Source organism: Cetorhinus maximus, chromosome 32 (genome assembly GCF_964194155.1).
Source record: "Cetorhinus maximus chromosome 32, sCetMax3.hap1.1, whole genome shotgun sequence".
Classification (NCBI taxonomy): Eukaryota; Metazoa; Chordata; class Chondrichthyes; order Lamniformes; family Cetorhinidae; genus Cetorhinus; species Cetorhinus maximus.
Window position 1 is genome coordinate 4,499,914 of NC_135910.1, and position 144,179 is coordinate 4,644,092.

At 43.2% G+C, this 144,179-nt stretch overlaps 2 protein-coding genes across 6 annotated transcripts; one reads left to right on the forward strand and one right to left on the reverse strand.

Moving 5' to 3' along the window:
- Positions 1–749: 749 nt before the first annotated feature.
- Positions 750–56,311, forward strand: zc3h4 (zinc finger CCCH-type containing 4). 5 transcript variants are annotated; one of them, XM_078533242.1, is made up of 12 exons: positions 750–1,297; positions 9,155–9,392; positions 29,846–29,956; positions 31,001–31,289; positions 32,134–32,696; positions 35,064–35,177; positions 36,721–36,832; positions 38,976–39,085; positions 43,284–43,636; positions 46,042–46,382; positions 47,227–47,469; positions 49,697–56,311. In XM_078533242.1, exons 1-12 carry the CDS (start codon positions 1,203–1,205, stop codon positions 51,193–51,195), a joined length of 4,068 nt encoding a protein of 1,355 aa, XP_078389368.1. In that variant the 5' UTR covers positions 750–1,202; the 3' UTR covers positions 51,196–56,311. The 5 variants fall into 5 exon arrangements, with proteins under 5 accessions (XP_078389368.1, XP_078389369.1, XP_078389372.1 ...); XM_078533243.1 differs by having other exon boundaries at positions 878–1,090; XM_078533246.1 differs by having other exon boundaries at positions 878–1,063; positions 9,160–9,392.
- A 21,803-nt stretch (positions 56,312–78,114) lies between these two features.
- LOC144671374 (regulator of microtubule dynamics protein 3-like) lies at positions 78,115–135,618 on the reverse strand. The gene is made up of 13 exons (XM_078533247.1): positions 135,173–135,618; positions 125,196–125,318; positions 121,957–122,206; positions 114,043–114,145; positions 112,393–112,453; positions 111,189–111,261; positions 96,928–96,971; positions 95,697–95,784; positions 88,856–88,905; positions 87,661–87,739; positions 86,094–86,143; positions 81,763–81,850; positions 78,115–78,649 (listed from the first exon to the last, which is right to left on the reverse strand). The coding sequence occupies exons 1-13, from the start codon at positions 135,616–135,618 to the stop codon at positions 78,614–78,616; spliced, it is 1,491 nt and encodes a 496-aa protein (XP_078389373.1). The 3' UTR covers positions 78,115–78,613.
- Between the last annotated feature and the right edge of the window lie 8,561 nt (positions 135,619–144,179).

Genomic DNA, 144,179 nt, shown 5'->3' on the forward strand with positions numbered 1-144,179 from the left:
ACATAAACAGAAACAACCTCCTCACCCCGCCCCATACAAATGTAAACTTCAGTGATTGCTCCTCATTCATTCATGGAATGTGGGCGTTGCTGGCAGGACCTAATTGCCCTTGAAACTGAGTGGTTCGCTGGGCTATTTCAGAGGGCAGTTAAGAGTCAACAATATTACTGTGGGCCTGGAGTCACGTGTGTAGGATAACGATGGCAGATTGGCTTCCCTCATGGGTATTGGGGTGACCCAGGTGGGTTTTGATGTCAATTGATGATAATTGGCACAGTCGCCATCAATGAGACTAGTTTTCAATTCCAAATTTATTAACCGAATTTAAATTCCACCAGCTGTCTGGTGGGACTTAAAGCCTTATCCCCAGAGCCTTTGTGCCTCCCAATTACAGGGCCACCATTATTACTACTACGCCACCATCTCCCTGGAGACTTCATACCTTACCGTACAATGACGTCATAGGCAAGCGCTAGGGCGGTCGCCGTTCGTGCAATTCCGTGGAAAAGACGTCACCGATCCTCCCCCCCCCACCCACCCAGCCCTCGCCCCGCCCCCTCCCTTCAACCCCCCTCTTCGGAAAGCACGACGGACAACTTTCGGCTTGCGGTGACGTCACGAGAGGCGGGCGGGTGTTCGGCGCTTCGGGATTTTCCGGGCGGCAGCGTTCGTCCGTTTCCGTGAGATTTTTCCCCACCCCCACCCCCTCCTCACCCCGACGGCCGCGCGCGTGTTCGGGAGTTTCCGGCGGCGGCGGCGGCGGCGTTCGTGAGTTTCCGTGAGCATTATTTTTTTCCCCCCAACCCCCTCCTCCTCTCCCCTCCCCTCCCCCCTCCTCCTCCTCCTCCTCCTCTCGGCCGCGCGTCGCGGCGTCGGGCGGCCGCCATGTTGTGGAGGGTGTTTTCCTTTCTTTGCTTCCCCCCCCTCAGTCAGTCAGTGTGTGTAATGGAGAGACACCCGGGGGTCGGATCCGCACAGAAAAGCACCGAGAAAATACCTGCCAATACCAAAACGCTTTAAACAGTAACAACAGAACCGTTGGTTTCCTATCTCTTAAGAGTCAGTGAGAGCTTAATTGCAGTTCCCGGTGGTAATTTTTTTTTTATATATCAATAATTTTTTTTGAGGAAAAAAAAGGGGAAAAAAAAAGACAAAAGGGAGAGAGCGAGCGAGAGAGAGAGAGAGAGAGAGAGAAAATAAAAATGTCTCTCGAAAGCCTCAGCCTCACCTCCTCCAACAAGCAGTCCCCCCAAAACGAACACAACAACATCAACCTCACTGAGTCAGGAGACGAAAGGTCGAGTAAAAACAACCTTTTTATCCAACATTTCTCTTTTGATATATTTATTTATATTAAAAAAAAAGAAATATATATCTATATATATATATAAAATTAAAAAAAAAATCCATCATCAACAACCAACAACAACCAACAAAATTGTCCAAGGTTTTTTTTTTCTGAAGGGGACACCTTGGAAACGGAAGGTAGAGGAAATTGTATCTGTGGATTAACTTGTGGAGAAAAGAAATAATCTTTTTCTTTACTATCTCATTCTAAATCCTCTTGAAAAGTGGTCGCTAGATTATATATATATATCCTTTATATATATATATAAAGGAGAAGGGTTTTAAGGCCTAATCGCATGCTTGGGTGGTGGAGAGCAATGTGACTATGTCTTTAATTACTTTTACAGTAGGGACTATTTCTGTATGCTTATTAATTTTAATTACATTAATGATTTTTTTCCCCCCTCTCTCTCTCTTATAATCCTTTTAATAAAACGCAGCCCGGTTAAAGGACATCGGCAAGTGACCTTTGAACTTCGATTTTTTTTTTACCCAGCGTCCTCATTGTAAATTGAGAAACATTTATCCTTTTAATTTTAAACCCCCCCCTTTTGAATATATCTCGACGTGTTTGTGATTTAATATGCATGACCCATTGGAGGGAGAGAGAGAGAGAGAAAACTTTTCAATCCTTTCACAAATACAGCTGCCCAAGATTTATTCCTTTTTTTTAAAGAGATGGCTTCAGTTCGGTCCTTTTCTAAATCTGTTGGTACCCACATTAAACAAAAAAAATCACCACCTTCTGTTTGTACAATATTTACTTGCCAGCATGAAGCATTCATATCGTACGTATCCTTTCCTATATTGTTTTTGGGCAAAAAGAAATGCCAAATTGCGACTCATTTAATTCTTTTTTTTTCCACTGTCTTCAGCAATGAATAACTTAACTGACCCCTCCGTTGTACATTTCTTTTTGTAGTTCTCGTTTTATTCCTGTTATGGAAGGTCAGAGTACAGTGTCGTCATTAGGATTTCAATAAAGTGTAGTGGTGGACATGTAAAATTTTTTTTAAATTACATCCATTTGAACTGAAAACACCCAACAACACAGTTAAAGATTTTGCCCTTCTAAATTCAATACGTAGACCATGGATTATATAAGTAAACGAGATACTAGAGACTTACAGATTTGACACTAGTAGCAAGAGTAATTTGAGATAAATTGGGATTTTTCAGACAACAGGCATCTCGGAGCAGCATTGACATACGTCGTCTTAAGCCTATTTTTTTCAATGGTGTGCCAGTATAATATGTTACATTACCTTACTGACAATGCTGCAATACCATAAGGTATGAAGGGAGATGGAGCCAGTCATTGAAGGGTGAACTCGACTGCATTTTAGAGATCAGTTAGGGATCAAAGTGCCGATAGAGTTAAGCACTGCCTTTTTGTAAGTTGCTTATCCACAAACAAAGCAGTTACTTTATCAATAACCTGGAGTAAAATAACACATACTCTTGGATGTTGGCAAAATCATTTACATGTCTTAAAACCGACCTCATCAAAGAAATTTGGTTTAAAAGTAAAGTCCATTTCTGGGGTGAGTACAAACTTGATGATCTCAATTAAATAAGACCATGTGTAGACACTGAGTAACTTAAGTTTTTAACCAGGGCAGAGTAGTTATGACTTGTTGCTGTACCAAAAAATATTTTGTTTCAGTAATTCATAAAAGTCATTGTGTGGGATAACAAAGAACCTGGCTAGAAGTTTGATGGACGTGACAGGATGGTGATTTGTACACAGAATAGATATTTAATGGGGATTAGCCACATTTTTCATCATTTAATTGTTTCAAGTTGATCTTAAAGTTCCCAAATGTATCATAGAGCCACTGAAGAGCAGGACTTGGGATTATTACTGGGGTCCCAACATGTTGTATTATTGGAAATGATAGACAGATCCTGGGCTCCCTGATATAAAAGGGTAAATCGCCTTCCATGTCAATCTTTGCAGATGCTTTGAGCACCATTGACAGAGTCAAGTAAAAGTCCAATTATTTGCAAAGCCATGGAATTGTGCAAGGATAGCTGGAAATGGGGTTTGGGAAATTTAAAACCAGTTTAAAAGAGAGAATTAAATAATAAAATAGTTAATTCTCATCAACTATTTATTCCATTTCCAAGTCACCACCCTGTCATGTTGATAAAGCTTCTTAATTTATGGATTACAATTTCACAGTTAGTAATACAATTATTTTCATTGTACTTTAAGCAGAGGACAGTCTTGAGCTCTTTTAATTGGTGGGGAAGGTAGTGCAGCATGTTTGTGTATCAGTGGGGCAGAAAAAAAGCTGTGCGTCCATTTATTGAGTTCCCGGTATTTTGCACAAGTAAACGTTGAGCACTGCTGAAAAATTGGGGAGATTAGTAACTCAATCTTATCAGCTGTTAAGCAGTCAGTGACAGAGCTTTCAGACCAGATCAGCTGATGTTGTTGTAGCCAGTTTGTGGTGGGAGCTAAAGGAAGCGTAAAATAACTATAATTGGCAAAGGATGTAAAAGATTTTTAATTGTTATATCAATCTAGTTTTGACCCTGCATCTGTTGAACTTATTTATTTAAAAAGCCTTAAGTTTGGCATTTTCCCATTAGCTCAGTTGGTAAAAGCAGTGTGCATTTGTGACATGCAGACTTGAAGATCCAAGGTAGTGAGGGCACTATAGTGCCCTGTAAGGAGAGGAAATCAGTCAGATTGTGTTGGAAGTACACTTGTACATTGCTGAGGAGAGGATTTGGTTCTGTTGTTATGCCTGTATTATGGGAAAATCTGTCAATGTTTTCACATGAATAGTAACTCCTTTGAAGGAGACACTGGAGGTTACCCACAGAGCAATGTCACACTATGAGTATGATGCAATATCTTCAGGAGAGGAGATGGGGAGAAAGCTCATTTGTACAATGAAATAAATTGAGTGAGTTGCATTTTTGTTTGTTTGATTTTTAAGATGACAGTGTATGAGTGAGATTTTGTGGGCAGTTTATAAAATGTTAGAAAATTGTAATTGACTGGTTTAAAAATTTAATGTAGTCATAAACAGACTCATTCTTTTCTGTACCTAGAGGGACATGATGCAACCTATTTCTTCCATTGCTTTCTACATTCAGCAGATCGTGCTCTGGGTTGTTTTCACTCCCTTTTCTTTCACGTGGACAAATTGTTAACCTGATCAGGGGGATTAATAAGATGCAGCTGGGGAGTCAGCATGCGTACCTGGCTGGGTATCAATCCAGTATCCACAGGCTGGAGCCTCAGGAGGACAAAGTCTCACTTTATTTCTATTAAAGAGATACTTTTGAATGTTTTATTGCAGGTTGCTCTAAGACCTTATATTTTAACACCCTTGATGTTTGATAGGTGGCTGTGGAAGAGTGATCGCTAATATTTGAGGAAATGTACCATTAACTCTGGGCTGGTATCTGACTTTGTTTTACAAAGACAGAAAACTCTTAGTGTCACTAGAGTCTCTCTTTTCCCCATTAGATGGACAATCTGAGCCAGGATAGAATTGAAAAGTAGCTAAACCTGTTGAAACTTGGTTAGACCAGACTTAGACAACAGCGTGCAGTTCTGGTCACCACATTCTAAAATTGATATAGATGCGGTGGAGAGAGTGCAGAGAAGATTTAGAAGAGATGTGTGGGTATACAGACCAGGGAAGGATTGACATCCTGGATCTCTGCTCTCTGGAAAAAGAAGGCTGAGTGGTGGCCTAATAGATGTCTTTAAAATTATGAACGGTTTTGATAAAGTGGATACAGAGAGAATGTTTCCTCCTATCTGGAAGAGGCCATCAATGTAAGATAGTCACTAAGAAATCTAATAGGGGATTTAGAAGAAACTTCGTTACTCAAAGAGTAGTGAGACTGTGGAACTCACTACCACAGGGAGTGGTTGAAGAGAATAGTATAGATCCATTTAAGAGGAAGCTAGACAAACATGAGGGAGAAAGGAATAGATGGTAACACTGGCATGGGACTGGTTGGTCAAAGGGCCTCTTTCTGTGCTGTTTATCCTTTTTATCCTATTTATACAAATCCAAGCTCGTTCATTCACCAGGGTTTTCATTAACTTAAAAATATATTCCCTAATTTACATCTTTGGACATAATTTTTGAAGATAAGCCAAGTACTGATTTCATTTCCCAAAGTCTTAATGAGAATGCTGATTGAAATTACTTCATTTTGAAAATGCCTATTGCTGATGAGGCAGCTAGTGGTAACCCAAAATGTTTGAATTTAAGCTCCATACCCAAAACCTCCAAGCGTTTTCCAGCATACGCATTAACACACTGTGCAGATATTCCTGAGTGTTTTGGTCCACTTTTACTTCAAAGGAATGATGGAATAAGGTACACTGCCTGTACTTTTTGTTTTGAGTTTTAAAAAAATATACCATATACATCTGTATGGAAGCATATTGTTTCTATTTCAACACTTAGTGTAATTACGAATCCTTGATGAGAGGCATTGCTATTGGGAGGTTTGCCTCTAGTATTGGGAGTGGGAAGTTTTACATTGGATGGAGGATGTTCCCAGGTTACTTGTTACTGTTTTTAGGTCCTGGTATACCATTACTGCTTGGGAAGGTGGACGGGAAATTTATTGGGTTTCTGTCAGAATCACTGTGCAACTGGTACTCCGAGGTATACAAAATCTGATTTTTATTTCTCTGACAGAATGCCCCTGAGGCAAAGGCTTTCATCTGCTCAGCGCCTCCCCAACCCTGTTTGACTGAGTAGGTGTTCATTACAATGGAAATTGTAGCTCCTCTAATACCATGTTTGAATTTCAAACATCGAGCCCCAAGTTGGCTGGTAATAAAGTCCTTATTTTTGTTTAAGTTAAAAATTTATACAAAAAATGAATGGTACAATGGGTTCTGGTGTTTGAAAAAGCAACAGCTTGCTTTTATGTGGCACCTTTAACATAGTAAAGCACCCCCAACACTTTTACAGGAGCATAACCAGACAAAAAATTGACACCGAGCTAAAGATGGATGGTTTTGGGTAGGTGGACGAAAGCTTGTCAAAGTAGTACATTTTTGGGGAGCTTCAGGATAAAGAGATGGAGAGGATTTGGGAAGGCTAAAGCTGCGGTCACCAGTGGTGAGGTGAAGAAGTAGAGGCAGCACATGAGGTCAGAGTTGGAATAATGCAGAGGTCTTGCTCGGATGTAGATCACATTGTTCTACAGACATCAGTTTTAAGGGTTTAAACAAGTGCTGTGTTCCTATTACGTAGTAAGTAAATTTGGGTGCCAGGTGCTACATTGAGCAATACAAGCCAGGAGGCTGTGAGGTTTGAACAGTAGCTTTTTGGTGAGTTGTTTGAACTTAGCAGCAGTGCTACAATTGGCCTCTGCACCAGGGCCATGGAGGGAACAAATGAGCTAGGGTTCCCTCTCCTGAATGCAGTTCAGGGGCTGATATTGGAAAATGTACTGATGTCAGGTCAGGGCAGAGCAGGGCTGGAATATGGTGCCACAGATGATAGAATAGTTTGTTGGCCTGTAAAAGCCTAAGATGATGGAAATACACAGCATGCCAGTTAACAGCTGACAGAAAAAGTCAGATTAAAATTTTGTGACACCCTTTGTCAGAACTGCCGTCGTTGGTGGGAGAGAACTATGGCCTGCTGGAGGGGTAAAGGTTGTGGAAATCTGCAGATAATTTTCGCCAAGAAGCAGCTAATGGGCCTTACAATTGTACATATATATATAAAACTTTAATTGCAAGAAAGAGGTGTAAAGGGCTGTGTTGTACATTAGGTAGAGATCTTGCTCAGGTAGGTGGAAGCCTGAGGCTGATTTACCATGACTAGCTGTCATGTCCCATCATGGAAACTACAAGACTCTTGGAACAGCCCAGGATTGAGAACTGTGTGTGGCTGTGCAGGCTCCCTATAATACCTCAACCAAGTGACATGTGAGCCATGACAGTGAGTCAGTGGTCACAGTGGTGAGGGAGAAGACCCTACAGCCAAGTTTGGTCCTCACTTATCATCTATGTGTGCACACTTACCCAAATGCTATTTGATAATCAGGAGAAGTTAAAATAGCCAGTGGTGCTTTCTTGCAAGGCTTATAATATTCCAGCCACTCTCTTGGCTGAGATCCAACTCAACACAAACTAGGGGTTACATCTGGGACTTCACTTGTGTGTAAGGTACAACTACTCTTTGGGTATCTTACTGAGTTATTAGACCTTGTTATGATGTAAAAACCATACATTTTTGAAGTTGCATCTTCATCCAACATCTTTCATTACTGCGTGTGAATATAAAGTTGTTTCCATTGAAAAATAAAGGCGTGGTAAACTGAGCTGTTTCCATTTGAACACCCACACTAGAAGTCATTCTTTCATTTACCTTTCATCATTTAAGCAATCAAAAAAATGTCTTCATTGATATGCAATTGTAAGCAGAAAAGGGAATGTTTGAAAGGGAAAGTTTTCTTTATTGTTCAATTTCCTTAATTTAGCCATATTAACTGTTTAAAATGTTCATAGAAACCAATAATATCAATGAAAATGCATCAGTAGCCAGAAATCTGAGACTTTCCTTTCTTTGATTTTCTCCTGACTTCTGAAACCACTGATTCTTGCTGGAGTCCAATCTCTTGGAGACAACTGTCCGTCGGGTCTTTCTCTGAACGTGCAGGCCAAAATATTTAGTTTTGGCAGTTTGAAGTTAGAGAGAATCATAGCCCATCATGCTGCTGGTCTTCACCAAATACCTTCTAGCAGGAATCACTAGGTCATGTTCAGGGTGGAAACCCAGGCCAGTTCTCCTCCCTCCAGAAATGGGTACAGAAGCCATTATGCAGCATTCCCAATTTAATTGTGGTTGAGGTCAGTTAGCTCACCACAGACCAAAATAACAAATCTGAGATCTCGCTGGTCTGCTTGCCCCAGTTATTCACTACCTAAATGCTAAGTCATTGGGAGAGCTCTATTTTAGTGGGGTTATAAAATTGTTGCCATTCTACAAATCAGAAGGGTCAATTTCAACCCCTATTCTGTACTGAGCTCACTAACCTCAGCCAAGACATAAGCTGGGGTTCTTGCAATTGACCCCATGCTCATGAGGTTTGGATTGGAAAATTTAGTCAGGGTTCAGGTGAGAACAGGAATATGTTTGCTTTGTTGCTTCCCCGAGGTGGATTGGCTGCTCTGAAAGGGCACAGGGTTCTCACATAAAAAACAGTGTGTCGAAAATACAGTCAATCACGGGAGTGCTCAATTTCTTAAATGTTCGTCTGATTGCTGGTTGCCTCCTCCTTGGTGAAACAATGATTGACTTTCACTCCTTAGTGAACAATAACCAGTTTTGTGAGGTACCAGAGGGTTACAGGGACCTGTAAAACCCAACCGTAGCATTAGCATCATCAAGAGAAAACCAAACACTGCACACAACTTAATGTTTATTCATAAGATGAAAGCAGTTGTTCTTTAATGATTTCTCAGCAAGTTAAATTTTCTGTAACTTTGAACTATATATTAGCACATTGCTGTACATGACAGTCAAGTTCTTGTTAGAATAACAGTGCCAGTTTATTATTTAAGCTTCAAGGGCAAGATTTGCATCCTGCTTCTAACCCTGTACTCAGAGGAACAGGATGGTGGTCAATGCTGAACTCAAAGAGGAACGATAGTTTTATTGTTTTCAGTTCACTGGGTTCACGAGCATCATAAAGTCATTTGTGGGTTACCTTTTTTTGCTTAATTTATAATTTAAATGAAATCACATTTTACTCCACAATGTCAATTCCTATCCCTGACAATGATTCATTTTTGGTAATATAGGGAAGAAGGAGAACTGGAGGAAGGGGAATTAGAAGATGATGGTGAGGAAGTGGAAGCTCAGGAGGAATCCCAGGAGAAAATCAAGAAAGAGAAAGGCGAAAAACAGGAACGGGATCACGAAGATGATGAGAAAGATAAGGATAAGGACAAGTCCCACCGTAGGATGAAGAGAAAGCGGAAGAAAGAAAGGGAAAAAGAAAAGAAGAGATCAAAAAAGAAACGGAAATCAAAGCACAAGGTAATCAGCCCTAAAGTTCAATATCAACTGGACTTCTCTAAATACATTCGTTATAGTTGAACCTCAGGGTTAATAATATTGGGAATGTTTAACTCGGAAATAATGATCCCTTTAAAATGTACTTGTGCGTGGCCAGTTTTTCCAGTGTGCAGTTCCTGTTGTGGCCACACATGCATTATTTTATCTCAGGACGAGGCCTGTGTGGTACTTTCCAGACTGCGCGCACTTGCGTAACTTAGCAGGAACATTGCTCATTTAATAATTTCGGAAGTCATCATAGAAATTTATGGAACTGAAGGAGGCTATTCAGCTCGTCACCTGTGCCAGTTTAAAAAAGCTATGAAGTCCAATCCCACTTTGCAGTTCTTGCCCATAGCCTTGTAAGTTATGGCACTTAATAGAATAGTTATAGAATCATGGAATAGTTACAGCACAGGAGGCCATTCGGCCTGTATCCATGCTGGTTCTCTGTAAAAGCAACAATTGAATCTGCTTCCACATCTTGGGCAGTGCATTCCAGTTCCTAACCACTGCGTTTAAAAAAAATGTTTTAACTCATGTCACAGTAGTTTTGCCATTCACCTGACACTGGTGTCCCCTGGTCCTCTGACCTTCTGCTAATGTCTGTCTCAACCCCTCATAATTTTGAACTTCTCCATCATATCTTTCTAAGGTGAACAACCCCCAGCTTCTACAATCTATCAACATAACTGAAGTCCCTCACCCTTGGGACCATTCTTGTAAATCTTTCCTGCACCCTCTCTAAAGCCTTCACATCCTTCCTAAAGTGTGGTGCGAAGCATTTTATTTTTTTCTCTTATTATTCATTCATGGGATGTGGGCTTCGCTGACTGGGCCAGCATTTATTGCTCAATCCTAGTTGCCCTTGAGAAGGTGGTGGTGAGCTGCCTTCTTGAACTGCTGCAGCCCATGTGGTGTAGGTACACCCACAGTGCTGTTAGGGAGGGAGTTCCAGGATTTTGACCCAGCAGCAGTGAAGAAACGGTGATATATTTCCAAGGTTAGGATAGTGAGTGACTTGGAACGGAACTTCCAGTGGTGGTGTTCCCGTCTATTTGCTGTCCTAGTTCTTCTAGATGGTAGTGGTCATGGGTTTGGAAGGTGCTGTCAAAGGAGCCTTGATGAATTCCTGCAGTGCATCTTGTAGATAGTATGCACTGCTGTAAGTAACTGTGCGTCGGTGGTGGAGGGAGTGAATGTTTGTGGATGTGGTGCCATGTAGACAGTGGGCAGGCTTTGGGGAGTCAGGAGATGAGTTACTTGTCACACAATTCCTAGCCTTTGACCTGCTCTTGTAGCCACAGAATTTATATCGTTAGCCCAGTTCAGTTTCTGGTCAATGGTAACCCCCAGGATGTTGATAGTGGGCGATTCAGTGATGGTAATATCTTTTAACATCAAGGGGTGATGGTTGGATTCTCTCTTGTTGGAGACGGTCATTGCCTGACACTTAAGTGACGCAAATGTTACTTGCCACCTGTCAGCCCGAGCCTGGATATTGTTCAGGTCTTGCTGCATTTGGACATGGACTGCTTCAGTATCTGAGGAGTCGTGAATGGTGCTGAACATTGTGCAATCATCAGCGAACATCCCCACTTCTGACCTTATGATGGAAGGAAGGTCATTGATGAAGCAGCTGAAGGTGATTGGGCCAAGTACACTACCCTAAGGAACCCCTGCAGTGATGTTCTGGAGCTGAGATGACTGACCTCCAACAAGCACAACCATCTTCCTTTGTGCTAGGTATGATTCCAACCAGCAGAGAGTTTTTCCCCTGATTCCCATTGACTCCAGTTTTGTTCGGGCTCCTTGATGCCACACTGTCAAATGCTGCCTTGATGTCAAGGGCAGTCACTCTCACCTCACCTCAGGAGTTCAGCTCTTTTGTCCATGTTTGGACCAAGGCTGTAATGAGGTCAGGAGCTGAGTGGCCCTGGCAGGACCCAAACTGGGCGTCAGTGAGCAGGCTATTGCTAAGCAAATGCCGCTTGATAGCACTGTTGATGACCCCTTCAATTATTTTACTGATGATGGAGAGTAGACTGGTGGGGTGGTAATTGGCCAGGTTGGATTTGTCCTGCTTTTTGTGGACAGGACATACTTGGGCAATTTTCCACATAGCCAGCTAGATGCCAGTGTTGTAGCTGTACTGGAACAGCTTGGCTAGGGGTGCGGCAAGTTCTGGAGCACAAGTCTTCAGTACTATTGCCAGAATATTGGACACAATACTGCAGTTGATGCTGAACGTTTTATAAAGGTTCATCATAACTTCCTTCCTTTTGTACTCTATGCCTCCATTTGTAAAGCCTACGATTCTGAATGCCTTTTAACTACTTTCTCAATCTGTCCTGCTACCTTCGTGCACATGTACCCCACCAAGTCTCTGTGTTCCTGCATCCTCTTCAGAATTTAACTCTTTATTTTATATTATCTCATAATTCTTCCTACCAAAATGTACGACTTAACACTTTGTTACATTAAATGTCATCTGCCATCTGTCTGCCCATTCCACCAAGCTGCCTATGTCCTCTTGAAGATTATCATTATCTTCCTCACAGTTCACAACACCTCCAAGTTTTGTGTAATTCACAAATCTAAGGAGGATTGGAAGATGATGCCCAGTGCCTTCATAATTCCCCCCCTTACGTTCCTCAGTACCCTTGGATGCATCTCATTCAGTCCTGGCAACTTATCAGCTTTAAGTACAGTTAGCCTTTCTAATACCTCCTCTTTATCAATTTTTAGCACATCTGTCTTAACTATCTTGGCTTTCTCTATGAATTTTGCTAATTCTTCCTTTGCTAAAGACAAATGCAAAGTATTCATTTAACACCTCCACCAGGCTCTCTGTCTCCATGCATGGATTCTTTTTTCGGCCCCGAAATGGCCCCACCCCTCCTCTTACTAGCCTTCTAATATTTACATACCTATAGAAGACCTTTGAATTCTCTTTTATATTAGCTACCAGTTTCTTCCCATACTTTCTAGTTGCTTTCTTTCCTTTTAGTTAATCAAGGGGCGTCATGGTAATGTCACTGGACTAGTAAACCAGAGGGCCGAGCTAATGCACTGGGACCATGGGTTCAAATCCCACAATGGCAGTTGGTGGAATTGAAATTCAATTACTAAATCTGGATTATAAAGCTAGTCTCAGTAATGGTGACCGTGAAATTATCATCGATTGTTGTAAAAACCCATCTGGTTCATTAATGTCCTTAAGGAAAGGAAATCTGCCACCCTTACCTGGTCTGGCCTACATGTGATTCCAGACCCCAGTACAGCAATGTAGTTGACTCTTAACCGCCCTCTAAAATGGCCTGGTAAGCTACTCAGTGCAAGGGCAATTAGGGCTAGGCAATAAATGCTGTTTTCACCAGCGACGCTCACATCCCATGAAAGAGTATAAAAAACTTTATATATTCAGCCTGGGTCTCAGTTGTAATATCAACCTGATATTTGTCATAAGCTTCATAAGCTATTTCTTTCATCCGGGGAGCTCTGTTTTAATTGGACCCACGCCAGTTGGTGAAGTTGAAACTAAGACACATCAACTTTCTTTGCTGGAGAGAGTTTATTGACTTAGTTCACAGTCAACACTACTCCCACTACCAGTGTCCTAGCTAGGTGTACAAATGCTCAACATCTATTTAACAATGTAATTGCCATTAAACTGTAACAGTAATTAATAAGAGAGTGACAGATTCTCCATTTTTAAAAAATTACAACTTTTGAAAACTGAAGAACAATCTTGCAAACTAAACAAAAAGAAACAAAATTATGTGTATTTTTCCATTTTCTATGTCTCACATTGTTATAACCAAACATTAATAGATCCCACATTCCCCCTTCTTTAAACACTTTACCATACGTAAATAATTACAAAGCAATTAAAGAAAATATCGGTTTTCCATATCCTCATTATAACACAAGGCGCCCCTCTTCCAGTACATCTAATAATCTCCTGGAGCAAGCATCTCTCTTTGTAAAACACTCTGACAATCAGCGACTTGCATCCACCCATTTTATTTTGGAAATCTCTCTTCTTTCCTTTATGCTAGCAAGGTCAATTCTCAACTTCTTTCAGTGACACCCTTTGTCAAATGAACATTGCCCCAAAGAGAATGGTTATTCTCAGCATTCTATGCGAAAGCTTTTCTTGTACTGCCCTTGTATAGTATTTCCTTCAGTATATTAGAAAAGTACACCCCGATATTTATTTCTTCTACTAACACCGTGTTTCAGCAGCTAAGGTGCTTTTAATTGCACTTTATTTTCTTAATTTCCCCGGCCAATGGACAACATTTTTTATTCTTTCTCACCAAGAATATGATAAACCCTGCTATGCTAGAATATCCTTCTGGAAGATTGGCATGCGAAGCATTGCTTAAAGTGACTAACCTCACATCTTCTGGATCACCCAAGGCTGGAAGCTTGAGTGTGCATTTCTCTGAATTTAATTTCTTTAATGTTTTATTTGTTCTCAGGGCTTCCTCAATTGTAGCATGTTTCATCGTAGTACTCAGTTCCAATACGTCATAACTAGCATCAGGTCTAGTCTGAGCGGACAACCAGTTCAACTGTCCAACCAAACTTGTCAATTGGTTTATTTCTTCCTTGGATACAGAATCCTCTTTGTATGAGGACCTGGCCTGATTTATTGGGATACGATGGACATTTTCTAAATAAGACTGTTGATTTAATGTCACGCCTGACTTCCAACCTTAAATTCTTCTTTATCTGTCACCCATTGCTCAAATTCTGCAGAACCTCCCCACACAAAACCATCAACATGCATTATAAAGATGCCTGCGAGTTTCTCCTTGTGATACCAATAGAAAATTGCTGGGTCTGCCTTTAGCTGAACACAACTTGTTTTCAACAGGATGGACCTAACTGAGAAATACTATACCCTTGACACATCATTCAACCCATAAACCCAATTGTTTAATTTCCACAGTTCCCCTTCTATATTGTCAATATAGTATTGTCAATTGTAGGATTTCTCATCCTATAAAAATGCAGCTTTTATATCAATCGATTTACATTCCCAGGAATATGTTGCTAAAAGAGCTAAGAAAATCTCCAAGCTCACTTCCCCTGCAATATGGGAGTCCACCCTAACATCTTGATCACCAAGTTGTTCTTCAAAACCCCCGAGCTACTAGTCTAGCTTTAGCTTTATATGTGCCATCAGGAAGTACCTTTTCTGTGCATGTCCACCTGTGTGATAAGGCTGGCTGTCCCCCGTCTGGTATTTGTGTATACACCAAATTCTTTCCAATTCTTTTTGTTTGGCATCCTTTTTCAACTTATCTTATAATTTGTTAGTAGCCACTAAACCTTCTCGATCATAGGGGCTCCTGCTTCTACTGGCGTTCCTAGCCTGTTCTATGGTCTTTGTTCTTGTCAAAGTACGACCTCCACTCGCCCTCCTCTCTGGACTGCTGCTACATGATCTCTCCCTCTTGCAATCAGAGTCTGTTTCGCAAGAAGTGATCTTTTCCTAGCGACGTGACCACTCTGCAGCCCAATTTCAGAACTCCCTGCATTTTCCGGCCTTCCAACTCTTTGGGCAGAATCATCCCAGATTTGTACTAAGTGCAGTAGCAGGCGGGAGGAAGGACGTTTTACTTGCTGGCCACAGTGGTGGCTTTTCACGCTGTATAAGCCCATTCCTGGTGCATTCCACCTCATTAATAATGCATTTGCGAGGAACACGCCAGCTCAGTGGTGGGCAGGTTCAGATTTACCCGCCGCCTCGTGACCTCAGCGCATCCTTGCTCCGGGCGCATATTTAAAGCACACAAGAGCGCAGCCTACTTCATGCCTTCAGACCAGGACTGCTCTAGGCGACAGATAGCCCTGAAAGCAAAGAAGATGGCAGCCCGCAAATTTAGTGAGATCTCTGGGGCGCCTGCTGGATACAGTGGAAGGCCGCTGCGATGTCCTCTTCCCCCGCTGTGGCCACAGGGGTTCCACCAGTGTCACCAATCCAGCCTGGGAGGCAGTGGCAGTCAGCACCATCAGAGCATAAAGGAGGTCAGCCATCCAGTGCAGGAAGAGGATGAATGCTCTCATTATTTATCACCACCTCATCACTCAACTCTCACACTCACAAACCCCTCACACACCCACAGGGACCTCACAGCTCAAGGTCAACAGCACTAACTCTCACACACATCCCCACATCCCCATTAGACTCATATCCTCTGGAGTTCGGAGATCATCACGTCCATGGCCCACTCAGCATACAAGCATTCCATGCAGTGCCATCCACCCTGCTGACACACTCTCCATCTGTTTTCATGCAGGAGAAGCCGGCTCACAACAGTAGGGAGAGGTCCCAGACTGGGGCGGGGGGTGGAGTGGCCCACATTAGACCGCTCACTCACTTTGAGGAGCGTGTCATTGTGTTGACTGTGCCTGCGGCGAAGTGAGGTCTGTGACGAACAGCCACATGTGGGTCCTCCACCATCCCACTCTCAACACAACTGGCATTGCTCTCTCACCTGCTTTTGACTCTGCTGTCATGCACTAATTATCTTTGCTTGGTTCACAAGGGAGCTCAACCCAGTACCCTCAGCCAGCCAATCCCTCAGCTCCATCCAGGTGCTCATGTCCAGCCAAGAGGACACCTCCTCCATTGAGGAGCTGGAAATAAGCAGCCTGGAAGACCAGTGTCATAGCACTTACCCACACCCTCCACCAACACAGAGACACTCACGCCTCGGTGGGACTTAGATCTAGAGCAGGCATGTTTCATAATTTGGTGGTCACCGCATGGACACATGTCTGCAGGAGAAGGCAGATTCAGCTGAGCTCCCCGCACTTGGAGGACTGCTTGGGAAGAGGTATCTGTGAGGTCTGAGTCAGATGACGAGCTCTGGATTTGGCCTTCCAACTCTTCCTGGAGAGTCAGCAGAAGGCAGGAGAACATCATGCAGAGTTGTTGGAAGCCCTCAACAGAGTGGCACACAAGTCAAAGGAATGCGTCCACCTGCCCTCTGATGAAATGGTGCCCACAGGTGCATGCAGTGAGGTCTCCATGGGGAGGATGGCGGATGCCATGGGGACCCTGGCCCAGCAGAATATGGAGGTGCGCGCACAGACTTGCACTCTATCGCAGCAGCCGTGGGTGAGTTCCTGCAGTGGCAACACAACAGGGAAATGGGGCACTTTGACATCTATCCAGGTGCTCCTTCCCCTCAAGGCCGTGGCCCTCGGGCACCTGAAGGAACAGGAGCGGCAGCTGGACAACCCTGGGTCATCCACTTAGGAACCTGAGAGGCTGTCCTCTCGTTTCAAGTCCCCTTTGTCTGTGATCTCCTCAACCTCGTTCTCTGTCACCGTAAAGGAAGCAGCTGGCCCACAGGAGGACACCCAAAGCAAGCTGGAGCCCTCAAGGCCTTGGCTCTCCAGAGAATGCACACTGAAGTCATCAGAGGCAACAGGGCCAACCATTGCACAGGCTGTCTTCCACCCCTCCTGAGGATGTCAGGGCAGCACCTAGAAGAAATGTTAGGCCTAGCAACATTAAGAATTTCTGATCACAAGTGGTTGCATACATTTTGGGTGAACACATTTTGTCACTTTATAATCTGAAAATATATTCACTTTCACTGAATAATGTGCAATGTTGTCTTTCAGCTTCATTGACAGGCTTCGCGAGCCCTCCCACTGCATCCCCCCCCACCCCCCACTAGCAGGTCAGCTGCACACAGCCAGACCATGAGCAATTCTGGACAGAGAAGAGTGTGTGTGGCAGGGCCTTTCAGAGCCATGTGCAAGCATTCTCCCACACATGTGGAGCCTTCCTCCTTTACTCATCTCAATGTCCTGAGCATTTTCAATGCTGCCTGCTGGGGTTTTCTTTCAGTTGTCCATGTGATCTGACCTGCTTCTCCACCCACCCACTGATCGAACTCCCATGCAGCACCTGTGCCTGTCCAACATGAGGCTCCGCTCACTTTCGATTTTGACAGCCATGTTAGTTAAGTTTCTTCTCAGCTCCCCCGTCCTTTCCCCTTCCCCCATCGCCCATGTCCTTTCCCCCATCACTGTTGATTCCCCTGGCATCACCTCCTACCTCCTCACCATCACATACCAACCTGAACCCTTTTCTTTCCGGGACGTGCAGGTGAACGTGCATGTTGCCTATCTTCCTGAGAACTCCACCCCCGTCGACATTGACCTCCCCCTTCCCATGCCCAGGATCCGTGTCTGCCTCCGAGTCCCCACAAACCACCCTCGCTGTCCCATCTATCCCGACCATCGTCATTGACTCCACAGACTCTTCCCTTGCACGTTCACCTGGACAACACTCTACCCTTACTTCCTCCTCCCACCTTCCGTGAGCTGCGTCACGGCAGAGCCATGACCATGAGAATCCACCCAGCACGTGTTCCACCAAAATCCGCTAGCTGTAGGGCTCCAGCATATTTTGCTCCTCGGATGTCCAGATGTGAGCCACGCTCTAATGGTAAATCCCGAATTCTTCATGTCACACTTGCCCAGGTGTGTTCTGGGATAGCGTGTTTTCCTGCCAATGCGGGCGGTAAATTTGATATGGGGAATGATTCCGGCGAGCAGGCAAGATGATGAGACGCAAATGCATTGAAATTAAGCTCCCGACATTGGATGGCGGGAAAGGAGGCCCACCATTGATGGGCAGAGCGGATGATCGCAAACTGGTTTCACAACGGCGTAAAACCGATTTTTGACCACCTTGCCAAATTGTCCGCTCATGCCCGCCATGACGTCTGACGCCAATGGGGGTGCAAAGTTCGAGCCTTTACCTTATTTTGCGAATCCATGGGTCTTGCCTCTTGTCCCTCATGTTGCACATTCAGCCAATGTTTGTATTTGCCAGTGGCTTTTCCTTCCTTCCTTATAATGGTAGCATCCCTTCACACACTGGCTCTTACTGGCATATGTGTTACTCTAGTGCCAACTTTAGGTAGTTGTCCTTTGGGATAAATTGCCTTATCCTGTGCTTCAGTATCACTTTGTTCATAATCAATCATCCCTTCATCTGCTGTAATCTGCTCCTCATAATTGGCCAACATACATGTATGTGAAGTGCATGGTGCCTCTTCACTTTCTATGCTCTGTTCAGATTCTGTAAATGTATAATCAGTGCCAATTAGCCTCAAGGAATGTATCCAACAGTTTGATTCCCATATTGTAAAATTACTGTTTTACCATCACTGCCTATAACCTTACCATGTCCTTTCCATTCTTTCAGCCTTTCTCTTTCATAATATACCCTGTCCCCTGGATTAAACTATATTTCTGATGTCCTTCTGTGGTGTCATAAGGCTCACCTTTCTCTGAAACCTCAGCTTTAATAAATGCCTTTCTCCCTGCAAGCAGGGCATTCAAATGCTCAGAAAAAGTTGAACTAATCATAGTCCCTTCATTACCAAGGGATGATCCCACATCACCAAAGGTATTTTTGGGTTTCCTCCCATAAACTAATTGATAGGGACTGTCGCCCCAACCATTTGAAGTAAATTCCTCGCATGGACTGAACAAGCCAGGGCCGATGTCAGCTTATAGCTCGATTAGTCAGCTAAGTTTTTGTGAAGCATTTCATCAATTACTGCCATGATTTCTTTCACAAATCCCATTACTATAGGGACTTTCTGCTGCCGTGTTCATCAATACGATGTTCGTATTTTCTCTCATACTCATCATTGACAAATTGCCCCCCATTGTCAGTTAGGAATTCAGCCCGTGCTCCCAGTCCAGTCCCTATCCATTATCTAGTCCACAATTACCATTTTTCTTTACTTTATACTGTTGACAGACTGAATCTAGTTGCCATGCCCACAAAGTGCAAGAGAAAAATGTTTTTGTCCTTATCCCATACCTTCAAGTCCATTGCTACAACTTCATTAAAGTCTCTTGCTAATGGGAGATTCACTATGGGCCATGATAATGTCTTCCTATATTTTCTAAATATCTCGCATTTGTCACTGATCTCTTCTACAAGTTTTGTATATTCATCATCCATTCCCTTGCACCCTTTAGTTGAATTTTTAACCTATGACAAGATGGATGGGCAAACTGCCGATGTAGTTTTAAAACAATTTGCCTTTTTTCCTTTAAACTCCTGCCCCCTGATGTCATCAACACTTCTTTAACATCGTGATTCAAAATGTTAGGTCTTGTTAAGGAGGTACAATAATGCCCCGATTGTCTAAACTCTAAATCTACAGATTTCCCAAAACAATTGCCATATCACGTTCCATCTAATTTCATTTGAGTCCTTTTCATAGACGGCTTACTCAGTAGTCAGGGTATTTTACTGGATACCACACGTGCTGATAAAATGGTTTACTCTGGCCATGTTGCACAGAATCACCACCAAAATGTGTAAGAGTGATCTAAAAATTTTGCCCAAAACAAAGCCAATTTAGGACACGGCCAGTACATATGAATGTGTTATCATCCCCAAACCTGAAGTAACTGGAACTTTCATGTTCCTTAACCTTACTTCGGTCTTTACCATTTAGAGAATCCAGGTAGCACTTTAACCAATCTACTCCGCATACTGTGGGCATACATCCACTGTCTAATACAGCACAATTGAATAAGTCCATCACTAGAACACCCATCACCAGACTAAAACTTCTGGTGACCAGTACAATTCCTTCTGACTGATCAGTATCACCATCTTTCCCTACCGATCCTCCCTTGCCATGTGTCATTTTAAAAACCCTGTTATTCCGTTTCGGACAGTTCATCGCATAATGATATTCCGAGTCATATCTGAAGCACCTGTTTATCATTCCTCGGTTATTCCTGGGGTTTATCCTCATGCCATAGTTGCCCAATTCCTGTCGTCTGTTAGGGCTACCAAAATGGTCTCTATTCTCATTTCTTTTGTTTGTAGTTCTTCTTTCTTTTGATGCTTGTGCCCCATATCTGTGCCAGCATCAAATCCTCCATCTTTTGTTTTACCGCTGAATGTTCTGTTGGTGCAAGGAAAGTGGCTGGAAGTGAATGTTTTCCCAGAAATATTTTTAAAGCTTCACACGTCTGTTCCAAAAGCCTATCTCTTTCTGAGAATCTCACTCCAGTCAAGACCAGGAACCTATCCCTGTTCGATACTTTAGCAGAATCCAACAATTTGAAGGCAAGCTCTGAATTAGGGATCTCCGAATAGAATTTCTGCAAGCTGTTATAGAACCTGTTAAATTCCTGATATATTCTTCTATGGAATAACCATCCATTCTTCTAACTTTATCAAAAACTGACCATGCCTCAAATGCATTTCGCTGGCCATCTTTCTTATAAATTTTGCCCATAAATTTTTAAGAGTTTATCCAAACCTATCCCAGTGTCTGATTGATGAGCCTCTAGCTCTGAAAATACTTTGTACCTGACCCTGCTTCTGGTGGGAAGGGGAAGTGCCGAGGCCACGCTTTGCTTTTCCTTTGGTAAGGATATAACCCGTGCCCTCATATCCACTTCATTCTTCCATGGGTCGTAAGGTTCAGCTTCACAGAATAATGTTGGAAAATCATATCCTGATATTTTACACTTGCGTTCAGCTATTCTTCTCAAAAGTAACTCCGATAACAGTTTTTTTGTCTTAAAAGCATCGAAAGAAAAACGTAACAACGGTCATAATGAGTGACCATACAAAAAAAAAAGCTTACAGTACAGCAATAATTCAATGCACTTACACTTGGAAGAAAATGGAAGGAAAAGAGAAGTAGGAGGAAGAAGAAGAAAAAAAAAGCCTCCCCAACCCCACAAAAAATAAACAATAAAATCAACAACAGTCATAGGTCAGATATAGTTTCACCTGATATAATACATACAACCTAATTGGGGTCAGTTGTATGACAGTAGAGGGCTGTAGTTCCTTAAAGTAATCTAAGAAAAGTTGCCAAGCTACATAAAATCCATCAGTGGAGCCTCTTATAGTGTACTTTATTTTCTCAAGTTTAAGATTCTGCATAAGATCACACATCCAATTACTAAAAGAAGGCGGGGCAGACTTCCCCATTTAATAGAATAATATGTCTAGCCAATAATGTTGAAAAGGCAAGTGCATCAGTCTGAATTTTTGTAAGCGGGTCGCCATTTGGTTCCACTCCAAAGAGTGCTGTAGTGGGAGAGGGTTTGATGTTGCTACTGAAAATATGTAAGAATGATCTAAAAATGTTTGTCCAAAACAAAGCCAATTTAGGACACAACCAGAATTAGAGAGGCTGGGGCAGTATATTTATCACAGGTTGGATCAAAATTTAGATAAATCTTAGATAATTTCACCTTGGATTGATGGATATATGTTAGATTTTAAATTGTAGCAACCCATGACTTGCACATACAGATGAGGAATGTACCCGAGAGAGAATAGACTTCCAGTTATCTTCTGATAAGTCTGAGTCAAAATCTTGCTCCCAAAGAGTTTTTAAGGTAGAAAGCAAAGGGCAGTGTAGTGAAAAAATTAAAGAGTACTACTTGGAAATGAAACCCCTAACAAAAAGATTTAATTCTAACATAATATCTATTGGTGATTTAGGGGGCAATAAAAGAAACTGGGTGATTTTTTTTTTTTGCACACAAAATCTCAGATTTGTAAATTGGGAAAGAAGTGTGTGCGGGGCAGATCATATTTCCAAGGGAGAGAGTCAAAAGAAGCAAAAATATTCTCAATGTATGAGTTAGCAAGGGTTTTGATGTCTCTTGTGTGCCAGACTTGAAAGGTAAAATCTCCTAATGAAGGTGGAAATAAAGGGTTTGCACTAATAGGGCTGTATGAAGAGAGAGATTGCAGCCCAAAGTGTGTCCTGAACTGGGTCCAAATCTTAAGTGGCTGTCTAACAATAGGGTTTGAAGAAAAGTGACTGGTTGAGAAAGGAATGGAGGAGTACACCAGAGCAGGCAGAGATGTGGATTGACAGGAAGCAGACTCCAATTGCACCCACGCCAAACTAGCTGAGTCCAAATGAAGCCAACAAGAAATATTACGGATATTAGCAGACCAACAATAAAACTGAAAATTTGGCAGCGCCAAACCACCGAAATGCTTGGGACTTTGTAGAAAAATTTTACGAATTCTGGGTGTATTCTTATTCCAAGTAAAGAAAGAAACTAATTGGTCTATTGCAACAAAAAAACCACTTGGGAATAAACAGTGGAATGCACTGAAATACGTATAGAAATTTTGGCAAAATATTCATCTTTACAGAATTTATATGACCAACTAAAGAAAGGGATAAGCTAGACCAACGTGCTACATCCTGCTTCGTGTGTTCCAACAAAGGGTCAGAGTTGAGCATAAGAAGGTCTCCAAGGGATCAAGTAACTAAAATTCCTAAATATTTAAAACTGTTTATTAAGATTTTGGAGGGGAGGGAAGAAAGAAAGTAACTCTTTGCAGTAGATTTAATAGGAAAAATTTCACTCTTTTGCAAATTAATTTTAAAACCTGAAATATGATCAAATCGCTCAAGAATAGAGAAAATATGTGGGAGAGGTGAGGCTGGATCAGAGATGTAAAGAAGCAGGTCATCAGCATATAGAGAGAGTTTCTGCTCAACTCCACCCCCTATAACACCCTGTATATCCACACAGGTCCACAGTGAAATTGCCAGAGGCTCAAGAGCAATACCAAAAAGTATGGGGGAAAGGGACAGCCCTGTCTAGTACCTCGATGGAGGTCAAAAAGTTTAGAATGGATATTATTTGTATGTACTGAATTAACTGGTGAGGAATACAATAGTTTTATCCACTTTATAAAAATGGATCCAAATCCATTTGAAGCTTGAAGAAAAGGTAGTCCCAGTCCACTTTTATGAAAAGCCTTTTCTGCATCCATAGTTAAAAGAACCCTCAGAGAGAGGAGTAAATGAATGTGTATAAATAATATTGGAAAGATCCCCTAAATTACAGAAGGGTTGCCTACATTGTATAAAACCGGTCTGTTCAGGAGAGATAATAGATGGAAGGACAGGTTCAAGACGGTAGGTGAAGGCTTTAGCTAGTACCTTGACATCTGCATTTAAAAGAGAAATAGGCCGGTATGAGCTCCAATGCAGAGGATCCTTATCCCTCTTTAAAAGAATAGACAAAGATGTCTCGTGCAGTGTAGAATGGAGTGTTTTAGAGAGAGAGCATTCCAAAAACAGAGACAGTAATAATGGAGAAAGTTATGATAAGAATTTTTTATAAAATTCTATTGGAAATCCATCAAGAGTTAATTGCCTTTAGTATTCATTTTGGGAAAGGGATACTCCTAATGCATTCCTGGAGTCAGACATTAGGGATGGGGTGTCCATATTATCAAAAAAATTGTGAAATAAACCAGGGTCTGAAAAGGAGTCTGAGGTATAAAGAGTGAAATAAAAAAGTTTGAATTGATCATTGATCTCCTGATGATTGGTGGTGGTTGACCCCGCTGGAGTGGTGATTTCAGCTCTCAGCTGAGAGGAAGCAGCCTGGTGAAGCTGGTGAGCCAGGAGATTACCGGTTTGTTCACCATGCTCATAAAATGGTGAGCCACGTGATCTAAGTACAAGCTTTTCTGTTTGTTTAGTGGAAAGAAGATGAAATTCAGAGCCAGCTGTTTGTATAACACTGGGGCAGGTGCAATAGATACTGCTGGTCCATGAAGAGAATTTGGTCAAGTAATTGGGACAGTTTTGAGGTATTGCGTTTGTTGAGCTAAGCAGTATGTGAAATTATTTGCCCACGTAGGTAAGCCTTCATACTCTGCCAGACAGTAGCAAAGGAAATATCTGGAGTAGTATTAAGTCCTATAAAGGTATCTATTTGCGAGGAAATGAATTTAGTAAAATCCGGGTCTGCCAGAAGAAGAGAATGAAGACGCCATGGTGGGCGAGAAACAGGTTGGTCATGGAATTGTATTGCTAAAACTAAGGGGGCATGATCAAGATCACAAAACTATTCTATGCGCAAGATTGAATTAATGTGAGCAGCCTCTTGTCAAGGAAAAAATAGTCAATACACGAATAGGCGTGGTGAACTGGAGAGAAAAAGGAGTATTGTTTTGCTGATGGGTATAGAAAATGCCATGAGTCTACCAATCTGTGTGTATCCAGAAAAGAACTGATGGCTGATTTTGATATTGGAACAGATTTTGCGGATGAGTGATCTAAGTTTGAGTTAAGAACACAGTTAAAGTCTCCTCCAAGAAGTAAGTGATATAAGTCTAAATCAGGAATGGAAAATAAGAAATTTGAAATGAAACGGTGATCATCCCAGTTGGGTGCATATACATGAGTTAGGATCAATGGACAGTTAAAAAGTCTGCCTTGTACTATAACAATGCGGCCATTAGGGTCAGCTATAATCTGAGAATGAACAAAAGGAATGTCTTTTTGATTAAAATTGCCGCACCTCTCGCTTTACTATGAAAATTAGAATGAAACATCTGCTCAACCCAACCTTTCCGCATTCAAAAGTGGCCAGATGTACGTGAGTTTCCTGCGGGAAGGCAATGCCCACTTTCAAATGATGCAAATGAGACAGAACTTTATTTCTTTTAACTGGGTGATTTAGACCTTTCACATTCCAGGTGATAAAATGGATAAAAGCACCCAGTGAGGCCTTAATATTAGTGGACATTATGATAATAAAACATATGGCCCCCATAGGTTATCCATTGCAAATAAAGGATTAAATATTTTTGAACCAGAGCTTATCCACCTAAAGAATGTTTAAAAACCGACCAAAAGGAAAGTATATATGTATACTTGGAAAAGAACGAGAAAAAGAAGGGAGAAGAAAAGGGAGAAAAAGTAGAAGGGGAAGAAGGAAAGAAAAGCTTACATCACTTCCCCAAATTAGGTGAATGCTACCCCTCACAGCTAGTGTACTATTCATACCTATCTTACCAGTGTGTCTTGAAAAGACAGCCTACATTAAAGCAATATACAATCAAATATCTGAAACGGAAGTATTGTAAAGCTCAGCATATGCCAAACAAGATACAGAACCTGTCCGAAGCAACAGTTTTGTAATGCAGTAGTCAACAAGAAAGGGGGAATATAAAGAGCTATTGAACTTTCAAAGAATTCAACTGCACATGTGGTAAAAGGTAACAAATAAACACCCATAGGGTTAATGTAAAACCTCCTGCGATTAATACAGTTTGGACATAAGATACAAAGAGATTGGTATAACCTGCAAAACTTATCATGTAATAGAACCATCATGCATAGTTACCTAATTAAGTATTGTGTACTGTTTTGTTCTGGGTGAAATTATGATATGCCTTATTAAGCGAAGGTACAATTGTGTCCTTGAAAAAGGCTGAAGCTTCTTGCGGCTTGTTGAAAATCTTCTTCACCCCATTGAAGAGCAGGCGAGCAGGGTGGGGAAAGCCATAATTAAGTCCAGCTTCACGAAGTTGGGTTTTAACAAATTTATATTCTCCACGACGCCGGGCTAGATCCACGCTGAGGTCAAGGTAGATGAATATCTTGCTTTCACGAAACCCTTTTCTCTAGACAGATGCACAATTTGCTCCTTCACTCTATAGAGATGCAGCCTTAGTATTAACGGCTTTGGGGGCTGGCCATGCTGTGGCCACGACGCCAAAGAGCGATGGGCTCGGTCCACTACCGGCGGTGAATCGAAACTGTCCTTGCCAAAAACCTCCAAAGGAAGTGCCTCAGTAAAGGTAGGGTTTCCCTGTTCTGCACCTTCGGGCACCGAGAGAATCCTTAAATTTTGTCTTCGGCTGCGGTTCTCCAGGTCATCCACCTTCGTTAACAATTTAGTATTTTGGGCTTCCAGCTGGGTGCAGCGGGTCTCCAGAGCCGCAATTCTGTGGCTCGGGTTAGTAGCTGATTGTTCACCATCCCGCATCCTTTGATTGAAGGAGGCATCAGAGGCTTGTAGAGTGGCAACAGAGGAACGCAGTTCCGAATGGAGTGCAGCAAATTCAGTGAGAATAGTGCTCTGTAAGTCAGCAAGTGTGCTGACAGAATTAAATTCAGCGTGGGAAACCGCCATGTTGTTACCAGCTGTAATATCGGACACCACAGTCGTCGCCTTTAGACAAACCATTCTCTGCTATCAATGTTAATCGGATCCATGCTGGTTGGTGAAGTTAAAACTAAGACACAGCTGCTTTCTTTGCTGGAGGGAGTTCATTGGCTTACTCACAACCAATACTATTCCCACTCCCCAGTGTCCCATCTATCTCCATTTATAGGTGTATAAATACCCATCATCTGGTTGACAATGTAATTGCCATTAAACCTGAACAATGTAATTAATAAAACAGTGACACTCTGACTTTGTTTGTCTTACCATTCCTCTTTCTGGGAGTGGACCTCGACTGTACCCAAACCACCACCTCTCGAAGACGGCCCATTGTTCTGCTACAATTTTGCCTGATAGCCTTTGGTTCCGATTTATCTGGTCCAGATCCATTCACGCTGAAATTGACCTTCAACCAAGTAAATATTTTACTCTCAGTTGCACCCTATCCTTTTCTAAAGCGAATCTAACTCTTATGACACAATGATAACTTCCCTAAGTGCACCCTGACTGACACTTGATTCACTTCATTTCCTAGAACCAGATCCAGCAGTGCCTCCTTCCTCATTGGACTGGAAACATACCGATGCAAAAATTTTTCCTGAACATATTTCAGAAACTCTTCCCTCTGTCTGCCCTTTAACACTTACCATGCATACTCAAGTAATAGTTGATCTCGTCTAAATGTCATCCCCTGACTTTTGGCCAAAAAGTCCTTAATTTTTCATATACCTCAATTCATTATTCATTAAAACAGAACTTGGCGAATGCTGACTCGGTGAAATCCACCTGCACCAAAGCTTAGGCCAAGGGCTGGGAGCCGTCAGTGTGACATTTTCCATTGGTGCAGTCCTTCCCTTTCCTTTGCTTCCCCTGACCCTCGAACAACATGAATACTGCAAGCCCAGCCAACGCAGCCACTTCCTCTCCTGGACTGTCAGGCACCCTGAAGCAGGAGCACAGCCTGATGACGCCATATCAGGGAGTAGGCTTGGGTTCAATGTCTCTATGGGATTTTGGTGGGACCACCCATGTTGACATGTCATTACGTTCGCCTAACACCCGATGAGCGCAGTAAAAGCGGATCAATCTGGAAACAAGTGCCATGCTACCTGAATGTCTGGGAGCTCTGTGTCCAGTTCAAAGTTCATGGGACTGGAAAAAAGAATCTTCACTGTGATAGGTTAGCTGTCTTGACTCATGAAGACCAATTAAGCCTTGGCGCTGTGTTTGGAAGAAAAGATAAGTTCCACTGTTTAGGACTGTTTATAGACACATACCCAAATGATGAGAGTGCTGATCGGGTGTTTCCGTATGTCTCAGCAATGGCTTCACTTTTTAATTGAAAGTAAGCCCCTGTGTAAAAGTTGACCCCCGAACTTTTTGCTTAAAAAATGGGTCTCAAAAATTTGACTTTTACATGAGCATATACAGTATTATTATCCCAGTCTCTATTAGGATAATTAAAGCCCCCCATTATATCAAGCCTATAGTTCTTGTACCTCTCTGTTAATGCCCTTACAAATTTACGCTATACCTTTCCCACTAGTTGGTGGCCAATAGAACACACCCACTTATGTAAATTTAATTACTAATTATTAATTTAATCACTAATTTAAATGTAGTGAGTATTTCTCCACCAGCCTTTCAGACAATGAGTTCCAGCCACTCACTACCCTCTAGGTCAAAATATTTCTCCTCAAATCCTTCTCCAATTTTTTTAAATCTGTGTCCCCTGGTTAATGACCTCTCTGTTAAGGGAAATAGCCTTAATAATCCAGTGTTACTAGGCCCCCCTTAAGTTTATACACTTCAATTAAATCTCCCATCAGTTCCTGCATCCCAAAGGTTAACAACCCCAGCCTATCCAATCTGTCTTTGTAGCTAAAATCTTCCAGTCCTGGCAACATTCTTATAAATGTCCTCTGTACCCTCTCAAATGTGATCAGGTTCTTCCTGTAATGTGGTGACCAGAACGGTACATAGTACTCTAGCTATGGCCTAACTAGTGTTTTATACAGTTCTAGAATAACCTCCCTGCTCTTACATGCTGTACTTCAACTAACAAAGGAAAATATCCCGTTTTGCCTCCTTGGCCACTTAGTTTACCTGTCCTGCTACCTTCAGGGATCTTTGAACATGCACTCCAAGACTCCTCTGTTCCACTTCACTCCTCAGTACCCGACCATTTATTGTCTTTCAAGTTGCCTTGTTTGCCCTCCCCAAATCCATCACCTCACACTTCTCCGGATTGAATTCCATTTACCACTTTTCTGCCCATCTGACCAGTCCATTTAAATCTTGCTGCAGTCTATGGTTTTCTTCCTCATTATCAGGCATTCAGCCAATTTTTGCATCATCTACACATTTTCTAATCATGTTTAAGTCTAAATTACAAAAAACTAAGGACCTAGTACTGAGGCCTGTGGAACCCCGCTGGAAACAGCCTTCCAGTAAGAAAAACACCCATTGGTCATTACCCTTCGCTTTCTGCCGCTGTCAATTTTGGACGCAACTTGCCACTTTCTCTTGGAACCTTTCCGACCAATCTGCCATCCTGGGCCAAGCCTAGCTAACCTACTACACATGTGCTAAGTTCATCAGCCCTTCTTGATAGCTCCACAAAAACTGCCAGACATGACTTTCCCTTAACAAATCCATGTTGACTGTCTTTTATTAATCCGCTCCTTTCTAAATGACAATTAATACAGTCCCTCAGAATTTGTTCCCAATAATTTGCCCACCATCTAGGTTAGGCTGACTGGCTCGTAATTACTCAGGCTATCCCATTCTCCGTTTTTAAACAGTGGTACAACATTAGCCTCTACCCAGATAGGATTGCAAAATGATAGTCACACCCTTCACTATTTCCTCCTTTGCTTCCCTTAATAGCCTGGGATACATTTCAACCAGGCCTGGTGTTTATCCATTTTCAAAGATATTAATATTCCCTCTCTCACTTTATTCATCAACCCTGGCTCTCAACTTTTTTTGCCTGTAAGCCTCTTGTAAAATATGGCAATGATTAGACAATTATTAAGGAATTAAGTTTGTTGATTGCACTAGCGAATCAAATGGTGGTGATATTTAGCCCCAGCAATCTGCAGTAGTATAGATCCTCTTTACAAAAAATGTAAAGCAATGTTTTTGTATGGTTTCTTTAACTGAAAAGCCATGAAGTTGGGTGAAATTTCACAGTATTCCTAGACTCAGTAATGCTGCCCTTATTGTCTTCTGGTAACATAACTTTCAAAATGTTGCTACCATCTGAAAAATAAGTATCTTAGTCTGACATCTAAAACAAGACTAATTATTTAGTGTGTCATCCAGTTGTGGTAGGTAACAATTTAAATGTGCACCTCTGACTTGTATTTTCAATCTTTCCACTTTATTTGTCTTTGCAGAGACATGTATCTTCCAGTGATGACTATTCTGATTATAGTGATGAGTCTGACTATAGTCCTGGGGAGAAAGGATACCGGAAGTACCGAGAATACAGCCCACCATATTCACAGGTAAAGGCTGTGAAATAAAGTATTAGTGCATTTTGTGGTACGTCGCTTTACACTGCTACCCTTGAAGTGTTTTATCCGATGATTACTGTGGCTATGGCCTCAGAAAAGTTTTTTCCCTTTGGGTCTCCCTTGTATTAAAAACATAAGAAATAGGAGTAAGGAGTAGGCCATTCAGCCCCTCAAACTTGCTCCACCAATTAATAAAATCATGGCTGATCTGATTGTGGCCTTAACTTCACTTTCCTACATGCCCTCCATAACCCTTAACTCTCTTGTCAATCAAAAATCTGTCTAACTCCATCTTGAATATATTCAATAACCCAACCACCGCTGCTTGCTGGGGAAGAGAATCCACATTCTAAGTTCCTAAACTCAGCTATGTTTTAGGGGGCATTGAGCGAACAACAGAGGTTTCCCAACTGGAAGGAAAGGAAAGCTGGAGAATCTATCACCTAGACTGTTGACAGGCAGCTCTCAATTATGACTATTATTGACAGGGATCCATGAGTAGGGTGCCAGCTGACCTCTTAAGGACCAGTATACAGGCTAGGGAGAGTTGCAAGGAGGATGAAAAAAAATGGCAGTGTGCAAACAACTTAGAAGAAACATTGAGAAAATGTGCGCTATTTACCAAATCATAACTAAATAGGACAAGAATTGGAAATTGGGGGGCTGTGATGGGGGTTTAACCTTTTCATAGTCAGCAAGGACAGACCCAACCTTCAGTCTTTTAACTTTTCCATTATGTTATTAATTGCTAAGTGATGCACAAGAATGTCTTGGCTTAATCTCTTACCAATATTCACTTTATTGATGTGGTGAAGTGGCCGGCTTCTGCCCTACACGTTCCACTGCTGGCGTGGCTAAGATTTGGAACTCACACTTATTGGTACAAATCTGCGTTTTCCCCTTATGGGGCAGAATATTAGCTTACCAACTCAATGTCAAACTGTTATGTTATTATTGATGCTTTGGTAAATCAGCATTTTTAATGAATTTTCTGTCCTTGAATTAATTACATGTTTTATTCTCTGCCCAACACAGCCACCTTATCCTGCCCCTTCAGGGGCCCCATTACCAAAGAAGACGTACATGAAAACTGAAAAGATGAACTATAACATGTATGAGGAGTATGAGGATGATCAGTATGTTGACTATGAGGAAGAGGAGGAGGAAGTACCTGATGAGGAAGAGGAAGAGTATGATGATTTTGCCAAAGAGTTAAGCCAATACAGGAAGGCAAAGGAGGCTTCTCAGCAACAGCACCAACATCAGCAGCAGCAGCAGCAGTCCCACATACCTATTGGACACAACAGGGGACGTGGAGCATCAGGTATTCCTTGCAGAAAATTGAACTTCTGTGTGTTCCTTTCTTTTCCTTCAGTTTTTTTTTTCCATATGCTTTTTAAAAATTTATTCATTCACAGGATATGGGCTTCACTGGTTGGGCCAGCATTTATTGCCCATCCCTAGTTGCCCTTGAGAAGGTGGTGGTGAGCTGCCTTCTTGAACCGCTGCAGCCCATGTGGTGTAGGCACACCCACAGTGCTGTTAGGAAGGGAGTTCCAGGGTTTTGACCCAGTGACAGTGAAGGAGCAGCGATATATTTCCAAGTCTGGATGGTGAGTGACTTGGAGGGGAGCTTCCAGGTGGTGGTGTTCCCATGTGTCTGCTGCCCTTGTCCTTCTAGATGGTAGTGGGTTTGGAAGGTGTTGTCTAAGGAGCCTTGGCGAATTCCTGCAGTGCGTTTTGTAGATGGTACACACTGCTGCTACTGTGCGTCGGTGGTGGAGGGAGTGAATGTTTGTGGATGTGGTGCCAATCAAGTGGGCTGCTTTGTCCTGGATCAAGGTTCTTGAGTGTTGTGGGAGCTGCACTCATCCAGGCAAGTGGAGAGTATTCCAACACACTCCTGACTTGTGCCTTTATAGTATCTATTCTCTTCAGTGAACTAAAAGCCAATCTTATGATGCAGCTAAAAGTTAGGGATAAAGATTGCTTCTATCATTTGCTAGACTTTATTTTGCTTCTCATTGCAGCAATTATTATTGACTTGGTAATTTGTTTATAACTCATCCTGTTGAGTGCTTTTCAATGCATTATTGTTCTGTTCGTTTATGTTCTATCCTATTCTGATTATAAATTTGATATTTTCTGCTTTCTATTTTTAACTGCAGGTCCTGGCAGAGGTGGTGGTAGAGGACGTGGTATCCGAGGCAGAGGTGGCCGAGGAAGGGCGAGGGGACGGGGTGGAAGAGGAGGCAGAGGAGGAGCACATGGCCAAGTACATGGGCCACAAGGACATGGGTCGGGGCCGGGGCATGGACCACCAGAACATGGACCCCCAGGGCATGGACCTGGGCCTGTGCATGGGCCCCCGGGACATGGCCCCCCAAGTCACGGGCCAGGATCAGGACCAGGACATGGGCCTCCTCCGTGCCATGGACCTGGGCCAGGTCATGGGCCCCCTCCGTGCCATGGATCTGGTCCGGGACATGGGCCCCCTCCTGGTCACAATCCTGGCCCAGGACATGGGCCTGGTCCTGGTCATGGACCACCAGGACATGGGCCTGGTCCAGCATATGGATCCCCTGCGCATGGACCTCTTCCAGGGCCATCATATGGATCCCCTGGTCATGGACCTGGGCCAGGACATGGACCACCGGGACACGGACCGCCAGGACATATGATGGATCCCATGGATGAATGTGACGACGACCTTTATGAGGATGATATGCAGGTAAGAGTAAAATCTGAAATTATTTTTCTGAGTATTGAATTATTGCTTGATGTGCAGTTATCCCTAAAGAGCTGAAGACTATTATATAGGTAAAGAGTAAATATTGCTAAGTCATATCAAAGAAAACCATACATTGAAGAAAAATAAATTGGTTAAATATTGCACAGAGAAAGATCTTTTCTTAAATTATTATTTGTGTTATGTTCTCTTGCCTCTATAGCCAGCTGGCAATGAACTCACTTGACCATTTTTTCAGCTTCTATAGTACTACTCATGCACACTTGGATATTGGGGTAGGCAGGGCTTGTTGTCCTGTGTCACAAGAACAGCTACAGGAGGAAAATGAAAACACTGACTTGCATATGATAGTTCTGTAACTTAAAGCCATCAATTAGATATTTGTTCTAAAACATTGGCACTTTGTCGTGTGTCTTCATTGGGGTCCAGCTGTTCCACCAGATTGAAGTATTGGGCTGGATTTTCATCTTGGAGGTGCGAATTTGGGCTTGGGCCACTTCCTAGTATTTCAATCCCTTCTCCTGCTTGGCAATGCCCACTTTCGCTATCTTCCTGGTGGAGTGGCAGAAATGGGCTGGAGTTGGGGTCACTGCCTCCCGAAGCTGGTGGGCAGATGCCGTGGCAGGCTGGTTAAAAGACTAGCCCCATTTGCTGAGACAACGGCTGTGGAGATGAATGTGAGGCCTCCTAACTTTCATTCCATATTCCTTTCACTCCCTCCCGCCCACCCCCCATTCCCATTTGCCACATATCTACTATGTACAGAACTTAACGATCCCTATAATAACATTGGGAAGTCTTTGGGATGTTCAAAAAAAACTGTCAAAATAAACAAACAAACATTTATTCAAAAACAACTTGAAAAAACATAATCCAATTAGGATCTTATAAAACTGTTAAAATAAATTGGTTTGCAGCCCCCTTGGCAGCTGTATCAACAGCCCCTGCTGAGCTGAATCCATTTGTGTGTTTGGAGCGCAGCCCAACTCCCATAACGAGATTCCATTGCACAACTGTGTCGCTAAAACGTCAAGCGGAATACATTAAAGCCTTTGAAGTCATTCAAAGAACTCAGGCATCTATTCAAGCTTTGTAACAGTGATACAGATGCCTGAGCTGAAATTCAATGAAAAGATTAAAGCAAGGGGAACAACTGACACAGTCACATCTGAATTTCAAGATTGTTCAATGCAGAAGAGCACTTTATCCAGTGGATAAAGTATTCTAATGCATTTGGAGACTTTTCCACTTCTGTGGTGCTGATCAATTTAAGGGTCACAGGATCACTATATTAAAAACTTATCATGTAGCATTTCATTATGACTTGTGAAGTTGGCAACAAGTTTTGGATTTATCTGTTAAACGGTTCCCACCTCCAAACTGGGGTTCCCCAATAGTTTACAACACTTCTGTGCTGATCTGAATCACGTCATCTTCCAAAGCCTCCATGAAAATTATGGGGGGGCCTGAAATGCCCACTTTGCAATGGAGCCAGCAAATCTGGGACAGCTGGATGCAGGCTTGCAACCCAGCCCTTTATCCCTTGCAGCTGAGAGTTTCTAGCGATGGGAACGGGGGAAGGAATACCGGGATTTTGTTCTGCCTGCCATTTTTAAAGACAGTGTCAGGACGGGAAAATCCTGGCCGTTGACTTAAGAATAACCTCTTATACATTTTCATGTCTCATCACCTACACTGATTTCCTCAATCAGTCAGAAACTCTTTCAGTTTGAACAACTTTTCACTTGTTTTCTGACAGCTGTTTTTGCTGGTTGAAGAACTTCCCAGACACACACACTCTGACTTTCTCCATCTCTTTTTCATCAGTATTCATTTTCTTCAATCTTCAAACTCTTCTGCATTTTTCATACTTTGGGTAACCAAGACCCAGTGGCAATGCTTTTATCATCTGCATAGACAGATGCTGGACAATCCTTACACACTTGGACACTGTCTTTGGCCTCAGTATTTCTCATTCCTTTGATCATGATGTTTTCTGTTACACTGTTCGAACAATCAGGTGACAAAATGCAGCCTGATCTCGTCTCCAGATAATGGAGTGTGAGGGACAATAAGACACTGTTTTAAAATGGGAGGATAAGCCAAGCTGTGTCTTTTTTTTGTATCAATGAACCATTGTAAGTAATGCCTTAAAATCATCTGTGTTGACATTTTTGAGGAGGATTTTTATGTCTATTATACTCATTTTTCCAGTTCAGTAGCATCTTGCGGTACTGTTGCATCTCTGATTTACACACCTTTAATTTTGATGACCATCATTTCAGTTGGTTATGTTGAACATGGTGAACTCCCTCACTCCGTCCCACCCAACATTTTGTGTTTTCCTAGGATTTCGGTGAAGAGATGCATAGGAGGAACATGCATGATCATGGACATCAGCAGTGTGGAGAGAAGAAAGGGAAAGTACTCTGCAAGTTCTTCGTAGAGGGCAGGTGCTCAAAGGTGAGGCTGTACAGTTAAAAGTTATGGCACCTGTACCTATGTTCGTAGCTGAGGAGTCAGTTAATTCAACATAAACCAGAAATGGAATATGAAACTGCAGCCTATTAACCAGATTCACAATAAGCTTACAACCAAGCTCCTCATCTGTGTTCACACAAAGGGAGTTTTAGCAGGGCTTACAATAATGATTAGGAATTAAAATGTTATCTGAATATCCCTTCCATTCCCTGGGGACACTGGCACGAATTATAAAATCAATGCCTCTGTCCATAACTGATGGGTCAGTTAATTCAACACAGACTAGAAAAGAAACATGAAACTCCAGTCTGCTATCTTTTTGTCAGAACTTGTTTTCTTTAATATAGGTTAAAATAAAAGTTCACATATTGTACACATCAGCATATTATTTAAGTAATTACATCCATTCCCAGCAGATGAGTCTGAAGTCAACTGTTTTGAATTACAGTTCACTTACGATCCAAGTTGCCAATGTTAATTTCTAACAGTAGGCATTCAATTTTCTGTCCTTGTGTACAGTATAGGAATTTATACTATGATTGGTCTCAACATAAAAGATTTGGGCTTTGCTTATGACTGAACCTGAAACAGTACTGTCAACATGTAATAATATGATGCCAGCCACATTGTGTGAACATGGCACAGATCACTCAAGTGTATGTACAAATTTCAGTTGGAAAGTCTGGATAATAAATGTCCTAATTTGATTCCTCAGGAGCACTGGACAACTACCCCCAAAACTCATTGTCCAGTTCACACTTGAGGTGTGATAACCTACAGAAACTTCTGCCAAAATTTAATTGCGAATTCCTGAACCTTATGTAAAGATAAAACATGACTACTTAATTTTGGCTCTTATATTAGGCTGCTTGCATCCTACTGTATTTCACCTTCTAACTAGATGGTTTAGGGCATTTGCTTATCAATCCCCATTAGTTGATGGATGGCCCACTGCTGTCTAGTATACCTTGTCCTCTTAACTTCCTCCTCTTCCCCCCCGCCTTTTCCCCTTGTATGCCACATAGAGCTCAGTCCAAGGACTGGACTGAAATTATTCAATAAAAGCAAAATACTGCGGATGCTGGAAATATGAAATAAAAATAGCTTGAAAAACTCAGGTCTGGCAGCATTTGTGGAGAGAGAAACAGAGTTATCGTTTCAAGTCCATATGACTTTTCTTCAGGGCCCGGTATCATTCAAGCTCACCCATAATGACCGAAGAACATTTGAGCATTTTTATGACTTTCCAGTGGTCCATCGCTATGCATATTGGGCAGAGCTGCAGTTTTATCTTTTAACCTGACTCATCTGCAACTATGCATTGTCTACATTGCTGAAGACTCCAAAGTATATATAAATAAATAAGTCTTTTACGTGACCTAACAAGATCCTGTGGCTTTTGTATCTGATATCAATTGTTTAACCTAATAATCATTTGCCACTTTCTTTTTTTTGCACCAGTTTGCTTCAAATGAGAATAGTGAAAAAATGTTAACTGTTGTATTTTTTATTCTCCTTTCTACAGGGAGACCAGTGCAATTTCAGCCATGATTTAGGGCCACCCCGAAAGCGGGAGCTCTGCAGATTTTACTACAATGGATTCTGCGCTAAAGCAGAAAATTGTCTCTACATGCACAATATCCTTTTCTTCTGTGTTTCCACTTTTCACTGATGCTGAACTGACAGTATAACTCAGGTTCTAATCCGAGCTCAAGGCATATTGGTGTGAGACCTGCTGGGAAAACACTACTATATCTTGGTCTTGACACTATCAAGACTGTAGCTTCAGTACAGTGTCAGGTCAACTTTTAAAAAAGTGTTTTAAAGGTATTTCAGAGTGCCACACCCTTGATAAACTGATTTTACAAATAATCTTTTGGTAAAGCAAACATTCTTGACTGTTACCAGATTGTTGAGAATTCACTGTCTGAGAGCAGAAATTTGCACATTTTAATTTCAGAATTCCAGCACTTTTTTTTTCATCCCCACTTTCTAAAAGCTGATTGATGACGATTAAGATTTCCCATGCAAAGTGACCATTACAAACTTTATTTTCTAAGTAATTGTTTACAAAAAAATTACACTCTTACTGGGTTTTAACATTCTCATAAACCATGTAGAAAATTATGAGGGACTGGAAGGGAGTACAGGACAATAATTTACTTTTGGAGTTTATTTTACTTTTTAAATCATAAGAGTTTAGTTTAAATTTTCATTTTGTAAATAGTCTTAAATATATTTCATCTTCTTCCTGTAAGTAGCTCTTAATTCTTGTTAACTTTGTTGTATCACCATTCAGTCATATTTCAGTCATTCCCAATCATAGTTATATTTAGTATAATTAAACTAAATTTATGACACCCTCTGGCTTGTTCTAATATGTAACCCTCCAAGCTTCATCTGTCGGTCCTGTGATCTCTCGGCTCACTACAGAATCTGCTGTTTTTTGTAAAAGCCATGCTTTTATACTTTTATATGTAAGCAGCGGTAGTCTTTTCCAAGCTTGAAACCAGTCTCTGCCTTTATTTCAGGCTAGTCCTGCACTTTTAAAATTTCAAAACTGACCAAATCCCTTATCCCATACCACACTCTACTGCGGCTGTTATTTTCATGACTACCAGAGGCAACAACAGTGGAAGCGTTGAAACAGTTTGCGAACCGGCTTCTGACAGTGTATCTCACCTATTGAACCATGTCCTAGCCCCAGCAACCCTCTCAGAATTGCTGATGTGCATGCCTCCTCCTGCTAGATAAACATGGAAGCTAATGTTGCTTCCAATCAACACGTTACAAATAGTGAGAGACAACCATCATGCAGATTGTCTCTGTTATTATTGTAATGCAACTTGTACCCTTAAAAGGGCACATCATCACCATAGCAGCAGAGTAATTTCCTTCTTGTACATGGTAGAGTGCTCTGTTCTTATAAAACCATCATACTGGCTCCCGTCAATGTAAAGGGAGATCTATCTGTATAAACAAACTGCAGATGCACATAGAATGAAATTAATAATGTCTCCTCATTCCTTTAAGGAAAGGATCCTGCTTTTTCTGCAAACCCTATCTGTATTTTCCAAGGACTTCTTGAATGTGAGACAAATTGCCTCCCAACTCCCCCTTTCGACTGAAGTCTTTTAAAACTTTGAAGCTTGGCATTCGCTAAGCAGTATTACTCAATTTACTTTATCTTCTCATCTCCTATTTTCAACCTTAGTGCCCGACACACTGGGCGTGTTCAACTCAGAGCCGCATTGCAGTGATGCAGAGAGACAATACAACATCCGAGTCAGGTCTAGGTCTGACTCCAGAGTCACATGGTGTGAGATCACCTCAGGTTGATCATCTGACAGGGGCCAGGTTTAGCACCACATGGACCATGTCTCACCTGAGCTGTCAAATCAAGCTTGAATCGTTCTCAAAAGTCCTTGAACTTTCTGAATGCTCCATAAACTTGAGTGGATTTATTTTGTGTAGTTCTGAGAGTATGCATGGTCCTCTCCAAATTTTTTTTAGAGTTTACCATCTGCAGGTAGGTATAAGTATATGAACAAAACTCTCCCTTAACTGCCACAGTTTAATTTGGAGACAGGCGGTATAATTCGGGCTGTGGGAGCTGCAGAATAAACAGCATAAATTCCTCAGCAGGGAAAAAAAAACTGAGAGGTAGTTGGCCTGTCCATTCGGAAAATGCAAAAGTAATTGTTAAATTTTTGGGTGAGCTTTATAGCTGGAGAAGCCTGTTCCCCTTTCAGGAAAATTATTGTCCTTAATATGCCTCACATGAATTCCCTTGTAAGTTCTTTCATACAACTGGAAATTGTTACCAGGGTGACGAGTGCAAATTTTCCCACAGACTTCTAACTGAAGAAACCAGGGAGCTGCTGGACAAGGTAAAGCAAATTTTAGGCTTTCTTTAACAGTTTTATCCCCTCTTGTCAGCAGTGACTCAGATGAGGCTGTAGTTGCATGATGGTGGCAGCCCGTCAGTACCTTGATTTAAGTGGATATTTTCAGTTGTGATTCAGTTGTGATTTTACCATGGGGCAGGAGGGAGTACATTTAAGTGCAATCGTGTTCTCACCCAATACTAAAGGTGAGCAGTTCTCAGCAAATGGTCACTGGATAATAATGGAGAGCAGGAATCCTGGCTCATTTATGGCATCATTGCAGCTGCCTAGATCAGCTCACAGCACAGACCCATGATTGAACCAGGGACATGCCTAATCTGCATTGATTGGTGTGAAACATTGCAGTGCATTTTCCCCCCTCTGTCGTTTTGGGAACACAGAAGTGTCTAATTTTTAACCGTTCATTTCAGTTAATACAATGTGACTTTCATAACATTGGCAGCCGATATGCTTGCTGCTGCAGGGAAATCGCTTGTCTTAGAAACAGCTTACATTACAGCCATTCCAGTCACAGTGATGTTGGAGTTTCTTGTGCTGTGTTATCTGCCCTACTTGTATTCCGGGATAACCTTGCACATGCACAGTTTTTGAGTTTCATTTCAGACTGTCAGGTCACAGCCAAAAAAAAATTGATGGATTCTGGTGTCTTTTGCTTCTCGAAGTGGTCCTCCTCTCCTCCATTTTCCAGTCCTGGCAACATCCTCGTAAATCTCCTTTGTACCCTCCCTAATGCAAATATATCCTTTCTGTAATGTGACCAGAACTGCACACAGTATTCAAGTTGTGGCCTAACTAATGTTTTATGTAGTTCCAACATAACCCCCCTGCTCATAGATTCTGTGCCTCACCTAATAAGGGAAAAGATTTCATATAACTTCTTAATTACCTTATCAACCTGTCCTGCTACCTTCAGGAATCTGTGGCCATTCATTTGCAAGGTTTCTCACTTCATCCTACATCGCTCAGTACCCTCCCACTCATTGTGTAATCCTTTGCCTTGTTTGACCTCCTCAAATGCATTAAGTTGAATTCTATTTGCCACTTTTCTGCCCACCTGACCAGTACATTGATATCTTCCTGCAGTCTCCAGCAATCCTCCCCTCTATCTACCACGTATCCAATTTTTGTGTTGTCTGCAAACTTCTTGATCATTCTCCCCATGTTTGCATCCAAATCATTAATATATACCACAAAAAGCAGGGGGGACCTAGTACTGAGCCCTGTGGAACCCCACTGGAAACAGCCTTCCAGTCACAAAATATCCATCAACAATTACCCTTTCCTGTCACTGAGCCAATTTTGTATCCAGCTTGCTACATTCCCTTGGAACTCGTGCTTTTATTTTTTTAACCAGTCTGCCATGTGGGACCTTGTCAAAAGCCTTGCCAAAATCCATGTAGACCACATCAACTGCACTACCTTCATCAGTCCTCCTCGTTACTTCCTCAAAAAATTCAATCAAATCATTTAGACATAACCTTCCCTTAACAAATCCATGTTGTCTGTCTTTGATTGGTCCATGACTTTCCAAGTGATAGTTCATCCTGTCCCTCAGAATTGATTCCAATATTTTGCTCACCACCAAGGTCAAACTGACTGGCTTGTAATTATTCAGTCTGTACTTTGTTCCTTTTAAGCAAAGCCAAAAAAAGGTGATGGATTCTGGTGCCTTTGGAGAATCCACTTCTTGAAGTGGCCTTCCCCTCCTCCAGAGACAACTTTGCAGCTTCATTTATTTCACTTTCTGCCACTGAAGTCGACCTTCATTTGCAGAACTTTATACATCCCCATAGGTTCATCCCCATAGATTGTACAATGGCATTCCGATTGACTGTTCCACAGTGTGTAAGGAGACCAGGTTCCTGCGTTTGGTTAGCAAGGTCCTGGTGTTGGCTGTGCTGTTGGGAGGGTTAAACAGTGATGAAGTTCTCCTCAGAGAAGGTCAGAAGGTGAGTTACCCAAGGCCAGTGTAGTGCACCTTCTGGTAACTTGTTCAGGAGTGACATTTTCAGATGCCTAGGAGCAGGCTGCTTGTCCACCTTCTCAGATGTACTTCTCAGCAATGTAAGTTGGAATAAAATTCCTTTAAAAGTGAGGATAAAATGGAAACAGTTTGTCATTAGTTTAGAAATCGTGGAAGATGGGATTGTTTCATCTGATAACCTTCAATTCCAGCCCAAATCAAAGCATCCTCTCTTGACTGGCTGGAAGAGTGAAGGTAGATTGAACAGCTACAGGTTCGCAGCACATAGCTAGTTTTAAAAGTCTTATATGAGTAAAAAGGTAGTCAGAGGAAGGGTAAAGCTGATTAGGGATCAGCAAGTTGATCTTTTTTTATTACACTGTGAAGAAGAGGCCCTTTGGCCCATTGAGTCTGCACCGACACATGAGAAACACCTGACCTACCTACCTAATCCCATTTACCAGCAGAGAAGACTGAGGGGCGACCTGATCGAGGTGTACAAGATTATGAGGGGCATGGACAGGGTGGATAGGGAGCAGCTGTTCCCCTTAGTTGAAGGGTCAGTCACGAGGGGACATAAGTTCAAGGTGAAGGGCAGGAAGTTTAGGGGGGATGCGAGGAAAAATTTTTTTACCCAGAGGGTGGTGACGGTCTGGAATGCGCTGCCTGGGAGGGTGGTGGAGGCGGGTTGCGTCACATCCTTTAAAAAGTACCTGGATGAACACTTGGCACGTCATAACATTCAAGGCTATGGGCCAAGTGCTGGTAAATGGGATTAGGTAGGTAGGTCAGGTGTTTCTCACGTGTCGGTGCAGACTCGATGGGCCGAAGGGCCTCTTCTGCACTGTGATTCTGTGATCAGTGAGGAGGAACTTGGAGACAATAAATCAGGACAAAATTAATTGACATTTGGAAAAATATAGACTGATAAATGAATGTTATCACAGATTTATTAAGGGCAAATTGTGTTTGTCTAACTTGATTGAACTTTTGAAATAACAAAAAGGGTTGATGAAGGTAATGTGGTTGATATTTTTATTAATCTTCAAAAGGCATTTTGGACGCGCAGCATAATCGACCTGTTAGCAAAATTGAAGCTCATGGGATTAAAGGGACAGTGGCAACGTGAATAGAAAATTGGCTAAGTGGAAAGCAGAGAGTAGTGGTGAACAGTATTTTCAGAGGCAATTATAAAGTGGTGTTTCCTAGTGATCAGTATTAGAACCACTGTTGTTTTTAACACATATTAATGACTGGAACTTGAGTATACAGGCACAATTTCTGTTTGTAGATGCTATGAAACTCAGAAAAATAGTGAACAATGAGGAGGATAGTAATAGATTTCAGGAGAACATAGATTGGTTAACTAGGCATACATATATATATATATATATATAGCTTATGAAATTTAATGCAGAGAAATGTGAAGTAATGCATTCTGATAGGGTGAATGAGGAAAGGCAATATGAACCAAATGGTACAACTATAAAAGGGATGCAAGAACAGAGAAACCTGGGGGTGTATGTACACAAATCTTTGAAGGCAGCAAGACAAGTTGGGAAGGCTGTTAATAATAACATACGGGATCCTTGGCTTTATTAATTGAGGTGTACAGGACAAAAGCAAGGAAGTTGTGCTAAACTTTTGTAAAACACTCCTTAGGCCTTAGCTGCAATATTGTTTAATTCTGGTCATCACGCTTCAGGAAGAATGTCAAGGTTTTGGAGAGCATGCAGCAGAGGTTTACTAGAATGAACGAGGGATGAGGGACTTCAGTTATGTGGAGGGACTGGAAAAGCTGGGGTTGTCCTCCTTAGAGCTGAGAAGGTTAAGTGGAGATTTGATAAAGGTGTTCAAAATCATGAAAGGATTTGATAGAGTAAATAAAGAGCAACTGTTTCCAGTGGCAGAAGGGTCGGTAATTAGAGGACACAGATTGAAAGTGATTGGCAAAAGAACCGGAGACGATAAGAAGAAACATTTTTTTGCACAGCGGATTGTTGTGATCTGGAATGCAGTGCTTGAAAAGATGATGGGAGAGTAATTTAATCATAACTTTCAAAAGGAAATTGAAATACTTGAAATTACAGGGCTATGAAGAAAGAGCAGATTGGAAAGTTCTGTCTAAGAATCAGCACAGACATGACAGGCCTCCCTCTGTCTGTATCATTCTATAAACTGATCATTAAATTGGTGATTTTTCATCTTTTCAATCAGATGCTAGCCAGTGAGGCAGAAGCTGGCGCAGAGGATGAGAAGGAAGTAGAAGAGCTAAAGAAACAAGGAATCACTCCCTTACCGAAGCCGCCACCTGGAGTTGGGTTATTGCCCACACCACCCCGACCTCCAATGCCACCTCCTTCGAATATGCCCAACGCTCCTCGGCCTCCCATGATGGGGCCGCCTCCACCACCTGGTCCTCCTCCACCTGGTCCCCCACCAATAGGCCCTCCGCCTCCAGGCCCCCCACCCCCTGGACCACCATGCCTGCCAGGCCAAAAGAAGATCCCCTCACTCTTTGAGATTGTTGTTCAACCCACTCCACATCTGGCACATAAAATGGGAATGAGGTAAGCATTTTGTGCCCTACTCTGAAGTTTTGACACAAGCCAATTAAATTAGATGTGTCAAAGTTATACTTCTGCTATTTTATTTTTAAAATGGTCTTTTCAAAAACAAATGTTATAAAGTATATGATGTGATTAAAAATTGTGCCAAAGATCTGATTGGGGGCCGGTAACTTTTTGTTTAAAGTAGACAAAGTTTGAAATTCCACTAGGAGAATAAAGCTACAAGATTCCACGATTTTGAACAAACAAAATAAATTTTACTATACAAAGTCCGAAAAGTAAAACAATCTACAATTTCTACCTTCTAACATTCAGAATTAACATGAAGTAAATATGAATTAACAGGTGAACTGTGGTTGAACATACCAGACTGCATGTTAAATGGCAGATGTGACCAAAACAGACCCCATGGATTTCTCAGCTTCCCATCCAGATGTTAGTGACCACTGTGAGTCACAACATCTCATTAAGACTTTGTCTCCCTCACAAGGGATTTCAACCCTTCCCTTTCAAAGATCTAGCCTCTGAATTCCTTCAAAAACTGGAGTGACTCAGACTGCCAACAACTACTCATCTCCCGATGGTTCAATCTCTTCTCCTGAGACTGCATTCCACGGGCTTCACAGAGCTGCACACCCACCACTAATTACCAGCTCGCTTCCAACTTTTTTGCGGACCGCTATCTTCACTAAGCCGGCGCTGCCCCTGGGTTTCTCTGAGCTCCAATCTCCTAGCTGCACTGAGCTATAAGTGGCTCCTAGGACTTCTTTTGAGCCCTAATCCTCTCCAGCACAGAACTAGCGACCTTCCTCCACCACCTCAGCTCCCCAGGATTTCTCATGAGCCTTAACTGCACCAAATGGCTCCCAGGACTCCTATGTGAGTTGCAAACCACACGAGGTCCAAACTGCAACTAACCCCCTCTCCCAGCAAACACACAGACAAATTGAAACCAGAGAAACTTCTTTAGCTCCATCCATCTCCATAACAATGTAGTCTTTCAGGGTTCACTGAATGCTTTTAAACTAATTTAGCTCTAACTCCCAAAACAAAACGCCTCCCTGGACTGCACTTCTTCGCAAGTGGTGTAGACATAATGTCTCCAGTTCTCCAACTAAGTAAGCCACCTGCTGTTTTATGGCTCAGTCTCTCCTATTCTGACTCTATTAAACAAACATGGGTAACCTTCTGAACTACCATTTTCTTTTAGGTGTTCTGGCAATCTGTAAAGCCCAGCATTTTAGTTACCTTACCTTCACAACAATTGTCTTGTCAGAACTAAACATTACCTCTAAAATATTAGCATGAACCATGCATTAGATATTTGTCACAGAATGACATACCAGTACTTCTGTTTCTTCAAGCCACTGGTCAACGTACCCTGTTGACTTTTTTAAAACAGGAAATCTTTCATCTGTTGTAAAATGTAGAATCACTGGAGCTAGAATTCTTAGTGCACTTACACAGTTGTTTTTTTCTGGATAAAAGAGGGGATTGAAGAACGTGGCAGAAATGGTGGGGTTTAGTTGAATCCATAGAGGGGCTGCAGGCTGATTGAATCCCCAGTTCGCTTTTCATCTTACTATCCCTTCTAATGCTTATCGGGATTGCACAATGTATAGGCTGTTTGTGCGCAGCAATTTTTCCAATAACTTCAATTTTACAGTGTACTGTGATAGTTTATAAACTGGTTCTAAAATAATCATTGTATTAGTAATATACTTACGTCCTTGGTTGCACAATTGTTGTGGTTTATGCTTGAAAACTAATATTTGGAGTCACCCCAAATGCAAACATTTTGTATAGAGCTCTATGCAATGTGACTTTATGACAATTTGGTCCATCGATGGCCTGTTGTTTCCATCCATGAGTCATCCTTACTCCCTGAGCTGAGGGCTAAAAGGTTAAAGGACTTGCAAACATAATCTAGGCTGATGTGCCAATGCACTTTTGATGGAGTGGTGCATTGTTAGAGATGTCATCATCTTTAGTGAATGCTAAAAGCTGTAATGAGTTGACATTTGTAGGGAATGAAGTCAAATGAATCAAAGGACTTTCTTCACCCAAACAGTTCTGATGTTGCACAAGGGAAGGTCATTGGAAATATTTGTTGTTGTACCATGTTTTGTTTCCTAATAGGTCTCTTTGCCTCTGCATTGACTTGTTCACCTGTGACAGCTACACAACCATCTCCATATAAATTGAATCAGTCACCATCTGATCTGGCTTTAGATAGACTTATGTGAACTCCAGCAATCCTTTGAAACTAAAACAATGTTTCTTGTGATGTTTGGTTTTATGCAGAAAGAATGCAATTGTCCTCAAAGGATAAGGTTGTCAAACAATAGTTTGCAAACTAAGCATGAGTTTGTGAATAAAATGACTAATGTTTCTTTCCTACGTAGGCCTCGGTTCCCACCACCGCCTCCTAGTTTCCCAGGGCCTCCGGGACCTCCAGGGCCACCAGGACCTCCCATGGGTCCAGGACCTGCTCCAGGTATGGGACCAGGACCAGGTCCCATGCCTGGCCCAATGCCTGGACCTGTGCCAGGCCCTGGGCCAGAGGAGATGCCGTTAGGCCCTGGTATGAATCCAGGACCGCCAGTAGGACCAGGCCCTCCAATGGCACCATTCATGCAAGGAGATCCAGGAATGATGCCTCCTGTTCCTTCTGAACCCAATTTTTATGATAACTACTATCAACAGCCAGGAATGCAGATGGACCTTGGTCAAGCTGGAGAGGAAGGTAGGAAACATGGTAACCCTTTCCAGTCCAGGGCATAGATGAATTTTAACAAATATCCATCTTTTTTGACATTAATATAAAATGAGAGTCACAAACAGAAAATTGTGTTTACCTTAAAATTAGAGATTGATTGCTTGAAAACCTATGAAATGAAGTGACTGACAAAACTGAAGTTATCTACTGCATTATTTAGGTGTTTTTCCAATTATAGAGATAGGTAATATTTGGCGATTAAAAGTACTCTGACTTTTTTCTTTGTTCATAATCACTTCATATTTCAGCTAAGGCAAAATATTGGAGCATCAACATGCACTATTAGAGCATTGGAGATTTTGGATTCCATTCAGCATTCTTGGCATGTTGAGTTATCTGACCTCTTCTTGCCATTGTCTCTTTGGGCAGAAAACATTGGGGAGACACTTGCCTCAGAATCCTATGTGGCCCCAGCATATAGTCAAAAAGTTTTGGCAAAATGATCTTCCATCTTCTTTAGTGTGGCTGATGTGTCCTTGTAAGGAGAAAGTGGAGGGTTTTCCACTTTCATTAGCTGATGAATTAGAGGAATTTCCATATTTTTGCTAAGTGGTTTCTATACCCACTCCCCCTGCACCTCCAGCTACAAACCATATGGAACAGTCATTGCCCCGTTTACTTCTTGTGAAACAGCATGACTATTCCCAAAAAATGACTCTTGAACTGTTATGAATCGAATAGAAATATAGCAACATTTGTGTTGAAACGAGTAGACCTTTTTGAGAAAAGGTTGAATTTAGTGAGATGTATGAGAATTCAGCCAGTTCCACAGAAAGCAACCTTAGCCCTCTTTGCTCACTGTTTTTGCCAGGTGACTATGAAGAGATAGATGAAGGAGATGGCCAGCCAGTTCTGGTGCCACAGATTGAGGAAATGGAAGCTGAGGAGAATGGAGGTGTCTCATCCAGTCAGAAAGCCAATGTAAATATCCCTGATTTCCTTCCTGCGGCTCAGCGAGCACTTTTTCTCCGCATCCAGCAAAAGCAGCAGGAGGAAGAGGAGAAGGCAAAGAGGAGAGCAGAGAGCAGCCAGCGGGAGAAGGAAAACGAGGAGGGTGAGTATTGTTTTTATATTTTGATTGGGCATTGTAAAATAAACACAGGTCTAATATTCTTTATCCATAAACCTGAAAACCGAACATATCCAAAAGTTGCACTTTTTTTGAACTTCATTGATTTTAGTGGGGAAAGACTAGTTGTTTGTCTGCACTGTTTACCTTGTGATTTTTGTAGTGAACATGTCAAAAAGAAACATATTACAGGTACCCTATTTATTATTCAGTGATATATCTTACTTTCCTAACCATTTTATTTACTTTGGACAATAGCTAGCCTAGGCTAAGTCTATTGTAATGTAAATTTGTACGCGGTATCCAAAAACCGAAATTATCTGAAATCCAAAATGCAATCAGCCCTGAGGGTTTTGGATATAAGATACTTGACCCGTACCTTTATTCAATGTCCCAGCGCAATCAAAGTAACAAGTAAGCAGATTTAAAACATACAAATATTGTTACCCACAATATTTGAAAGCTTGTTGCAAATCTGAAATGCTCATACATCGTGTACCTTCCTGTATTCAAACCCATGTTTAATATGTTAGTCAGATACATCTAATGGTAGACTCCATTCATCAGGGTCGAATTTTAAATCCGTCGTCAAAAGCTTCATTTTGAGAGTATTGATGGCCCTTGTCAGGCTACAAGGTGCTGCTCTCCGTAAAGATGGGCTGCCAATACACACTTTCAGGGAGACTTGTCCCTCGCCAATGTTAACTGCATCTCCTTCTGCCTGATACAAGCCAATATTGACACCACTAACCCATGTTTTTCAACATAAATAGAAAGTGCAAAGCTGTTTGGTTCATTAATCCAGACAGAATATTCGCTTTCCCTTTCTCGCACCCCCCCATCCCCATCAGAGCATTCAACTTTTAAATTATGTCAGTAGGTTTGCCTTCACTGCTCTGCCCAGAAGTCTCTTCCTCCAGTTAACGCTGTGTATTTTACCATCTCTGTAGAGACCGATAACTTCTTAAAAGAGATGAATTTTGTAAAAGACCAACAAAAATAACCAAAGGACAGGATTTCACTTTTTAAGACTTTTACTGTAACACAAACTAAAATCAACACAGATCAAATATTAAGATAAAAACAAAAAACTGCGGATGCTGGAAATCCAAAACAAAAACAAAAATAAAAATACCTGGACACAGTTAACATTTCGAGTCCGTATGACTCTTCAACAGAATGGACTCGAAATGTTAACTGTGTTCCTCTCCACAGATGCTGTCAGACCTGCTGAGTTTTTCCAGGTATTTTTATTTTTGTTTTTGTTTCAGATCAAATATTAGTTTGATTTATCAGTTGCCTGTTAATTAAAGCAAAAGATATGTTTTGCATTAAGTAGCTAACACAACCAAAATATGACTCTCAAAGGCTTTTACTCTATATGCCATGCTTCAGGTAGATATGTAGCATTGATGGAACAGTCTCATAGTCACTCGCAGCTCTCCAGCAAAGGTTCTCCACTTTCTTTGACGCCAGGTCAAAACGTCCAGTGTCCTTCGACAGTTGTTCCACACCGCCTGACTTTCTGGAACTGATTATCCCCAGCAAGGCACATCTCGATGAAACCCTGTTCCCTAAATCTTCAGGAGCCCCATCTGTGCTGTTCTCTTTCTTTGGAACAGTAGGGGAGCCCTTAAAAGCATCCTGCTTGGGCTTTTCCATGTGCAGTTTTTGCCTAATTCTCAATAGCAGCAAATTCTGTTCTGTGTATGAGAGGTGCTAGAAACTACAACTTGACACCTCAGTGGGTTTCTATTTGACTTTCTAGGCCCGTGGCAACCTGAGACACTTCTTAAGACTGAAATGTTTACTAGGAATTCACCACTGCCCTTTTCAGAACTTTGTTTTGTTTCAAGTTAAAGGGATGTTTTAAAAATTAATCGTCTTGTAAAGTTAAGCGTTTATGACAGTATGAAAAGCTTCCTGACATCAGTTCTACATTTACCTTTCTCCAGTTTGAACCCCTGTTCCCTCAAAATAATTTTTTGTGATTTAAAATTGAAGTAGTGATACTTTTTTATTTACCTTTTACTGTCTTATATGCCTCTTAGTCATGTTCAAGGGAACAGAAAAGTAGAGAAACAGGGATTGTATGCTAAATTATACCATAAAGTATATTGAAAGTTTGTGCTTTTCCATAACTTAATTGAGCTATCAAACCTAAGCTGGAATAACTCCTGCAGTATAAAGTAATGTGTTGTGTGTTTTGTAGGTGATGGTGATAATTGGTATTCAAGTGATGAAGAGGAAGGTGGAAGTAGTATGAGCTCCATATTAAAGACACTCCGTCAGCAATCTGCTACCAAGCCTCAAGTCCAAGCCCAGTGGGTGGCACATAACAACGGTAACAGCCAGAGTGCTGTTGATCCACGTCTTCAGAAGGAAAGGCAGTCAAATGTGAACCGACCCGTGGATCCTCGGATTTCGAGGGACCCCAGGCTTTCTCGGAGCACAGAGAACACGTCAGGAAGCTCTGGATCTGATGCAACTGCTGCAGAAAGCTGGACTGGAACTGTGCCGAAAACAGATGCCATTCATCAGGCTGCCCCTGTCAATATAAAACCTCAATCAGTAGTTAATGAGGAGGAAGGCGAGAGGATTCTGAGGGACAGGGCAGTCACCATTCCTCTTGATCCATTGCCAGGTTCTTCACTGAGGGATCCCAGGTGTCAGCTTAAACAGTTTAGCCATATTAAAATGGACATCTCCCTGGGGAAACCTCATTTTGCTAAAAGTGTTTTGTGGAGCCCAGAGGACCTGATCCCACTGCCTATTCCAAAGCCAGATCCTGTTGCTGTTCCCGTGCCCTTCCCAGCATTGGACCCCCGGTTAAACCGCTGTCCGCCAACTGGACCTTCGGACCCCAGGCAGCGCGTTGCTGACCCGGTAGTGGAACACCCCCAGCCAGCACCAAGTTCTGCCCTTCCAGACTTGGGCTTATTGTCCAGACTATTGAAGAGTGTGGATACTTCAGCAACCAAAGTGACTGCACAAAGCGACAAGCCTTCTGACCCCAGGATGCGAAAGGTACCTGCTGACCCAAGATTGCAGAGGTCCACTGCTGGACTCCAAACCTCCAGTTCGCAATCCGGAAAGACCGTGGAACAAAGTGAGCCCCCTGCCGCCCCAGTAGGGAAGGAGTTGGGTGCTGGTCTTGCACCATATGATCCCAGGTTGGTTACTGTTGGTGGGAAGAGCAGAGGAGGAGGTGGGGGACAGAGCACTATGCTGAGTGGCATTAGTTTGTATGATCCAAGAACTCAGAGCACCCAGAGTGCTAATGTCAGAAGCATAGAGTCTTCCAGTGAAGGTAACCTTCAACCTAAAGGGTCGGAAGCCCCTAAAAGTACCAGTAAGCCGAAAGAGCCATTGTTTGTAAGGAAATCAGCGTTGGATCAACTGGAAAATGAGAAGTCAAGTTCAGAAACTTCCACAGACAGATACAATAGTTACAACAGGCCTAGGGCAAAACCAGCCACTCCTGCTGCCCCCTCACAGGAGACGGGTCAGACGGGAGTGCACAACCTCCCAGTGCCGTCTCTGTTTGGACTGATTCACCCGCAGTTCTCTGAGGTGAAGCAGGCCAGTAAATCTGGCTCAGGTAGTCCTTTTGGTGGCAACAGCCCTCACGAGGAGAGCGAGCAGGACACAACCTCCCTGAAGGATGTTTTTAAAGGTTTTGATCCGACAGCGTCACCGTTTTGTCAGTAAATTGTAAAAGGACAGTGAATGCTGCATTTAACCGTGTATATTTAACCTCACACCAGGGGCTGGACACAGTGTTGGGCAACGTTCTATCATATTCTTTAACTTTGTAATTTAATATAGTGACAAATGTGAATATACTTAGAAAGCAGTGATAGAATTCTCTGAGCTGAAGTTTAGTCAGTTCAGAAGACCAATACCTGAATCCAACAACATGTGATTCAGGCAATTAGTTCAGACTCTTCAACAACAAAACAAGCAAAAATGTGCTTTTTCCAACTATTGGCTCTTAAGCATTCTTTCTGAAAGAAAAGTCAGTTTGCCCAAAGAAAGGCGCTTGCCTATGACAAGGTACCAAGTTCCTACCAATGTTGGAAAAATTCAAGTAGAAAACGAGATTTTTTTTTTTTAACAGGACTCAGTTTTTTAGAAGCACTGTAGTGTAGTTACATTTAGAAGTTCATAATTGACATCGAACGTGGATGTACTATGTTCTGAATTGTGCAGTGACCCTCCGACACATTCAATTAAGAGTCTTGTTCTGTGGGTTCTTGAGTTTATTTTCTCCTGCTTGACCTGGGGATGAAGAGGTTGAGAGGCTAGGATTTATCAGTATATCATAAATATGGCCACCTGCAGCCTCTGCAACACCCGATATCCCCAATCTGCAAGGCAGAACTTCTAGCAAGATTTCACACGTAAGGCTGTGAAACTTCCCAGACATAAACGAAGAGCCCTATCAGAAATGTTGACTTTTTAAGACATGTATTTTAAAAATACATGCATGTATGTATATAAACTGTGCTCTTGATAAACTGGGGGACAGAGTATTCAAGAATAACAGTTAACTTTTTTTAATCAAAAAAAAAGTTTATAAAAAAAAACCGAAGCACCTCGTGCAGCCCTTGGTCCCTGCTTCCCTGGAAACTATGGCGAGAACTGGCCATTGTTTGTGTGCATTCCAAATTGTGTCCAAATTGGACATGTGTGTCTTCCAGGTTACCAAGGCTTTCTCAATTCAAGAATTCCACTATCCGTGACATTTCCACAACAGGCTCCAAATACTGTATATTGAAGCATTTCTTCTGTGGAGAAATGATACACAAGGTGCTGCTTTGTTTTACTTTTTGTTTTAATCTCTTTATAGGGTAAATATGTACAAAATGCAGAGAGAAAGGCAAGCATTCACACAGTTTTAGGCCTGTTTGTATCTGTAGCTTTAGGCACTGAGAATCAGAGACTGATGGATTCGTGTGGAATAATCTGTGAAGAAAATAAAATGTTTTTTCTGTTGTAAGGTTTCCACATTTCCTAAAATCCAGATCAGATGAACAACGACAAGATAATTTTGTTTCTCGGAGTCTGTGTAAATATGTAGGGTTTGCTGTTAAAATTTAAATCGTAACAAAGTTTCCATTAACACTGGACTAATTCCAATGGAAGAGTTTAAATTATTTTTTTACTCATCATCTGTAAGGTGTTCTGTGCACTGGTGCACCTAGCAACAGTGAGCAATTCTCCAGTTACAACGCTGTAAATTTAATGTTGTGCTTCCTTGTCAAATGGTTGTAAAGTTTCAGAGTTATCAAGCAAATCCAACTGGACTAACCACCTGAATCAGTCTCAACAAGTCACTTTCCATCTTGCCATGAGTTATTGCGGGGCACGTTATAGAGCAAATGCACTCCCAGCGGATGCTGCTAAGTTATCAGCAGGGGTGTGTTGGTGGGCAAGCCAGATAGCTGATATAAAAATAATCTGTCAGTGTCAACAAGGTTTGGATTGTGACCAAGGGATGTGCAAACTAATGTGTTCACTGCTAGCCTTAGGAGTTGGCATTGCAGGGTTAGTTTGTGGGATTGTGTGACTGACACATGACTAAAGACTGACAAGCATGGCTAAGGTATCTGCCTTGTTGATGGGGGCCAGGGGGTGAGGAGGTGGAATATTGTGATCGGGTAATTTTAGGTCTACACTCAAAAGTATCTGGGCCAAAGGATGTGGTGTTTTGGTTGGTTAGTTGGGATGTGTTAGAATCCTGTGGCAATACATATAGCATAGATGATGACTGCGATAAGGTGTGGATTTATACCTAACACTAGGATGATAGATAGCCATCTTTCCAATAGGAAAACTGTCTCGAGATAACTTGGCAATGATGCTGTCTAGAAGAGAGGTAGCTCTATAGTTTGTGAGATAGCAATGACCTTATAGAGTTCAGCCGAATATATTTTTATTATGCATTTAGTACAGTCAATAACCTGTGGTGTACTCCATTGGTGTAATCAGTATTTATTATACAAAGTTGTAACGCCGTTTGACCATACAACACCATTTAGCAACCAGTGTGAAGCAGCTGGCTGATGTCACACAGTACATTATTCTAAGTTGTGTTTACATTCTGTATGAACTGTACATAATATTTACAATATCTGATATTTTGAATGTTTAACAGGTAAAATCCAATATTGAGGTTCAGAGAGTGTCGCAAAATGCAGGAGCACAGATACCTTTAGAACCTGTTGATCAGGCTCTCAGCTCTTTTAATTTGCTTCCAAAATATTTGTTCTATATCACTAACATTTTTGGAGATTTTGTCCTTTTTAATAAGGTGTATTTATATCTTTTATGTATAAATTGTTAAGGATCTGTATAAATTATTTGCTCTTCTCCATTTCAAAAAGTGTGTGGAGTGTTTGAGAGGAGCTCCCAATATCTTGGACACTCGAGCAATGTAAGTAACCAGCCATTTATTACAGGTAACAATCTTTGGCTGGGCTTTAGTAATTCCCACACTTTACATCAATTCATTCCAGGGCTAAGATGGGCTCATAATTGAAGCACACTTTAGCTTTGTTACATAAGTGTTATCACTTGAAATAATTATGAAAATTAACTTAATTTAATTGATTTTTAAAGCCTGATGTAAAGTAAAATCTTCCTCTTTTAAGATTTAAATGCCTCATTAACAGATATTTAAAATAGGAAAATGTCCAAAAAGATGTAGTTGACGACTTGTGAAGTTTTTGAAATTGTGTCCCTTGTACGTCTGTAAATGAACATGCACAGTCACAGAGCAACCTTGTTTTTGCCAGTTATTGAAATGGGAAGCAAGGTGTAAACTCTACACGACATAGCCATTCTGTGCTTTCTTTCATCACAAGATATAAGTTCTAACTTCTGAATGTCCCAAATAGAAATTGTTCCATTTTAAGAAATTTAAGCTGCAAAAAGTGGAGACCCAATCCTTTGCACAGACAAAACGTAGGACATTCAGGAATGAGAGTTGAAGTGTAGTGTAGATTACAAATGGGTCTGAAATTCCATAACATGGTTCACTGGTGACAAATAATAAAATTGCCGTTTGGCTTTTTTCACCAATTGAGCCAAGACACCAATTGTGATCCAACTGAAACCAAATGAAATATGATTTATTTTAGATGTGCCACATGTTAATAAAAATGCAATGCATTTGCCATACTAAGTCCAACAGAAATTGAGCGGCAGTTTAATTTTTGGATTGGCTAAAGTGACCTCTTTCACCAAGTCTGAGACTTCTGAAGTCCCAGGGTTATAGTCTGTTCGTGCAGTATCAGATGGGACAATATAATCTGCATTGTTCATGATCCATCAATATGCAGTGTGGGAATGGGAGGAAACTGGGTCTTGTGCTTTTAATTCTGTAACTAAGGGTTACTTAAAAGCTTCACTGAGCTACTTTGGAATGACATCCCATACATAGTTTTACATTGGACAGTATTATGGGGGTCGGGGAGGGGGTGGTGGGTGTTATTTGTGATTTGAGCCTGGGCACCTCAATCTCACCGCTCATAGCAGTCGGGAGGACTGCTTCCAGGGGGAGGACAAAGCGCACATAGTTCAAGGCCAGATCCAAATTTGCTGATCCAGGTTTAAAATTTAGAATGAATGTAAATGCAAGTTATCCTTTGCACAGCGGTATTATCACTTCAAATCAGATATAACCTAATTTGGATTCATTTTAGAGTGGCCAAGAATGCAGCCTGTGTTCCCAGCAGACCAGCACTGTGTGCACTGCATTTGTGCAGATGCCTTGAACTGTTTATCCTGCAAACACATTTTTGGAAATTTATTCTTGGATTGGGATTATTTGAAGGGCTTGAGGTTGGAACATGATGCTGTGTCATTGTCATAGTATGCTTTGTATGAAATTTCATCACTATTTTGTCTCAGGAGTTAACCCCTTCAAAGTAAGTGGGTTTGTTGAAATAGTGCGATGTGATTTTTAAAAAATTATCATCGAGTGGAGTTTGCCAGTTTATAATCCTTGAAGTACACAGGATGAAAACCTCATGGCTAGTGGGCTTTGCTGCTTTGATTCAAATCCACTTTGTGACTCTGCAGTTTAGGATATCAAACAGCACCTGTTTGTAATTGGTTTAAACATGCTACATTGATGATTACATGCCAGTTCGAAAATGAGTCAGAAGGATTTACTTAGATTCAAGTAGTCCTTCAATATGGATCACAGAAATCTTGATTCAGATCTTCCGAGTACACACTGGATTCTTTATTGCTTCATCGGTTATTAATTAGATTTGATTGATGTAAAAACTGGGTTTTAATGGTTTGGCTAATGTACATACACAGAATTAGTCAGCCTCTACATATTTTCTTGGGCCAACTGCAGCATCTGCACTGATTCTTATATCAGTTGTTTTAACAGTTCGGCTAACATGGCAAAAAAACGCAGCTACAAGTTACATGACACTTGGCTATTTGACTAGTGGCAGCTAAAATCACCACAGGAGATGTACAACATACGGTAAAGTGTTGCCTCATGCTGGGTCCAGCCTCTTCACAACTCCCACGAATCTGTTTTCCTCGTATATGTAAAAAAAATCAGTCTTTGTATTTAACTGTCTTTGAAGTGATCATATTAATTAGTTAAACTATATGTATCTTTCTTTAAACAAAAGATGCTATTTGAATGGAGGGAGGGGCATGTTGAAGTTAGTATAATGTGTTACTTTGCACCCTTAAACATCAAAATCACGTCATTTGTGATAGGTAGATTGTATTGTCATGTATCCTTCATCGGCTTTTTAACCAAGCTAATAAAAAGTGCAGTATTGATATTTTATTCTTGGTGATGGGTGCATTGAGGTCCATTTGAGGCTGTGATTAGCTTCAATGCTGGTAGGTTATGACTCACATTCTTGATCGCTATCTAGTAACCATTGCTGGAGAGCGTACACGTTAAACATTGATTGAGGACAGCACCAGGCTCTGTCACGATTGTTTCCACAGTGAAGAAACCTACTGTCCAGGCTCATAAATAAAGAATTGTCATTTAGGCAAGGAACTAAGAGCCATTGGCATTGGTGGAATTGAATCACTGTAAGAATGGTTGTGAAAGGAGTCAATTGAAAAAAAATAAGCTAAGAATCTGGGTGGTGTCAATCTATGAGGCTTCAGCTGAGGTTCAGCTCATTGAAAGAACGGTGGTGGGGAGAATGGGATTGGAATGGATGGTGCAGTTGAATAGATACTGTTCTTTCATCCCAGTGATGGAGTGGAAGCCTTTGCAAGCAGGAAGGTTCTTCATGAAATGGGATTGCATAGACTATAGCAGTTCCCGAAATCAATCTCACTCAGGAGACGGGGATCTCAAAAGCTCTACCCGAAAAGGTGATGGAAGCTGATTACGTAAAAATTTTAAAAGGATGTTGGAGGGGTACCTGAGAATGAGGAACTTGACAGGGTTATGACAGAAAATGGGATTTGGGGACTAAGCAGGATTGCTCTTTCGAAGAGCCAATGCAGGCACAATGGGCCGAGGGACTGTCTCCTGTGCTGTCAGTTTCTATGATTTACTGGATTCAGGGAAGAATAGATATTCTGAGTTTGGGGCAAGTTGTCACGGCTATGTAAATGAAACATCCAAGCATGCTATACTTGACCTGGCAGTGTTTAAATACTGCTAACTGTCTGATAATGAAAGTGTCCCATTCCTCAGCACTGACCTCCCTTACCTTGATGAGCACATCAAATATCTTCTTTGACCAGGAATCACTGGGTGCTTGTTAGCAAATAATACCCTGTTACTTACAAATTTATTTCTGTCCCTGATAAATACAATGAAAATTGTCTGTGTGATAATGTTGATCTTAGGATTGTTGGTTTTGAATGGATTGTTTCACACCACTTGACTGCAGTTTTAATATGACACATACCTACATTAAGCAAATGCTGCAACCATAGCTCAGCATTATTTCAGTTTCAAAAACACAATTTAAAATTTTGTTTATGGCTGTGTTCACGATATTGAGTCTCAATGTATGCACTCAACAATTTACAGGTTGAAAGCAAGTGCTGCTTAAAGTACTTTGCCGTCTTTTTGGAATCTGCCCGATGTTTTAGTGAATTACTATGACAGTAGTCCTGTAACCCATCCTGTTGAGACTGCTGCTGTTATATCTCTGATTGGAGGTGCTCCATGTATTCCCAGGAGATGAACTCACGCAGAATTTAAAAAATGATCTTGAGTAGTTACATTCCAGGAATATGTGCTGATGACAGTGTGTGCAGCAGACTCATGGCAGTAGCTTGTTTTCCAGGAGTTAATGGCTCTAGATTGGCCTAGTCTAAATAGAAAGGAGAGAGACAGAAAGCAAGAAATTATAGACTTGTTAGCCTATTATCTTCATTAAGGAAGTGATAGCAAGACATTTAGAAAACTTATCATACAATCAAGCAGAGTCAACACGGTTTTATGAAAGGGGAATTATGTTTGACAAATTTATTAGAATTCTTTAAGGATGCAACAGGCAAGGAGAACCAATAGATGTAGTGTATTTGGATTTCCAAAAGGTGTTCAGTGAGGTGCCACATGAAAGGTTACAAGATAAGAGCTCATGGTTTTGGGGGTAAATATATTAGCACAGTTAACTGAGAGAAAAAAGTGTTGGGGATAAATGGGTCATTTTCAGGTTGGCAAACTAACAAGTAGGGTGCCACAGGGATCATTGCTGGAGCTTCAATTATCTACAATGTATAGTAGTCACTTGGATGAAGGGGCAGACTACTGTAGCCAAATTTGTTGACGATACTAAAAAAGGTAGAAAAACAAGTTGTGAGGAGGACAAGAAGAGTCTGCAAAGGAATCTGGATAGGAACCTAGGAACAGGAGTAAACCATTCAGCCTGTCAAGCCAGCTCCACCATTCAGACAGATAATCATCTAACTCTACACCATTTTTCTCCACTATCTCTATATTCCTTGATGTCATTCATATCCATTTCTCTCAAGAACATATTCAATAATTGAGCTTTCACAGTCCTCTGGGGTAGAGAATTACAAAGATTCACCACCCTCTGAGTGAAGAAATTCCTCCTTATCTCACTCTTAAATGTCCTGCCCCTTATTCTGAGACTGCATCCCCTGGTTCTAGCCTCACCAGTCAGGGGAAGAATCCTATCCACATCTATCCTGTCACGCCCTGTAAGAGTTCTGTGAATTTCAATGAGATCACCTCTCATTCTTTGAAACTCTAGAGAATGCAGGCCCAGTTTCCTCAATCTATCCTCATAACACAATCTCACTTTCCCAGGGATTATTTTGGTGAACCTCCGCTGCACTCCCTCCATGGCAAGTACATCCTTCCTTTAGATAAGGAGACCAAAACTGCACACAATACTCCAGGCGCAGTCACACCAAGGCTCATTCTTCTACCAAAGTGGATAACTTCACGCTTCTTCAATTATATTCCATTAGGTTTCAGCAGAGGTGGCAGCACCATGGTGTACAGTTGGGAGGGAGTTGCCCTGGGTGCCCTCAACATCGGCCCCGGATCCCGTGAAGTCTCATGGCATTAGGTCAAACATGGGCAAGGAAACCTCGGCTGATAACCACGTACCTCCTCCAACCAGCTCCCACATAACACACCTCCTCCCATCAATTAAGATCAACGGCAAAATCCTTGGAAAATGTGGAGCATTTTCCATACTTTGGGAGCCTCCTGTAGGTGAAGGCAGACATAGAAGACAAAATTCACGATTGCCTCCAATGTTCCAGCTCAGCCTTCTGTGAGTTTTATGACTCAGAACAAAGGAAATAGGAGCAGGAGTAGACCACTCATCGAGCTTACTCTACCATTCAGTACGATCATGGCTGATCTTGGGCGTCAACTCCATTTTCCTGCCTGCTCCCCATGTCCCTTAATTGCCTCAGAAACCAAAAACCTGTCTGTCCCAGCCTTAAATGTATTCGATGATGGAGCATCCACAACCCTCTGAGGTAGAGAATTCCAAAGATTCACAACCTTTTCAGTGAAGAATTTTTTCCTCATCTCAGTCCTAAATGATTGGCCCCCTTATCCTGAGACTGTGCCCCCGTGTTTTAGATTCCCCAACCAGAGGAAACAATCTCTCAGCATCCACCCTATCAAGTCCCTCCAGAATTTTGTAGGTGTCAGTGAGATCACCTCTCATTCTTCTAAACTCCAGAGAATATAAACCCAATTTACTCAGCCTCTCATCATAGGGTTCCCCCTTCATCCCAGGGACCAATTTAGTGAATCTTCGCTGTACCATCTCCAATGCAAGTATATCCTTTCTTAAATATGGAGGCCAAAACATCACACACTACTCCAGATGTGATCCCATCAAAAACCTGTACAATTGTAGCAAGACTCCTTTATTCTTGTACTCCAAGCCCCTTGCAATAAAGGCCAACATGCCATTTGCCTTCCTAATTGTTTGCTTGCATCTCCATGCTAACTTTGTATTCCCTTGTACCAGCACACCCAAGTATCTTTGAACATCAACACTTACAAGTTTCACACCTTTTAAAAACTATTCTGCTTTTCTATTACGACCAAAGTGAATAACTTCACACTTCCCTATATTATATTCATCTGCCATCTGTTGCGCACTCAGTTAACCTGTCTGTATTTCTTTGCAGCTTCTCTGTGTCCTCCCCACAGCTTACATTTCCACCTAGTTTTGAATCATCACAAACTTAGATACATTACTCTCTGTTTCTTCACCTAAGTCATTAATATAGATTGTAAATAGCTGAGAGGAACTGCCTGCTGTGAGGAACCCATTTTTGGAAAACTTGAAGGACATTGAATTCTGGACATTCTTCCTCCTAAGTTATTTTTGAAAGTTTGCAATATTAATTTGGGGCTGTGATTATGCCATTCTTCAAGAAACCACGGGTCAAAATAGATGTCCAGCCAGGACACCTGGAGAGGAAAGAGATACTTGGTATATCTAAGTTAATAAAGAACTGCAGTTGCCAGGCTAAAGACTCATGCTGATTGGTTAAAAACACCTGGCCTAAGAGAAGTATTGTTTGAGCACCTTAGCCTTTAAAACTCTCAGGCAGAGTCAGTGTGTATCCACCTTAGAAGCAGGCTGCAAGGAAAACATTCTCTTCCCCTCTCTCTGCCCTACCTATGTGTTAAACCTTCCTCAGAAATGTCTCATCAGGATAACTCATCTGTTTTATTTTGAAAATCTATAAAATTGTGATAAGTAAGAGTCATCAAGGACAGTTTCACCAACAAATCTGTTTGAAAGAACTTCCAGATCTATTTTAACCAGAATTCTGTTGGATCAACAGTATTGAGATCTCTTCGAATGTTATTCCTTTAAAAGAAATGTTCCCATCCTCCAGCCTCTGCAGGGGCCTGAGTTTGTTTTGTGCTGTTTTTGTGTTTGTGTGCGTATATGGGGGCTTGAATATCTTTTCTTAAAGGGAAAAATCGTTACACTTCTAAACTACAACTTGTATGTTAACCAGCTTATTAACTTGTTAATTAATGGGTAGTTTGTTTTATACTAAATCATTTTTTGTTGTGTTAACTTAAGGAAGCCCGGTTAGAGTCTTTTTATGCTGGGAATAACTATCAAAGGTAAACAATTGGCCAGTTTTGTGGGTGAATTAAACATTTAAATTATTGTTACAACCTGTGGAGAAGTAGGGCTAGAATTAACTGCGCACTCCTTCCATCATGGTCCGTAACATATGATTGGAGTCTCTTATGGGATTTGAAGAGCAGACAATGAGTGATTGCCTGCAGATTAATAATAATTGTTGAAGAATAAAAAGACAGATACCAGGTTTCTGATTCATTGGCAATCAGCATGGCTTTGGAAGTTGCAATGACTTTTTTAAAGATGGAAGATTTATCCTTGACTGGTTTACAAAAAGTAACCAAGGCTAGCTAAGGGAATTGGCAGATAAGTTGAAGTTAGAATTAACCAAAGAGGTTAGGAAAGCAGACATAGTTGAGGTAATAGTGCAGCATTTGAAACTGAAAGGGATACAAGAGAGATCACACTCTCCAGGAGATGAGTTAACTGAGTTAGCTGGGATTCGGTTGCAAATAAAGCAGCTTGAACACAAAAAGAATTGGAGAAACTTAAACAGGAAAGAGCAGGAAGAGAAAGAGCATTTAAGCAGCTAGAACTGTAATTTCAGGCAAGAGAGAAGGAACGAGAAAGGGCATACCAGCTTAAAAAGCTGAAATTTAAAACAGAGGCAACAGATGTTGGGGAATGTTTTGCAGGTGGAAGAACTTATCCCAACCCTGAGTCCAGTGGGGAGATGTTTAAATTTGTACATGCGTTTCCAAGGTTTGGGGAAAGGGGTGTAGAGGCATTCATCATTTCATTTGAGAAGGTAGCTAAGCAAATAAAATGGCCAAAAGAAAACTGGACATTGTTCCTGCAAAGTAGGTTAGTGGGCAGAGCTCATGAGGTTTATGCATCACTTTCGGAAGAGGTGTCTATGGATTACGATGCAGTAAAGAAGGTTCTTCGTGCGTATGAGTTGGACCCTGAGGCATACAGGCAAAAGTTTCAAAACATAAGGAAACAACCTGGGCAGACCTACATTGCATTTGAGAGGGTAAAGCAATCTAGCTGTGTTTGTTGGATATGGGCACTAAAGGTAGAGACCACATATGAGACCCTTCGGAAATAATTCTCCTGGGGGAATTTAAAAATTCACTCCCTCCAGTAGCAAGAACTCATGTAGGGAACCAGAACCAAATCTTCTGGTTTCAACAGCTAGACAGGCAGCAGAGATGAGTGATGATTACAAGCTTGTCCATAAATCCAAACCCTTTCTCCATCACCCCCACAAACCAGAGAAGGATAGAAAGTGGGAGGGCGAGAGGAAGGCAAGTAGCCAGAGAAGAGAAGGGACAACTGGGAATGTGCTGAAATCTCCTCAGACCAGAAAGGAAAACTCTGAGGGTGGGAGTGATGTCAGAAGGCCTAAGTGTTTCCATTGTAACAAGGTGGCCTAACCATCTTCAGCTGCTTCATCAATGACCTTCCTTCCATCATATGGTCAGAAGTGGGGATGTTCGCTGCACAATGTTCAGCACCATTCACGACTCCTCAGATACTGAAGCAGTTCATGTCCAAATACAGCAAGACCTGGACAATATCCAGGCTTGGCTGACAAGTGGCAAGTAACATTCATGCCAGGCAATGACCATCTCCAACAAGAGAGAATTGAACCATTGCCTCTTCATATTCAATGGCATTACCATCACTGAATCCCCCACTATCAACATCCTGGGGGTCACTATTGACCAGAACCTGAACTGGACTAGCCATATAAATACTGTGGCTACAAGAACAGATCAGAGGCTGGGAATCCTGTGACGAGTAACTCACCTCCTGACTCCCCAAAGCCTGTCCACCATCTACAAGGCACAAGTCAGGAGTGTGATGGAATACTATCTTGCAGCTCCAACACTCAAGAAGCTTGACACCATCCAGGACAAAGCAGCCTATTTGATTTGCACCCCTTCTACATTCACTCCCTCCACCACCAATGAACAGTGGCAGCAGTGTGTACCACCTACAAGATGCATTGCAGAAACTCACCAAGGATCCTTTGTGAGCAACTTCCAAGCTCACGACTACTACCATCTAGAAGGACAAAGGCAACAGATAACTGGGAACACCACCACCTGGAAGTTCCCCTCCAAGTCACTCACCATCCTGACTTGGAAATATATCGCCGTTCCTTCCCTGTTGCTGGGACAAAATCCTGAACTCCCTCCCTAACAGCACTGTGGGTGTACCTACACCACAGGAACTCCAGGAGTTCACGAAAGCAACTCACCACCATCTTCTCAAGGGCAACTAGGGATGGATAATAAATGTTGACCTAGCTAGCAATGCTCACATCCTTTAATTGAATAAAAAGGAATTCAGGAAAATTGCTGGAAGTTGTGTGGGAAATCTATTGGACTTTTGGGGTAAGTAAGGATGATTCAGGAAAAAGAGTCCCGACTGAAAATGCAACTGATCAAGTTGTAATGCTAACTGCAGCAGTGAGTCCGAGTGTGAACACTGCTGTGAGTGTGGGGGAGGTGAACAAGATACCTGAAAGCTACAGGGAATTCTTTTCAATAGGAAAAGTTGCTACTTATTCCTCAAGTGAAGCAGGTAAACCTATCATTATACTTGGGGATACAGGGGCTGCACAAATACTTTTGCTGGGGAAAGGCCTGACTTTTCCACCAGAGAGCTCACTAAATGCCAAGGTTTTAATGAATGGTATTGGCAAGAAGTATATACTGTATCTTTGTATTGGGTGCACCTGGAGTGTGACCTAATGTCTGGAATGGTAATGGTAGGAGTTGTTCATAGTTCACTTGACTAGTAACCCAGGTACCCAGGGTAATTCTCTGGGGACCAGGGTTTGAATCCCACCACAGCAGATGGTGAAATTTGAATTCAAGTAGACAGAGTTGACTTACTCTTCAGAAATGATTTGGCCGGAGCGAAAAAAGTAGCTTCTTCAGCTATGGAAAGACCAAGTGAAGTCAAGGAGACAGAGCAATTGCAAGAGGAGGTTCCAGGAACTTTTCCTTGTGCAGTGACCCGAGCAATGGATAAAGTAGTTCCATCATCGGAGGTAACATTGACACCACAAACATATTTGGCTGTCTGAAACTTTCTTTGTGGATTTGGACAATCCAAAGGAAATGTTCAGAAGCTCATCTCTGATTGAGGCTTAGCAAGCCGATCCAGAGTTAACTGGCCCAATCAGCTCAAACTGAAGCTAAAGCAGAAGGGGTTCTGCATGCTACTGTATTAAAAATGGGATTCTGATGAGGAAGTGGAGACCACCTCATAGACCTGCGGACAAGGAGTGAACAGTGGTCCATCAGGTAGTGGTATCGTCAAATAACATCAGGAAATATTAAGGATAGCTCATGAAATTCCTATGGCAGGACATGTAGGAATCCAAAAGACCCGAGGACGCATAAGTCAATGTTTTAATGGTCAGGTCTTCACAAGAATGTGGTGCAGTTTTCTAAAACATGCCATACGTGCCAGATGGTGGGAAAACCACAACATGTAATCAAACTGGCACCTTTAATTCCCATACCAATCTTTGGAGAACCAATTAGTAGACTGTGTGGGACTGTTAGAGATAATAAAAGTGGGACACCTGTATATCCTTACTATTATGGATAGGACAACTCAATTTCCAGAGGCCATCCCTTTGAGAAGGGTTACGGCTAAGGTTGTGGTAGAGAAATTAACCCAATTTTTTTTTAGTAGATATGGATTACTGATAGAGAGTCAATCAGATCAAGTTTCCAATTTTATGCTTAAAGTTTTTCAAAACATAATGGGCAGGTTTTCCCAGTCAGTGAGTCGGGGCAGGGCCCACTCACCGATGTGTAAAATGAGGCGGGTATATGCCGGGCATGTGTCCTGGCGCCACCCCCCCCTCATTTAGATTTTCAGTTCAGCAGGTGCGCAGCCGAATCGGTTGTGCACCCACCGAACTGTCAACAGCCTATTAAGGCCATTAAAAAACTAATTAACCTCATTGATGGACTTGCCCATCCAACCTTAAGGTTGGCGAGCAGGCCAGGAGCCCAGGTGGGCCTTGGATAAAGCATGAAACCTCATCCATGAGCAGGATGAGGTCTCAGGAGGGTTTTTAAATTTTTACGAAAGGTTTCAATAAAAGTTATGGACATGTCCCAACAGTGTGACATGAGGGGACATGGCAGGGAAATTTTTAAACCTCTTTATTTAAAGTTTTAAATTGAAGATGACCTCCCTGAGGCAGCACTTAGCCTCTGGGAGGTCTGTGCGCTCTTTCGTGCGCATGTGTGAAAGAGCGCACTCCCGGCTGAGGGATTTCACCCACGCCTGCACAGAGAGCACATAGCGCTTCCTAGCAGACATCACGCTGGCTGGGCCTTAATTGGCCCGCCCAAGTAAAATGGCGGCAGGCCTCCAATTGGGGGTGCCGATTGGATGCCCGCCTGCGTCCAGGTGGAGGTGGGTGCAATTTTATTACAAGAAGACGAATCAGGCATAGAAAAGCCAGTGAGATACATTTCTAAAAAGTTAAATCAGCATCAAAAAAGAAATTCTACCATAGAAAAGGAAACCCTGGGATTGTTTTTGGCTCTAAAACATTTTGAGGTATTTGTCCATCATGGCTGCAAAGGAACCCTAATGTATATTGACCATAATCCCCTGGCCTTTATAGAAAAGTTTAAGACTCAGAATGCCAGACCATTTCGACAGAGTTTGCTACTACTGCCTTATAACTTGAAGGTTGTCCATTTTGCTGGAAAAGATAATGTAATTATTGATGCATTATCCAGAATGTAATTTTTGTTAGTATAATATAGAAATCAAAAGATCAGAACTTATATAGAGATTCTGTATAAGGAGTGAGTGAGAATGGGTGAGTGCATGTTTAAAATTTTTATATATGTTGTACAAGTTTTCCTATATGTTTTGTAAAGGCGTTTTTTTGTAAATGGTGTTTCATTCCTTATGGGTGGAGGCATGTGAAGAACCCATTTTTGGGAAATTTGAAGGACATTGAATTTTGGGCATTCTTCCTCCTGGGCTATTTTTAAAAGTTTGCAATATTAATTCAGGGCTGTGAGTATTGCCATTCTTCAAGAAACCACGGGTCAAGGTAAATGTCCAGCGGAGAATACCTGGAGAGGAAAGAGATACTTGGTATATGTAAGTTAACAAAGACTCTTGCTGGTTGGTTAAAAACACCTGGTCTAAGAGGGGTGTTCTTTGAACACCTGGGCCTTCAAAATCTCTGTCTGAGTGAGTGTGTGTCCACCTTAGAAGCAGGCTGCAAGAAAAAGATTCTCTTTCCCTCTCTCTGCCCCAACTTTGTATTAAACCTTCCTCCAAAATGTCTCATCAGGTATTTTGAAAGTCTGCAATGTTGTGGTAAGTAAGAGTCATCAAAGACAGTTTCACCAAATCTGTCTGAAAGAACTTCCAGATCTATTGTAACCAGAATTCTGTTAGATCAACAGTATTGAGATCTCTTTGAATTTTATTTTTTGAAAAGAAATGTTCCCATCCTCCAGCCTATGCAGCGGATTGTGTTTTGTCCTATTTGTATTTTTGTGTGTGTTTGGGGGTTTGAATATCTGCTTTTGAGAAGGGAAAAATTATTACATTTCTATATTAAAGTTTGTATGTTAATCAGTTTATTAACTTGTTTTTTGAGGAGTAGTTTGTTTTATAATAAATCAATATTTTTTTGTGTTTGCTGAAAGAAGCCTGGTTAGAGCATTTTATGCCATGAATAACAGTATCAAAGGTAAACAATTAGCCAGATTTGTGGGTGAATTAAACATTTAAACTATTGTTACAACCTGTGGAGAAGTGAGGCAAGAATTAACTGCGCATTCCTCCCATCTCGGCCAACAAGAAAAAGCCCAATTTTTTGCCCACTCTCTGCTTTCTATCCATTAATCAATCCTTTACCCATGCTAATATATTACCCCCACTCCATGAGCCCTTATCTTGCCTATAATCTTTTGTGTGACACCTTATCGAATGCCTTTTGGAAATCCAGGTATACTACTTCTACTGGTTCCCCTTTATCTATCCTACTAGTTACATCCTCAAAAAACTCTAATAAATTTGTCAAACAGGATTTCCCTTTAGTAAAACCATGTTGACTTGTTCTAATCATCCAATGCTTTTCCAAATGCATTGTTAAGACTTCCTTAATGATAGATTCCAGCATTTTCTAAATAACTGATGTTAGGCTAACTGGCCTGTAATTCATTGTTTTCTCTCTACCTCCTTTCTTAACAAGTGGTGTAACATTTGCCACCAATATAATGGGACCGTGCCTGAATCTAAGGAATTTTGGAAATTCGTAGCCAGCACATCCACACTCTCTGTAGTTATCTCTTTTAGAACCCTCGGATGTAGGCCATCAGGCCCTGGGGATTTGTTGGATTTTAGTGCCTTAAGTTTCTATGCTGATGTTAATTTCCTTAATTTCCTCACTCTTTTTAGCCCCTAGGTTACCGTCTATTTCTGGTATGAAGCTTGTGTCTTCTACGTGAAGACAGACACAAAATATTTGTTCAATGCCTCTGCTATTTCCTCATTTACTATGATATTTTCTCTTGTCTCTGCATTTACTTTAGCTACTCTCTTCCTTTTTATATACTTATAACAGCTCTAACAATCTGTTTTTACATTTCTGGCTAGTTTACTCTCATTCTATTTTTTTCCCTTTTTATCAACTTTTTGGTGGCCTTCTGGATATAGTTCAACAAAACCAATAAGGCAACAGGAGATATTTTGATTTAGTACATCCGGGCATTTAAGAAACTAAAGTTCTACTTAACAAACCGAAGCTGCAGCTTAAAAACTCTTTGGGCCTTTACTCTCCATTTGAGCTTTGGGTGTAGTTAGACATGCTCGACTCCTCTCAGTTCTTTTGCTCTGAAGACTTCTCTGCTCTGCTACCCGCTGTGCTGCAGCTTCTCTGTTTACCAAGTCTCTGGTTTCCATCGCTGGGGCTCTTCTCTGTCTCTGTGCAATCAGGTGATGTGAGGTCTGGCTTTTTAAACCTTTCTGACTCTGTTGGACCACCTCACGTTCAGAGCCACTCCAGCTTGCTGATTGGCTCAGACCCTGTGTGAGCAGTGTCTAGTTTGTTTGAATTGGGGCTTTGAGGTGATAAGACCTTTGCAGAGAAGTGTGGAAACCCTTATCCATTGATATGGAGAGAACTGGTTTGGATTAATCCTGCCCAGTTCTCTGGTTCCATTCTGTGTGAGGTTACCAGAGTTCACAGTTCATTTGTCCCAAAACATGCATCTTGAAACTTACAACTGAAGTAAATACAACAAATTCTTTAAAATTCGATATCATTAAAGGTGCATAACCTAAACAAGCAAAACTCAATCAAAGGTTTTGGATTAATTAACAGAGTACTGTGACAGATTTAAAATCATACTAACTCTAATTCTAACCATCCCAAAACTACTTACACTTTGGCCAACTGAGGAATAGAGTATTTGTGGACCAGGATCTCAGACCCAAGATTGACTTCATGGTTCATCAGGCAGCAGTGATCCCCAGGCTCCTATATGCTTCAGAGGTTTGGACAACATACAGCAGGCACCTGAAAGTTCTGGAGAAGTACCACCAGCGAGGTCTTTGCTGATCCTTCAAATCCATTGGCAAGAAAGGCGATCCAAACAGCAGTGTCCTGTCCCAAGCCAACATGCCCAGCATTGAAATGCTAATCACTCAAAACCAGCTCCGATGGGCAGGACCTGTCGTTCGTATGCCTGACACCAGACTCCTGAAGCAACTACTCTACTCGGAAGCCAGCTATGGCAGGAGACTCCCAGGAGGACAATGGAAAAGTTTTCGGGGTGCCCCCTAAGCATTCTTGAAGAGATCAAAGGTGAAGTTCTTAGGACAGAAACAGACACTGAGAATTTATAACTGCACAAACAAACAATGGCTTCCTTTTATTCCTCTGGTACAAACTCTTTCTGCTGCTACAGATATCTTTTCAATACACTATGATTTTTTTAATAGGATCTGGATGTCACTGGTAAGGCCAGCATTTGTTTCCCATCCTTCATTGTCCCTTGAACCGAATGGCTTGCTCAGTGGATGACGGTCCGGTTGTTGCATAATGACAGCAGATGTGGTTGTAATGGTGAGTTCATTTTGAATTTTGCGAAAACCTTGTGGTGTGTGAGCGAGTTTGTTTCTGGATGCTCTTCCGAACATGTCTTCCCAGTTTCACCATTCCCAAGCCGTCGTACGTAGTTGAAACGCTTCATCTTGCTTTGTCGCTCCTTTGAGGTTAGCTAGTTTTAGTGACTTTGGCACCGCATTCAGGCTCACATAGTTAAGATGCTGTTCAGCAACCTTTCCCTCACTACAGGTTGGACTGACTATTTGTAATGGATGTCACGAAAGATAGTTGGGTTTGTCTGGCTGATACTCAACACGGGACTTATACTCTTGTAGTTTGAGTATCCAATGCTCTATTCGAGTAGGTGGCTCGCTATGTGGATTGTTAAACAAGTTTACTAGTGGTCTGTAATCGGTTATGATTTCAAACACATTTCCATACAAATAGAGATGAAAATGTAAGCGACCCCATGTGATTGGGAGTGCTTCTCTCTCTTTGCAAATAAATTTGCTGCACAGGTATTAGCGATCGGCTTGCCATCGCAGCAATTGATGGGTTCCCTGCCTTGTCTTTTCACTCAAGAACTGCACCTAAGCCAACTGGGCTTGCATCCACACCTAGGTGGGTGGTTTTCTCAGGGTTGAAGTAGGCAAATTTTGCAACTTGCTGACAACCATTATTTGATCAGGTGTACAGCCTGTTTGTGTGATGTGGTCCACTTCCACTTGGTGGTCTCTTTTATCAGATCACGTAGGGGGACAGATAGCGTAGTGAGGTCAGGAATTAAGTGACCACAGTACAGACTCTCAGTCCCTGCACATTTGTAGGATTCGCAGCATTTGCATTGGCATCAACTTTCCATGTATCAGGTGACACTCCTTCACTGCTGAACACATGGCTGAATTTTCAGTAGTTTGTCACAATTATAAGGGAAAATTTTCATATTCCTTAGTTTACAGAGAATGGGGTAATCCTGAAGTTTCTCATATGCTTTGCCTCCCAGGCACTGACCGATACTTCTATATCTATGAGAGCATCCAAGTCTGAGCAGCCAATGGTCACTGTCACGTGTGACTGTTTGCTGTGTCTGAAAGAGAGCACAAAAGTATGTTCAGGGTCATCCGCCTCTACATTGGTTACATCCTCTTGCCCTTTTGCTGTGGTATGCATACATGGCACCTTGTACATGGTGGACAGGCTTTGGGGAGTCAGGAGGTGACTCACTGTTTTACTATGGTATGCATACATGGCACCATTCTATTGGCACTGGTCTTGGTAGTTCATTTGTTGTTGAGCGACAAACAGAAGCAAAATGGTTGGGCTTTCCACAAGCTTTGCACTTTTTACCAGTGATAGGACACACTGTCCGGTGTGAGTAAGCACCACCACAGTGAAAACATCGGTTGGACACATCACAACTTTGTTTGTGAGACCACTGTTGTTGCTTTGCGGGTGGTTTCCTGGCACGTGAGGGATGAATAGTTTTCATAGGAGTTGAGCCTAGAGTGTGGCATTTACTGTTGGCAGCCTCAACTTCAATAGCTCTGGACTCTGAAAGCAATATTGATGTTGCTAACTCCAATAGATCTGGCAGCTTTCTGACTTTCTCGAGTGCTTTTTGGCATAGTTGGCCAGGGAGGCAACCTTCAGTTATTTGTGTTTTAATTTCCCTGTTTGACTTGTTCAACATCATCGAAGTCGCATTTGGCTGCTAGCTGCCTCAATGGCTAACAGTATTGGTCAATTGTCCCGTTTTCTTCTGGCTTTGTGCATCGGAAGACAATTGTTTCATATCTTGTGTTTCTCTTGGGTGTGAAATATATGTTAGGAAATCCATTGGTCTGTGTGTCCCTTATGGGCATTGTAACGTTTAAGGGACAGGGTGTTCCAATGCTGTTACAGTGATTCCGGCCTAGTAACAAGGGTGGGACCCACTGTGAGTGTGTTAATAGGTTCCCCAGCTCAGTTCAAGGGGTCAGTCAGAGAGACAGTTTGAGGCAGTCAGCTTCAGGGAACCAGCCTGCAAGTGTCACATCAGGGGCAAAGGCAGAAGCCCCAGTTAAGTTATAGAAAGTGCTGTGAGCTGGCTGTGTGGTTGGGACTCAGGAGGAGGCCCAGGAGCAGTTTGGTAGCTTCCAAGCTGTGGAAATAGGCAGGGCTGAAAGAAACCCTGGGAGCCACTGATAGTTCAGTGCAGCTGAGAGTGGGGCCAAGCTGTGTGTGTATTGGGAGAAAACTGTGAAGGAGGGTTGCTTCTCTCTCTCTCCCACTCCTTCTCTCTCTTCCTGTATTGCCTGCAGACCAGAGTGGAGTGTTCACCTTCAGCCAGAAAATTCTCATCTCAGTGTAACTCACCTGTATTTGAAAGCCAGCGAAGCTGGGACAAGTGAGAGTTAACAAAGACAGCGTTTCACCAAAGATCCATCTGAAAGAACTTCCAGATGACTGCTGTGACCAATGTTCTGTCAGATTGATAGAGTCAAGACCTTTTTGAACTTTATCCTTTTTATAGTATTCCCTTACTCCGACCTCTGCAGCGACCTTATTTGTCTTGTCCTTTGTTTGTTTTATTTGTGTGTGTGTATGTGGATTGGGATTTTAAAAGGGGGGTTAAATCATAAAATTTCCAGATTGTAAATTGTATGTAAACCAGTTTTTCAACTTGTTTTAAAAAAAAGCTTTGTTTAATAATAAATCAATTATTCTCAATTTATGTGAAAGAAGCCTGGTTAAAATCTCTTTTATCCTGGGCCTAGCAGTAGTGAAGGGCAACAATTGGCCATTTTGGTGAGTGAATTAAACATTTAAACTATTGCTCCGACCTGTGGAGTATTGGGGTTAGGGAGTCTGTGCTCTCCTCCCATCCAGGTCATAAAATAGGACATTTGTGCATTTGGTGCTGAGTCATAGTCATTTTGGTCAAGTGAGAAAAAGCTTTTTTCACACAGAGAGTGGTTCGGGTCTGGAATTCACTGACTGGAAGAGTGATGGAGGCAGTTTCAATCAAGGCATTCGAGAGGGCATTAGATGATTATTTGAATAGAAACAATGTGCAGGGTTACGGGGAAAAGGCAGGAGAATGGCACTAGGTCATAATGTTCATTTGGAGAGCTGGTGCAGACACAATGGGATAAATGGCCTCCTTTTGTGCCGTTAAAATTCTGTGACTCTGCGTAAGTGTCTCAAAAAATGTCTTGCAATTCTTCACCACCATAGTGGAGAAGTCTGGCACCTTTCCTTTTATCATCTGTGATTGCAAAACCTGCCATTGCCCCTTCGAAGCAGCGTTTGCTAACATGGGAATACAGATGATGCTTATAAATGTGCATCAAAAGGTGGTAGATTGGGCATAGACAATGCCACTGAAACCTCTCTGTAATGATCCAAGATGAACATTTTTTTGATCAAGATGGTTATTTTTGCATGATCTGCACCCATTTACATAAGCTTTCCTGTTTGTGAGATCTGAGCTTGTGTGCATTTAACACAGCCTGAGTGTGTCTCTGAGTTTCAAACTTAAAATGCTTTCTTCTCCGCAGAAAGTAGGTAAAACCCTCCAACAAGACTCATACCTCGAAGCAATGTTTCTTATCTTTCATCATCCTTATCATCATTGTGAAGCTCTTGGGACAGAAAAAGCCAGAGACACACAGAATTTATAACTGCACGAGCAACAATGGCTTCCTTTCATTTCCCTTGTTGCAGACTACCTCTGCTGGTACAAATGCATATTATAGCTTCAAGTGCACAAAATGTATATCGCAATTTTCAACACACGACATCAGACATCTCTGCCAACTCATGGGAATCCCCGTCTTTTGACTGACCAAAACGGAGAAAGCTCATTTGGCAAGGCACTAAACACATTGAGATACTTCATTGGGAATGCACAGAGGCAAAGTTGAAGAGTTAGAGCGAGTGCACAAACCTCCAAACAACTCATCTACCTGACCCTCCAAGCACCACCTGCTCCATATGTGGTAGAGTCTGCAGATCACACATTGAACTTCTCAGCCATCTCAGAACCCAGTGAACCAGGGTGGAAGCAGATCAACCTTGATCTCGAGAGGCTGCTTAAGAAAAAAAAACAGGGCATTGGTGAAACTACACGCAGAGTACCGTATACAGTCTTGGTCTCCTTATTTAAGGAGGGATATACTCGCACTGGAGTGATTTCAGAAAAACACATGTGACCACAAGTCCATCAGGTAGTGGTCTGCATGTAATATCCTGTGGGAAAAGGAAATGGTGTAGGATGGTTCCCTGAGCAGACTGTCTAAAGTCATTTGGCAGAATGCTTCATCGCCAGAACTTTCAAACAAGCACCAAGATGTAGCTTGGCTAGTGGCGTGAAGGGCCATCCCTGTCAGATCCTTCCTGCACGTCTGGATCTCACCCGCTCTGCACATTGTCCTCGAAGCAGCTCTGGTGGGGGAAGATCATTGTCCATCTCCTTCTGGAATGTGCCATTTGTCAAGCAGGCCTGGAAAGAGATACAATGGTTTTTGTCGAGGTTCATCCCAAGCAAGACTCTATGCTCTATGGGCTGTTCCCAGGGATACACACCGAGATAAACATCAACTGTCCCTGGAGGAACATCAATCAGTGAAAGTCGCTCTTTGGTCTTCCTGAAGCCTTTTGGTCTTCCAGTGCAAAGAGCTGTCAACAACTGAGTGTTGCAGACAGGCATAATCCAAGGTCCAGGACTACGCACTGAAAGATGCACTAAAGCTTGGGGCAGCCACCCAGAGGCTCAATGGGGAATGACCACTGCCTAAGGCCCTCTCGCCATAATATACTGAGGAGCTTCAAACTGTGTAAAACCCTTTGGGCTGTATGCACCAGAAAATGTTTGATATGAAATCTAAATGGACATTGTAAATATAACCTGTAATGGCAAGTATAGTGAGGCACCTCATGTACTGTATTGAGAGGAACCCATCTGTCATGAACTTTATGTATTGTCAAATTTGAACTGCGATGTGATGTCCTTTTACAAATTTTATGAATAATATATACTTCCTGAAAAAAGTTCAGAGACGGTTCACCAGGTTGATTCCTGGGATGACGGGGAAATTATGTCTCAGGCTGCGAGCTGGTTGAGCCAGTACTCATTGGAGTTGAGAAGAACGAGAGATGATCTTATTGAAACATAAAAGATTTTGAAGGGGGCTTGACAGGTTAGATGCTGAGAGGGTGTTTCCCCTCGTGGGGGAACCTAGAATTAGGGGGCACAGTTTCAGAACTGATGAGCATGTTAAGAGTCTATTGACCTTGATGGCAAGGATATGAGAGTGATAATAAATCTTTATTGGGAACAAGCTGCAACTGTAAAAGTTGAGAATGCTCTAAGTGATTTTGTGAAGATTAAAAGAGGGGGTGTGTTTTCTCGCCAGATTTATTCAATTTGTATGGTGAAAATACTCTTAGAGAGATTAAAGACCTTCCTGAATTATTAGTTGGAGATTACAATGTTAATAAGATAAGATATGCCGATGACACCATTCTTATTGCTGACTCTGAGGAGAAACTGCAAAAGATTTTGGATAGAGGAAAGTGAGAAGAAAGGGATGAGCATAAATTGTAAGAAAACAAAATGTCTGGTATCGTCGAAAAGGAAAATCTTACCAGAATGTAAGATCACAGTGAAGAATGAGAAGACAGGTAAACTCATTTTGTTCCTTAGGAAGTATGTTAACATCGGACAGAAAGTGCGACCAAGAAATAAGACAAAAGATTGGAATGGTCAAAGATGCATTTCAAAAACTGAAAAAGATTATGATCAACACAAAATTAGCCATGCAAACATGAAAGCTGAGAATCCTGGAATGCTACATCATGCCTATTTTGACATACGGAAGTGATTGTTGGACGTTCAGTGAAGCAATGCAAAGAAGAATTGAGTGTAGCTGCATTTTTTTGAATAGAGCATTCAAGAAGGTGAAAATTGTCACCTATCTAGCAGATATCAAGCCATATGTTTATATTACTAATAAAATTGGTACTATGAAAGGTGTTTTATTGTTAGAGAGGTTTAGTTCAGAGCTTAGCAATACAATGAGAATTTACAATCAATGGGCTGTGCTAGGTATAACTTTAGCAGTTTTGTGTGTGCAGAGCAGAAGCAATGAGAGATCAAAAGTAGCTGTAAGCCTCCAACTGTCTCCACAGGAACCAAAGTGAAAAGAACCTCATTTTGAATTCATAAGGTGAAAATGCTTTGCCTGGTGCCTGGTTAAATCTATGTTGCCTTAATGGAGATTAGTTTGGGAATTTGTTAAAAGTTATGATAGTAGTAATTTGTAGCCATGTGTATATAGTTAACTTGTGTAAATTAATAAAATGGTTCATTTAGTTTAATGTAAAACCTCAAGAACTGGTGGTGTGATTCCTGAATTTAGAGTTGCATCTCAAACACAACACTTAAAATTATAGGTTATGACAGTTGTTTAAAGTTTTCCTCTGGGATTTCTAAATAACTCAGCTTTACCTACTGAATCGGTCATAACACCCACTAGTTTCCCTAGCGCTTATCTCTGGTGATAGTTATTGTATTTATTTCCTCCCCCACTTTTGTCCCTTGATTATTTAGTGTTTTTGGAATCTAATAGTGTCTTCTACTGTGAAGACTGATGCAAAGTATTTATTCAAATCCTCTGTCATTTCCTGGTTCCCCATTATTTCCCTAGCCTGATTCTCTAAGGGGCCTATGTTCACTTGGGCCTCTCTCTTCCTTTTCATATATTTAAAGAAGCTCTTACTGTCCATTTTTATATTACTTGCTAGTTTACCCTCAAAATTTATTTTCTCCCTCTTTATTATATTTTTGGTCATCTTTTGTTGGCTTTTAAAACTTTCCCAGTCCTCTGGCTTACCACTAATCTTTGCTACATTGTATGTTTTTTCTTTCAGTTGGTTTATCCCCTCCTTAGAAACTTTCTTCCTCACTGGGATAGATCTTTGTTATGAGTCATGAACTATTTTCTTAAATGTCCTTAAACTAGAGTTTAGAAGGATGAGAGGAGATCTAATTGAGGTATATAAGATGCTAAAGAGGATAGACAAAGTAGATGTGGAGTGGATGTTTCCCCTTGTGGGGCATTCTAGAACGAGAGACCATAGTTTTAGGCTAAGGGGTGATAGATTTAAATCAGAGATGAGGAGGAATTACTTTTCTCAAAGGGTCGTGAATCTGTGGAATTCACTACCTCAGAGCGCAGTGGATGCCGGGACGCTGAATAAATTTAAGGAGGAGATAGACAGATTTTTAATTAGTAACAGGTTGAAAGGTTATGGGGAGAGGGCGGGAAATTGGAGTTGATATGTTGAGGCAGGTGACCAAAAGCTTGGTCAAAGAGGTAGGTTTTAAAAAGTGTCTTAGAGCAGGAAAGTGAGGTAGAGTGGTTTTAGGGAGGGATTTTCAGAGTTTAGGGCATTGTCAGCTGAAGGCATGATCACTGATGGCGGAGCGATTAAAATTAAGGATGCTCAAGAGGCCAGAAATAGAGGAGTGCAGATATCTATGAGGCCAATCAGAGATAGAAGGGCGAGGCCATGGAAGAATTTGAAAACAAGGATGAGAATTTGAAAATTGAGGCGTTGCTTAACTGGGAGCAAGTGTACACCTGCAAGCAGACAGGTGATGGGTGAACAGGACACGGTGCGAGTTAGGACACAAGCAGCAGAGTTTTGGCCGACCTCAAGTTTATGGAGAGTAGAATGTGGGAAGTTGGCCAAGAGAGCATTAGAATAGTTACGTCTGGAAGTAACAAGACATGGATGAGGATTTCAGCAACAGGACAGCTGAGGCAGGGTGGTGTCATGGAGGTGATGGAGGTGGAAGTAAGCGGTCTTAAGAGATCATATGGATGGATGGTTGAAAGCTTAATTCAGGCCAAGTATGACACCAAAGTTGTTGAACAGTCTTGTTCAGCCTCAGGCAGTTGCCAGGGAGAGGAATGGAGTCGATGGCGAGGGAGCTGAGTTTGTAGCGGGGGCCAAAGACAAAGGCTTCAATCTTCCCATAATGGAGGAAATTTCTGCTCGTCCAATACCGGATGTCCGTCCAGCAGTCTGATAATTTAGAGACAGTGGAGGAGCCGAGAGAGATGGTGGTAAAGTAGAGCTGGATGACGTCAGTGTAAATGTGGAAACTAATGTGTTTACAGGTTATGTTGTGAGGGGCAGCATGTAGATGAGAAATAGGAGGGGGCCAAGAATCAATCCTTGGGAGAAGCCAGAAATAACAGCACCGAAGCAAGTAGAGAAGCCATTGACGACAATTCTCTGGCTACAATTAGATAAATGAGAATGGAACTAGGTGCAATTGCACCCAGCTGGACAACAGAGGAGAAGCTTGGGAGAAGGATGGTGTGATCAACTCTGACAAAGGCTGCAGCAGGCCGGGAAGGATGAGGCAGATTCATAAGATTCTCATTTTTGTGGTTTTGTGATGCCAAGGGCTGGCTGGAAATTTCATCACATGACCGGCCAGCTCCAAGTGCCTCTCTTCGTCAAATAGCACTTCTCCCATAAAACTGTCCAAAGAGAAAAAAAATATATTTTTAACGATTGTATGGTTTTTGTTGCCCCCTGGGTGTTGCTCACAACTGTGCCTAGGAGATTCATGTTTAATTCCTGGTGACTTCAGAACAATCCTGAAGCAGTGGCGATGCCATCAGTTTCCAGGACGCAGGGACAGTTCCATTGTTGAGTGCTGTTGCTGGAGGGAGATCATGCACCTGCAGTTAGCTGTGTTTCTCTAGAGTGAAATCATACAGCACAGAAGGATATTATTTGGCTCATTGTGTCTGTACTGGTAAAGTCTCACTGCTTGGCCGCCTGAGGCTTTGGAATAGAAAATTCACAAACCTCATGAATATAACTGAAACCTTCAGTTGACTCCCATTTGCATAATGGAACAAACAAATGCTATAGTTTGGTACAACCTGTTTATTACATTTTAAGAATTCCTATTAAACTGAAACATGTTGTGAATTAAATGAAACACCAGCCAAGTTTGACTATCAATAGAGGAGCTAAAATTCACTGCTAAATGAATTCCTTCCATTATATTACCTGCTGCCTATAACAAAAACAATTTGAATATTTCTTATTCCTCTGTCCTTGCAATAGTTAGGCCCAAAGAATGTTTCATTCCTGACAAGGATGTCCATGACAAATACAGTCTAGCATAGGCTGAAAGGGCATCACTTACTGAGGGAAAGGGGAGTCTTCGAGGAGAAGAAGGGAGAATAGATTGCCTTTTAAGAAATCTCATTATTTATATAATGCTCAAGTACTGTTTGATTTTATTTTTAAATCAAATCGTTAACCATTGCTGTGCGACGATGACAAGTTCTACGGCACTGGTAGCTCATGGTCACTCCAGCAGTCAGTCCTTGGTTGGTTCCGTTGGTTCCTCAGAAGCCTTTTCTCTTCAGTCCTGCAAATCTTCCTCCTCATCAGCTTCATCCTGAAAGGGGGGAAGACAACACAATCAAATTCAATGGCTTGTTCACTACGTGAACTCTGTTAAATTGTACTGAAAGCAAATGTAATCTCATTAATCTCTTCTCTACTGCTGTATTATGCTGGGTCCTGTTCAAAGGCTGTGAGTGTGATTCATTGTGTTTAGAATTTGAGACAACTCTCTTAGGAGTTTGCTGTGTGCAAATTGGCTGCCATGTTTCCTACATTACAAAACTGGCTCCAGTTCAAAAGTGACTGTAAAGTTATTTGGGATTTCTGGTGGCAGTGAAAGGAAATACATAAATATCAATCTATCTTTATCCCTTTTATTGCATGGGGAAAGTGAACAGCCATGTTAACTGGAAACGCTTGATATATGTTTCATGCTTGGCTACAGGTGAGTTGCAACCAGTATAAACTCAATATAGTTCCAGATTCCTTGCACTATTTCACTAAATCAGGTTTAGGCATCATGGCCTCCAAGTACCATAGCATAGAATAAGAGCAAAATACTGTGGGTGCCAGAAATGTAAAATAGAACAGTAAGTGTTGGAAATACTTGGCGGGTCCGACAGCATCTGTGGAGAGAGAAGCAGAGTTAACATTTCAAGTCGAATATGACTCATAACGTTAACTCTGTTTCTCTCTCCACAGATGCTAGTCAGACCTGCCGAGTATTTCCAACACTTTCTGTTTTTATGCCATAATATAGCTTTGTGTTGCTGTGAAGCTAAATGTTGATGCAAAGGGATGTGTATATCTGAGGTTTAAAGTCTGAGAGGTGGTCTACTTTATAAATTTGCCATTGAATATATATCAATATGGCAGTGACATTGAGGACACTGATGTGCTAAGGATACATAGGGAGACATTCAAGTTCTGGAAGAGAATACATCTCTTTGCCTCGGTGCCCAGAAGAAGTATCACCAGCAATGTTTCCCTGAAATCTCTCTGAATGGTGTCACTGAGCAACTTTCAGGTGATGAGAACCATAAATGCACTGGGAAGTGGGCACTGAAAGACTATTGGTTCATGAGCCAAAAACCTGTCAAAAAGGTCAAATCAAATAATAGGCCTAAGATTTTAAACTATTCACAGCGTATTCACAGAGGTTCTATTGGAATAGAAACGATTGAAGACGGTTTGCCAGAATATATGTTGGGGACTCTAAGCTTGACTGGTCCAATTAAATATCACATATGATCCTTCCAGTCAAACAGAAGAATTAATGAGTGGAAGGAGGAGATGGTGAAAGCACTGATTAGAATTAGGCATTAAAAACCAGTTTAAGGAGCTGGGTTCTGATTCACCCTCCAACCGCCCCCCCAACTCCCCCACCCCGCCCCACTGAGAGTTGGTTCTGATTTCCCCACTATCTCACCGTAAGTTGGGTCTGATTCCCTCACCCTCTCACCGTGAGTTGGGTCTGATTCCCTCACCCTCTCACCGTGAGTTGGGTCTGATTCCCTCACCCTCTCACCGTGAGTTGGGTCTGATTCCCTCACCCTCTCACCGTGAGTTGGGGTCTGATTTCCTCACCCTCTCACCGTGAGTTGGGTCTGATTCCCTCACCCTCTCACCGTGAGTTGGGGTCTGATTTCCTCACCCTCTCACTGTGAGTTGGGTCCGATTCCCTCACCCTCTCACCGTGAGTTGGGTCTGATTTCCCCACCCTCTCACCACGAGTTGGGTCTGATTCCCTCACCCTCTCACCGTGAGTTGGGTCTGATTTCCCCACCCTCTCACCATGAGTTGGTTCTGATTCCCTCACCCTCTCACCGTGAATTGGGTCTGATTCCCTCACCCTCTCACCGTGAGTTGGGTCTGATTTCCTCACCCTCTCACCGTGAGTTGGTTCTGATTCCCTCACCCTCTCACCGTGGGTTGGGTCTGATTCCCTCACCCTCTCACCGTGAGTTGGGTCTGATTCCCTCACCCTCTCACCGTGAGTTGGGTCTGATTCCCTCACCCTCTCACTGTGAGTTGGGTCTGATTCCCTCACCCTCTCACCGTGAGTTGGGTCTGATTCCCTCACCCTCTCACCACGAGTTGGTTCTGATTCCCTCACCCTCTCACCATGAGTTGCTTCTGATTCCCTCACCCTCTCACCGTGAATTGGGTCTGATTCCCTCACCCTCTCACCGTGAGTTGGGTCTGATTCCCCCACCCTCTCACCGTGAATTGTGTCTGATTCCCTCACCCTCTCACCGTGAGTTGGGTCTGATTCCCTCACCCTCTCACTGTGAGTTGGGTCTGATTTCCTCACCCTCTCACCGTGAGTTGGTTCTGATTCCCTCACCCTCTCACCATGAGTTGCTTCTGATTCCCTCACCCTCTCACTGTGAGTTGGGTCTGATTTCCCCACTCTCTCACCGTGAGTTGGGTTCTGATTCCCTCAATCTCTCACTATGAGTTGGTTCTGATTCCCTCACCCTCTCACCGTGAGCTGGTTCTGATTCCCTCACCCTCTCACAGTGAGTTGGTTCTGATTCCCTCACCCTCTCACCGTGAGTTGGTTCTGATTCCCTCACCCTCTCACCATTAAATTGGGTTCTGATTTCCTCACCCTCTCACCATTAAGTTGGGTTCTGATTTCCTCACCCTCTCACCATTAAGTTGGGTTCTGATTTCCTCTTGCCCCTCCACTCCCCACCATCCACCCCATCGCCGAGCATCGGGTTCTGATTCACTGAACAATGAAACATCATAAATGAATGATAGGTGAGATGTGCTGTCATGTGATTTCCATCAATCAATTACAGTGCATATGCAAAACAACAAATCAGAGAAACATTTATTAACACCACTGTATGTGTAAACGTTAGTGATACTGGCTCTGTTGATTCTCGAATAAGGCATTTTAAGTGTCATTGTGAAACATGGCCAGTTTCAGTTGCAGCCTGCAATCATTGATAGTTTCAGTGCTTGAAGTTACTATAAGTTTGTCAAACCTTAAAAAAAGCCCCAGCAGACTTGGCTGCCAGTACATGAGCTGAATCGAAGCAGAGGTAGTTTTGACCAATTTACTAAATGAAACTGTTTTCCTTATTCACAGCTGTAGATGAGATTGTGTATTGGCAAATTGATTAGCAAAATGTTTTAAATTATATTTCTCACCTGTTGGTCGTATTCACTCTCCGTGTCTGCTGTTTGGGCTGTGTCAGAGGCACTGATGTTGCATTCATTTGAGTATGTCATGCGGTAACTGTGGAAATATGGAAGATATTCGTAGTTATTATTAGTCATAGATAGCCTAGGGGTTTGAGAGTTCAAATCCCACCCTTATGAAGATGAACTCTGAAATCTGGCAGTTTCAGGACTGGCCCCAGTAAATGACCATAGAGGAATGGGGGCCTGTCACTCCTTATTGGTTTGGCTGACATGTAACCCCAATCTCACAACATGTGGTTGATGTTAAATACTCTGGGCAACTAGGGATGGGCAATAAAATCTTTCTTGTCAGTGTTGCCCACATCCCAAGATCAAACTAATTTTAAAGGTATCATATTGGGGTTCTCCTCTTCTCTCCTCAGACACTGACCCATACTGAGCTACAGTCCCATGCTTGATGCCTCACCAAATTACAATTCTTCACGTGTCTGTGTGTGGGCAGGCGAGCGTCACAACTGATGCTGATCTTATCATTACACAAATGTCCATGCTGCACTTCCTAATGGAGGAGGTTTGATGGCAATCAGGAGTATTGGCTGAATTTTTTTTCTCCTTAGCTCAGAGCCATTGCAGGTTCTTTATTACATGGGGTGATTACCTGCCAGGCATATCAGTCGTCCTGCACGTGCGCACCCGTACGGGAGCCAAGCCCAAAGACCTCTCCATCAGAACCGTGCACCTCCTTTGTGATTGTGCAGGTTCCTCCTTGGTGCTGGCGGCAGGTTTATTTTGCCTGGAGAAGATCAGTAACTCGAGGAATATGAGGGAACGGTGGGGGAGTAGATCAGGAACTCAAGGGAGAAGGGTCTGAAATGCAGTGGCTGCCCAGGGTTGGGGGGTGGGATTGGAAAAATAGGAAGAACGGGGAGAGGCAATATAAACTAAACGGTACAATTTTAAAAGGGGTTGTAGGAACGGAGAGACCTGTGGGAGTATGCAAACAAGTCTCTGTAGGTGGCAGGACAAGTAGAAATGGTTGTTAAAAGTCTTACAGGGCCCTGGGCTTTATTAATAAAAGCATAGGGTACAAAAGCAAAGAAGTTATGCTAAATCTTTATAGACAGTGGTTAGCTTTCAACTGGGGTATTGTGGTCAATAACAGGCACCAGACCTCATGAGGGATGTCAAGGCCTTAAAGAAGGTGCAGAGGAAATCCACTAGAATGGTATCAAAGTTGAAAGACTTCAGGGGAGTCTAGAGCAACTGGTGATGTTCTGCTTAAAATTGCGAGTTTTGTGTGTTCCTGCCAACATGCATAACATATAATGTGTTATTTGTCAGACGATTCCAATGTTCTCATGGTCAGCCTCCCATCTTCCACCCTCAGTGAATTTAAGTCCATCTTAAACCCTGCTGCATGTATCCTAACTCGCAGCAAGTCCCATTCACCAATCTCCGTGTGCAACTTGACCTACACTGGCTCCTGGTCAAGCAAAACGCCAACTTTTAAAGTTTTCTTCCTCATATTTCCCTCACTCCTTCCAAGTGAACTCGGGAGTGTGAGTGTGTGTGTTCACTGAACTCGGGAGTGTGAGTGTGTGTGTTCACTGAACTCGGGAGTGTGAGTGCCGTGTGTTCACTGAACTCGGGAGTGTGAGTGATGTGTGTTCACTGAACTCGGGAGTGTGAGTGTGTGTGTTCACTGAACTCGGGAGTGTGAGTGCCGTGTGTTCACTGAACTCGGGAGTGTGAGTGATGTGTGTTCACTGAACTCGGGAGTGTGAGTGCCGTGTGTTCACTGAACTCGGGAGTGTGAGTGATGTGTGTTCACTGAACTCGGGAGTGTGAGCGCTGTGTGTTCACTGAACTGGGGAGTGTGAGCGCTGTGTGTTCACTGAACTCGGGAGTGTGAGTGCCGTGTGTTCACTGAACTGGGGAGTGTGAGTGTGTCTGTTCACTGAACTCGGGAGTGTGAGTGTGTCTGTTCACTCAACTCGGGAGTGTGAGTGTGTCTGTTCACTGAACTCGGGAGTGTGAGTGCTGTGTGTTCACTGAACTCGGGAGTGTGAGTGCTGTCTGTTCACTGAACTGGGGAGTGTGAGTGCCGTGTGTTCACTGAACCCGGGAGTGTGAGTGCCGTGTGTTCACTGAACCCGGGAGTGTGAGTGCCGTGTGTTCACTGAACTCGGGAGTGTGAGTGCCGTGTGTTCACTGAACTCGGGAGTGTGAGTGCCGTGTGTTCACTGAACTCGGGAGTGTGAGTGCCGTGTGTTCACTGAACTCGGGAGTGTGAGTGCCGTGTGTTCACTGAACTCGGGAGTGTGAGTGTGTGTGTTCACTGAACTGGGGAGTGTGAGTGCCGTGTGTTCACTGAACTCGGGAGTGTGAGTGTTCACTGAACTCAGGAGTGTGAGTGTTCACTGAACTCAGGAGTGTGAGTGTGTGTGTTCACTGAACTCGGGAGTGTGAGTGCGTGTGTTCACTGAACTCAGGAGTGTGAGTGTGTCTGTTCACTGAACTCGGGATTGTGTGAGTGTTCACTGAACTCAGGAGTGTGAGTGTGTGTGTTCACTGAACTCGGGAGTGTGAGTGCGTGTGTTCACTGAACTCAGGAGTGTGAGTGTGTCTGTTCACTGAACTCGGGAGTGTGAGTGTGTCTGTTCTCTGAACTCGGGAGTGTGAGCGCTGTGTGTTCACTGAACCCGGGAGTGTGAGTGTGTCTGTTCACTGAACTCGGGAGTGTGAGTGTGTCTGTTCACTGAACTGGGGAGTGTGAGTGTGTCTGTTCACTGAACTGGGGAGTGTGAGTGTGTCTGTTCACTGAACTCGGGAGTGTGAGTGCCGTCTGTTCACTGAACTCGGGAGTGTGAGTGCCGTGTGTTCACTGAACTCGGGAGTGAGTGTGTGTGTTCACTGAACTGGGGAGTGTGAGTGCCGTGTGTTCACTGAACTCGGGAGTGTGAGTGTGTCTGTTCATTGAACTCGGGAGTGTGAGTGTGTGTGTTCACTGAACTGGGGAGTGTGAGTGCCGTGTGTTCACTGAACTCGGGAGTGTGAGTGTGTCTGTTCACTGAACTCGGGAGTGTGAGTGTGTCTGTTCACTGAACTCGGGAGTGTGAGTGCTGTGTGTTCACTGAACTCGGGAGTGTGAGTGCTGTCTGTTCACTGAACTGGGGAGTGTGAGTGCCGTGTGTTCACTGAACTCAGGAGTGTGAGTGTGTCTGTTCACTGAACTCGGGAGTGTGAGTGTGTCTGTTCACTGAACTCGGGAGTGTGAGCGCTGTGTGTTCACTGAACCCGGGAGTGTGAGTGTGTCTGTTCACTGAACTGGGGAGTGTGAGTGTGTCTGTTCACTCAACTCGGGAGTGTGAGTGTGTCTGTTCACTGAACTCGGGAGTGTGAGTGTGTCTGTTCACTGAACTCGGGAGTGTGAGTGCTGTCTGTTCACTGAACTCGGGAGTGTGAGTGTGTCTGTTCACTGAACTCGGGAGTGTGAGTGCTGTCTGTTCACTGAACTGGGGAGTGTGAGTGCCGTGTGTTCACTGAACTCGGGAGTGTGAGTGTGTCTGTTCATTGAACTCGGGAGTGTGAGTGTGTGTGTTCACTGAACTGGGGAGTGTGAGTGCCGTGTGTTCACTGAACTCGGGAGTGTGAGTGTGTCTGTTCACTGAACTCGGGAGTGTGAGTGCCGTGTGTTCACTGAACTCGGGAGTGTGAGTGTGTCTGTTCACTGAACTCGGGAGTGTGAGTGTGTCTGTTCACTGAACTGGGGAGTGTGAGTGTGTCTGTTCACTGAACTCGGGAGTGTGAGTGTGTCTGTTCACTGAACTGGGGAGTGTGAGTGTGTCTGTTCACTGAACTCGGGAGTGTGAGTGTGTCTGTTCACTGAACTGGGGAGTGTGAGTGCTGTGTATTCACTGAACTGGGGAGTGTGAGTTCTGTGTATTCACTGAACTCGGGAGTGTGAGTGCCGTGTATTCACTGAACTCGGGAGTGTGAGTGCCGTGTGTTCACTGAACTCGGGAGTGAGAGTGCTGTGAGTGCCCCTTAGCCGGAGTGTGAGCCCTGTCTGTACTTTGAAAGTGGTAGTGCTAGTACTGTAAGCTTTGCAGCCTGTCTGAAATGACTGGATCAAATTACAAATTGTAGACAAACTGTTCGGTGTGCCTTGTCCTCCAAGGGGACCCATCAAAATCTAGTCCAAACTACTTGTGGTGAAAATATACATAAATAAACAAATATAATAACAAACATAACCATTCAGCCCTTCTTTCCAACTGTTATCTTGGCTCCATCAGCTAAGTCAGAATTGTAATTTGAGTTCACGGTAAGCTCACCCATCAATGAATTCAACCATCAGGTTAGCTTCTTCTAGTGCCTGCATGTCCTGTAAGAGATGGAATTCACAATGAACATGCTGCAGTTAATATTTGACGTTACGTTGGACTAGCTTTTTAATCTGGTTGTATTCCTGAGAAAAGTATTATAGTCCAGTTATCATTGGGGGCTTCTGCTGATGCTCAGTGGTGGAGTGTAGTGTGAGAGTCTGCCAAAGTTATCTCCAGTCCTCCATCATTTGTCAGAAATACTAGTTTTCTTTTTCCCGTTTTGTTTTGCTGTCATGTTATACCCATGCTGTGACTGTTTTCGATTTACTTGTTTGAGTTCCTAATGACTGTCTCTATCCGGGTTAGATTTTGCTGCATGGCTTTCACAGGTAATGGGAAGTGACTATTATTTTGCTGCAACAATTTTCCAATTAATGGACACAATGGCAACCCTGCATCATGATGGGAAAACTTCTCCCATGGAATATATATAAAAGCATTCCCTTTCCAGCAACTGATATTCTTCTCTAAGTTGTGCTAGTTCACCATGATAAAACTGATAATAATGCCAAGATTCCCTCAACCAAAGACAGGCACACAGGGCTGACCAGAAACTGACATTTCAAAAAGAATTGTTATTCTAAGAATGATTGTTCCTCAACTGGTTTGTGATAACAGCTCATGTTACTAAATAAATGAAGAAACATCTGTCAATCTCCTCTTCCCTTTAAGCACAGTTCAGAGTATCAGTGCATTGTAGAGACACAATGGGAGTCATTGTGACTTTGAGCAATTGTGTAAAATGGTCGATATTGGAACAGCCTCCCACTATATATAACTCCTTACTGGTTTCAAAAGAAATGAAAATGAGGAGAGATGCGTAATTGGCAGCTAATTCATTGTCAGCCAAAATCCAAATGACTTCCAATTACGTCTAGAGAGTTAGCAGCGGATACTGGGGTAATTCTGGGATTTGGAGCAGATCTGGTAATATGCCACATATGATGAGTCACACCAGTCTCAAGGAACAAAACCAGTAGGTAATTTCATTCGTTGTTACTCGTGGTGAGGGAATATAATCCTTGCCAAAAATAAGATTGGAAAGTGTCACATTAATGTGGATTTTGCAATGGGGTGGATGCAAGTATCTTGACGATTCCCATCCTCTGGAGGTCTTGTGGTGCAGTGGTAGTGTCCCTACCTCTAGGCCAAAAGCCTCTGTGTTCAAGCCCCACTTCAGGACTTGATAGCCATGGAAGGTGCATTTAGAACATGGCCAACCAGGCTGATTATCAGCCTATAAATCCTTCCAATATGCCTGATGGCAGGTGGCAAACAGTGGGAGAGTTTCCCCACAAGGCAAAGACAAACCACTGCAGTACTTTGCCAAGCATAATCATGGACTAATCCAGTGGAAGTCCATAATTGCCAATGCCCTCTTAGGGCATGGTACCTGAGGGAGGAGAAGGACCCATCCTCTGATTGAGTTATGACCAGACCACATTAAAATATATTCAGTTTATGCCTCTATGGATATTCTGTGCAATTACCTATTACATAACTTCTATTCTTTTACCTCTTCTTTGTCTCTTTCCTCCATGGCGGCTATGTCAGTGATAGACATGGCGTAGTGCTGTGTGTATATATTGTCATAACTGTGGAAATATGGAAAGATTCAGCAATTCTTCTGGTTCACACATGCCATTCCTTCTCCCTTCTCTTTGGAAAGTACTGACTGTGGCTGTGACACAGTTCCATGGGCACCACAAGGCCTCCTGCGCCTCATGCCACTGATTATTTGCAAGGTGTGAGCCAGGGTGAGGAGTGTCAACATGTTATTTGACCAAGGGCAAGGGGGTTTAACAGCCCAGCCTGAACCTGTCAACCACACATGTACTTTCTATCACTGGATAACAATCAGGAGTGAGATCCTTCCTGGCCAGAGGCCAAAACCAGCCCACCTGAGACCGGGTATCTTAGCACAAACCAGAGTGAGCCTGAGACCATCTCATGAAATGACTTTGTTCAAGCGTGCATTTTTTTCAAAACTTTGCTCCAAGTATTTCCTGAGGTGGTTTCTAAGATTATATGGCTATATAAAAAAGTTCCTCAAACAACATATACAAAATAATTAGGTAAACAAATTAAACTTAAGACAACTTCTCATCAATGCTTGCACTAAACTTGCAGACCAGGCAGTTACATGACATTATGAACTTTAACAGACATAAGTGTTAGGTGATGCACTTTGTCAGAAAAAAATTGAGACATAACCTATACCTTAAAAAACAGGAAACAGAACAGGGTAGAAAAGCAAAAGGATCTGGGAACACAAATGAACAAATCATTAAAAGTAGCATCACAGGTCAGCAATGTAATTAGAAATGCTAACAATACATTGGGATTTATGTCTGGCAGTACAGAATTCAAAAATAGTGAAGTTATCTTAAACTTGTGTAGGCTCTGATCAGGCCGCACTTGTGCGCAGTTCTGATTTTCATACAATAAACAGGACAGAGCCAATGGAGAAAGTGCAAAGTGGCCAGACTGATGTGTATCTTTCCATTATCAGGAGTCAGGAGCAAGGAAGCATTGGTGCACTGAAAGTTATTATAATGCACAACTGCTATCCAAGCTGAGGTCGATGACCCTGAAAGAAAACAGGAATCAAGGTTGGGGCTTTGCACTTGCTATGCGATCATACCATTCACAAGTCATTGTGGCAGTGCATTTATTAATTCAACAGTGATTTGAACTTGTGGTAAGCTTACCTGTTAATGGCATCAACTAATATGTTACCTTCATGTTGTGCTTGCATGTCCTACAAAAGAAATAATTCATTATTAACATTGTGCAATGTTAATATTTGGTGATACACTGGTTTGGCTAATCTTTTTTTAAATAATCTGGTTTTGGTCTTTATCGGAGTAATAGGGTTAGACATGGTTTAAACTGACCGCCTCATTTGCATGATTTCTGCATTGATGAGCTCTGCTGAGGGGGACTCGGATGAGGATTTTGATAGAGTGACCTACAAGAGAATGCTGATGGACGTAGATACCAAGATGGTTAGGGGATTGGCAAGCCTGCCTGATAATCTCCTGTCTGTCTAGGCATATGAAGGACTCTGGCTACAATGTGGCACAGGCCATCCATCGAGCAAAGCTTGGAGGCCATCCTTTCTGCAGTGGAAGTGGTAGCCAACTCTATGAGAGCGCTGGTAGACAGACCCATGATAGAGTATCTGATGGCCGCTTCCACTGCACCACAGCTTGAATCTTCCCATTAAGTCCTAAGTGCTGCAGTGGAAGCTCAGAACGGAGGACATGGGATTCATCGCTGCTGCATCGTGGCAGCAGATCTCAGTGCTCAACGGAGCGAGCAGGCTCTCACGGGGGTCCAGAAATCAGCAGATTACTAGGGTTGTTGAGGCGCCTTCAGTGGGAGTGACCACACAGAGGATGAACCTGTTCTCCTCTCTCTGGTCAACAGCATTTGTGATCCCAACATTATCACTCTGCCAGTGCCCTTGCTGTTGCCTCTCAGCCAGCCAGCCCAGACTGCTGCCACCCATACCAAGCTGATGTAGTCCAAAGCCTGGTCCTCAATGCTCAGAAACACTTGAGGGCATCCTGTAAGGCCATCTGCAGCCTTCCCCACTGAAAATCAGCTGCCTTTGACAAGCCAGGTAAAGGCACACCGAAGACAGGCACTAAGGGAATCCATATGGGTGAACAGTTCATTTTTATTTGCATAATTGGATGTGTTGTTGGATCAAGATGTTGTGGCAGGTTTTTTGTGGCAGATGGATAGAGGTGGGGAACTGGGGAACAACAATTTTGTTGGGATAAGATTTTAGAGGAACCGGAGTGTGAGTGGCCGCTCAAGCCCATCCCAAGGGAAGCCTCCCTTGCTCCTCCCCTTTCCCTTTCGCCTCCTTCTCTTCCTCCTCCCTAGGTACTAGCTGAAGGCTTGTTGGCACGAGATGTACCCTCATGAGAGCCAGGTTGTGAGGGACACGACAGAATGCTAGCAGTGCTGCAAAATTGCCCCTAATTTAGAGCTTTAAGAATGTAAACTACCAGCCTGGCTCCTTGCAGCTGGCAGGCAATCTGCTTCCCAAGACTCCCTTTCCCCAGAAACTTCCCCAGTTGTGGGAGTGCCGTCCCAGTGCCGTCTCCTCCTATTTCACAACTACCCTCCCTCCACCACCACCTCCTCCTCCATGGGGCTGGGAACATTCAACCCATGGTCTCAGAAGACTGACTGCCTGTTCTGCAATGTTACACATGGCTCCCAGACTCTCATTAAATGCCTGTTCTGTGGTGGGATGGCAGAAGGGAGTTAGAGTGTAGAGGAGGCAGCCCTTATTCCCAAGCAGCCTACCTCTAGACCTACTTTGAGCCGCGAAGATGGTGGGTAGGGCAGAATGTCGCAGGTTGAAGGCAGCAAAACGGGATCTGGGATAAAGCAGCGGGTGCGGAATATAGCAGTGAGAGTGGGAGCCGGGATAAAGCAGTAGGAGCGGAATAAAGCAGTGAGAGCGGAAGCTGGGATAAAGCAATGAGGGTGGAATAAAGCAGTGAGAGTGGGAGCTGGGATAAAACAGTGAGAGAGGAATAAATCAGCAAAAGTTTAGAGTCGGGATAAATCAGCGAGAATGGGAGCTGGGATAAAGCAGTTGTTATGTTCCTTCTATCAGGTCACTTTGCTCAGCGAGCATGGTTGCATGCCTATCTACTGGTGAGTGAGTTGGTAATCAAGATGATGCAGACGAAGAGACCCATGTAAGATGAAGCACATGCTGCTTATTAACATAAGTGACGGAGCACCAGCACAATTGTTTTCTCAAACCAAACCCTACTCTAAAACTACTCATCAACAATGTAGCCCGCCCTACACAGCAATTGGGTAATACAATTATGTGGTCAATCTGCTCACATTCTCTTAAAGGTATATTGCACCTCAGATTACCACAGCAGTGACAGCCGAATAAAGCAGCAAGAGTGGGAGCCGGGATAAAGCAGGGAGAGTGGAATAAAGCAGACACAGCGGGAGCTGGGATAAAGCGGCGAGACTGGAATAAAGCAGTGAGAGCGGGAGCCGGGATAAAGCAGTGAAAGCAGGAGCTGGGATAAAGCACGGAGAGCGGAATAAAGCAGTGAGAGCGGGAGCAGGGATAAATCAGCAGGAACTGGGGTAAAGCAGTGAAAGCGGGAACTGGGATAAAGCAGTGAAAATGGGAGCAGGGGAAAAGCAGTGAGAGCAGAGCTGGGGTAAATCAACAAGAGCCGGGATAAAGCAGCGAGAGCGAGAACCGGGGTAAATCAGATGAGCCGGGATAAAGGAGCGAAAGCAGGAGCCGGGATAAAGAAGTGAGAGTGGGGGCAGGGAAAAAATAGTGAGAACGGAGCTGGGGTAAATCAGCAAGAACCAGGAAAATCAGCAAGAGCTGGGATAAAGCAGTGAGAGTGGGAGCTGGGATAAAGCAGTGAGAGTGGGAGCTGGGATAAAGCAGTGAGAGTGGGAGCTGGGATAAAGCAGTGAGAGTGGGAGCTGGGATAAATCAGCGAGAGAGGGAGCTGGGATAAAGCAGTGAGAGTGGGAGCTGGGATAAAACAGCGAGAGCGGGAGCTGGGATAAATCAGCGAGAAAGGGAGCTGGGATAAAGCAATGAGAGTGGGAGCTGGGATAAAGCAGTGAGAGTGGGAGCTGGGATAAAGCAGTGAGAGTGGGAGCTGGGATAAAGCAGTGAGAGTGGGAGCTGGGATAAAGCAGTGAGAGTGGGAGCTGGGATAAAGCAGTGAGAGTGGGAGCTGGGATAAAGCAGTGAGAGTGGGAGCTGGGATAAATCAGCGAGAGAGGGAGCTGGGATAAATCAACAAGATTGGGAGCTGGAATAAAGCAGCGAGAGCGGGAGCTGGGATAAATCAGTGAGAGAGGGAGCTGGGATAAGTCAACAAGATTGGGAGCTGGAATAAAGCAGTGAGAGTGGGAGCTGGAATAAAGCAGCGAGAGCGGGAGCTGGGATAAAGCAGCAAGAGCAGGGGCCGGATAAATCAGTAAGAGTGAGAGCTGGGATAAAGCAATAAGAGCGGAATAGAGCAGTGAGAGTGGGAGCTGAGATAAATCAGCAAGAGCAGGAGCTGGGGTAAAGCAGCAAGAGTCGGAGCTGGGATAATACTGCGAGAGCGGGAGCTGGGATAAATCAACGAGTCGGAGCTTGGATAAATCAACGAGAGTCGGAGCTGGGATAAATCAGCGAGAGCGGGAGCTGGGATAAAGCAATAAGAGTGGAATAAAGCAGTGAGAGCGGGAGCTGGAATAAATCAGCGAAAGCAGGAGTTGGGATAAATCAACGAGAGTGGGAGCTGGGATAAATCAGCGGGAGCAGGAGCTGGGATAAAGCAATAAGAGTGGAATAAAGCAGTGAGAGCGGGAGCTGGGATAAATCAGCGAGAGCGGGAGTCAGGATAAATCAGCGAGACAGGGAGCTGGAATAAAGCAATGAGAGTGGAATAAAGCAGTGAGAGTGGGAGCTGGGATAAATCAACGAGAGTCGGAGCTGGCATAAATCAGCGAGAGCGGGAGCTGGGATAAATCAGCGAGAACGGGAGTCAGGATAAATCAGCGAGACAGGGAGCTGGGATAAAGCAATGAGAGTGGAATAAAGCAGTGAGAGTGGGAGCTGGGATAAATCAACGAGAGTCGGAGCTGGCATAAATCAGCGAGAGCGGGAGCTGGGATAAATCAATGGGAGCGGGAGCTGGGATAAAGCAGCAAGAGTGGGAGCCAGGATAAATCAGCAAGAGTGAGAGCTAGGAGTGTGTTTTGGGAGGAAGAGGTTTTGATTCTTGGGGCACTGGCTCCAGTACTTGGGAAAGGGAACTGTTTCGTTGAAATGGACTCCACTTAATCTCAGCTGGGATCAGTGTCCCAGGCAAATTGAACCAACTAAAGAAAGAAAGACTTAGCATTCATATCATGCCTTTCAAGATCGCCGGTCAGCCCAAATGCTTTATAACCAATGAACTTTTTAAGTGGAGTCAATGTTGTGATGTAGGAAACACAGCAAGATCCCACAAACAGCAAAGTGATAACAATGACATAATCTGTTTTTGTGATGTTTGAGGGATAAATATTGGCCAGAACACCCAGGATAACTTTTTATGCCCCTCCGTGAAATATTGTCATGGGATCTTTGGCCCTGTTAGTGGCTAAGGCAGGAGAAATCATAGTGAGGGTTAAGGAAATGTCAAACAAATATTTTGTATCTGCCTTCACATTAGGAGACAAAAAAGCATACCAAAAAAAATGAGGGACCATGGGACTAATGAAAATGAGAAACTTAAAAGTAATTAGCATCAATAGAGGAAAAGTACTGAAACTAATGAGACTAAAAGCTGATAAATCTCCTGGACCTGATGGCCAACATGTAGGGGTTTGAAAAGAGGTGGCTGTAGAGATAATGGATACATTGACTGTCATCTTTACTGTTCTTCAAAATGACTTTATAGGCTGTGAAGTGTTTTGGGACATCCTGTACTCATGAAAGCCACTATGTAAATGTAAATTTCTTATCTTCCAAAATTCCCTAGATTTTAGAATGGTCCCAGAGGATTGGAAGGTAAAAAATGTAACATCACTATTCATGAAAGGAGGGAGGGAGAAAACAGGGAACTAAAGGCCAGTTATAGCCTGATATCCGTCATCGGGAAGTGCTGGGATCCATTATTAAGGAGGTGTCAACAAGGCACTTAATGACTTGGGTGACGGTACCGAGGGTAATGTAACCAAGTTTGCTGATGATACAATGCTAGCTGGGGAAGTAGACTGTGAGAACGCCACAAGGCTGCAGAGATATGTATAGACAGCTAAAGTAAGTAGGCAATAAGATGGCGGATGGAGTATATATAATGCGAGCAAATATGAGATTTTTTGGTTGGACAAATAGAAAAACACAATTTTTTTTAAATGGTGAGAAACTTTTAAATGTTGATGTTCAGAGAGATTTGGGTGTCCTCGTACAAGAAACACAAAAAGTTAGCATGCAGGTACAACAAATAATTAAGAAGGCAAATGGCATGTTGGCTTTTATTGCATGGGGGCTGGAGAGTAAGAATAGGGAGTCTTGTTACAATATTACAGGACTTTGGTGAGACCACACCTAGAGTACTACGGACAGTTTTGGTGTCTTTATCTAAGGAAGGATATAGTTGCCTTGCAGATGATACTGTGAAGGTTCATTAGACTGATTCCTGGGATGAAAGGGTTGTCCTATATTGAAAGCTTGAGTAGATTAGGCCTATACCCTCTGCAGTTTAGAAGAATGAGGGGTCATCACATTGAAATTTAGAAGATTCTGAGGTGACTAGAAAGGGTAAGTGTTGTTAACCCCTGGCTGGAATGTCTAGAACTAGGGGTATAGTCTCAGGATAAGGGGTTGATCATTTAAGACTAAGATGAGGAGAAATGTCTTTACTCAGAGGATTGTGAATCCTTGGACTTCTCTACCTCAGAAGGCAGTGGATGCATAATCCTTAAGCATATTCAAGGCTGAGATAGATAGATTTTTGGATTCTAGGGGAATTAAGGGATGTGGGGATTGACAGGAAAGTGGAAATTAAGTCAAGGAACAGCCATGACCTTACTGAATGGTGAAGCAGGCTCAAGGGGTTATAAAGTTTACTCCGGCTCCTATTTATTATGTTCTTATGAAGGCATCCAGGCTATTGCCAGGATAGCGGGCACACTGAGATGGATCTTTTGTGTGGTCACACACCAACTGCACATTTGGTGGTCCTTGTGGTTTCTGTGCTTCTTCCCATTGACATAGAGTCCAACAGAACTACATGCGAACAGTCCATAGAGCACTGCGCTGTTGGGAATCCCACTACCCTGATGAAGCCATGTGCCCTTTCATCCTGCTTTTGAAGAGGTGAAATCTCCATGCATCGTGTAATATGGCCTCCGTCACCTCCTGGATGCTGTGATGAAGTCCATATTGCGAGACATCACGATGTTTGTGAGATTCCAGGGGCATAAGAGGGAAGGGTGATGGTGACCGTTAAGGCAGACAGGGAGGTCTGTCCTGACCCTGGTGTGAGGCTCTAAGTTGGGCTGAAGAAGGTTATCACCTTCTTGAAATATTGGAGCCTCTTTAGGCATTGCTCCTGATTCATATGGAGGTAAGGCATATTACTCCTAGATGTGTGGTAGGTAGGGCCTTCAGTGAAGAGCCTTCTTGATGCTCCCTCCTTGCAAAGCTTCCCCTCTTTGCCTCCACTTTTGCACCTGCTAGTTATGCAGCATTGCTGTGTGGTAAAGGTGCTCCGAGAGTGGTGTTGGATGGGACTTGCAAGATTTTGACTGACAATGAAGGAACAGTGATGTATGTCCAAATTAAGATGATGTGTAACCTGGAGGGGAATCAGGAGGTGATGGTGTTCCCATGTGCCTGCTGTTGTATTAGCAATTCAGCTAGAGTTGAATTTCAATCAGCTCACAATACATAAATAAAATTTTCTTTATTTCATACGTCTATAATAAACATATTCTGTGCAACTATATATTGTTGAGCAATTCCACATTTGCATATTATTTTAATATTACCTGTTCTTCAATGTTTTCGGCGACTTCAGTTATTTCTAGTGTGTCAATGAGAGAGATGTTGGCAGGATTGGAGTCTACGCTGTCATAACTGTGGAAATAAGAAAACCAAGTCTATACCGGTGACACCTTTTTGCCAGTTGCTGGAGTACAGGTCTACGGGCCTCCAATACTTCCAGTAAGTTCTTATTCTCAATCCACGAGTCTAGGCATATCACCTGTCTTATCAACTGTAAAATCACTGGAGCCTAAAGCGATCCTGTCCTCGCCAGAGGTTTACACTAGGATTCTTCTAACAAGGGTCAATGGAAAGTGATCAGAATTACAAACCCTGGCTGGTATCGCCTCCACCCAGCAGTCCAGAGGTGCTGAGGTCAATTGTAGCACTCTAACTGTCATCCCAGGTGAGATCAGGTGACTCAGCATAGTCTGTGGCATGAAGCCGAGGATGCTTAACCTGTTATTTCAATATTTTATGAAGTAGCTCCCAACAGTCCACGATTACACAGAACTTTTGATAAAAATAGACTGGATATTTCTCATATTGCTGTACAAGATAATCATTTCAAAGCGCATGTGGGCCTTTGATGTAAATAAGTAAAACATAGTACAATTTCCCATCACAATAAAGTGATAGAACTTTTGGTACAGAAGAGGCCATCGTGCTTGTGATGGTGCTAACTTGAGTTACCTGCTCTGTTTTCACTGTATTGTTTATACATTTTGTGCTACACCAAAATATAGACGATATACTTACATTATTCAATATACTGTATCTTATTTATTTGATTTTTATTTCATAAAATGATTAAACAATGTTCAGAAAAACCTTGGCAATCAATGATGCAATAAACAACATAATATGTATGGTGTTTATTGCTGATCAAATTATGTTCAAACAGCTCCAAAGCAGAGCTTTTCAAGGGTCTGAACTCTGGAGATTGAAAGATTTATTTTTACAGTAGTGAACCCAAATGAAACTTCAGGTGGGAGCCTTGACATTGGGTGTTGGTTGGAATTGACTGGAGGGAAATTACAGTCCAATGCCACACAATGTCTATATCTGAGCTCTGAAAGTCAGTGTAACTCAATTTCCAAATGCTACCGTAAATGAGATTGTTTAATTTGGAACAGGCTAAGAATTGAACCTGGGGCCTTCAACTCTGTGCAGCTTGGTACTGCCGACTTGGTTACTGGGCCAGGACAGCAGCTGATCTTTATGTGCTAAACTTGCCTGTTAACATCTTCAACCAGCACATCGGTCTCAACTTGTGTCTCCTGTAAAAGATGGAATTCACATTTAATACTTAATTTTTCACAGCGCATTACTTTGCTTGATCTTTTAATCTAGTTATGGTCTGCACAGGAGTAAAATAGCTTAAATTATGATCCGAGGATTTCAGCTGATATCACAAATAGAGGGGTGTTTGAGCAGATGATGGATATCATACAAGGTTCTGTTCCGTGGAAAACACAGTCCTCTTATTTCCAAAATCTACAAGTTTAGGTTAAGTGACGTTTCCCATTCACTCTCTGAATTGTGATAGTCTTCAATTTGCCCAATAATACTACTAATCATTCCCACTTCAGTTGTTAGCTTTTCCTTAAAATTCTCAACAGGTGATGAGAAGAAGGTGTTACTTTTGAGAAATCTTTTAATGGGGTGCTATAACAACCCTGGGCTTATATCAAAATCTTTTAAATGCTTTTCCTCGCATTTTGTGGACGAGATACAAATCTTTAACCTCCAACCACCACTGACCACTGATGAAAGCCAGTTCACCACTAGTAATATTTTGCTGTATTTTTGACATTTATCTGAAGAGTGTCCAAGATTCCCCAAACCAAAAGACTGTGCCATACTCTCTGCCTCTTCACAGCAAGAGACAGACCAGAAACCGACTGCATACTTTGCAGAAAGTCTTATTAGCAACTGTCCTTTGACTTTAAACTGATTCAGGCTATCAATTTTTACCAGTAGACAAATGAAGGCCTTATGCCCTCTTATATGAACTATAGTTCAGAGATTCAATGCACAATGGAGTTGCAACCACTTAGAAAGAGTTGAGCAGGCCATTGGGGCAATTCTGTGCTTGGAATAGTCCTAGTAATTTGACACAGATTTTTGCAGAGTCAGGCTTATTCCAGAGACCTTTAAAAATGGTGGGTGGGACCCTGGATACTGAGGTCTCACTCCTATTTCCAGCAGATCCCATTTTTGCTGGCTGGGGAAAGGGACACACAGGCGGGAAACCCAAACTCAGCAGGGCCATTTGAAATTAGTGCTGTGTTCAAACATACCCCATTTTGACTGTTCCGTGGGCTTTAACCCACAGTGTGGGAGTAACAAATTTATGGAGTAGGCGTAAAAGCTTGCGAAGGGCAGATAAGGTCTGTATAACCATCTTTATCTTAAGTTATTTAAATCCCCAGCCCTGTAAAAAAATGTTTAAAAAGCTGTTTATGTAAAAAAAACAGACACCTGTTGCTGGAGTGCATTGACTGACAGGCTATTTGGTGTAGCTTAGGAAAATACCATTAGCCGTTATTGCTGCAGTTTCAATAGGCTTCATTGTTGACATTTCCCAAGGGCTGTTATTACAGCCGAACCCATAAATGCTTGGCTGAGTTTCAAAAGCTACAAAACCACTTATGTCAGCAAGGGAAGGGGGAAGGGGGACTGAGTTCACATTTTGATTGATAGTTTAAGGAGGCTACTACAGGATTAGCTGTCTTTGACACGGTTGGTGAATACAAATTGAGCACTTGGGAGATTAAAATCTTTGAATGTGTTTCATGAATGAGAGCTTTTTTCTGCATCAAGTATGTATGAGTGACAGCCCTTAGACTGTTAGAAACTTACTTTTTTCATCTCCACATGGCTCCTGAGGTCTACCCATAGCAGGTACTGGTTATAGAGGTGACATGGGGAAAAGAGGGCAAGCGGGTATGAGGAGGCATGGAGGTGGCATGGGAGTATGAGGGGGCATGGGAAAGTGAGGATGAGGGCTAAAGGGCCTAACAGTCTTTTATAAAACTGGCCTGAATCTCAGAGAACAGCCTGCCTTGGTGCTTGCCCATCTCCGTGGCCAGCTCTGAGCTGCCTCTGGAGACGGCAGGCACAATTCTATCATGCCTCTACCTCTCTAGAGTGAAAATCGTGTGTGCGGGGTCGTTTCCATGGAGATGAGTCTGCTGAATTGGGAGATTTACCAAGGCGAATTTCTCACCTCGCTGGCGAAATTCCAGCCCTAGGTCTCATGGAGCTGAGACATAACCAGTACTTAAAAATAAGGCTGGCGATGCATGTCCAGCTATGCTTAATGTTTGTGCCTTTAGTGCACAGAGTTCATTAATGCCTGTATAGATTAAACAAGATTTACACCTTGAAGAGATTTTTGTGTTATTAATCTGTATAAATTTTTACAGGAAATCTTTAACCCAGTACGCAATGCTCAGTTACCAATAATTCTGTGTATAGCTGACTCTTAATTATGAGGTGTTAAAGTGGATGCATGTCTAATCCAGGTACAATAAGGGGTCTCAAATCAGAAAGGGCTCCAGGTCCTGACAACTATTCTCAGTAAACCACTTGGATATATAATTTAACAGCTCATTAGGATCAGGGAGTGCTCCCATTGACTGGGGAGAGAAAGAGAGAGAGACATATCACGACAATGGTCAAAAAGGGTAAGAAGTTAGAACTGGGAAATTACTTTAGCTTGACTTCAGTCGTGTGGAAGTGTTAGAAGGGGTGTTAAAAATACTTTTTTGGAGAACAAGGACAGTGGGGTGATTAAAGACTGCCAAAGTGAAAATAAGGTGTTGTCTTTTGGCAGTACAGAACTTGGGTATTGCTGAAAAAAGGGACATGCTAGAGCTTTTCGTCTTGCACTCATCAGGACACTTTGCAAGAATACCAATATAAGGGAAAAACAACAATTTATACTGTATGAGAAGAGAGTGCTGATTGGTTGGCAAGTGGACTCTGAGTGGTAGAGGCATTACCATGGATAATGCACCAGTGATAGCGACTGATAGTTAACTTCCAAGCATTGTTTGAAATTTAAACCAAGCAGCTTGACCCTGATCCATCAAGGCATTGCCCTCAGGAATGAGTCAGCGAATGGCTGTCACTTATTTTGTTTAGCTGAAACAGGTGCAATGTGTGTACATGTTCTTTCTATCTGCAAAGAACAGGGCCCAGTGTATTAATATATATATAGCTTCCAGTACACGCAAATGCGCCACACTGTGAGCCTTACTGACAATATTAAATTGGTTGTCAGTGTAATTCTTAGCACACTGAGGATTATTTAGCAAATGTTGTCCAATCGCAGGATCACATCTAATGTTGGACACTGTGTTTGCAAGCATGAATTGGTCGGGTATGGTCTGTACCTTGCCCGTTGCAAACTATCAACATCCTTGGGGTTACCATTGACCAGAAACTGAACTGGACTAGCCATATAAATACTGTGGCTACAAGAGCAGATCAGAGACTAGGAACCCTGCATTGAGCAACTCACCTCCTAACTCCCTGACGCCTGTCCACCACCTACAAGGCACAGGTCAGGAGTGCAATGGAATACTCTCCCCTTGCCTGGGATGAGTGCAGCTCCAACAACACTCAAGAAGCTCAACACCATCCAGGACAAAGCAACCCGCTTGATTGGCACCCCATCCACAAACATTCACTCCCTCCACCACCGACGCACAATGGCAGCAGTGTGTACCATTTGCAAGATGCACTGCAGGAACTCACCAAGACTCCTTAGACAGCATCTTCCTAACCCTCAACCGCTACCATCTAGAAGGACAATAGCAGCAGATACATGGGAACACCACCACCTGGAAGTTACCCTCCAAGCCACTCGCCATCCTGACTTGGAAATATATCACTGTTCTTTCACTATCGCTGGGTCAAAATCCTGGAACGCTCTCCCTAACAACACTGTGGGTGTACCTACAGCACATGGACTGCAGCGCTTCAAGGTGGCAGCTTACCACACCTTCTCAAGGGCAATTAGGGACGGGGAATAAATGCTGGCCTAGCCAGCGATGCCCACATCCCATAAGTGAATTAAAAAACGTAAGGTCTACATACATAGCATCACACAGGCACTGAAATTCATACACCACATTGCTCATTTCTGATTGCAGAACATCTTTTTGGCTTGATGGCAGCATCCTGTAATTGGCGAATACCACTCATGTTGCTACTGCATAGTAGCTGCATGAAACAACTAGCTTCACCTATCGTTCAAATTTTTGACATACTTTGACCATCCAGGGTAATCTGAGGTAGGCTGGGCACTTTTCGGGGCAGGAACTGATGGCCTTAGACCCGTTCATGAGTTTGTGTGATATACAGCGCGAAATGATCTGATCAGGGTAGCCATTAGTCTGCAGGATGCCTTTGATGCGCCTATTTCAGCATCAAGCTTGCATGGTGAGCAAATGGCTCACACCCTATTTACAAGGTTGCCAATAAGACCAATCTTAAAGCGTGTGGAATTGTAAGAATCCCAACGTGTATATTGACCAGTGAAGGCAGGCTTGCGGTAGACCATGGCAGAGAACCTCCTGGCAGATTTTTCAACTAGTATGTCAAGGAAGGGGAGTTCATTTGACTGCTCCATTTGAAAGGTGAATTTGAGCGCAGGATGGAGCCCATTAAGACATGTCGGGAAATTTAAATATAGCGAACGTACCATCCACATATCGGAAATATGCGAAGGGTAGGAGGTTAGGTGTCATTCTATCAAAGACATGTTTCTCATGGAACCCAACAAAGATGTTATGAGAGCTGGACCTAGAGGGTATCCCTTGGCAACACCATCTATTTGGGCATACATGGTGTCATTAAAACTGAACTCAACTGTGCGAGTTGCCAAGTTCAGAAATTCAATGAATACTGATTCATGCAATGGTGGCGGATCTAGATTGCCATGATATAGTGCTGCAGTGCAAATACCCATGGCTTCTTGTGGAACATTGGTGAATAGGTACCCCATTCATATGGTATAAATTGTTGTTTTCCCCTTGTATTGGTATTCTTGCAAGAGTCCTGGTGAGTGCAAGACAAAAAGCTTCAACATGTCTCTTTTTCCCTCAATACTCCAGGTCATGTCTCATGAATCTGGCTGAATTATTTGCGGAATTACATGTTGATGGATGAAGATAGTCCAGTTGTTATGGTATCCTTGAATTTTCAAACGGCTTTGAACAAAGTTGTCACACAATAAGCTACATTTTAAGATGGAGTCCTGTGGGATTAGTTGGCAGATCTTGGATTTTGAAAGTAATTGGCACAATTCTCGTAGGAAGCAGGTAGTGGATCTGCATGGAAACTAATTTTACCGGTGAAATCCTGTTGGGTTAGAGCCATCGCTCTTCGCAGCTTTTAATAATGATCTGAATGAAGGTGTTGTAAGGAACTGTGTGCATATTTGTAGATGATACAAAAATTTATGTGAGAGTCAGGACTTTGGACAAGAAATCAAAACTCTCATTAGTTTGGAATACTTTGAGGGAATGGGCCCAAATCCAGTAGATGTCTTTTGATACAGATAAATGCAGTGTTGTGCATGTGGGTAGAGTTAACATAAGGGATAAGTATATCATGCAATGTTCTGTACTAACCTAGCTGAGTAGGAAAAATATCTCAAGTGTAGTACACAAATCTCCTCAGGTTTACGATCAGCGCCATGGGGCAATGGTGAAAACAAATGCAATATTAAGTACTGATAGACACTGTTCTGAGATCGAGTCCTTCTGACTTGGTCTCTAGGTGTGGGACTTGGTTCTTAGTCAGACTGTAAACACACACTGGTATCTGCTTAACACTTGTTTATTATTACTACTAAACAGGTTATAGAGTCGGCACGTAGCTCTTAGGTATGATTCCAACCTCTCTCACTTGAGAGAGGGACTAACACTTGACTGACTAGTGTCAGTGGTACATCATGATTTATATCATACATTAGCATATCCCATCAGTTAAGCCTTTATACTACACCTCACCCCAAGTATGCTATCCTACTTTTTAACAACATCAAACTATGTCTTCAACTATTTACATTACATTTCTGTAACTCCCTTTTTCACAACTGCAGACTCGATTCAACTCCAACTCCTACTCTTCCCCTCCCAAGTTACAGTTCTGGGGGATTCAATCTCCCACAGTATTCTCAGCCCTTAGGGAAGATGGCTTGGAGACATAAGGGTTTTCTTCTACATTTGGTAGGACATCATCATCTGCAGAATAGGACACTTTATCAGCATTGCTGTCAGCATAACTGGGAAGCTGAGTGTAGGTCTCAAGATGACTGAACTGCGAGGACAATGAAGACTTTACTACAAAAGACTGATCCAAAAGAGAAGACTGAACAGAACTGACCTTTGGACCTTTTGGGACCGGAAGAGAAGAACACAGGATACTCTGAGGAATTTGTTGCTCCCTTGGAGGACTCGGGGCAGAAGCTTCAGAAGAAGAATGATCTTCAACTCCTGGTAAGACTATCATAAACTGCTGTATCAAAGACTCAAAAGGCATTGAAGATCTGAGATTTCAATTAATTTAGATGATGAGGGAAAAAATGACCAACTTCCTGTAAGACTGTCAGGAAAAGGAGAGATGATTTCCCAATGATTTTCCGGGAGGATCATCTACTTTTTGTAGGCAGTGGTAAGAGAGCCACACTTCATTCTGCACAAGGTTGCTGCATTATGGACAATGGGAAGAACTGCTCAGAATATGGAGACAAGACAGCCTCGTCTTCTGTAATGAAAGAAATTTCCTGTAGACAATCAACTCTGGGACAAATTGCTGTACAGGATTCTGCAACTTCAGAAATGCTAAAGATTCTGACTCCAGCTCTGAAGAGAAGACTTTCAGCTGGGACTGAAGTATGGGTGACAATTGACTTTCACCCTGAAAAGGTCTTGAGCAGTGTGATCATCCAAGAACTCTAACTTGGACTCAGGCAAAGCATTCTCTGTGGAAGACTCTTCACGAACAGGGGATAAAGTAGGCAATACGTTGGTAGATTCAATGGAACTAAGATCTGAATGCTGTTCAGCCACTAAAATCACATTTGATTCCTTGAAAAAGACAACAGAGACTTTATAAGGTGCTTCTATCAATGGGAAAGATGAATCATTCTCTAGGACTTCATCCTCCAAGAGATCACTCAGTACTACAAGGAATTCTTCCTCATCACTCTCTAGGAAGAGCCATTTCAGGTCCAGCAGGTCTTCATTGGGTCTTCATTGGGTGGTCACCATCTGCTGCAGTGCCTTCTGTATCCTCCACCTCTGGCCTTACTTCATGAAGGACTGAGAGATTCATAACCTTCTTGTCTGCCCTGGGTCTAGTGGATGTTGTTGCTGTGTAAGAAAGTAGCTTACTGCTGAGTGTATAAACTTCCTCAGCTTCTGAAGCTGGAATTTCCACATTATTCTAAATAAAAGGTTGAAGCTTGATGCATGAAAGACAGTGGCCAGGATTTTCTGTGCCCACTGGCGTTGGGCATGTTCGGTGGCATGAGCAGACAAAATGGTGAGAAGGCCAAAAATCGGTTTCACGACATCGTGAAACCAGTTTGCGAGCGTCTGCTCAGCCTGTCGATGGCGGGCCGCGTTCCCCACGATCAGATGTTGGGAACCTCATTGTAATACATGGACATATCATTATAAGGCCAGCCTGCCAACTCATTTAACCCCCTGCCGGATCGTCCACCCACGTCGACTGGAAAACACGCCAGTGCAGAATATGTCTTGACAATTATGATGTGCAGAAGTCAGGACTTACCACTAGGGCCTTGCTCATATCACGGGACATAGGACGATCAGAAGATGCTGGAGCCCGACAGCAACGGGATCCTGGAGAAATGTCCATGGCAGGCTGGGTGGATTCTCATGGACATGGCTCTGCTGCAAAGCAGCTCATGGAAGTTGGAAAGTCACCATTGATGCTTACAATGGATGATGGTCGAGGGGGTAGGAGAGGAAGGACTAGGATCGACTGGGAAAGGAAGATGTGTCGAGGGGTGAGGTTGGGAAGAGGGGAATGAAGGTGTCGTGTGTTGAGGTTTGGAGGGGGGGAAATAAAGGTGTCAGGGGGCTGAGGTTGGAGGGGGAGCTTGGGGGGAGGGGGTAGCGGGGAGAAGATGGCAACTGGGGATGTAGGTGTAAGGGAAGGAGTTCGGAGTAGGGAAGGAGTGTGGAGAGGGGAGGGAGTCCAGAGGGAGGAAGGAGTGCGGAGAGGGGAGGGAATCCAGGGGGAGGAAGGAATGTGGAGAGGGGAGGGAGTAAGGGTGGAGGAAGAAGTAAGGGTCGAGGAAGGAGTCGGGAGGGGGAGAGCACTAAGGGTGGCAGAAGAAGTAAGGGTGTCTGAGGGAGTCAGGAAGGGCGAGGGTCTAAGTGGAGGGGGGAGTCCGGGGGATGGGAGGGCTAAGGGGTGGGGGCGGTGGGTGTTGGTGAAGGGGTTCCAGGACGAAGGGGATTCGGGGGGGGGGGAAGGGGTCCAGAGGGTGAAAGGGGTTCCGGGGGAATGGGTCCAGGGAAGAGAGAAGGTTCTGCAGAGGGAAGGGGTCTGGTGGGGGTGGGGGGGGGGGGGGCGGGGGGGGGATGTTCAGGTGAATGTGCAAGGGAGGGGTCTGATGGGTGCATGACTGCCTCCTGGGAGCAAACTGCGGGTGGGTGTGGTATGAAGGGATGGTGAGAATGACCAAGGGCAGAGTGAGGGTGGTTGGTGGGGAATCGGAGGCAGACAAGGACCCTGGGGGTGGGAAGGAGGAGGTTGGGGAGGTGAACGTGGATGGGGTGGAATTTTCAGGAAGAAAGGGAACGTGCACGTTTACCTGGACATTCCCGAAAGAAAAGGGTTGTGGCTGGTAGGTCATGGAGGGGAGGTGGAAGATGATGCCGGGGGGGTCAACTGTGATGGGAGAAAGGAAATGGGTGACTGGGGGAGGGGAAAAGACGAGGGACCGCACAAAAAACCGAATCAAGACCATGCTGTCCAAATCGAAAGTGAAACCACAGTCGCGGTGGGAGAGATCAGGTGCTGCATGGAGTGTGATCATTGGGTGGGCGGAGATGCAGGTCAGCTCAGATGGTCAACTGAAAGCGAACCCCAGCAGGCAGCATTCAAAATGCTCAGGATATTGAGGTGAGTATGATACGTGAAGCATCCGCGTGCGTGGGACAGTGCTTGCACGAGGCTCCGAAAGGCCCTGCCACACACACACTTCTCCCTCCAGACTCACGCGTTGGCCAGCTGCTCCCTCAGTGGTGACAGAGGACGAGGTTGAGAGGCTCACAGGCAAACGGGACTCAGAGGGAGAGGACAAACCTCTGATATTCCTCAGTGGATGTCCCAGGGGTGTCCAGCTGCTGCTCCTCCTCCCTTTGGGTGCCCGGGGGCCCCGACCTGACTCCTTGAGGGGAAGGAGCACCTGGAGGGACATCGAGGTGCCCTGTTTCTCTCTCTCATTGCCACTGCAGGAACTCACCATGGCTCCTGCGATGGAGGGCAGGTCTGCACACATCTCCACGTTCTGCTGGATCAGGGTCTCCATGGCGTCCGCCATCCTCCCCATGAAGACCTCCATACATGCACATGTGGGCACCACTTCATCAGAGAGCAGGTGGACGCACTCTTCCGACTCGTGTGCCACTCTGCTGAGGGCTTCCAACAACTCTGTGTGATGTTCCCACGCCTTCTGCTGACTCTCCAGGACGAGTTGGAATGCCAAATCTAGAGGTTTGTCATCTGACTCCGACCTCTCAGATACCTGATCCCCAGCAGTTCTCTGAGTGCCAGGGAGCTTGCACAAACCTGCCTCCTCCTGCTGAGGACATGTGTCTGTGCGGTGACCACACGGATTGTGAACCTGAGCCTGCTCTAGATCTAGGTTCCATCGAGGTGTGCGTTTCTGTGCTGGTGCAGGGTGTGGATAAGCACTGTGGTAGGTCTTCCAGGCTGCTTATTTTCAGCTCTTCAATGTAAGAGGTGTCCTCTTGGCTGGAGGTGAGGACGTGGATGGAGCTGAGGGACTGGCTGGCTGAGGGTGTCGGTTGCTTGGCAGAGCTCCCTGTGAACCAAAGTAGAGATAATTAGTGCATGGCAGCAGAGTCAAAAACAGAAGAGGGAGAAATCAAATTTGCGTTGAAAGAGGGATAATGTGCTGCAGGATCCTTATGAGGGTGTTCGCTGCTGACCTCACTGTCACCGCAGGCAATGTGCATATCCTCACCAATCAGTGCGATAGCACACTCCTCAAAGTGAGTGAGGGACTTAATGTGGGCCACTCCACCCCTGCTCTGTGATCACTTCCTGCTGATGTGAGCCAGCTTCCCCTGCATGAAAACTGAAGATGAGAGTGTGAACAGGACACATGGCACTGCGTGGAATGTTTGTGTGGTGAGGGGAGCCATGGACAGGATGTAAACGCGAGCGCGAGAGGCTATGAGCCTGATGAAGATGTGAGGGTGTGTGTGAGAGTTAGTGGTGTTGTCCTTGAGGTGTGAGATCCCTGTGGGTGTGTGATGGGTTTGTGAGTGTGTGAGTTGAGAGTGATAAGAAGAGTGAATTACCTTGGCGGAACAGATGAGGCCATTCATCCTGTAGTGGCACGGGGTGGCTGTCCTCCTCTGAAGGGCATTGGTGCTGACTACTGCTGCTACCGCCTCCCAAGTCAGATTAGTGAGGTTGCTGCCATTCTGTGGCCAGAGCGGGGGTAGAGGACATCATGGCGAGCCTCTCGTGTGTCCAAAAGGCGTTTGAGGGACACGTCATTGAACCTGGGAACTGCAGTCTTTTCGCCTTTCAGGGCTATGTCTTCTTTGCAGCAGTCGGGGGCTGGAAGCACTGAGAGGTGTGCACGTGGCTGGACTTTAAATATGGTGCCCAGTATGCTGAAGCAGTGAGGTGATGACGTGGCTGGCGAATGAGAGCCTGCCCGCCATGGAAACGGAGTGTTTCCCGGGAATGCATAATTAATGCGGCAGGTTTGGGACGATACAGTGTGAAAAGCTGTCATTGGGCATCATCTTTTTTTCTAAGGTTCCTAGAAGTATGCCAATATCACCACTCAACAAGAATGTACATTGATTGTGAAGAACATAGAGAGAAACAATGATCTATCGCCCCTTGCAGCTAAGAGGTGCAAAACTCCTGCCTTTGATTGGAATGTCTATGCCTCCTAGACCTTGTAACCTGATGTCTGATGGATAAAGGGTCATCGACTGAAGCCAGTTGAGGTCACCTACTAATATGTTAACAGCTGCTCTATTATGGCACAGCCGATGGTAAATGCTGATTGTTCAAATCCCAAAGGGAAACTTGAAACAACTGCCACAACTTGTTTTGCAAATTTGTATAAATTTCAAGATGCCTTGAATTCAGTAGTAATAAGACCACCAAGTCTTACAGGTTTTTTTTACAAAACTAGATTAAACATTTATTAATAAGAGAAATAGTTTTAAGCACATACATGTCTACAAATTACTACCATAATAACTTGTAAATCCCCTACTGAATCCGACTCCCAGTTGCACTTTCATTAAGGCAACAGTAAGACACATTTTAAAAGACCCAGGCAGGGTGACACACAATACCCTGAACCAGTCAAATTCTTAACTTCAGTTCTTTGAAGACAGCAGTTTGAGGCATAGATGCTGAAGGATTTTCAGACTTGTTAGATCTTAAAATGCCTACCCTTACACACAGCCTTCGCTCCTTTTTACATATTTTCCCCTTTGAATGCAAATTCCCATTATTTTACTATATCTTCGGACTTTACCTTTCTGATAATAAAAATCTCTCATAGCACTAAGTTTTACTTGTAATCTTTGGGAAAAATAAACACACTGTTTCTGAACTTCATCTGGTTATGTGACACATTTCACCCCTCCTTTGAAAACAATCTAGTCTGGTTTATTTAAAAATGCAAAAATGTTTCCTTGACACCTATGTTTACCTACTTAACATTTCAAACCTAGCTCGTCTTCTACCACATCAAAGCCTTCAGAGCTGCCTTTAATCCAGTTAAGTCTCACACATACCCACAAAGACACAGATACCACTACTTTACAATAAATTCCAATAACATTATGAGAATTATTATATCTTCCTGACACGCTCCAGTATCAATTTTAAAAGAAGTACTGAAACCTTGAACTTGGACTGTAACTGACTAGTAGTCTATATCAAGACCATTTACTTCTCTTAGGAACTCTGTGAGGTCATCGTTTTCTGGACTTTCCGTTTCTTGGAAATAATGTGTTTCATAAATACTTGCTGTTCTGCGACTTTGATTAGAATTGCTGGATTTGCAGAAATGCTTGAAATATCCAGTTCTGCCACACAGGAAGCATTCCACACCTCCTGCTGGGCAGTCTTGTCACCTATGTTGGGTTTTCGCGCCACAATGTGAGCATCTAAAAATGGCTGCCGGTTTGGAGTTTCCCACCTTTTTGGTTGATTTGGCAGGCTTTTGTATGGGTGAGGCCGCTGCCTGTGGGTCTACCCAATCTACGGAGTCATATGAAGCCTCGAAGGTCCCACGAATTATAGCCCGAATAAATGGTCTAAGCTCAGCCTGTCTCACATTCTGGACCGCTTGATCCAATGCAAGATCATCTTTGGTCTGCAGAAAGTCGGAAAATTTCTCATCCTGAACACTCACAACTATGCCTTAAGAGAACATCATCTGATACCAGACCTACTGCATAAAGAAAGGAACAAACTTGGAGCTTTGGCTCTTATGTGAAGACCTGACACTGCTCAGTACCAGAGAAAATGGAGTTTCCATAACTCCCACTGTTGGCCTCTACGGGGGCCCTCGAGTCAGTCAAAGAGGTGGGGCAAGGGCAGGGATTGCTCACTAGCTAGGGTGATTGTTAACACTCTCCAGTGTGCCGCCTCCTACCGCCAAAATTTCTTAGAGCCACTTTCAAAGGTTTCTTCACTCTGTAGTTCCTTCGATAACACCAATGTCACTGATTTCTCCATTGCTCTGATATTGGGTCCTCCTGTATTGGACTCTAGGCATGGGACTTGGTTCTTAGACAGACTGTAGACATATTGTGATATCTGTTTAACGCTTGTTTATTAGTACTACTTCTAAACATGTTACAGAGTAGGCACATAGCTCTTAGGCATGATTCGAACCTTGCTCTCTTGAGTTGAACACATGAATAACTAGTGTCAGTGGTACATCATCATCTATGCCATACATTAGCATATGTCATCTGTTAACCCTTTATACTGCAGACACATGAAGAGGTTTGAGTTAATTAAGGAGGGGTAGCATGGATTTGTAAAATCCAGATTGTGCTTGGCTAACCAAATTGAATTTTTTGACGAAGTAACAAAGAAGGTTGATGAAGGGAATGCAATGGATGTGTTCTACATGAATTTTAAGGAAACATTTGACAAAATACCACATAAAAGGCTGTTTAACAAAATTGAGGTTCATGGAAGTACAACTGTGGCAACCATATATCGGGAAGATTCAGGGGTGCCAGCGATGGTTTCCCAAATGTCACATTTAATGGGGTAATTATTTCCATTAACAACAGTCCACACGCCCCATGAATGAATATTAATAAAAAACTCTGCTGACAATCTGTCAACACGCTTTTTAGGTTCACTTGGGTGAGATGCCGTTGAATGGTAGAGCTGGAGCCTGTGCAACTGTACCCCATCAATGCCTTCAGGATGGGAAGGGAAGGAAAGAAAAGGTACTGGGAGTGTGAAATTCTGTTTGCTAAATTAGTACATCTCTAAAACCATAAATCAAACATGGCGATTCTTTGTGTTGGAATTTTCAGTGACATTTCTCAGATGTTTTACATGTGTGTTGATAATAATTACATTACAACTTGCATTAGAACTGTACATTATCCTGCAGTTGCACTATTATTCAATTGAGCTCCGCTGCTGTCAATTTATGGCCCTAGGAAATACACCAAAATCTGCAACAGCCTGAGTCTGGGCTGTTCTTGATGCACTAAACGATATGAATGTTTTAAACTTTGTGCTAAAATTGCAAAGAGGAAATTAAACGCTTGGTAGATAATTCAGAAGATACAAATTCCAGTTGAAAGAAAAAATGACTTGCATTTATTTAGCACCAGCAATATCGCAAAGTGTTTCACATATTTGAAGGGACCTGACTTGTTAATGTGTCTATGTGGCCACCGTTTTGTATGTGGCAAGATTCCACAAACACCAACAAAATGAATGATGATTTTATCTGTTTTTGTTGGGGTTGGTTAAGAAAGGAGAATTGATGAGAACACTATTTTCTTCCTATGGTACTGTGGGATCTTTAATGTCCATTAGAACAGATTAGAGAGGTCTTGGTTTGATCTTTCACCTGAAGGACAGCAAGTCCAATAATAGAGCATTCCCTCAATACTGCACAGGTGTCCCAGCCTAGGTTGTACATTCAAGGCACTTCAATTAATAATTTTCCTGACCTTGAGATTGTTATTGTCTTCACACCTATCCTCAATGCCTTGGTCCTGCAGATGGCGACACATCACGGCAAGCCTTTATTATGGAAAAAAATCATATCAAATATTAAAATCCCCCACTGTTTAAATGAACATCTGATTACAATTAATAACTTTGGTGAGGCAGAGACATCATTGCATGCATGAAGATTTCTTCTGTTTTCTAATTATATGGAAATCATAAAGGACCGATCAGAATTCTCCCCCCACCCTTCAGCTCAGATTTTTCGCCTGGCAAGAAGCTGGGGGGACACTGGCATTGCTGGTTAGGCCAACACTTTTATTGCCCATCCCTAAATGCCCTTGAGAGAAGGTGGTGGTGAGCCACCTTCTTGAACTGCTGCAGTCCACGTGGTGGAGGCACACCCAGAGTGAGCTGATAACATCATGGTGAAGGTGGGACCTTAGTGAACAGTCTAAGACATTTAAGGATTTTAAAAAAGCAGAGGAATGGCAGAGAAGAAAAGTGGGTGAATTCAAGCCAAATTAGGTCCATAAAGAGAAAGCGAGAGAAAGAAAGGTTGGATTGAGGGAGAGAAAAACTTAAGTTTTTTAAAAATTAAATTTTAAAACTCTCTAACAATTTAATATGTGTAGGAATGAGACTCCACTGTTTAAATTATTCCTTTTCTGGGAAGGACAGGTTAAGTGGCATTGCAGGAACATAAATCTCATAATTAAAAAGGTTATTATAATGTTAAGTGCCAGCTATAGCTTCCTGCATCAACTTTCATTGGCAATTAAGTGCAAACACAGCAGTATTTTGAAACTAATGAGAAGGCTGACAGTGAGCTGCCATTTTACAAGGATCATGATGGTGCGGGGATAATCGTCCTGCAACCTGAAGCAATTCACAGGGGACCTTTCTCTCGCTACAAGTGGCTAGACGATTTACTAATAAAGGTACGCGCCATTAGATTTGCTGTTATTTTGGCAGAAAAATGTGGGCCAGTGTGTTTTACAACTTTGCTACAACTAACTAGCTATTGCTATTGCTTCCACAGTTTACCACCCATTTTCTGACCCAACCTCACTGGGTTGTTCTCTTATTTCACATAACAGAAAAAAAAAATCCCAGGGCGTACATTTCTCCAGAAAGCCCCTTTGTAGTTGTTTTACTGACCCTCTAGGTTAACTTGGGACGAGAAAGGAAGGAAGAACTCCATACCATATTTGGCATTCTATACTGTCCCCATGGTCTTGCAGACTGGCAGTTGCTTCATCTTTTCCTGTGAAGAAAGGGGGAAAGTGGAATGAAAAATCACACAAGAGCTTAGGGATACAATATAAAATTATCAGATCGCTCAGAGCTAATGATTATGATTTTAAAAAGAAGTCTGGCAATCATTTAGAAAACAATCTTGATGCATTCCACAGATTTTCCTGTCCTTTGTACGACTGTTAATTTCTGAATATTGCAGTGCCAAATTATAACAGCATACTGAATTAAGTATAATTTTAAGCAGTTATATAAAACAGCGTTTAGCTTCTTATGTGAGCTTACAAACACTCTTTCAAGCTATCTGTTTATGATCTGAATCTAACTGGGTTGCACAATGGCAAAATAAAATCAGCACTCACTGGTTAAGGAGACAACTTTACATTTTCATGCTCAAACTCAAGGATCATTTCAATGAAGAACAAGTGGATAAGGATGCTGCCCAGAATAGAACTGAGCCATATATACCAAGAAGAACTGCAGTTTGATTCGTGCTTTATGCTATTGAGTAAACTCAGCAAGGATAAAAGCACTTGTGCTACAACTGGAGGCAGTGCCACTGGGCTATAGAGTACGATGATTATTGGGGCTGCTGCTTCTGATCATGATCCAGTGTTCTCTGTTGAAAGAGTGTAAACATGCAAGTCAGGTGAGGACAAGATTGGACTTGATTGTGATGCCTTGCACGGCTACTGTAAGACTCACACAGAAGGAATGGCCACTTGGGCAAGGTCCCTGGATCCTGCTGCTATCTGCGAAATTAGACCCCAGCCGACATCAGCACCTAGGGAAAGGCAAGAAAGACACTTGAGGGGGAAAGACATAACCTTGAGGGAGAAAAGATGGAACCTCAAAGGGGAAAAGTCAGAACCTCAAAGGGGAAAGTGCAGAACTCTGAGGGAGAAAAGACGAAATCTCTAGGGTAAAAGACAGAACCTCTAGGGGAAAGATGAACTCTCCGGGTGAAAGATGAAACCTCTGGGGGAAAGACAAAGCTTCTGGGGAAAAAATGAAACCTTCAGGAGAAAGATAAAGTCTCCAGGGGAAAAGACAAATTCTCCGGGGGAAAGACAAAACCTCCAGGGGAAAGATAAAACCTCCAGCAGAAAGACAAAACCTCGGGAGAAAGATGAAACCTCCGGGGAAAAACCAAAACCTCTGGGGGAAGAGATGAATCCTCAGAGGAAAAGACAAAACCTCCAGGGGAAAGATGAAACCTTTGGGGGAAAGACAAAGCCTCTGGGGGGAAAGACAAAAAATGTGAAAGGGAAAGTACAAAATATTGTATGTATATAGTGTCTTTAACATAATAAAATGTCCTGAAGAACTTCATAGGAGTGTCATAAAGCAAAACTTGACCCCAAGCCACATGAAACAATATTAGTGCAGATGGCCAAAAGTTTAGTTTTAAGGAGTGTCTTAAAGAAAGAAAGAGAGATAGAGAGGTAGAGAGGTTTATGGAGGGAATTCCAGAGCTCAAGGTATAGGCAACTGAAGGCATGGCACCAAGGGTGGAGTGATCAAAATCAGGGATGCTCAAGAGACCAGAATTAGGGAGGACACTGTTAAATTTTAGAGTTTCAATAATAAATTTCTTACCAGCCAAAGCATAGCATTTCTGTGTTTCTTTATCTTCTGTCAGCTGAGTCATGTCGCTGTAGGCACGAATCATCCGCCAACAGAACTCTTTTCTTTTACCATACTGTAAATCATAGGATAGTTAATAGAAGTGCTATACAATGAGATAACGGCTTGGTGAGGCTAACTTTGTTGATATATTTAAAAATTACAACTTAAAGAAAGAACAAGGACTTGTATTTATACTGTTCCTTCACAATCTCAGGACACCTCTTCAACCTCATTACAACCAAGTTAAGTTTTTGAAGTATACAATGTGCATACAGCAAAAACCTACAAACAGTAATATGACAATGACTTGATAACCTGATTTTTTTAAGTGATGTTAATTAAGAGATAAATATTGGGCAGGACACCAGGCAGAACGCCCCTACTCTTCTTTGTAATTGTGCCATGGGGTCTTTTATATTGTTGTCGCCAACAGTCCCTCGAAACGGGGATGACGTCTGCCAGGCTTCATGATTTGTGTGTCTTGAGGTGTCTCAGCAGGCCAATTCTGAAGCCACAGGTCTTTGGGCAGAGAAGACGAAAGTAGCCCTGGGGATGGGGGGGCTCTCTCGAGCCGGGGTTCTGCTTTCTCTCCTTCGGCTTTTATTGCTTCTCTGCAACAGAGTTTATGCCGTCAGTTTCTGGCTGTGTTGTAGTTTGTTGGATGGGATACTGCCAAATAGCACTGTGGGTGGCAAGTTCCTCCCATGCACTGATGTTAATTTGTCTCCTTTTCAATGAGGCCTTCAGAGTGTTCTTAAAATGTTTTTGCTGTCCTCCCCGAGATCAGGTACTATCCCTAAGTTGTGAAAAGAGGATCTGCTTTGGGAGCTGATTATTTGGCTTGTGGATGGTGTCCAGGCCAGTGGGGCTGATGATGGATCATGGATCTTTTACATACACAAGAACACAAGAATACAAGAAATTGCAGCAGGAGTAGGCCACTTGCCCCATCAAGCCTGTTCCACCATTCAATACAATCATGGCTGATCTTGGGCTTCAACTCCACTTTCTTGCCCACTCCCCATATCCCTTGATTCCCTGAGAGACCAAAAATCTGTCTATCCAAGCCTTAAATTTATTCAATGGTGAAGCATTCACAACCCTCTGGGGTAGAGAATTCCAAAGATTCACAACCCTTTGAGTAAAGTAATTTCTCCTCATCCCAGTCCTAAATGATCAGCCTCTTATCCTGAGACCACGCCCCAACATTTTAGGTTCCTTGACCAGAGGAAATAATCTTTCAACCCTATCTTTCTACCCTATCAAACCCCTTTAGAATCTTGTACATTTCAATGAGATCACCTTTCATTCTAAAGTCCAGAGAAAACGGACCCAATTTGTTCAGCTTGAGAGGGCAGATGGGGCTTTGATTTAACATCTCATCTAAAAGACACTCCCTCAGTGCTGCAATGAAATGTCAACCTAATTTTGGGTTTTATATCAGGTTATGCATAATGTGCATAATAATGTTCCCTTCAGGAACACACTGTCAGCTTATTGTAAATAAGCACATTCTTGGGTCACCTAGAGAATAAACCATGAGTGCATCCTGAGATCAATTAGAATGTGATTATTTCTTTGGACATTGGCAGCTGATTGTAAAACTCTGGTAACTGCCCAAGTTCAGAAAAACCACAGCAAGTGGCTGGTTTCCTTTCTCTTTAAAGTTGTTTTGCAATGGTAACAAAATTTGACATCTAAATGTGACAGTTAAATTATTATAGCTATAGATATCCTGGCTAAGAAATTTCTACAAAATAATGAACTGTAAATTCTTTCTCAATAAGACTGCAGCAATGACATTTTGACTGTTAATCTTTCAGTATTAAAGCCACTTCTATATCAATCATGTGCAGTACATTCACAATTTAGTACTTCTATAGGCTGATACTTCACAAAATCACAGAAATGTTACATCATAGGAGGCCATTCGACCCATTCGTCTGCAAAAGTCTCTGAATGAGCATTTCACTTAGTGCCATTCTCCTGCCTTTTCCCCATAACTGCACATTTTTCTTTTTCAGATAACCGTCTAATTCCCTTTTGAATGATTTGATTGAATCTGCCTCCACAACATTCCCAGGCAGTGCATTCGAGATCTTAACTACTCGCTGTGTGAGGAAGTTATTTCTCATTTCACTTTTGGTTCTTTTGCCAATTACTTTAAATCTGTGTCCCCTCGTTCTCAATCCTTTCACGAATGGGAACAGTTTCTCCCTATCTACTCTGTCCATACCCCGCATGATTTTGAATACTTTGGACTCAGAACTGGACCCACACTGGACTGAAATGGGATCATGATTAGAATGTGAAATCTTCCAGTTTTTGTTGGGTCTTAGCTATCTTGTTTCCCTTTTGACCTGCCCGACATACTTAAATGTCATAACACACACAATTATGGTTGAGAATCTTTCCCCATGTAATCATGAGAGTTATAGGCCGTCTTCATGTGTTTTTAAAAATTCTTTCATGAAATGTGGGTGTCACTGGCAAGACCAGCAATTGTTGGCCATCCCTAATTGCCCTTGAACTGAGTGGCTTGCTGGGCCATTTCAGAGGGCAGATAAGAGTCAACCACATTGCTGTGGGTCTGGAGTCACACGTAGGTCAGATCAGGTAAGGATGGCAGATTTCCTTCCCTAATGGCCATTAGTGAACCAGATAGGTTTTTACGTTAATAGATGATAGATTCATGGCTGAGACTAGCTTTTAATTCCTGATTTGAATCTGCGCCCAGAACATTAGCCTTGGTCTCTGGATTGCTCATCCAGTGACATTATCACTATGTCATCATCTCCCCTAAAATATAGTTCTTAAACCCCAGGCCACCAAGAAACATTTTTTCATAATTCTTCAGAGTCTCAGCTAAATACATTAGAAAGTTCATAAACAATATGGTTGCTTGTTTTTAGCAGTGTAAAACCATTAACCAAGTTTTAAACAACTGCTATAAGTCTCAAGTAAGAACAGAAAATGCTGGCGTGCACAAGAGGGCAGCCAGCATCTGAAACTAAATGACAGGCTAACATTAGGCTGGATTGGGTGAATGGGCCCCACCTAAATTAAGCCCTTTCCCCCTCTTTCAGATACTGACTGATCTGTTCCATTTCTAGCAAATTTTTATCCTAATGAACCTTCAGTTCAAATCCAATATCATTCACTAACAGAACACATTGGCACTGGCACAAGAAGAAATAGTGGCACCAAACTTGGATGTTTTTTGAGAAAAGTTTCAGAAGAGATGAGGTGAAATACAACATAGCGGATAATTTCTCTCTTTTTCCTTCCGTCCTACATTTTTGGGTGTTTTTTTATTGCTGGCTACAATTCACTGTCTTCAGTTATCTGACGTAAGTAGACTGTGCATTTCAACAGGCTATTGGACTGCAAAGTAGTGAGGGGAAGGGGGGGGTGGCGATGTGGGGGTCTACCGGATAACAATCAGGAGTGAAACTTTGGATAGGTTTCCCCTCTCTAATCTGGGAGTGCTAAGATTGACTGTAGAGCCTCTATTCCACAGCAGCTAGGATCAGTTGACTCAGCACCGGCAAGATATCAAACCTGAGATCCTTTGTTCTGTGTGACTCACAGAAGCACAAAATGATGCAGCACAGAAGGAAGTCCAGGAGGAGGTCATTTGGCTCGTCATGTCTGTGCTGGCTCCTTGGTAGAGCTATTCAATTAGTTTCACCCCTGGTCTTACCCCCAGCCCTCTAGTTTTTTTCTTCTTCAATTATGTTTCCAATTCCCTTTTAAAAGTTATTATCACATCTGTCCCCACCATCCTTTCAGATAGTGCATTAACTAAAAAAAAGTTTCCTCATGTCACCTCGGGTTCCTTTGTCAATCATCTTAAATCTGTGCCCTTTGGTTATCGATTTCTCTGCCAGCGGAACAACTCCAACGACATCCTTGATTATTTTGAATACTTTAACAAATGTCCTCTTAACCTTCTCTGTTCTCAGAGAACGACCCCAGTTTCTCCCTCATTCCTGGTACCATTATAGTAAATCTCTTCTAAGGCAAGGGTTGCCAGCCTTTTTTTTACCTGAAGAGCCTTTTAAAAAGTATTTGCCTAAAATAAAAACAATTGGGAACTGCATGACACAAATTTGACATTTCTATACCAAATACTTGGCAAAATGACAAGTGTCTCTGGTTGAATGCACAATGTGCATGCATAATGAACAAAATAGGTGCTAATATCATGCATCAATAGAAAAAAATTGAAAACAACCTAGGTCTAACTTGGAAATATCATGTTTTCTTTAACAAAAATTTTGCCAGCAAAGTAAATAATTAATCATAGTCCACAAAGGACCACAGGCTCTCTCTCCATTAGAGAGACAATTGGCTATGTATTGATTGATTTATTTTAATTTTGTCATTAAAGTCATCTTTAAAACAAATTTTAACTTGAGATGTGTAGAATTAAGACAACTTTTTAAGCTATTGAATCTCATGATAAAAAATAGCTAATAGCACGTTCAGAATAATTTATCCTCTCAGCTATATTAGAAACAATAATGGTCGCAGGCCACAAAACCTGTTCCTCTGACTAAAAGTTTAATTCATAATCATAGCGTAACTATACCACTCAACGGGCTCATTCAGAGCACCATGATGTTTTTTGTTAAAATAATGGCCCGGATTCCCCAAGGAGCAGCAATCGTTCTCGCTGCCTCCAGAAATTTGCCCAACCCTACGCTGCACCACATTTCTACCGAAGTTTTCCGAACCCAGCTGTCCTGGAAATGTGGAGTGTAGCATCTCTCGGAGAACTCCATCGGATCATAGCAGGGTCAGGGGAAGACAAGCCACATCCCCTATTTACAGGACTACCTACTATATGGTAAATTTAAATGCTTAGTGTGAAAGTTAGCAAATGAATGAGTGAACAGGTGAGTGAGTAAGTGGGCTGGTGGATGAGGTAGGTAAGTGGGTAGGGGACTGGTGGGAAAGGTGGGTAGGTGGATGAGGTGAGTAGGTGGGAAAGTGGGTAGGGGTAGGTGGGCGTGTAAGTGGATGGGGTAGATTAGTGTAGTGGGTAGGGGTAGGTGGGTGAGGTGAGTAGGTGGGTGTGTAAGTGGATAAGGGGGAGGTGGGTATGGTGGATAGGTGAGTAAGTGGGTAGGGGGTAGGTGGGTGTGAAAGTGGATAAGGGGTAGGTGGGTGTGGTGGATAAGCGGGCAGGTGGATGAGATAAGTAGGTGGGTAAGTGTATAGGGGGTAGGTGGGCATGTAAGAGGATGGGGTAGATGGGTTGGCGGGTAGGAGTAGGTGGGTAAGTGGGTAGGGGGTAGGTGGGTGAGGTGGGTAAGTAGGTAGGCGGGTGAGGTGGGCAGGAATGTTTTGTCCACAATAAGGACAAATCCAATCCGGTCAATTTCTGCTCCATCAATCTACTCTCGATTATCAGCAAAGTGGTAGAAGTCATCTTCACAGTGCTATCAACCAGCACATACACAGCAATAACCTTCTCACTGTTGCTTAGTTTGGGTTCTGCCAGGGCCTCTTGGCTCCTGATCTCAATACAGCTTTGGTCCAAACATGGGCAAAAGAGCTGAACACAAGAGGCGAGGTGCGAGTGAGCATTTGACTGAGTACGGCACCAAAGAGCGTTAGAAAAATTGAAGTTAATGAGAAACAAGGGGAAAACTCTCCACTGGTTGGCGACATAGTTCGTACAAAGGAAACTGGTTGTGGTTGTGGGAAGGCCAATCAACCTCAGCTCAAGCACATCACGGCAGAAATTCCTCAGAGCCGTGTCCTAGGCCCAACTAAATCAGCTGCTTCACACCATCAGAGATTACCTATTTCCACTCTTGCAACATTGCCCTGATCTGCCCCTGCCTCAGCTCATCTGCTTCTAAATCTCTCATCTATGCCTCTGTCACCTCTAGGCTAAATTTTCCAATTAAATTCTGTCCAGCCTCCCAAATTCCACCCTTTGTAAATTTGAGGTTATTTAAAACTCTGTTGCTGTGTCCTTATTTTCAGCAAATCACATGGACCCATCAACCCTGTGCTCGCTGACCTAAATTAGCTCCCAGTCAAACAAGGACTCGGTTTTAAAATTTTCATCCTTGTTTTCAAATCCCTCCGTGACTTCATCCCTGCCCGTTTCAGTAATCTCCTCCAAACCACAACCCTCCAAGATATTAGCATTAATCTAATTCTGGTATCTTGAGCATCCCTGGTTTTAATTTCTCCACCATTGGTGGTTGTGCCTTCACTTCCCTGGAACCTAAGCTCCAAAATTCCCTCCCCAAATGCCCCGCCTCTCTACTTCTCTTTCCTCCTTTAAGAAGTTCCTTAAAAGCTTACCTTATTGGCCAAGCTTTTGGCCATCTGCCCTAATATTGCCTTATGTGGCTGGATGTCCAATTTTGCTTCCTAACACTCCTGTGAAGTGCCTTGGGATGTTTTATTATGTTAAAGACACTACATAAATACAAGTTATTGTTGTTTTTATGGATTTCTGAAGAACTTTTGAACATGCACAATGTTGTGAAATGATGTGCATACACCTTTAAGGGGGCAAATCTTAAACTACTGTTTACCACCTTGAGAGAGGACCATGACTTGCAGGCAGTATGCAAGCTGCAGGGTAGAAGTTAGATGTACTATACTTAACTTCCTAGTGAACATTATCTGTATATAGTCTTATCTTCAAATAAAGAACACACATTATTGTTTCACCAATCCCTGATTGGTACGTTCACACTGAAGAAGAATGTAACACAGAATGTTCTTTAATAACTTTTTAAACTTTTGTAATGCGTGTCTTCTTACACCAGAGCATGCTTGCAATCTATGTGACTCTACTTTATAATCTGTTTAAACCCCAGTTAAATTTAGAGTCATTTTCCTAAGAACTCCTTTAAAAGTGGCTTATTTGATCTGCTCTGAATTAACAAAACTACCAAGGTTCAATGGGAGTAATATGTGGCTTTGTCCTGACATGAACTTAGTGATGTGGTTAAAAGGCATTTTGTAGCAATGCAAAGAATCAATTTTAAAGAAGTTCTTTTCACAGATTGTTAGGGTGTTAATTTACAGTTATTATTCAGAGGATGAAGCTGATGTTGACAGGGCTATAGTAATTTTCCATGTCTTGACCACTTGAGAAGACATTAAGAACTTTATGTTCTTATGTGACCAACTACAGTAGTACAGATTTAGAGTCTGTGTTGGCCAGGTGAGGTGGTGAGGTCGTCAGGGAAGGAAGTGTCAGACAGAGAGAAATTAAAATTTTGAAGTTGGAAAATAAACAACTGTTGAAAACACATTTCTTAAGCAATTATTTTGCAAGTTGATTCGTGTTGTAATCTTCCATTAATGGATATTTATTAAATGCTGCTTTGATTTTTTAAAATGCATTCACAGGATGTGGGCATGGGTGGCAAGGCCAGCATTTATTACCAACTCCTAATTGCCCTTGAGAAGATAGTAGTGAGTCACCTTTCTGAATATAACTGAGTGGCCTGCTAGGAAATTTCAGAAGGCCAGACCAGATAAGAACAGATTTTCTTCTTTAGGGGACATTAGTGAACCAGATGGGTTTTTACAATAACCCAGTGGTTTCATGGTTACCATTACTGATACCAGCTTTTTATTTCAGATTTATTTAATTGTAATTCTCCAACTTCCACAGTCGGATTTGAACTAATGTTTTCAAAACATTGGTGCAGACTTCTGGATTACTACTTTAGTAACATAACCACTATGCTACTGTACAACTGAATTACAAGACTTAGGGCCAAAATTATGAATTCTAAAGAAATTTGATCCAGCACACTGATTCTTGCAAGTTTTCTACATTATTGCAAGGCTAGTTTGTTTCAGTAATAGTTGTGTAACAAAATTTTGGACTAAGTTTACCTTATTTTTATTGTCTAAAAGGACTTTAAATCCTTGTTCTTGTTCCTCTTTGCTTCCACTATGTAACCTGTCTACTTCTTCCAGCAGGGCACTCATTTCACTCTGATCTACTTCTGGCGATATCAAGCATTGCACAGCCCCAGTCTCTGGTTCTGGTTTCAGAGCAGGGGAGAAATCGAGAACCTGCACCAAATTGCTCTTCTGTTCTTCATCCTTCTCCACCTCAGTGTCAGTACGTGCTGTGGTAGAACTAGAAATAAATGTACAATATCTTACAAATTTCAGTGGTGTTGCCTAAAGGTAAGTGATGAATGTAAGTTTTTTTCATATATGAGGCGGCAATGGAGTTGCGAGGGAGACTTTAGCAACTTGGTCCACAGAGCCACTTAGAAGCTAAACACTTCACTATGTTGCAACAGCTGACAGAAATATTTAATGGGAAATGCTGATACAAAAATGTGATCAAAAATCTGGACAATAAGAATGAACATATTTAGCTGGGAAACTTGAGAATGATAATTATATTTCAAAACTGACTGAGGTGATCAGACAATAACCCCCTTGGGTTCTGCCTACAAACATGAGCTGAGCTCAGAAAAGTTTTTCTGATTAGAAAGAAGCACGCAGAGGGGTCTTCCAGGAATTGATATTAGAACTGTTGCTTTTGTTATATATAAATGACCTGGAGTTGGGTAGAGAGAGCACAATTTTGAAGTCTGTGGGTCATAGCAGACTACAGGAGAATGTATACAGGCTGATGAAATGGGAAGATACTCGATAGACACAATGCAGAGAAGGGTGAAGTAATGCACTTTGGACGGAAAAGCATGGAGAGGAAGTATAACCTAATGAATAAATTTGGGCTGACTGACCTGCTGCGTAAGGAGAAAAGGGAAACTACAAATGTTCTGGTGGGGGGGGGTGTCCTTCATCTAATTCTGATTGAAGGATTACACATCCAAAAAATTAATCGTCTATCTTTTCCCTTTATAGATGCTAATTGACCAGTTGTGTATTTCCTGGTTTTATTTCATATTTCCCTTATACAAAGTTTTTCATTTCAGTTAAACTTCTTCGGAGAAGTTCCAACCTATGCTACTACACAAGGATCACTCTCCATTACTGATAGATTTCATTTCCTGGCAACCCACTTACCCTAGAATGCTGCCATTCATTTGTCAAGACTGAAATAAAGGAAAACATTTTATATATGTTCATAATGTATTATGAAGATCTGTGGAAGGTGACTTATATCATACAAATGACCAACAAAGTAGTAATTAATTCATGGGTTGGCATCACCAGTATTAACTTAATCATATTCTGAGTGTTCTTTGATTGTAATTGTCTCATTCATTAAATCTTAGCATGTCCTTTCTATAAGCGGTCTCATTCTTTAAATAAAATAGTGGATGGAGGAATTTCGTAGCTTAATAATGCAAATTGTAATTTCTAGACTTACATTCCTTTATAGTTTATCTGTCCACTTAAAAACATTGACTATACTAATTTGTAAGTATGTGCTACATTGAACATACGTTTTCCTCAACAAGATCCTAAAGGGAAAATTGTTCCAAAGATTATGATGCAAACTGAAAAACAGTTCATGAAAACACTATCATTTGTGAAAAGTAATGAATTTAACTTGACAAAATATAAGGGCAGTGACTTAATTATTGTCAAAATGTGTTTAGTATATGGGGTCCTTTTTTGCCTGAAAGAATCAGGCTAATCAGTCCATCGAGTTAGTACTAGTTTTTTCAAAGAGCAAGTCAGTTAGTCCCACTCCCCGATGCTCTCTTCCTATCCCTGTAATTTTTTCTCCTTCAATTATTTATCCATTTCCCTTTTGAAGGTGACTATTGAATCCGTATCCACCACCCTGCAGAAGTCTGGCGTAGATTTGGCTGGTGGAGAATCGGTTCAGTTTAAATGGAAAAAATCAGTTGAAGTTGTTGCAGAATACAAGATATGGGCTGAGTATGATACTGTGAACATTTCAATTTATAAATATCACTGCTCACATTATAGAACATTTTTGTCTGAATGGATCAAGCAAACCATTCCAAATCCTAACCACTCTTTGCAATAAAAGGTTTTTCCTTATATTGCTTCTGGTTCTTCCGCCTTGAATCTGTGCCCTCTAGTTATCAACCCTTCAGCCATTAGAAACAGTTTCTCCTTATTTACTATATCTAAACCCTTCATGATTTTAAACACCTCTATCAAATCTCCTCTTAGCCTTCTCTGCTCGAAGGAGAACAACCCCAGCTTCTTGCTTCTCCAGTCTATCCAAGTAACTATGATCCCTCATCCCTGGAACTATTCTAGTAAATCTCCTCCGCACCCTCTCCAAATCCTACTTTGTACGAATAATTCTGATTTTGAGTTTTGCAATTCATAAACACAGGTCCAGAACCAATGGGGCAGCATTTGCATCTTAAAATTCCATTTACAGATTTCCCCACAGCTCAGCTGGTAAGAATACTATCTGGTAGGGAACTGAACAACAGATAACACAGATCCAGGTTTGATTAGAGGTCTGTGCCAGGTCAGTTGATATGAGCTGGGGCAACGGTAATCCTGGATTATAGAGAGGAAACATCAAAAAAGGGTCCTGTTCCCGGCTGCTATTGAGTAATTGCTGTTGAAAAGTGCATGAGAAAGATTAGAACAGGAAGAGGAGCAGCATCAGCCTCTACAGTTGCATAGCATAACAACAATCAGTATCTGGCTCACAATGAAGAACGACCACTTGGTCAGAGCACAGTAGAGTTGTGAAGCTTTTGCCTCATGTCAATTCAGTTCCCCGAGGATAGGATCAGATAAAATTGGAAGTACTTTTAGATACAGCAGAACAGAGTACTTCTAAGCATTCCATTTAATCAAAACTACTCTGACACACATTTATACGCTGAACATGATGACCAGTTTGACAAGCACTGGTGCAGACAAGATAAATAATGGCATGCAAACACCATACAGTTTTTGAAAGTATCTAGTTCCCAGTAGATTTTTAAGCCCATTGGCTCATTATTCTCTGCTTAGTGAGGCTTGCAGTTGGTAACTCTTTAGCTACTATGGAACAATTCTTCAATTTAAAAAGTAACGAATAAGAAATTTTATTTGAGTATTGTACTCCCCTCTTGACAAACGATCCTTTTACACATTTTGCGTGATAAAAGTGGTCTTGGGGAGGGAAGAATAACGTTATAATAACTTGAAGTTCAATTTATTACCCAGCTGTTGGCTGATATTGAAGAAATGGAGACTCAGTATCCAGCCCAGTCCTGTCATCTGTGAATGATTCAGCTGCAAAAGCAAGCATGGAACAGTCTAATGTTGCCGGGATTTCTATTTGCCTGTGGATTACAAAAGAAACGTAACTCCTTACTTTCAATTCTTACCAAAGACCAATGGCATTAATACTCCGGGAGAAAAACTATCTTAAGCAGATGCCTTACCATTAGAATCTTTCTCACAATATAAAAGACAAAGAGCTATTATTAAACTGTGATCTCCTGGACATAAAAGCAAAATACTGCGGATGCTGGAGATGTGAAATAAAAACAGAAACTGCTGGAAAAACTCAGAAGAGTCACATTGGACTCGAAACATTAACTGTTTCTCTTTTCACAGATGCTGCCAGGCATGCTGAGTTTTTCTGGCACTTTCTGTTTTTATTTTGGTTCTCCTGGATGTTGTCACTCTCAAGGTAAAAGCTTTAGATTGGTGCTGTCCCGCCCTGTATGGTTCTGAAACAATGGTTTACCCTTATGAGGCTTCATTTCTTACGCCAAAAGTATGTTTTCATGGATTCAATCAGCACTTTAATTTATAGAGCATGACTTTGGTGCTTATACTAATACAATCACACCCAAATATGTAAACACACACTGGCACATTTACATTGTATATGTGTATGCATGGATATATATGCACAATCATGTGCATACATACTTAATCATATACTTATGTTTATGCACATACATACCCACATGTATATATACATTCCTGCATATATGTATCTATATACTTAAATATATGCATATATATACAGGATTACGTACATATTGACGCTTACATATATACGCATAACTACACATACGTATATATATATATTACACACACACACACACCAGCATGCACACATGCATATGCGCAAAAATGCAAACCCATACACAGGTACACATAGATATGTGGGCACACACATGCTAACACAAGCGGGCGCACATGTGCTAACACAAGTGTGTGTGTGCATACACACACAAACACACCCACAAAAGTATACAGGCAACCATACATCATGGGTGCATGCACACACAGGCAGGATAACACAGACTTACACACACATGCACTTACATACACACATGTTTACTCACATGCATGCACAAGCATTCAGACATTTAATTTAAAAACATTTAAAAACTTAGAGGCATGGATACAAAAGTATGGACAAGGATGTATATACATAAAATGTATATACACATACATATAATATATACTCATTTATTATATAAATGCGCACACATATATAATATATATAAACACAGATGTACATATACTGACATTTCTGTACATATTTATACAAATGTACAAAAGCAAAATACTGTAGATTCTGGAGCTCTGAATAGAAATCAGAAAATGCTCCAAATACGAAGCAGTATCTGTAGGGAGAGAAAAACAGAATTAATGGGCAGAATTTAATGAGGGCTGTGGGATGCCTTACGACCACCACCAAAATGGGTAGCACCTCCGCCAACCAGATCTCCAGCAGCCCAAAGGGAATTAAGTCCCTGATTGGCAACAAGGACCCTGTCGTTGGTGCTTCTAGCTCCAAGGGAGACATTTAATTCTGGGACTTCTCCCAGCGGGGCGGAAATCCCACTCCCGAGCGCTGCCAGTCAATCAGGGTTCAGCAACTCTCCATTACCAGCTGTGCCATCGGGAACAGTGGCTGCTGTCGATAATACACTAGTGCTTTGATCAGGGATCATCGTTGGATCCCTGGAGAAAGGTAACTGTGGGTGGAATAGGGGTCACAGGGAGGGGATCACTGGCAAGGGGGATAGGGGGGTTGGAAGAAAGGACAGGGGTTGCTTCTCAGTGGGTGTCCCCCCAGCCCCCACCCACCACCCCTCTTCCTGATGACGGGTTGCTCGATCAGGCATTGAGTGCCTTTGAACAACATGGACAAAAGAGTTGAACTCCCGAGATGAGGTGAGGGTGACTGCCCTTGACATCAAGGCAGCATTTGACATCAAGGAGCCCTAGCAAAACTGGAGTCAATGGGAATCAGGGGAAAAACTCTCCGCTGGTTGGAGTCATACCTAGCACAAAGGAAGATGGTTGTGGTTGTTGGAGGTCAGTCATCTCAGCTCCAGGACATCACTGCAGGAGTTCCTCAGGGTAGTGTCCTCGGCCCAATCATCTTCAGCTGCTTCATCAATGACCTTCCTTCCATCATAAGGTCAGAAGTGGGGATGTTCGCTGATGACTGCACAATGTTCAGCACCATTCGCGACTCCTCAGATACTGAAGCAGTCTATGTCCAAATGCAGCAAGACCTGGATAATATCCAGACTTGAGCTGACAAATGGCAAGTAACATTCGCACCACACAAGTGTCCGGCAACGACCATCTCCAAAAAGAGAGAATCCAACCAATGCCCCTTGATGTTCAATGGCATTACCATCACTGAATCCCCCACTATCAACATCCTGGGGATTACCATTGACCAGAAACTGAATTGGACTAGCCATATAAATACTGCGGCTACAAGAGCAGGTCAGAGGCTAGGAATCGTACGATGAGTAACCCACCTCCTGACTCCCCAAAGCCTGTCCACTATTTACAAGACACAAGTCAGGAGTGTGATGGAATATTCCCCACTTGCCTGGATGAGTGCAGCTCCCACGACACTCAAGAAGCTTGACACCGTCCAAGACAAAGTAGCCCATTTGATTGGCACCATATCCGCAAAAATTCACACCCTCCACCACCGACGCACAGTAGCAGCAGTGTGTACCATCTACAAGATGCATTGCAGGAATTCACCAAGGCTCCTTCGACAGCACCTTCCAAACCCATGACCACTGCCATCTGGAAGGACAAAGGCAGCAGACACATGGGAACATCACCACTTGGAAGTTCCCCTCCAAGTCACTCGCCATTCTGATTTGGAAATACATCCCATTCCTTCATGTCGCTGGGTCAAAATCCTGGAACTCCCTTCCTAACAGCACTGTGGGTGTACCTACACCACATGGACTGCAGAGGTTCAAGAAGGCAGCTCACCACTACTTTCTCAAGGGCAATTAGGGATGGGCAATAAATGCTGGCCCAGCCAGCGAAGCTCACGTCCCATGAATGAATAAAAAAAGGGGGATCCCACTTGTGTGCATGCTTGTTGGTCTCCACACATGTCGAGTCCCCTCCACCTCTGGATGAGGCCCTTAAGGGGAGCATTAAAAAGAGCATCAAATTACACCCAACATTTCAGGTCTGTGACCTTTCATCAGAACTGGGAAATGTTAGAAATGTAAAGGGTTTTGAGCATGGAAGGGGGCTGGTAATCGTTAGGATAAAGAACAAAAAGGAAGGTCTGTGATCAGGTGGAGGGTAGGAGAGATTCAATGACATGGTTCAAGGCCAAAGGGAGTCGTAATGGCGTAAATAAAGAAACAGATGTGTCAAGAGATGTAGCTGCCATCTGTAAGCAAAGAAAAACAATGTGAAAAAATGATGCCCACAGTGAAAAGGAGATGCTTATGCCCACAGAACTGGAAACTGTTGAAGTGACAGAGGGCATCGGAAGATTCAGATGTGACTCCGCCTATCTTGATTATTTTGTTTTCTCCCCTTGTCCAGTCTATTTTCACCTACTTCTGAGGATAGCCTGTGAACTAATATTCACTTTCAACCCACTGACTCCCACCCCATTTCGTGTAAGCACTTTCTTCCAGTTTTTCCATCTCTGTCACATCTGTTTGGATGATGCAACCTTCCATACCATCACTTCCAATATGTCTTCCTGTTTCCTCGATTGATGGTGCCCAACCACCAGCCCCCCATCCCCAAACATGGTTGGTAGGGCTCTCCATCATGTCTGTTCTATTTCTGCTCTCACCACTTCCCCTCCCTCCCAGAATCACAATAAGGTTCCCCTTTGTCCTAACTTTCCACCCCACCAGCCTTTGTATTCAATGGATCATCCTCTGCCTTTTCTGCCATGTCAAGTGTGATGCCACTAAACACATCTTCCCCTCCCCTACGTTTTCAGCATTCCGAAGCGACCGTTTCCTCTGAGATACTCTGGTTCATTCCTCAATCATCCCCAACATCCCCTCTCCTTTCTATACCTTTCAATGCAAGCGCAAGAGATGCAACACCTGCCTTCTACTTCCTCCGTTTTCACTATCCTAGGTCCCAAACACTCCTTCCAGGTGAAGCAGCAACTTGATTGTATTTTTTTTCAATGTAGCATACTGTATTTGCTTCTCACAATGAGGTGTCCTTTGAATTGGGGAGGCCAAACATAGACTAGGTGACCGCTTTGCAGAATACCTTTGTTCAGTCCACAAGTGCAACCCCAAGCTTCCTGTCACTTGCCATTTTAATTTTCCACCTTGCTCCCACTCTGATCTTTCTGTCCTCAGCCTCCTGAGTGTTCCAATGAGGTTCAACACAAATTCGAAGAACAGTATCTCATCTTTCGGCTGAACATTTTACAGGCTTCTGGAATCAACATTGCATTCAACAATTTTAGATCATAACTTCTGACTTGCTTAGATTTAGTAGCTCCTGCATCTAGCTACATGAGGAGACAAAGCACTCCACTCTCTCCTGCAATGTTCTTATGTTGCTCTAGCATCTGGTGACCAGCTGGAGATCTCTACCCACAGTCTGCCACCAGTTCATCTTGGGTCGCCCTCTTCTTCTACATCCAGTAGGAGCTTAGTGCATGAACTGATGGGCGGACCACAATAACGAATTTCAGGTGACATGGCAAAGCCAGCTGAGCCATCTTTTACATGGATGAAACTGGAGGAGGTTCTGAGTGTTTTCTTAAGGTAAGAACAGGGTAAGAACAACCTGAATAAATTGAGTTGGCAGGAAAAATAGCTGAACAATAAGCTACCTTCAAAGAGGAGGTATTTCGGGCACAGTCAATATACATTCCCTCAAAAAGGAAAAGTAGGGAAAACAAAGCTAGATGACAAAAGATATAGAAATTAAGATAAAGCAGAAAAAAGTGTGCTTATGACAGTTGTCAGGTAGAAAATACAATTAAGAATGAGGCTGAACACAGAAGATTCTGTGAAAAAGCAAGAGAAGCAAAGAGGGAGTATGAAAAGAGACTGGCAGTCAACATAAAAGGGAATCCCAAAGTCTTCTTTTGGCATATAAATAGTAAGAGTGTGGCAAAAGGAGGAGTAGAGCCGATTAGGGACGAAAAAGGGGAATTACACATGGATACAGAGGGCATAGCGGAGGTATTAAATGAATACTTTGCACCTGTCTGTCTTTACCAAGAAGATGCTATCCCAGGCCACGGTGAAAGAGGAGGTAATTCAAACAATAGAAGGGTTTAACATTGATGAAGAGATGGTATTGGATAGGCTATCTATACTTAAAGTGATTAAGGAACCGGGATCAGATAAGATGCACCCAAGGATACTGAGGGAAATGAGAATAGAAATTGCAGCAGCACTGGCCATCATTTTTCAGACTTCCTTAGACTCAGGGATGTTGCCAGAGGACTGGAGAATTGCAAATGCTATACCCTTGTTCAAAAAAGGGAGCTAAGATAAACCCAGCAACTACAGGCCAATCAGTTTAACTTTGGCGGTGGGGAAACTTCTAGAAACAATAATTCGGGACAAAATTAATAGTCACATCGACAAATGTGGGTTAATTAAATAAAACCAGCGTGGATTTCTTAAGGAAAAATTGTGTTGAACTAACTTGGAGTTTTTTGAAGAGGTAACAGAAAGGGTTGATGAGGGAAATGCAGTTGATGTGGTGTACATGGATTTCCAAAAGATGTCTGATATAATGCCACACAACAGATTTCTGAGCAAAATTATAGCTCACGGAATAAAAAGAACAGTAGCAACATGGATATGGAATTGGCTGACTGACAGGAAACAGAGAGTAGTGGTTAATGAATATTTTTCAGCTGGAGGATGGTTTGTAGTAGAGTTCCCCAGTCGTCTGTGTTAGGACCCTTGCTTTTCCTGATATATATTAATGACCTAGACCTTGGCATACAGGGCACAATTTCAAAGTTTGTGAATGATACCAAACTTGGAAGCATTGTGAACTGTGAGGAGGATAGTGTAGAACTTCAAACTTCTCTTTACTTATAGACAAGTTGGTGGAATGGGCGGACAGATGAAGTTCAATGTGGAGAAACGTGAAGTCATTCATTTTGATAGGAAGAACATGGAGAGACGATAAAAAGGCTAAAATTTTAAAGTGGGTGCAGGAGCAGAGGGACCTGGGTGTATATGTGTATAAGTCATTGAAGGTGGCAGGACAGGTTGAGAGTGTGGTTAATAAAGCCACTTAATAAATCTAATATCCTAGGCTTTATTAGTAGGGGCATAGAGTGCAAGAGCAAGGAGGTTACGCTGAACTTGTATAGGACACTAGTTCGGCCTCAGCTGAAGTATTGCGTCTACTTCTGGGCACCACACTATAGGGAGGATGTGGAGGTATTGGAGAGAGTACAGAAAAGAATCATGAGAATGGTTCCAGGTTTGAGGAACTTCAGTTATGAATATATATTGGAGAAGTTAGGACTACTTTCCTTGAAGAAGGCTGAGAGGAGATTTGATAGAGATATTCAAAATCACGAGGGGTCTGGACAAAGTAGATGGGAACAATTTCTCCCTATTTGTGAAAGAACTGAGAATGTGAGGGCACAGATTTTAAGTAACTGGTAAAAGCAAAAGGAACACGAGGAAAAACCTATTCATGCAGCCAATGGTTAAAGGTCTGGAATTCACTGCCTGAGATTGTGGCGGAGGCAGGTTCAATTGAGGCATTCAAAAGAGTATTAGACTGTTAACTGAAAAGGAAGAATGTGCAGGTTTATGGGGAGAGGGCAGGAGAAAGGCACTAAATGAATTGCACATTTGAAGAGCTGGTGCAGACATGATTGGCTGAATGGCCTCCTTCTGCACTGTAGCAGTTCTGTGATTCTGACTTGGGTATAAAGTCACACCAGTGTATGCCTAGAATCCTTTGAAGACACCTGGTATCAAAGGCATCCAGCTTCCTTTCTTGGCAGATTCCAAGTTTCACAACCATACAAGAGAGTGGAGAGTACATTTGGACTATAGAACCTACGCTTTGTTTTCATGGAAAGCTTTTTACTGTTCCAAATCTTTTTCAGTTGGTTGAAAGCTGATGATGCTTTACCTATTTTTGCATTGGGCTCTTTGTCTATGGCTCCTTGGAGGATAACGGAACTGCTCAGATAGGTGAAGTTCTCTACCAGGTCAACTTTGTTTTGATTGATGTAAACATTGTTGTTTGTTGGTGGTTTCCAGTCATCATATTTCTTAATTTTCTTGGTGCTTATGGCAAGCCCTACTCTCTCAGCCTGATTGCTGATTGAGTTAATGAGCTGTTGAAACCCTGCTATGCCGTCTGATAAGGCAACAATGTCATCAGCAAAGTCCAAATCTGTAAATTGACTATCATTGATCCCTTTCAATTCAAGATTATCCTTGGTTGACTTAATATCCAGTCAATGGCAACAAGAGGGAAAAGGATGCAACGTTGCCTGCCCTTGTCAGCACATGGAATCAGTCACTGTTAACTATCCTCTGTCCTAACACAGCATCTGGAATTCTTATAGCTCTTAATTGTTGCAACCATCCTTGGTGGAATGCCATATGCAGAAAGAATTTTCCAGAGTGAAGGCCTTGGTAAAATCAATAAAACTGATGGCAAGGGGGGGCTTGTTCTTGGCAATTCTTGATGCACCATGGCATAAAAATCTGCCCAGCGCAAGAGCGTTTTAGTCTGAAGCCAGCCTGTTGTTCTTGAAGTTCACCATCCACTATGTCTCGAATACGGTTAAGGATCATGTGGTCATCCACTTTACTTGGTATTCATAGGAGAGTGACTCCCCTCCAATTGTTACATTGGGTGAGGTTTATTTGGGGGGGTGGTTACAGACAATTGACCCATCTTTCCAGTTTTTGGGAACAATGCCAGTGTCACAGACCTGGTTACAAAGTTGACATGGCCACTGGGCAGTTGCTTCGCCACCTGCCTTGAGCATTTCTGGAGTGATAGTTTCTATAACAGGAGATTTGTTCTTTAGAGCAACAATTGCCTTTCTCATCTCATTTTCAGTGAACTTCTCTACATTTATTGAAAGCTTAGTTGGGGGACTGATCAACTTGAGCTGGGTTGGCTGGAGTAGGTCTATTGAGGGCTTCTTGGAAATGTTCTGCTCATTGTGATAACTAGTCTTCACCTTTCAAGATAAGTGTACCATCTCTCGCAATAATCGGCCCCATCTTTGCTTTCATCCTGCCTGCAATCTCCTTTCCGATTTGAAATAGTGATCTCACGTCATTGCAGGCAGCTGCACCTTCTGGCTCATGCGCTTTTTTGTTGATCCATTCTTGATTGTCCTTTTTTAGCACGCCTCTTCACCTCACAATCTTTATTTATGCGGGCCTGCTTCGCTTTTCTGCTGAAGTACCTTCTGTTCTTTTGTAAGATCCCATTTGTTGCCACTATTCCACACTTTCTTCAAAGACTTTTAGTCTTCCCCTGCTACTTTCATTGCTACCTTCAGTTCCTCCCACCAGCCTACTGCTCCAGGCATGGAGTCAGCCAGGACATCAAATATGTTCCTAAGAGTAAGTTGAATGGCACCTTTAGTTTTTAGTGTAATTGAGCTTACATGCATAAGAACATACAAATTAGGCAACTCTGACCTGCTCTGCCATTCAATAAGATCATGGCTGATCTGAGCTTGCTGATATGAAATCTCTTCAATGTCTATTACCAAATGGTGATCACTAAATATGTCCGACCCTCTATACACTCTAACATCTTGCAAACGTGTAGTTCTCCAACTCGGCCCTATAGTTAGATGATCAATTTGTGATTTTGTGGATGTCTTTCTGTGTGAAAAGGAGCCAACCTTGAACCTCCACCTCATTTTGTTTCTTTTTTTCTTTGCTGTTTTTTTTTATTTCCTCATATTTGCTTTCAGACAGCAGCCATTCAGGATCCTGCCATTCGCACCTCCTCTACACGCATCTTGTCCTATTACCACTCCTTTTGGCCTTCCACCAGGAATTTTTTTGTTATTTAACTTCTGCTCTAACCATATTACAGACCTTCCTTTTTGTTCTTTTTTCTACCTGCCATTTCACTTAAAGTCCATTATATCTCTAATACTTCCCATATTTTTTATTGGCTCTTGGGATGTAGCTAACTGGCAAGGCCAGCATTTATTGCCCATGCCTAATGGCCCTTGAGAAGGTAGTGGTGAACCACCTTATTGAATCGCAGTAATCCATGTGGTAGAGGTGTTGTTAGGGAGGGATTTCTAGAATTTTGATCCAAAATTCGAGTTCTGATGAAAGGTCACAGGCCTGAAAGGATAACAGTATTCCCCTCTCCACAGATGCTGCCAGACCTGCTATTTCACACACATTTACATATGTGAATGTATTATATGGAAATAACAGGGTCATTTGAGACCTCAGGAGGTGGTCAACCCTGACCTTTTGTGAGTCGCTCCAGGCCTAGTCAAAGGTCCCATGCTCAGGGTCGAGCCAAGACCCAAGCGGAACCGTGAATTTTCAGCGGTGATAGCAGAACTCAAACCTCAAGGGGCAACGGCTGCTTACAGGTGAAGGATCCTTTGGGAAGGGGACTCGTGTGCCTAAAGGATACGTATGAGGAAGGCAACGGGAAAGGACCTTGTGAATTCTTTTCCCTGAGTCATAGTGCTCATTAAAGTTGAAAATGGGGGGTGTAATTAGGAGCAACAGATGGGAAAAGTGAGGGGCGGGGAGGTGTGGAGAAATGAGCAGAGGGTCCACCCTTGGGTAGCTCAGCACTACATCATGTGTAGTGTGATGGTGTACAGTAGGACTCCAATATAGATGGAGCCCCAATATTGAGATGTCCCCAGCCCTTCCCTCCCCCACCTGGAGCAATAATTCCAACTAACCCCGCCTCACTCTCGCTGTCTGAGGCTTTCCCCGCGTTGGCTGTGAAGTAGATGGAGACAGACTCTGTCGAATCGTCGCTGTCTCTCTTGGATTCGTATCTCCTCTTCTTCTTCCTGGAGCTCTTGGGTTTCCTCAGGCCGGTCTGCTTCTCCACAATGGACTGGATGCACTCCTTGAGGGAGGACACCTCAGCCTTCAGGCCGTCCAGGCAGCTCTGGATGGAGTCCAGGTGCCAGCGAATCTCGAGCTGCTCCTCTGTGGGCTCGCTGGGGGCGGCCTGGGCCTGGGCCTGGACCTGAACCTGGGCCTGGAGACTCCCCTCCTGCCCCAAGCCCTCCAGCACCAGGCGGCTCTTCTGGTGCCTCCAGAAGTAGTAGAAGCCCAGGAAGCCCGAGGCCACCCCCGCCAGCAAGCCCACGGCCTTGAACCTCTCCTGACTGAACATCGGCCCAAAGAGGAGGAGGAGGAGGTGGAGGGGGGATGGGGGATGGGGGAAGGGCTGTGTCAATCACGCCATTGGCTGCGGGCCCGTTCCCCCCAACCACCGCCGGCCGGAGCCGACTGACCGCCCGTCACGTGACGACCCGCCCCGTTGCTAGGGACGCGCGAGCGGGAGACAGCCGGTGGGGGGGGGAGGGGGTGGGGAAGAGGGAGAGGGAGGGGTGAGATCTCGCGAGACCAGGGTCACGTGCCCCCACCTTTGGAAGCTGTCCCTGCTCCGTCGCCATGGCAACGCAAGAAAGGCCCACACGTGAGCAAGCCAGGTAAGGTCCTGCCCGCCCCCCCCCGCGCGGAATGGACAACCTGAGAGAGATGCACCTGGTTGACTGAAACCTGCTGGTATCTGACTACCAACTGTCACCTTTATTTATTTAATTGTGTGTTTTACTTTCAAACTTGCAGCTAAATGCAGTGAGCATCATGCAGGTCTGTAAAGGTTCTCATTGAGCATCATGTACAGGTTATTTTAAAAAAAAAATATATTTATTTTTATTTATTCCCGCAGAGTTTATTCACCCACAATACAAATGATCACGCTCATGGCGTTTACGACAATGCGAGGTTCAAACATCATAATTTTTAAAAAATCTTTCGTGGGCTGTGGGCGTCGCTGGCAAGGCCAGCACTAGTTGCCCATCCCTCATTGCCCTTGAACTGAGTGGCTTGCTAGGACCATTTCGGGGGGGCAGTTAAGAGTCAACCACATTGCTGTGGGACTGAAGTAGGCCAGACCGGGTAAGGATGGCGGATTTCCTTCCCTAAAGGACATTGGTCAACCAGATGGGTTTTTACGACAATCAATAATAGTTTCATGGTCACCATGACTAGCTTTCAATTTCAGATTTAATAGCTGAATTTAACTTCCACCAGCTCTGTAGTGGGATTCAAATCCGTGCTCCCGTAGCACTAGCCTGGGCCATTGGATTACTAATCCAGTGATACTACAATGATAATAATAATCCACATCCTCAGTACCTCAGTACAAAGAATGGATAGTGAACTGACAGGACACATCATTGGTCCCCTTAACATTGGTTTGGAACAAAGGTCTCCAACTTAACATTATATAAAGAAAAAGGTGAAAAAACCCTTTAAGGTTTGACTCATTTTAATCCCACATTAAATGAATTATCATCTGCAGACAGGAATAGATATATTTATATACAGTAATGACACTGTAGCTGATGCACAGGGTTGTGCTGATAGATGAAAACGGGTGGGAAGCGGCTTGTATGGAGGGTAAAGACTGGCATAGACCTGTTGGGTCAAATGGCCTATTTCTGTTCATCCTCCTGGCACCTACCCTAAGAAGTTCTCTCAGGATCTTATATGTTTCAATAAGATCACTTCTCATTCTTCTAAACTCCAATGGGTATAGGCCCAACCTGTTCTACCTTTCTTCAAAAAATAAGCCCCTCATCCCAGTCATGAGTCGAGTGAACCCTTCTTTGAACTGCTTCTAACACCATTATATCTTTTTAAAAATAAGAAGACCAAAACTGTACACAGTACTCCAGATGTGATCTCACCAAGGCCCTGCACAGCTGTAGTAAAACTTCCCTACTTTTATATTTCACCCCTTTTCAATAAATGCCAACATTCCATTTGTCTTCCTCATCACTTGCTGTACCTGCAAACTAACTTTTTGTGATTCACGTACCATACATTTGTATGTTGGGTTGCCATTCCTCCAGATAGGCCTGGAGTCGCCAGAAATTGAAGGTCAATCCCCAGGACACTGCAATCCTGGAGAAAAATCATAGAGACATTCAAAAAGATAGTTTTATTTTAAATTTTCTTTGAACAATTCTCTTTACAAGACATAAATATATTGAGAATGGAAAAAAAAGGCTGTTTGGATGACAGGCAAGCATCATCCGGTTGGGTAATGAGTCTTTTTACTTTCCAATTGGCGTAAGAAGGCAGTACGTCACAAGGATGGATGTGGCCAACGAATGGCTGGAATGTGGGGGCAAGTCATGTGATGAAACCTCCAGGAATACATTTAATCACAGCTGGCGACCTTATTTCTATGGGAGGGGAGCTCGTAAGCATTTGCTTGAAGATTGACTCCTTCTGTACATCGCTGCCAGGGCGATTGTGCAGGGGCATTAAGCTGCTTCAGGGCCAGTGCTGAGGGATTGTGGCATTGGCAGAGGGGACGGCTTTCAGATGGGGTATTAAACTGACGCTCCCAGGTCAATATGAAAAGATGCCCAGTGGAGTTCCCCTGGATGGCCCGGCCAATATTTGGTCGTCAACCAAAATTTCAAATCCGTGCTTGGTAGCCTGCTCTTGGGCAAGGGTATTAATGGCCATGGAAATAAGGGTCGGTAGATGGGGTTAGCGCACAGATCAAGCCACAACCTAATTGAATGGTGGAACAGGCTCAGCTGAATGGCCTCATGCTGTTCATATCTACCCAAGCAGCATCACTAAAAGAGATTATTTAATCATTATTTCATTATTGTATGTGGGAGCTTACTGTATGCACATTGGTTGCTGCATTGCCTGTGTTGGAGCAGTGACTACACTTCAAAATTGCTCCACTGTTTGTAAAATGGTTTAGGATGTCCGAAAGTGGTAAAAGTCACAATATAAGTGGAAGTGCTCTTTTGATCTAATGGGTTACAGCAGGTTCTTGCTGGCATTCTGAATTGTGGGGAACACAGTCACCTTTCTGGTGCTAAATTCCCCAGCAGCTCCTCCTCCTGGCCCGGTTGGAAAGGAGGATGTTAAGGGTTATTGCAAAAGGCTGGGGGATGTAACAAATTTGACCAAGGACTTAGGGCGGAATTTTCCATTTTGGAAACCAAGTGCTGTGGCGGTGGGTTCCATGGTGTGAGTCCGCTGGTCGGAGTGGCGAGAAATCACGCCCGATTTCGTGCTTGGAAACAAATTAATTATGCATAGGCGAGTACCTCTCCGAATCACATGGCTGGCTGGGAACTGATTCGTCTGCCTTGCAGTTACCTAATGGGGTTGAAGGTCCGGGCGCCATATTTAGACGCCACCCGACCACGCACATTTCACTCTGTCCAGCCCAGCTGTCTTCAGGAGAGCTGCAGAGATGTCTGTGCAGCTGAAGAAGAGTAAGAAGAAAGCTGCCCCGATGTTTAGCGATGACTCCCTCGAGGCTTTGATTAGAGGAGTGCGCGAGCACCAGGATGTGTTGTACTCCAGGGATGGCTCCAGGAGGCATGTCAGCCTCACCTGTCTGGCCTGGGAGGCGGTTGCAGAGCAGGTCAGCGCGGCTGGCAGCCGCACCCGAAACTCAATCCAGTGCAGGTAGAGGATGAATGTTCTCTTCCAATCTGCCAGGGTAAGTTAACCTTCAGCTTACTCCAATATTGCACTCTCATCATGGCATCAAAGGGCTACATTGTTCAGGGATCTCACACAATATTAGCGGGAGACACATATCCAGCACTGATTGTCTCACAGATACTTGCACATCATCACACCTCATCTATCGTGATGCACAAATTCCATCCTCAGCCCTTACTGAGGAGGGCTCACCACACACAGCAGGCATGCATATTTCCCAACCTGTGCTCCATCCCTTCTCATCATATTCCATCCCTTTGTCTTCATGCAAGCCAAGCTTGCCCACAACATAAAAAAAAATCCCAGACGAAAGGAGGAACGGGCAACATACTAAGGTCACTATATTTGAGGAGGATGCCGCTGAGCTGGCTGGACAGGATAAGGATCGCTCCTGTGGGGAAGGCGAGATCGGCTTCTCCTAGCAACGTAGCATGGATGAGCCCTCCATGAGTTGATCACGCCCTGACGTTCACAGTGAGTGACATGCAATCTTGTATTCAGCCTGCTCATGAACAAAATCTGCCTTCTCTCTCCTCCAGGCACTAGCCTGTCCAGGCACACTAGGAGGACCAACAAAAGCTCCACCTCAGAGGAGGATGCTGAGGAGCCAACCGAGGAAGATCCATCACTGCTTTCTTCTGTACCCTCCACCAGTGCAGAGACACACTGGCTCATAGTTCTAGATTAGGCTTGGGGTCACTTCCTGGGGAACGCATCACTGACACATCTCCACAGCAGTCGGAGGCAATGAAAGCCCAGGTCTCTGGAACCCAGAGGACTGCTGGAGATCAGAGACCCACTGAGTCTCAGTCAGGTTATGAGCCTCTGCGAGCGGCAGCCGAGACAATGCTGGAGCAGCAGTGACAGGTGGGGGAACATCAGGCAGAGATACAAGAGGCAGTCAAGAGACGAGAGTGAAGGATGAAGAAGTCCGTTCGCGTTCTGCCTGATGTTGTGGCTCTGACATGTGAACATCTCAAGGTCACCATGGGAAGAGTGGCGTCTGCTTTAGAGACCTTGGTGCAGCATGTTTTGCCGGATTTGCACTCGGACCTGCACAGCATGGCCATAGACATTAGTGAGATCCATCAGTGGCTAGTCAAGAGTGGGGTGGGGAGAGCACCTTGATCTCCCTTCAGGTGCCCCTTCTCCTCAGGGAGTTAGGGAGGGGCCCTCAGGCACCAACAGGAAGGGTGAGCCCAACACTCTGGGAGCCTCCACACAGGACACTGCAAGGGTGTCCAGCCACTTAGAATTACCTCTGCCTGTGACCCCCATCATCTCCAGCTGGTCAGGCTGAGGAGGGTGCATCTGCCCCTGAGCAGGAGACCCGTATTAGGCTGGGGCCCGCCAGATATCACAAATTAATGAATAATGCAGAAAAATAGTGAAGCTCCCACTCGCAAACACAAGCCACTGTCATGCCCTTGAGCTGCGTCTGTGCTACTCTGACTGTGAGGTCACACAGAGCCCCAGGGCTGCCTTTACTCTCTCAACCTGACTGTGAGGTACATGGAGCCCCAGGACTGCTATTACTCTCTCACACTGACTGTGAGGTTCATAGAGCCCAAAATCTCCTTTAATCTCTCATCCTGACTGTGAGATCTACAGAGCCCACGATTGCCTTTACTCTCTCGCTTCCACCTGTTGGCCCCAGACCAGGGACCATGACTTTCAATGAACTCCCCTATTTCCTCATGACTGATCACAACACAGTTTCCCTTCCCCCATCTCCCCAACCCACCCTCCGTGAGTCTCTGTGCAATCCATCCCTCTTGTGCTACACTAACACACACCCCAGCTTCCTATCCCCGTGACTGCGTTCCAGTTTTCCTTGGGCTCCAGCTTCCCCACCCTCGCTCTCCCCTCTCCCTGCCATCGTTCCCCCTCCACAGCCTCCACCCCCCCTCCCAACCCTTTCACACCCTGTTTCCCCCATCATCCTCCCGCCGCCGGTTGAAATGCTGGTCCCTGTTTGAGGGCACAGCCCTGCCTGAGAGCCACTGCACAGTGGTGTCCTCCCGGAGTATGGAGGCACCCACCAGGAGCAGACCAACCCTACGCCCCCAGCAGTGTGGCATTCCACTGCCATCAGTACGAGAACAGAGCAGCGCTGCTGCAGATAAGCTTTGAATGTTGCACTCACCTCGCAGTCATGAGCGAAGTGAAGGCTGACTGATGCATGCCACTGATTCGCAAATGTGAATCAGACCGGTGTGAACTGCTGGCGCGACGCACGATTGGAAAGCGGCACATAATACCAGTGAGTGGCATATTTAATGAGCATTCATCAGATGGTAATGAATGCAAATGGCATCCCCGTCACTGACCAGCAGGATACCTGACCCACCATCAGCCCAGCATGAAAGAGGCGAAGGGAAAATTGCCGGCAGGAATCCGATTTCTTCTCTTCAAATTTTCCGCTCCCACCTGCTACAGGCAGGAGGGGTAGATTCTGCCCTTTAAGTCTGTGCATCTCTAGACCTCTTGTAGTTTCAGGGGAATTTACTGAGTAAAGATAATGGGCGGAATCATCCCAGATTTGTACTAAGTGCTGTAGCAGGCGGGAAAAATAACATTTTACCCGCCAGCCACAATAGCAACTTTTCATGCCAATCGTCCCAATCCCACCTTATTAATCATGCATTCCTGCGAAACACGCCATTTTGCTGGTGGGTGGCCTCTGATTCGCTGATCATGCCGTCACCTCGCCACTTCCTCACACCGGGCCCCATATTTAAAGTGCAGCCACACGCACACCTCTCAGTGCTTCCAACCTGTGACGGCTTCATAGAAGACATGATCCCAAAAGTCAAGAAGACTGCAGTCCCCTGATTCAGTGATGCATCCCTTGAGTGCCATTTGCCATCATTCTGTGCACTCCCAGCACCCTTGAAGTGCAGCTGCCCCCCCCCATCTCATCAGCATCTATGTCCAGTGACAGTGGGGTCCTGAAGGGTTCAGCTCACGACAGATGCCATAAGATCAAGAGAAGTTTCCTTGCTGTACTTCCATGATATGATCCTGTTCGTGGAGCGCAAGCAGGTACCATCAACCAGACAGGAGTCAGACATTCACATAAACTATGTGAGGATCTATGGAGTGTCCCCACTGAATGTTGTCATCATCCTCCCGGAATGTAGGGACTGTGGGCATCAGCTGCGTTCCCATGACAGGAGCCTTATCACAGAGGTTATTTGTGCTGCCATCAGCCAGACAGGAGTCAAACATTCACAGATGCAATGTGAGGATCTATAGTATCTCTCCACTGCATGTCATCATCATCCTCCATGAATCTAGTGCTATGAGGCCTCCCCCGAGCACGCCTGCCTCGTCTGGCCAATACGATGGCCTCATTGCCGTCATCCTCGCCTTCGAGGACCTCCTCACCCTCATCCCCATCATGTCCTTCTCATCGGAGGAGATGTGCAACTCCTTTATTTCCTCCTCAGCCAGTTCCTCTCACTGTTGCAACGCCAAGTTGTGAAGGGTGTAGCTGGTGACAATGTGTGACATCCTCTGTGGACTGTATTGCAGGGCCCCACCAGACCGGTCCAGGCACTGGAACCTCAACATTCCGATGGTTTTCTCCATCAAGGTATGGTTGCAGCATGAGCCTGTTTGTACCTTCTCTCTGCTGCACTCTGAGGCCACTGTATGTGTCCTCTGCAGGTAGCCCTTGTCCTCAAGGAGCCAACCCTGCAGCCCCTCTGGACCCTGGAAGACATCAGGGATCCGAGAATGTAGGAGTCGTGAACACTCCCTGGGAATCGTGTGGGGTGCGGGGTGCGTTTGTGGTGGTCGCACACCGGCTGAACATTCAGTGAGTGGAAGTGGTTGATGTAGTTGACCACTTGTTGCCTTGGAGATCTGAGCGCTAGTTGATGGCACCAGTGGGAAACCTGAGACCTGGGCAAATCCCAGCGCTCTTGCTTCCTGGCTTTCCTGTTGCCAGGCGCAATGCCCAAAGTTGTGTACCTTCGCGAAGATGGCGTCGTGACCTCATAGATGCATTTGCGGGTGGAGGCTTACACTATCCCACAGAGGTCACCTGTGGAGCCCTGAAAGGAGCCACCGACATGAAAATTTAGCACCGCGGTCACTTTCACAGCCACTGGCAGTGGATGCCCTCCATGTCCCTGTGGCATCAAATCTTGCAGCAGGTGATAGCTGTGACATCTGCAGGAATGAAAGGTGGCATTTATAGATGCTGGATCTAGGTAGGCACCGACAGTGACGGCTGGCTGTGGCTCTTTGGCGGTGTGCGTGGGAGACCCAACCACCCCTTCTTCCTGAAGGTGCTGCTCCTCCCTCTGCCCAGCCAGGCACCTCCGTCACTCTCTTCCCCTTCAGCGGAGGCTCTCTGTAAGCTGTAAGGCATACAGCTAGGTCACCAGGCTCCATGCTCCTGATGTACTCTCCTGCAGGATGAAAGAGAGAGACACGTGGGTTTGCTTGGGTGTACTATGAACCTCTCTTGCTTAAGTCTGAGAGTGCTGGCCACCACTTGGATGGCCAGAGTTTAGTGCGCTGAATGGCTGCCTGAAATCTCACCAACCTCTGCCCTACTCCACCTGACTGATTGGAGGCAGCTTTGCCCACTGGCCTGCATGCTGTGCTCCTAGCTCAGGCCCAGGCATTCTCCTAACCTGCACTGAAAGGCTACACAGTTAACTTGAACCATGGGGGGAGACTGATCCTAACTAGGACGGTGAGATTGCAAGGGTCTGTGAGCGCCTCCCCCAGTGACTGTTCTATGGCCAGCTTTCACAAGGAGATTGTACAATGTGCCCAGTTGTCAAATTGTTCTACAGTCTACTAAACGCTCAGTTTGCAGCCTGTGCCCAAGGGGTGAAAAGCTCTGGAGCGTTTGGTGGCATTTTGATGCCTCTGTGTTGCTTGAGTGGGCAGAGAAGCTAGAGGCCCGGCTCTAAGCATGTCAATGTAGCTGCGCCTGAACTGTCTCAGCTGCGGAGCAATGGTCACTTTGTATAAGGTTTCCCTAATGTGTGGCCACTTCCTCCCCCTCTACCCCGCAAGTGCTTGTGCACTACTATCAACCACGGTGCAGCCCTTTCCCCAGTACTGCACTGTCAGCCAGCCGGGAAAATGCGACTTGCCTATGCCCTCGCCTTGAGGTCCAACAGGTGACCCTCGCGAGCGCTGTGCAATGTTAGT

What these genes read in the sequence shown, in the direction of transcription:
- zc3h4 (XM_078533242.1), top strand. Translation starts at nt 1,203, where the DNA reads ATGTCTCTCGAAAGCCTCAGCCTCACCTCCTCCAACAAGCAGTCCCCC. An exon ending in ACTGAGTCAGGAGACGAAAG is followed by an intron (nt 1,298 to 9,154) that starts GTCGAGTAAAAA and finishes TTGGTAATATAG; the next exon opens with GGAAGAAGGAGAACTGGAGG. An exon ending in TAGAGGGCAGGTGCTCAAAG is followed by an intron (nt 35,178 to 36,720) that starts GTGAGGCTGTAC and finishes TCCTTTCTACAG; the next exon opens with GGAGACCAGTGCAATTTCAG.
- LOC144671374 (XM_078533247.1), bottom strand. Translation starts at nt 135,618, where the DNA reads ATGTTCAGTCAGGAGAGGTTCAAGGCCGTGGGCTTGCTGGCGGGGGTG. An exon ending in CAATATCAGCCAACAGCTGG is followed by an intron (nt 122,207 to 125,195) that starts GTAATAAATTGA and finishes ATTTATTTCTAG; the next exon opens with TTCTACCACAGCACGTACTG. An exon ending in AGTATAGAATGCCAAATATG is followed by an intron (nt 111,262 to 112,392) that starts GTATGGAGTTCT and finishes TCCATAATAAAG; the next exon opens with GCTTGCCGTGATGTGTCGCC.